This window comes from Larus michahellis, chromosome Z, assembly GCF_964199755.1.
Source record: "Larus michahellis chromosome Z, bLarMic1.1, whole genome shotgun sequence".
NCBI lineage: Eukaryota > Metazoa > Chordata > Aves > Charadriiformes > Laridae > Larus > Larus michahellis.
Window position 1 is genome coordinate 76590301 of NC_133930.1, and position 121896 is coordinate 76712196.

Genomic DNA, 121896 nt, shown 5'->3' on the forward strand with positions numbered 1-121896 from the left:
CAGCTGCTTTGCCTTCTCACTGTGATTTTACAGTTTACAACAACTCCACGGAATTGTTGGCATGAGACCAGCAGTAAAGACGTGCTGACTCCCGTTCTCTATCACAAAATACAAGCTGGAAAAAAAACAAATTAACTGCTTCTGAAGAAAACTTGTTTGCTTGCAGAAAATTGTGGAAGAGGTCTGTAAGGACCCTGTATGAATCATCTGAGGAGAAGGGAAATGCAGGGTTATAAAAAGAAAGGAGCCAAATTATTTGCTTTCTTTAACAATTTTTAGCATCTCTGGCTGGGTGGAGAGAAGGGAATTTTGCTGCTTAGAAGAAAGGAATTCAGCTTCCAGTGAGCTGGAAGGAAGGATACTGCACTAAAACTAAGTTGGGGATTATTCTAATGGTTTTGGCTTTTCTTCTTGAAGTGAAAGTAATGATGTGTCTAGAAACACTAAGCAAACTGACCATTGGCTTGTTTGCCTGTGTGGGCCTGAGGTGTTCTGAAGGGTTTAGGTATGAACCCGAAGGCTTCAGTTTTCTGTTATTCTTGGAAACAGCTTATTTCCATCAGAAATTGGAACTAAAGCAGCTTGGACAGAGCCAAACTCAGTGGACAGCTGAACTACAGAATCCAAATCTCAAGAAAAGATTTTGTAAAAAATTTTTTAGCCCAGGGAGGATGTACAGAAACCTGAAGTGCAGGGCAGCCAAGGGATCAGGGCCACCCAGCAAGGGTTTAGGAAAGGGAGGTCCTGCTTAACCAACCTGATCTCTTTCTATGACCATGCGACCCGCCTTCTGGACATGGGGAAGGCTGCGGACGTTGTCTATCTGGATTTCGGTAAAGCCTTTGACACCGTCCCCCACAACATTCTCCTGGAGAAACTGGTGAATCATGGCATAGGCAAGTGTACTCTTCGCTGGGTGAAAAACTGGCTGGATGGATGTGCCCATAGAGTTGTGATTAATGGGGTGAAATCCTCTTGGTGGCCGGTCACCAGGGGTGTCCCTCAGGGCTCAGTTTTGGGGCCAGTTTTGTTTAATATCTTTACCAATGATCTGGATGAGGGGGTTGAGTGCACCCTCAGTGAGTTTGCAGATGACACCAAACTAGGTGGGAATGTTGATCTGCTTGAGGTAGGAAGGTAGGAAGGCTCTACAGAGGAACCTGGACAGGTTGAATTGGCCAAGGCCAATTGTATGAGGTTTAATAAGGCCAAGTGCTGGGTCCTGCATTTCGGTCACAACAACCCCAAACAACGCTACAGGCTTGGGGAAGAGTGGCTGGAAAGCTGCCCAGCAGAAAAGGACCTGGGGGTGCTGGTGGACGGCCAGCTTCACATGAACCAGCAGTGTGCCCAGGTGGCCCAGAAGGCCAACAGCATTCTGGCTTGTATCAGGAACAGCGTGGCCAGCAGGAGCAGGGAAGTGATGGTGCCTCTGTACTCGGCACTGGTGAGGCCTCACCTCGAGTGCTGTGTTCAGTTCTGGGCCCCTCTGTACAAGAGGGACATTGAAGTGCTGGAGTGTGTCCAGGGGAGAGCTACCAGGCTGGTGAGGGGTCTGGAGACCAGGTCATAGACCTCAGGAGAGGCTGAGGGAGCTGGGCATGTTTAGCTTGGAGAAGAGGAGGCTGAGGGGAGACCTCATTGCCCTCTACAGCTACCTGAAAGGAGGGTGGAGAGAGGTGGGTGTTGGCCTCTTCTCCCAGGAGAACAATGACAGGACCAGAGGAAATGGTCTGAAGTTGCGGCAGGGGAGGTTTAGATTAGATATTAGGAGGAATTACTTTACTGAAAGAGTGGTCAGGCACTGGAACAGCCTGCCCAGGGAGGTGGTTGAGTCACCATCCCTAGAGGTGTTTAAGAAACATCTAGATGTGGCACTTCAGGGCATGCTCTAGTGGCAGAGATTGTAGGGGTTTGGAGATTTTTTTGTGTGTGTACGGTTGGACTCGATGATCTCAAAGGTCCTTTCCAACCATGAAGATTCTATGATTCTATGAAGTCCAGAGGCCCCACAGTAGATCCTGGAAGGTGAAAATGCTGAGTTCAGGACTGTACTACCTTAACAGCAAAGTGGTGAATGGTTAACTGAGGGTGCTGCCAGGCCTATCACAGGCCGTACTTGTCAAGTCCCAGCTCACAGCTAGATCCCTGTGGGCAGACCTTTGTGCCTGCACAGTGTCTGATTGAAATCATTGCATAGCCTGAGGCAGCTTTTTGTTATAGTGGTAGCCACTGGAGCCAGTGGATACAGGCTCCCTTTGGCTTCCTAAGGAGTAATATTTTATAATCCTGTAGTGTCAGCTAGGTAACAAAAAAAACTCTTTTACCAGCTTCTCCTGGATTTGGGGGTTTGTTGGATTTTTTTCCCTTGTTTTGGATTACTTTTAACACCTATTTTATTACCCTGTTTGCAGACTGATTTTTTTTTTCAACCCAAGCATGTGCAGAAATCCCATGATAGTACTTCAAAGCATCAGTTTTATAACATCCTTGTGTATAAGGTTTTGTTTTTATTTTAATGAGAGTAATTATAATAATTGTGTGAAGTTGTCCTGCTCAGTTCTGATCCTGTGCATCTGACAATACTTGTCTTTTAAATTTGTTTCTCCTGCTCCAAAAAATATTATCCCTAAAGAATATTCATAGAATTAAGCCATTGCTCGAAGCATTAGCATCACAGCTTTCTTTTGCTGTGTTTCATTGTGACTTATTATTAATGGACTTCCATTTCCAAAAATAAATTATTTTGGTTTATATTTGACATAGGCCTGCTGGTACTTGATGTTATTTCCTTGTGCTAGGGCTGCCCTTATATTTATTCTAACAAACAAGGTTTCTTACTTTCCCTTGAATTTCTCTTCTCCTGAATTTCCAATTAGATCTTCTTTCAACTTGCTTGGCTTATACTTTTGTTTTGGAAAGCTTTTTTTTTGTTGTTTTTTTTGTTTGTTTTGTTTTTAAATAATGTTCAGATAACCATTGCACTCAGCTTAGGACCTATTCTCACATTTTTCCTTGACCTGTTTATTAGAATACCACATAACTCAGAAGGCAGTCGTTCTGATTGCTGGCACATTTCCCTTCTTTTCCCTTTGATCTGTAAAATAACTGCTCTGTAAGCTGACCATTCAGGCAATTCCTTGTAAATAAAATGTGCCTTTCCCCAGAGAGGCTCCTGCATGGATCAGAAGGCTGAAGCTGTTGGCCTTGCCTAGTGGAAGTGTTCCCAGCCTCAGTTTTCGCTGGAACTGTGATTGGAAGAGGCGACAGCTATGTAGATGTGCAGCAGCAGGAAACATTTGGCAGATCAAGCAGTGTTTTGCCTATCACTTTGGAGAAGTTCGTCTACTATTAACAAGATCCGTCTCTTAGTTTGGAAACCCCTACTTCTGGTGAGCAGTTGTTCAGCTTCTGCAGGAGTGCTGCATGGTACTTTAATGGCTGTGGACACTTTGCACACAGCTTTGGGTCTCTGTGTGTGTGGAGGGTTTTTTTTCCTTTGCAGTTGCTTGTTCTCACTCTCTTCTAGGAAAAAATGGAACTGGTACAGCCACTGTCTCCACTTCTCTGCCAGATGCTTCACCATGCTAAGAAAATTAGCTTTATTTGCTTAGCATTGCATGCTCAGAATGAAATTAGGCAAGTTATTTTGGTGACAAATGTCAGGATAAATCCTATACTGACCTGTACTTTGTTGAATACATTTACTAATGCAGTCATCGGTTGATTTACACAACAATAGGACTACTTAGGATGCCTTGTCAGCCTGGAGTGTTGCCCCAAATTTTTAGAGTGAGTAGGAAGAAAACATTTATTAATGCATCAAAATAAGAAAGATCTGATATTCAGAATCTGCAGGAGTGCTACAAAGGAGTTCTACCATTTGGAAAAAAAAAAAAAAGAGAGAATTATGTTAAAAATTGAATAGTTTACTGATCTGTCAGCCTTTACTTGTGCCTTTATTTTTATTCTTCTCATGATTTGGAAGGTAAAGATTAACACATGTACATATATATACATACACACATATATATACATATATACACACATAAATGTATATATATATATACACCATGCACAGCATCAAGCCAAAGTTTACTTTTTCCCTCACTGAGTTTGATGTGTTGTTGAAGTTTGTGGTGGACTTCCTTCTGCAGAATCCTGAGTGTCACTTTCAATGAGGGATTCTCAACGGCTTCCAGGACTGGATCTGAACTGGGCTGAATGGTTTCATAGCTAGCACAGATGAGCTTTCCTTTTGCAATGTTGCATTAGAAGCAGTGTAAGCAACACTGAAACTCCATTAATGTAATGGTTAACTGATCCCTGCTGTTGTATGCTGGAGTGATAAGGCTTTGAAAAATATATCAGCTGAACCAGGACATGCAGAATGAAAGCCTTTGCAACAGCATCCAGAGGGAAATGGAAGAACAAACCTGCATTTTGCTATTTGTACAATTTGTACAGTGAGTCTGGTATTATGAGTGTTAGTCTGCAGAAGTACACGGAGACATGAGAAAGGTCAAAACGATAGACTGGGTTACTGTAGAAGCTAAACCCCTAGCAACAAGTGTTCTCATTCATGGACAACTGACTTAGGGTTGCTCTGAGTTACTATGAACATTTGTGTTTAGAGAGTGACTCAGTATCTAGTGGTAAATTGTAAAGGATTGGTCTTCCTCTGCTGCTCAAGGATTTAAGAGCTACATGAGAAACTTCCAGCCCACTTGATGCCTGTGGCTACTTGTTCAGTCACAGACTGAAGCATAATCCTACATGTCTGTTTTCACTGGGTAGCAATTCAAGTGCCTGTCACACAGACAGAGACAGGCAGGAGCAGCCAGATCGTGAACCTGCTGAACGGTGCTGTGTTTATCTCTGTGTATTGCTTCAATATATGGGACCATATTTCACGGTTCACAGAGATGCCCTGCACTGAAATGATTCGTGTATGGTATTTTCCCAGTTAACTGTAGAGGCAGTTTTTTAAGGGCTATGTCTGTCATTTAGGAAACTGGGAAAAAGTAAATGATAGAGCACTTCAGCCTGCAGGTCGCCTGCCTGAACAAAATATTCACTATGACTTTAATATACATTCACAGCATTGGCCCAGTAAGGGCCAAACGATCCAGTGACATTCAGGAAGTGAAATGGAACATGAGCTGTGGGCAGTTCCCAGATAAGAGAGCTGTGGTTCAGCTGGAACATTGTGTGCAGTCATTTGCATCCGTGTTGGAAGGAAGTCGTGTCAGGTAATGTGCAGTGCGGAGCCCAGCATATTGAAGGTACCCTGGCTGGGTTCAGCAGCTGCTATGCAAGCAGCAAAAGTCCCTGACCCCTTTGCAGAAAGGGTGAGGCAGGTAACTTGGAGTGGGAACTCTCTCAAGCATCCAGGCTTAGGAAGCAGAATTTACAGGTTGTTAGCAAGTACTTGAATGCATTTGAAAGTTGAGATCATTTAAGTTGTTTCCTGTCAGAGAGAAGTGATCGCAAGGAAGATTTTTTTAATAAATCACCAGTGTTCGGATGCAGGTAACTGAGCACAGCTCTTGAAAGCGTCCTCCTTGAGATGACAGCTGCCTTTATCCCCAGCAGGATGTGTGTAGTTTTTCTTTCATATAAAGTCTCATGGCCTTTTTTGTTATTTCATTGGGAACAACCCCTTTGTACACCTCTGGTAGTAATGCCTGTTCTTTGCTCTCTCTTGCCCTGTAAGGCAGTTCATTGCCTTTCTTGCTTGCTCAGTTAGGGTGCTCGTGGCCGAGATTCTAGACTCTGCTGCCCCCTGATCACGTGGAGATGCCCATGTCTCCAGCCACACACTCAAGCCGATGTGGCAACAAAGGGAGAGGGTTCTTCCTACACCAAGAGCGAGGTTGATGGGAGGGCGCCTGTCTGAGTTGGGGAGGCCCGTGGTTTCAAATCAGATGAAATGGACTGATTATGAGAGGCCCTTCAACCCCATTGTTGTCTTCTGTGAACACCTGCAGTAACAAATCTGCTACAGAGGAGACACCCAGTCAGTCATGGATGGTGACCCCCACGGCAGGCATACTTGGAGAGACTGGTAAAGCAGCTCTCCTGCCCAGAGGCCTCTTAAAGGGCCTCTTTAGGGGCTCCCTTCTTTTCTGAAATACAGCAGTGAGATTATCTGTGCTTTCTAAAAAAAGTGTGACAGAGTAATGCTTTGATTCAATGCATGGTCTGTGTGGCAATAAATCTCTCCTAGTGCTATCAATATTTTTTCCCCAGAAGGGCAGACAACGGCATGGCACCTTTTCCTGTTTGTTAGTTGCTTCTCTTTAAAAAAATCTTTCCTTTGGCTTTTAGGAACATACTTCATGGTAGCCATTGCCAAAAGAATAGCAGCCTGCAAAGTGTCTGCTGCACTATCTCTCGAAGGCTCTCCCTCACGCAAACCACTCAGCATTTATTAACCCTTTCCTGCACTGAAAACCCATTAATATCTGAATGACCTTTTCTCACCCTCAGCCTTTAGCCAAGTGCGAATAGACTAACTCATACACACGTTTCCATTACCATGCTTATCAAGGTTGAATAAACCTTATAGAATTAGAAATCAAAAATTAAGAAGGAATGGTGCATTCTGTCATAGATGGCAAAGATACTACATTTTCGTCTTCTCCGTTGGGACCAAAGATGTCTGCTGACAGAAGGGCTGGCTGGGGCTGAGCTACAAGTTTCTGTGCCATAGCTCAGCTCTTAGCTGAAGCTTTAGCTTAATTTCTGACTCTTCACATAACGTCACCTGTAGTTTCATTTTAGGACTATGGTGAGCGAAACCAGAATGTAATTCTCAGTCAACTTTCAAAGACAGTGTAACATACGGTATTGGTGAGACAAATACTGAATACAGTCTGAAAATGCCATATATAATAGCATTATTGAAAGTTAGATAGTTTTAAAAGCATTTGGTAAATCCAGCAGTATTTCTTGTACGTGACATTTTACAGATTATTTGCATTGCTCCTTCTTTTCTAGCCCATGACTAGAAATGTCTGCTAACTGTAAAATCTGAATTAGTACTCTTAAGGAGATGAGCTAAAGCTTTAAGGCAGCAATTAGGTAGGTATCTCTGGTTTTGATGCTGGAAATCATGTTTAGGCAGGATTTTGCTTTCAGAATCCTTGCTTAATAGCTTGTAACTTGCCACAGCATCACTGCAGAAATAAACCACCTGCTCACAGAAGAAACAGTGGGTAACATGTAAAGTTTTGCTTCCATTCTATCTTTTAACTTGACTTTGTCTTATTTTAAGAAATGAATCATAATATGTTCCTTTTGAAACCTTTGTGCTTCATAATACATGTTCTAATTGTGGTTCTTACCCATACTTTGGCTATATTAGCTCCATGCTAATTAGTTCTGTACTCTGATACCCATCTTCTCTACTGGTTCTATGCTGTCGATTTTTTTTGTTGTTGTTGTCAATTCCTAAGAAATGAGAAACTTTGATTTTGGAGTTATCAAAGAGAAAACCACACACAGAACCTTCAATGAACCAAATACTTATTTGCTGCCTCTGATTAGGACACATACTAAGCGTCCGTTTTAACTTGCCTCTCTAAATTTTCACACAGAGGTCAGATAGTCTTAATCCTTTTGCCAAGGAATGGAGGAGGAAAGCATTGTACCCTCCTCCCTGCATACCTGCCTGAAGGCCAAGGACGCAGCGACCTTGATAGCATTACACTGACTGTTCATTCTAAGATGTCAGCAAAGAAGTTTTTTTAAAATGGCCTCTTAATTTAAAAACGTTAGTGGAATATTTTGAAGAGAGAAAGTAGCCTTCCCTCACCCTGTCGCTCCCTCATTTGGATTTTCTCTCTGACTTAGCTGACAGCTATGCTTTTCTATGAAATCCATGGAGCAGATGAGGTACAGTAGGAAACTGTAACTCTGTGTCCAAGTACCAGAGCAATTTGCTGCAGCACTACACTTGTAAGATTCACCTTTTTGTAACAAGTATGAATGACAGAAATGATCTGCAGCATGAACCTGAGAGGAGGCTGTATATTCTGTACCTGTACCAGAGGCTCCTGGGGACATCAGTGGGACAAGTTGTACTCTGCCTATTTTCATGAGTAAATGGCCTTGCAGGTGATACGGGTGGCAGCAACCAGAAAAAAGTCAGTTGTGGCCAAGTGCCAGCTTTGTTAATGCGGTTCTTATTTCACAGAAATTTCTTGCTATACATTTAAATCAAAACCGTTCTGATATGCAGCACATTTTTACAATCCGTTTGCCTGATGGAACTGTTATGAAATAGCCTGATGGAGTTGCATGGGAAATGGCAACTGTTAATGCTTTTTCAAAATGTAACTGAATAATATCATACATAAGAATTCATAAATCCTATAGGAGATACAGTTGTTAAGTTTCTAAGTTTTAAGTCTGATGGTGGTTTATCCCAGTACAATTCCTAAGAACCAAACAGTTTTGTTATATAAGTTAAGTGTTTCTTTACTCATATTATTCAAAAGCCAAATGCTTAACTTCATGAATGCCTCCAGTGTCTGTGAGATGTTTGAAAACATTGGAAGCAGAGAGATACTTAACTGCTTGCAGGATTAGACACTATGGATGTAGTCTTCAGCAATTTGTACAACTTGGGCGTTCCTTATTTACTCTGTCAAAAGAGAAAATACTCATTTAAATCTTTTAATCTGAAATAGTCTTGTATGATTCTTTCCCTAGAGGTTTCATGGTTTTAGTCTATTACAACAAGAGGCAAAACCAAAACACTTATCAGTTTGTCTTACTTAAAACTTTCTCTTGGCTTCAAACCAATCTCTAATACATGCTGAATGAATATAACAAGTTTTAACCAAAAAGAATACACATCTTACATATTCACCACTGCTTCAGTATCAAAGTCATATGCTGTAGCTCGTGAATGTAATACTTATCTCCTGGCTTCAAGTTAATAATAATTAACTCTCCCACTAATTTTGAAATAATGGAAGGCTTTCCTTTATCTACTGTTTAGTAAGAAACAAGGAAGAGACTTTGATGTTCTCCCCTTGGAATTGTTGTAATATTTTAGTTTAAGCCACCTGACCTGATTTGTAAGGGTTCAAATCAAGAAGGATTAAAATTTTCTCATAACTGAAAAACAGTCCTCTACTGCTAGCTTGTTCTGAGATTCTTCTCTTATCTCCAAGGTCAGGTAAAAACATCAAGGGATTAGAAATACGCTCTGTCTGTGAGATAGCTTAAGACGACCTTGTAATGTTCTCCCACGTAAAGTAGTTCGTTTATTTCTTCTTATTTTAAGCAATGTGCCCAGGCTCAGAAGAAAACAGCACAAACAAGCTCAAGCAGCTTTAAAACTGATAGACCTTACCTAATTTTCAAGCTGTTTCAAACATCTTTCATTTCTTTCTTTGCTGAGTTTTAACAACTAATGTTTTTGCAGGATGCTATTGCTCCAGAGTGGCTTTCTCTGCCTGTCACAGATTTTTTAGGTTTTCATGCCTAGGGAGCTATTTGCAAGATCCGCTTTCTGTTTTTCTTAAGAAATCAAGGAGGAGAATATGTTCTGCAGATTAATTCTCTGCCACTGCGTTGTTCTTACTATAGTAGCTGTTAAGGGAACAGTTCCTTTTTTCAGCAGTATACATGTGAAAGTAAGGTTTTTGGGGTATCTTTCTGTGTATCATGGACTGGCATCCCTAAGCTAGCTCGTAAGGAAATCAGGCTGTACACTCTGTTCCTTTTGTGCTGTCCTCTTTTTTTTTTTTTTTAATTATTTTTATTATTTCATCCAAGTGATCTTGCATCTTCCTGTCATAGGTAAAAATCCTTTTAGTCTTAAGTCACAAGTGACTACTTTTTAAGCATAAAATTATTATGTCCATGCTGTTTAGAATACATGGAGAGAAATACAATATGGTGTTTATTTCCACCGAATGTTAGGTGAAGTCAGTGTAAAAACCTGCACAGGTACAGTGGGGTTTATCTGCCAGTGTCTTGCTCCCCGAAATCCTTCGGCGACCGCCTCATCCTTATTACTCACACGCACCCCCCTGTGGGCAAATTCCCTGTCGTTCCCTCTTCATGGTTTTCCAGAGCAAATCACCGAGAATCCTGCTGTCCCATCGTGGCATCCTCTAAAACATGGCGAGGATCTTTGACGAAGGAAAAAAATATTAGTGTGAATCTCTCGGTACACCTGCTTCATTTTTCCAGGCTGGTGCTGAGATGCAAAGGATTTATAAATCCATGTAACTGTCTTGACTTGGCACTGCATGACAAAACTAGATAGAGGAATATGAGAAAAAGGCTCTTGCCTGTTAACACTGCAGTCATGCTTTAAACAGGAAAATCTGAGCAGTAGGCCTTAAAGAGACACTGATTTCAAAATTCCCTGGTGAAGACAGAAAATTCTTTGCAAAGTTGTATTACTGACATACAGTCTCATTTGGTGAGGGAAACTATTTCATGTCAGGTCAGGCTTGTGCGTTTTACTTGCAAGCGTGATGGTCTTTACGTACCGTACCATACCATACCATACCATACCATACCATACCATACCATACCATACCATACCATACCATACCATACCATACCATACCTTCTTTGTTCACGCCTTTAAGGAGAAAACCCCTGGAATGATAGCAAAAGCTGCAGTTCCCCCTTTACAGCTTTTCAGTCTTCTGTCGGTTTTTGAAGCTTTCATGCATTGCTATGAAGCTTCGTTTCTCTCCATCATCAGTTTTTTTTGACAGACTCAGCCTCTGGAGTATGGAGTGTGTAGAAAGGTGTTTCCATTGCAATAAAATGATTGCAGTCGTTTTTTAAGGATTTAAAAATTGTTTATAACTGGGAGTGAAGTATCTTGCAGCGGAAAATGTGGTGTCTAAGTAGATAATGAATTCTGACAGAATTCTCTATTTCAGCTGTACTTATCCAAATAACATACATATTTGCTATTCCATGTTATTGTTTGCACAGTAATAATCAGAGGACACCTGCAATTTAGCCAACTGCTTCTGTGGAAAAAATAACTGACCTTGATACTAATCACCCGAGTGTAACAGAATATCTGAATTGGCTGCATAGTTAAGCGAGGCATCATGGGCAGTGCTGTAGGTTAGAGGTCTCCAGGACAAACATACTCAGCTGAACTATGAGTCAGGGGGAGACACTCAACAGCAGTAGGTGGTAAGAATGTTCTTCCAGAAGGACACAGCAGATCCTACAGAGTGAAATGTTTTACCCAAATAGTTTCATTTGTCCATTGGAGTCAAACTTTATATGACTCGGAAGGAGTAAGGACTTCTTTGATGACTTCAGATAAATCAGAACCACAAATGGAAGGAATAACTTAAAATAATGTTGCAGTGTTCGTGTTAAAAGGGTGTGAATTTTCAGTACAGTTTCTGTTCTGCTCAAGGATCCCTGTATGACCAGCTTTACATATCCATCTTCCACTGTTTATTTCCTACTGTTATGGAAAAAAAAATTAACTGTTTCTCTACAGCTTTGGGGTTTGTTTTGTGCGGTTTTTTTACTGTGAGCAAAGTTGAAGAATTCATGTGGCTTAACTTTGAAGACAAAGGAGATTATTTCACTGGTTGATTTCCCATTTTGGTTCACAGCAGCGCCACACAGTTTTATACCAGCAGAGCTGAGCCAGGGGCACCCTGCAGGACAGAGAAGAAAATTGTGGGAGGGGGCTTGAACTGCTTCAACTGGCAATGGAGGTTTTTTCTCTGTTTGTAATTTGCCTGTTCACCTTAAATATGGTGGAGGGGGGAGCTTAGCTAGCAAACTCACAGATTGCAGCCCCAGCACATGAGAACATTGACCCTATCTCCAAGTGCCCCAGTCTCTTGTTTCCTTTGCTCTGTGTAGATGAGAGCACCCAGACTGTGTTCTCCTGGAGGATCTTCAGAACTCCCCAGGTCTCTCTGAGCCCATAAACACACTTTCCATGATGGAAGGGCCCTCATAATGCCCTGAGTAACATCAGAAGAGGACCCAACAGTGGTGCTTTGTGCTTTCTTCTCTAAGCCTCTTTACGCTTTTCCCTCTACCCAACATGATGCACCACTAAGGGCTGCCAAAGGATGTGTATGCCTGTGTGTAAAGTAGGTTACTCCCCTTTGTGAGAGCATTAAACCTTTGTCTTCTGGGTGTGCTCACAGAGCAATGGTCGTCACAGATGGTGAGGAGTAGCTGATAATGACATCAAATGCAACTAGTTTGGCTATGCTTAGACATGCTTAACCAGACCAGGAAGAGCTCCATCACTCCCTTTCCCCTATTAAACACTGGAGAGAAAGAAACACTGGAGGGGAAGGAGGCTGAAGGTGATGCCGAGGGGCCTCTCCTGCAGAGGCTTCTGTGCATGGCTGAAACCAGCAGCTCTACACAGGCACAGCGGCTCGCTCACACGGAGCGCATGGCAGGCAGCAGGCTTACGAGCCCGGCATGGAGCTGTCACAGTTGGGCCCTGCGTTCCTCCTGACTTGGGCTGTGTGGGTGGAGAGAGGCTGAAGGAGAGTCGTGCCTGAACAAGATCTTCTCAGCACAGTGGTTTTCATCCACCTCTGCTGGGTGCCAACCTTGGGAAAGCCAGTGGCATGAAGGCATGCCAGTTGGGAAGTGACAGCCCTTGGCCCCTTCGGCTCGGTCCCGCGTCGTCCCTACAGGACTCTGCAGCTCTGTGACAACGGGAACTGCAGGGACAGTGAAACAACAACTGCTGTTAAGTCAGCGCACAAGGACCGGTGCATCTGCTGATGCCTAAATCTGATTTCTGTCTCAGTCAGTAAAACTGTCCGTCTCAGTTCTTATGGTGGGTTCAGGCCCACCAGGTGTTTTCCCCTTCTGGCATCAGCTCCCTGCGAAACCCAAATCCCATTCAGGATGCTCTGCAGTATCTCAGCGTCAAATCTGAAGGGGGAAAGAAAAGCCAAAGCTGGAAGCTGGTGGAAGATCTGCCAACCGCAGCAAGAGGCAGGCAGCACGGCAAGGGCAGGAGGTCAGCGGCTCCGTCAGGCAGCAGAGGGAGGAGGAGGTGGTGCGGGAAGAGTTATGCGCGGATGTGGTTATGCGCGGATGTGGCGGAGCAGGATTTGGAGGCGAGGGCCGACCTCGCGGTCCCTGTGAAATACGAGAGGGACAAGAGGAGGAGGTGCAGGGGGGGACAGGTACGGTTGGGCGAGCAGAAGGCAGAAGATACTGCCGCAGGCATTTTGATGGACTGGGGAGGCAGAAGATGAGATGGAGGCAAAGCTCCAGCGATTTGAGCGGGACCAGGAACAGAGTTCAGTTTGCAGTGACATTCTGCACATCCAGCAGAGAACAGAAGGATGTTGGCAACCACTCGTCTCCACAGAAGATGACAAGTGGGCGGCTAGGCACATTCCCGGACAACAGGATTGAGCCGCAGCATGGAAAATAAAACCCCGTACTGGGTTGCAGGCAAGTGTCGGTCCTGAACTTTAGTACCCACTTTTTCAAGATAAGGCGGCTTCACATTTAGGAAAAAGGTGTAGTCCAACACCTCAATGCCCCTGAGAGATCTCCAAGGGGAGACACTCGGATTCAATCCTGTCGTTTCCCTGGTGTGCAGTTCGGAGAAAGGCCGCCAGCCATCACTGAGGAAGGCTGGCGGCAAAATCCTCTTTTCATGTCCTGTAGACCCCTACCTAATCTCAGGTTGGCCTGCGTCCCCTCACCCCGCCACCCCCGCGCTCCTCACAGCTGGGGCGGCCTCCTCCCCCGCCGTGCCGCCGGTACGCGGGACTGCCTCCGCCTGCTCTCCACGCTCTGGGAGAGCAGCAGCGCCTGCGCCCGCCCGTAGGTGGTGATGGGAAACACCTTCCCCATGTTCCTCGCTGTGGGATCTGGTACCACCGGCCCCTCACATCGCACAGCAAAGCTTCCCAAAGGTTCTCTCTCTAGCATTCTCCATTCTGTAGAGTCTACCTCAAAGTCAGGTCAGAACAAGCCACAGCTGCCATGTGCCATGTGCTTGTGTGCTTTCTCTAGCTCTAATACCCAAAGCAGTCCCAAGACATTATTTCCTTCTTTTTTTTTTTTTTTTAATTTCTTCTGTAGGGGTTTCTGCTTCATAGAAGCATACACACTTCTTACCGTATTGCATGTAGTATGCCTGCATTATTGCACCATCAGTTCAGACGTTTGGTCTCGTCCGGAGGACTCTGGTTTCCAGTGCTGGATCTTCTTTCCCTCCTATTCCACCTGCAGCCTTTGCTTCCGTGTCCCTGTGCATGCCAGTGCTCCTGCTCTCCTTCAGGTAGCAGGACAGTGCGGACTGAGGCTGCTCTGGAAGCAGCAGGTCGGGGACAGAGGACACCATGATGGGGGTGGGAAGCAGACACTGCCTGGTAGAGACTGAAACCCTTGAGCAGCACCCCTGGCAGCAGGGGCAGGCAGTCAGGACCGCACAGCGGGCACACAGACAGACATCGCGGGGAGCCACAGCAGCTGTGCTGGTACCACGCTTGGTGGAGCACAGCTTGCTCGCCAGCACAGCTTAGTGGAGGTGCCGGACTGGGAACTGTCACAGCGCAGCAGTGCTCCCCCCCGGCTGGGGCAGCCCTTGCCTGCGCTGCCCAATGTGGGGTACGCCACCCTCTCCCTCCCTCTGCACCCCCAGCCCCTCGTGCCTGGTGAGAAGGGAACCTATCTTCCTTTTTTTCCAAGATCCCGTAAACTCCAGGGCACAGAGGTGAATTTGATATTTTCTGTCTCATTACCTGAATTCAACTGCGATGGAAGCAATAAAGATGCAACCTTGACAATACAAGTCATAAGAGTTTTAGACAAGCACATGCTTGTCTAAACTTGTAAACTATTGGGCTGAGTGAATTAAGAAATAAATCCAAAGTCTTGCAAGCTTCTCAGCTTGCTCAGGAGAGTAAAATGCTCGAAATTCTGGGCAGTTCTTTTGGGGACACCGTATGAACATTTTAAGAGGTTGGTGCATCTGGTGTTGTGGATGCTGTCACACCAACTTGCAGACCACATGTCACTTGTCCACTTACGGAGTGGGGGCATGTGTGCTTTCACTAGCGAGGTTCAATCTTTACCAGCCAAAGGCAAGGAAGGGGAAGCGGCTGGCTGCACTGATGAAGGTTAATCCTCTCAATGCTACATGAAGGGACTGTGGAAGGCAGCACCTTGTCTGTGTGCATGTGCTATTTCTGGGTGCGTGCATGTGTGTACCTTCACACAAAAACTTGCACATCACTCAGTATGTCTGTGCAGCCTAAGTCAGTGCAATATAGAGGGATGAGAACTAGTGTAGGTAATAAACTCAGGAAATCAAAAATAAAAATTAATGAGATGTTAGTTTACCAGTGGTAATTAGGACCCTGCTAAACTGTATCGTTTTCACTTCTAAGCCAGCTCAGGAATCTCTATATGGCACTTCTACCACAGAAACAGATCTGCAGGGTGACATTTGCTCCCCCTGCCTTTTTTATGGTACATGTGTGTGAGCAGCTACGTGGGAAAACACTCACTTCAGGTGTCCTGCATTGATCCAGAGGAGGAGAAGAAAACACCCACGATCTAATACGCATATTCTTGAGAAGGAATTAGTTTAATCACAAACAAACACCTTCTTGTCTAAAGCTGATGGAGTTATTTCTTCTCTAAAAATCTCACATTTTATCCATACTTATTATATTGCATCAGAAAAAAATGAGGATTGCCACTTTAAAACAGCATTGCAGTTATGTTTGAAAGGCCACTGTTCTGCTAGTTAGGGTTTCCCCTCACAGTTTAGAGTTAAGCTGTGTCAGCATCTTCTCGAGCTTTATTGCTAGTGTCATGTTACCTTTAATCCTTAATTTTCCTGACATGAAGGCCAGGGTTGGCTTTAGTTTACCTAAAAAGAAGAAACAGAACCATTAGAAAATGAACTGGAACCAGCCTGTGCACAGGAAAACATAATGCCACTACAGCAAGACCTAGCAGCTACATTGCTACCAAGTTCTGCTGTAAAAGCAGTGCACATTGAGGAAAGACCGATTAGAGATGTGCAGAACAGAAGTCCAACAGATTGACTGGATTCTTTCTGAAGCTAAGCTCACTGCTAAAAGTTCAATACCCAGTTAATAAAAGCAGCGTAAGCTTTTGTGCTCTTCCTGTTCGCAGAACAGAACAGGTCGCAGAAATCCCAGCAGTTCTGTCCTACCAAAAAGGAGCCACAGAAAGTCAAAAGCTCCCCCAGCCCAGGATCACCAAGCGAGGAGGCTCTATTTGCCTGGCAGCAGGTGGTTTTCTGGGCACCAGCACTGGCGTCCGCCCTGGCACACGCCTTTGTCACTCACCTGTGAACATTTTCACAAAGTCGGCACTCGACATGCTCATAACCACGTCAGCCGTCACAGGAGGCTTTCCGAAACCGGCACTCCCACCCTTGGTTTTCAGGTCAATATACCAAGTGCCTCCTTCCTCACCTGCACGGACAGTGACAAGAGGTGACAAGGCAGCAAAGAGCGCTGGGCCCTCCCTATCCCTCCCCGTCACGCGGACGCTGCCGTGTCCATTTGGAGCACTTACACCACGCTACACACGCTGGCGGTGCTCGGACACAGGTTACCCCGTGCCCCACGTTCTGCGTGCAGGCAAAGGCCACCTCCGGCAGACGCCCCGCAGCACCACGTACCGGGGACGCGGGCAGAAGGGCCCAAAGGCAGCCCTTTGCCGGCGGCAGCCCGCGCTTTTCGCCTGGCCCTGTCTCTGGCCACGCTGAGCTGTGCCGTCGGGCCAGCGCTGTGACAAAGCCTGCCCGCACACGGCACCAGTGGCAGCGGCTTCCTGAGAAGGAGCATCCCACAGAACGGAACAAAAGGCGGTCTCTCTCGGGACCAGCTCGAAAAGGCCAGCCTTTCTGTTTGAAAACACCGGGTACACGGGCAGGTTGCACAAGTGATGATCTTACCAGATAACTCAAACTGAAAGACACCCTGGGTAGTTCTCACGTACTCTTCACTCATCGCCCCCTGAATGACTCTGAATGTTTCTGCAACAGGACTCAGCGGCTTGGCTGAAGCAGATTCTGTGCTCGCCTTAGCTCCATCTGCTCCTTCATGCTGGGATAATTTCTTCTCCTCTTTGAATGCCTGGGAAGCACCTACATGAAAGATATTATCTTTTTCTTTCACCTGCAAAACACTTTAAAACTGCATGTAGAAACATGTGTAGAGAACTCCTTTTGAAAAGATTTAAGCTTCAAGGTAGGGAAAATGAGTATTTTCCCATTTCAGTATTAATCTTGATAAAGCATGGGTTTTGCCCGTGGAGTTCTGAACAGGCGTAGAGCACTAATGGTAATTCTGCAATGTATTTCATTTCCTAATATGTCAAAAGAAAAGTGAAAATAAAACCACAGCAAAATTCTGACGGTTCACAGTTCATTACAAAGGCTTACACAGCACATTGTTTTCCAATGCAATCCATACACTCCTGGCAAATAGCTTGACCTGAGTCCAAGCTCTCCGGAGAAAAGAAGAAAAGAAAAAACAACTTGAAATAGAGAGGGCATTCATTACTGTCAGAAATGATTGGCTTTTATACACAGTGCTTTCCTTACCATATCTTTCTTGTTCCATGGCTGTCGTATCAGCTTCAACATCCAAGAAGAAGTCAGGCATCAGGGGGTGACCTAAAAAGGAGGAAAAATGTAACAGTAAGTCCAAGTAAAGTTGGACAGCACACACAGAGATCCATTTCATATGAAACTACAGCCAAGTTTGTAAATAAATAAACTACAATTTGAAGGAAAGACATAGCATGAAATAACATGTTCAGAGTTTGGTTCATTTAAAATCTGATCTAGAGTCCTCTCAAAGTTGCAACGAAAAACACTTGAAAAAAAAAAATCTACCTCACTAGCTACTAAACAGTAATGTATGCATCTACAGTGCAGGTACATTTTCTTTTTTTTTTTTCTTTTTTTTTTTTTTAATTTAATAGGCACTTGATGCCTACAGTCTCAGTGGACTTGTCGTATGTGCCTTCCAGGAAGGCATATTCTGAAAGCTAAGGCAAAGCAACTTTTTACAGGATAATTAAAGAGCCCCTAGAAACAGAACTATATTAATGTTCTCCATAAGGCCTTTCCTCCTTCCTGAAATCACTCCTCATCTTAAAGATCTGTTTTACCTGGTGCAATTGCGTAGACATCAAAATCCTTAACTCCTTCTTCTCTCAGCAGAACTTCATCAATAATGAAATTTCCAGTGAAACTTTTTGGCTTTGTTAAAATGCAATATGCAGCATCTGCAAGAATGTCCGTTTTCCTGCACTGTTTTTCTATTCCAGATCCTCCCAGCATATCCATAGCAGCTGTATGTATGGCTAGAAAGTTTGGAGGGTAAGAAAACAAAGCTTTAAGACTGACAACAAGAAATTCCAATTTCTCTGTCAAGAACACAAACTTTGCTTTCCTTTCACACAAAAGGAAACTGCAGGAAGACCAAGCTATGAAATACTATCAACCAACATATAATTCTCTACCACTAAAGCACCAGTAAAAACCAGAAAACTATTAAAGGACCCAAAAAGTGGAATAATGGCTCTTTATATCCCTCTATCCCTCTATTAGTGCCCCACCCCATGGATTTCCTCTCAAAATAAATGTATGATATATCAGTCATTAAGAGGTATTTCCTTTGGCGATTATCACACTGAAAGTCTTGATGCTTAATTTTAGCCCTGTAATAACTCCCATGAGACACCAAAGTGTCTCATAAGACAAACCAAATAGCAAAAACTCAAAAACCATGTTAAATATTTCACTGAAAGGCTGTGTTACACCCAATAAAATCCAGATCTCCTGAGCTTCTGTTTTGTTTTTTTTTTAATTAACCAATTCTACTAACTTCTGCACCACTCCATTAGTCATCTTTATGCTTCCACCAAGATTGCTACTAACACTGTGGCATGTTCCAGTCTAATTTGCTCTTCCAGGCTGATGTATCCATTACGGTTTCTTTCATCCTGTTCCACAGAGAGGCTGTTTGGTTGTAGCTTTTGGCATTTGCCACGTTACTGTTTTCCCCTCATACAGTTCTGCTTCATGACATTTTCCCATCTGCTATTTAAGACTCAATACTCTGCCCCTAAGTTTTGGGACAGGTTTGCAAATCCTCTCCTACACCTGGCACTGGCAGATCCTGGAAGTGGAAGGATAAACATGATTTTAAATCACTTTTGTCCTCCTTTCAGTGTTTCCATTCCACACAAAGCAAAAGCAGCTTTGGTACAGAAATGATCCCAACATCCCTTAAAAACCAAAGAACAGGCACTGTGCAGGACACTCTTATCCGAGCTGCATCATTCACCTTCCAAAACAGTAACTGGGAAACAGGACAGCAGTCTTCACTGCTGGCCAGGGAGTTCCTCTCAAAGTGTTTTCTAGGAAACTGCAAGAGTGGGTATATGTCCTTGTTGACTCCTTTATTTTACTATTCTGCAGTGAAGATTAGCCCCTAGCTTTCATTTACCTTTGGCCAACCTCAGCTCCTTTTTTTCAAATCAACTGAACTGCTATAAACACACACCTAAATAAAAAGTGGTGAACAGATATACTGTACATACACGTAGGTCTCCCTAGGTCTTTTTCTTATTTTCAAGGATAGGAGATATATATATATTTCTAGCATATTTTCACATGTTTGAAGGGTTGGATTAATCAACTGATATTGGCATCCATACTAGCACTGAGGCTAATCACATTTGTATGAGATTACAGTGGATTTTCTAATTAAGACCTTTGCAACTGTATTTTAGATACGGTGGAAGTCTGTAACTCTATGTCTCTGGTGACCACATTAAAGTAGTTAACTTTCTCAGTTTTGGAAGATAAACCTCTCAAAAGAACTTCTTTTGTACTGAAGAATTTTTTTTATTATTTCTGCATTTACAGAGGTATATATCTTGTCAGTTCCATCTACACTCTGACAATTTTACTACCAAGGAATTCTAAATCGTACAACCTATACAGACCTTTAACACCTACTACTGAAAGCATGCTAACACTTTTGTGATTCTGTCCAAACCAAAACTCAGGGTGCATGAGAAAGAGCACAGACAACCCAAACACTACACAACTGCTTCAGCCAACTGAAAGGGCTGAATGGGTTTCAGTCTAGCTGAAGATGAATTTGGATCCAAGTGACAATGTTCTAGTTAGAACTAGGAATGAAAACCAGCACCCATGCAGGATGAACAAAGAATATGCAAAGAACTGCTCAGTCTCCTGAATCAATTCCAGAAGTCTGATGTATATTCACAGTAAAATAAAACAAGCTGTAGAAGACAAAATACGGCAAGTCATTCATTTAGTACCATTTAAAATAAATAAATAAATAATCACCTGTTTTAGGCCATAAAGCGTTGACAGCAACTTCTCCCCTAAATTCTTCTGCCATTCCCAAGACACACATGGACATCCCATATTTAGAAATAGTATAAGCTAAGACAAGAAGTATAAAAAAAACCCCTGTTTTTAGTAAGATAAAAATTTACACTCTATCAACAGAACTTTAATTATGAAGGTAAGAAAAACCAAATGATTTTTCATAAGGAAAATTAAGCTTTTGGGGACAAACTAGTATCTCCCTAGAGTCTAGAGCTTTCCCTTCTCCCCACCACCCCCAGCAGATACAAACTGTAGTTTGCCATCTTTTCACCACAAATAAAATGAGAGCTACGCATGCTTTGACAAAAACAATGACTGAAGACTACCTGTATGGTGGGTTTTGTTACGCTTTTTATACACAGCACACTGACAAGAGTATTTTTATTTTTTTTAAGAGGCCTAAGCATACTAGCTGCTAATGACCAAACTAGTATTCTATAGAAAACAAAAAGGGGGAAAAAATAAACAAAATTTAAAAAAAAAAAATTCTAAATCCTGGAATCCTTGTAATCTGCTTTGAGAGGCAAACTTTTTTGGGGAAAGAACTGGGGCTTGCTGGAGGACTTTAACATGACAAGTGTCCAATATCGGAAGTTTGGCGGTTTTTTAGAGTTTTAAAATGAGCAACATTAACCTCAAGACAAAATGGGGTGGCTTTCCCACTTCAAAATTAATTTTAATTTTAAAAGACAACATCGAGCTTTATCTCTATTAAATCAAATGTGAATGTGGACTGGTAAGAAAATAGATTTGGGGTTTCAAAATCTATTTGGAACAGATAATATTTTGTAGTCTTAAGAATTCCCATGAAAAAGCACAGACCCTTACCTTGAACACATTCTTGAAAACATAAGGGAAGTATCAGGCCATGAAACCTGCACTATACTTTCCCACAAAACAATTTTGTTTAGGTGAGGTACGAAACACTCTGGGGAACCATTAATGCCACTCTGTACATAGTACTAAAGACAAAAGATCTGGCATTCTGGGCTGGCACTCCTACACATTTTGCCAGGTATTTACGTGGTTCTCAAAAAATGACAACAAAGGCACTGAATGCTACTCACCACAATGATTTTTGAACCACATAGGATTCATATTCATAGGTGGGCTGAGGTTCAGGATATGGGGGTTCCTGCTTTTCCTCAAGTGGGGAAGGCATGTTTTAGACCTGAAAGACAGATTCAGACAAATCAGTTACCTCTTATTTCACGTTACACCTGTAAATTACAGTAAAAACCATAGTAGCAGACCAGTATTTTCATCTTCATGAAAGTTCAACACTCAGCTGAGACCCTGCCCTTGTATCAATTATTTAACTGAAATAAAGAACAAGCTCACTTATCTCAGGCCTAGTATTCATTCCTGTTAACTGGACCACATCCTCCAAACAGTGCAGCAGCATCTACTAAAGCTGATTTTCCAGATGCTCAGAAGCCATAATCTCCTTCTAATAGTTCTGGTAAGGGCAACAAAACACTACATAATAGAGCATAATAGGGCAGAGCATAATTTAGTCACATTCTCTTCTGATCCCATGCCTATTTCCTCTTTAAAAACACGTTACAGAAATAATACTATATAGTGAAAGGCTATTACAGATATTCCAAGCAAAACTGAAAACGTTACTATTTCATTCAACTTAGAATTTACACATATCTGTAAATCATAACTTTTACTTTACAGAAACTGTCATTCGACTTCAGTTCTAGCACTTGGGTGCATGTTTGCATTCTGCTGGAGAATTTTAAATCAAGCTTCACAGGGAGAACAGCACCAAAGTGAACTACACTACTGACCTACAGTTCACACATTTCAATAGCACCTACCGATACTGTCAGTCACAGAAAGGACACCTTCAACGGCAAAATCATTAAAGTAATAAAGTAAATGATTTACCACTTGCTTACATGTCCTGGGGTCTCAACTCTCTTCAGCGGCAGCATGCAAGGTTCACTAACGGATGTCTCTACTTCTTAATGCACAGGAACCAAGAATATGTCAACAGGTATACTCCATAAGATGCGATATCCTCCCTACCTCCTCCACACTGATGAAAAATCCATATCTTTTTCTTTTTTAGGTATTATAACTTTCTTAACATTAAATTGAAAACAGATCTCTACAAATTACAACAGCAGCCACGTAGAAAGCAAGGGGAAGAAAAGGCTGAAATGCTTGTCTAGGTCTTCCCAACTTACAGCTTTAAAAGCAACAACTAAGATCACCTGTAACCTCCATTGAGAGGCATTAATCTTTCATATACTCTTAATTCGCAGCAACACAGAATTTGCTTTTTCATCTTTTTAAGGCAGAGTAGCACCAAAAGGAAAGATTCTCCATCAATTTGGAATACCTAGAAGTATCATCAAGGAAGTGATCGCTGGTGTTAGGTGGTGAGGGGGAAACCAATCTTGACACTGGCAATACAGTGGAACCCACTCAGAGATTTAGCAATAGACATCCACAGAGCGTTTTGTGGAATGCCAAACCCTAAAACCAATTTTCCTTTCTGAGGGTAGAACCACTGACACTTAGAGCCTTTCAAAAGCAGACACTGCAGGGTAGAAGCACAGAAATCCCACTCTGCAAGCGAAGTCTTTCTTTCTTCCACCCTCCTTCTCTCTCCATGCTATCTACATGCTGTGCACGTGTCTCTCTAATTCAGAAAGCTGCTATTCATGTGTGTTTTTACACTATTCTAATGGCAAATCCCTTCACTGATTCTTAGCAAAAAAATATTAAGGAATATAATCATAATATCTGATAATCAGATTCATCTGCACAAAGGAGAATGACAGACACTATTCTAGATAAAACTCTGATACAAAAGCTGCTGATCACATCAAGCAACAACTGAATTTAGAGAATCTGCATCAACCTAAGGGTTTTTTCAGTTTTTCTAAACACAATCCCATCAAAAAATCAAAGTTTCCATTTTAATGCAGGGCAACTTTAAATGACATCCTGTAAATCTAAAGATGATCCCACCTACTGAATTCGTTTCCAAAAAGTGAGCAAAATAAGGATCACAGGAATCGTGAAATCAAATCTTGGTATGGTAATTTATATAAATGATAGAATTGCTAAGCTGAAAACAGGTGAATAACGCTTGTTGTTACATTGTATCTTTAACATTTCTTTTTTAACTATGGTAAGTTATATGTCTCTAAAGATGAGGAAGAGGCTTATGAGAAGGAAGCTGGCAAACAAGATGTTGCACTTGGTGTATGCAAAGAGTTAGTCATTTTGCTTGAATGAAAGAGCAAACAACATTTAGCAAAGCCAAGAGAGAGCTCCATTAGAAATAAACTAGCTTCTGCTTCCTACTTGCATGGAGGGGCTTGTGAACACTTAATGACTACATAATAAGGTTCCTGTTTACTCCAATTTGCAATTAATTCTTGCAAATATTAATTTCGTATCAGTTGGCCAATAACCACGCAATTTCCTGTGAGCACACATAGAATACTTGCACTCCAACTTGAGGGCAGCAAGACAGCTACACAATTTCTCAGAAAAACTAAGATAACATCATATATTTTGTTACAACTACTTAGCTTCCCTTTCTCAGCACTTACGTAAGGTAGGTTCCTCGTACATTGACATCCATCATAAGATTGACTTTCTTCGTTTCCGTTTCCAAAGTGCCGGTCAAAGAGATGGCGCTTGCATTGTTCACCAAAATATCAATCCCTGGTTTTAAAATAAGCCATTTCACATTAGCATTTAACGACAAATGGCACGAGTAGGGCAGGCTGTTCTTTTCTTTTTTTTCTGAACAATCTGCCTGTTAACATCTCTCCCACACCTTAGCATACCTCCAAAAGTCTTCACAGCTTTCTCCACAGCATTAATAATTTGCTGTTCTTCCCTCACATTAACGATGCATGGCAAAGCCTTTCCTCCAGCCGCTTCAACTGTACAATTAAAAAATTAAACACTTGAAAACTTGCTCGCAGATGGAACAAGTAGCATGAACGTACTGAGAATCTCTCACTCAATGACGTGCTTCAAGGCGGTATTGAAAAATCACACTCTCAAATTGCGACCTTTTTACATGTTGCATAAGAACAGAGAAGCCAAAACCAATCTTAACACTAAGAATGTGGTGGTACACACATACACCTCAATTAACACAGCATTTTCACATCTGTCACATACATCTTCGTTACAGCAATATTTTGATACCTCCCAGCATTCCTGGGAGGCAAGAGAAGCCCTAAGCTTATTTTATGAAAGGTAAATTGGAGCTAAGAGAGTCTATGTGGTTTTCCACTTGGTTATGACAATTAAGCCAGGGCATACACCTAGCCCAGCACCCGAAGCCCACCCTCATTTATTACAACTTACTCTCTGCTGCAGCAGTGTAGATAGTCCCTGGGAGAGTAGGATGGGGCTCAGCTGTCTTGGCAGCTATCACAATGTTTGCACCATCCTTGGCAGCTTTCAAAGCAATGGCTTTGCCAATGCCCCGGCTTGCGCCCGTGATGAAGAGAGTGCATCCTGCTAGTTTCCTAAAGGTGAAAGGGGAAGCACAGGGTAAAGAAGAGGGAGAACAAAGCAAAATCTGTAAATCATTGACTTTAACACTCTGTAAGGGCAAAAGTAACTAGCACAGGCTTCCAGCCAGACAAATGCTTTTGTCATTTTACTAAGAAAGCAGCTCCTAAATACAAAAGAAATGGCTACAGCTACAGCAAAGTGCAGTACCACTGAAGCTAAGACGCTCTCCAAGTCTGCAAGCGCTATAAACCAAGGTTACACAGGTCACCCTGTTTGTAAAATGATCCAACACACTGTTTATGACAGAGCTGCTATGTTCTCCAACAATGGAAGAGTTATTAAAATTAATGCCAGTGTCTAATGAGACAACACACCTACGCAGCTCTCTGTAATTTACTAGTCAGAGCCCTCTAAACACAAAAAACTGCTGTGTCAACTTGATATAAAGTTCAAGTCCAGAACCACAATGCTAATGCAGGGTGCCACATGCAAAAAATTGATTTTCAGAAATGGCAATTATTCCTCTTAAAGGTTTTACACTAAACACCACAGTTTCCCAGTAACTACATTTAATCCAATGGGTCCCCCCCAAAAATGGGTCTAATCAAAACTTGCTCTGCAGAAACTAACAAGTTTTAGAGTCAGAAAGATTTCTGGCTTACATAAACAATGTCACTGAATTTCTGAAATGCAAAAGATCAATTAAAGTTTAAAGCATATTCAACAATAAAGCCTCTTAGACCACAGGTTTTCATATGGAGGAAGGTGCATTTCAGTGTTCTGCATAAAGCTTGTGTTGCTTTCTGTCACTCAGTGGAAAAAACCAAGAGGTCCAAGTTTCCAACCCCAGCTACAGAATGCATATAAATTATGTGCTACAGCCACTGAACTTTTCACTCCTATCACAAATGTTACACACACCAGTCTCCAAGCTTGCTTTAGTTTTCCTTTCACTCTGGGCCAGGCTTGACTTGCTACTGTTTCTCCAGGTCTGTTTTTTCCCTCCAATCTGAGAGCGTCCCTCTTGAAAACACCCTCTAGGAGAGTAAGCGTTTGCCTTCAGAAGGCAGAAAGCTGGGATGGGGCAGGGAGGGGGGGGATCTTCCCCTGCAGTGGCACAGTTAGGCATCTCCGGGGTGCCAAAAAGTTGATGAAGCCCTGCAGGTGCCACTTCAAACAGATTTCCTCTGCAAAATTGGAGCCTACAGACACACAGGAAGAAAAATCTCAGAACAGCACAGCAAAAAGCAAAACACAAAAAACGGCCGCTCTGAATCAAGTCACATGCACAGTGAGGAAAGTTCACCTCTGCAATGCACAGTCAGACCATAAAACTTAGTCAAATAAGGCCAGAATCTGGTGTTTACCTTCAGCCAATTGATAGAAGGTCAGCAGACTCCACCTTAGTCAGGGAAGAGGCAAATGGGGTCCAGCAAGAGGGAGAAGCTGAGGAATGCTGGCAGGGCTTTAAGCCACTCCAGGAGCAAGAGCGGTCCACCCAGGAAGGCAAGTAGATGTACCATCGGATCAGCATGGTTACACAGGGACCTCATGACTCAGCTCCCATGTACAAAGGTGTCACACAGGGAGTGGGAGCACAGACAGGCCACAAAGGAGGAACCAGAAGTATCACCCAGGCGCGTTGCGATGGTGTCAGGAAAACCAAAGGTCACCTGCAGCTGAAGCTTGTGAAGGACGTCAAGGGCAGAGGGGCTTCTGCTGCTGTACTGGTAGTAAAGGCAGGCCCTTTGCACACTGGGGTGGGTGAAAGCAAGGCTTTCAACGCCATCTCTCACAATATTTTTGCAGGCAATTTGAGGTATTATGGTCTGGATGGGTACACAACGTGACGGGTAAAAAACTAGTTGGTTGGTCAGGCTCAGAGGGTGGTGGTTAATAAGTCATACTCTGCCCAGAAACGGGTAACAAGTGGGGTCCAGACTCTACTCCTGGACCAGTCCTGTTTAACATCTTTATCAATGACCTGAAGGAGGTGAGAAAATGCCCAGGGTGTGGACAACAACCACTTCACAAGCTTGAGGACGAAGCTGCTACCCAGAGGGTCCCCGCAGACTAGATGAAGAGGAGCCACATGAAATTCAACAAGGACGGATGCATAGTCCTGCATCTGGGAAGAAAGAGTTCCTGCAGTGACAGGAATGGGGACAGAATGGCCAGGGAGTGGTCTCCTGAAAAGGCCTTGGGGGACTTGGCAGAGAAGCAAGCTGAGCATGAGCCAGTGGCATGCCCGGCAATAGAGGTCAGCAGCATCCTGGGCTGCAAGAGCACCACAACCAGAAGATTGAGGAAAGGGATTACGCCCCTCTACTTGGCACTTGTAAAACCGCACTTACATCCTGTGACTAGTTTTGTGTCCCTCAACACAAGGTATGTATTGACAAATGGAAGCAAGTTCCGCGACAGGAGACAGAGATGGCTGGAGGCTCAGCACTTGTGTCCAGTTAAGCCAGGAAAACAGCTTTGCGGGGACCTAGCAGCAGCCCCCCCCAATACCTACGTAGTGATTGATGAGATGGAGCCAAGTGGTGCTTGGGCAGGAGGATGAGACACAACAGGCCCTTTCAAACTGAAAGAAGAGAGTTCAAACTAGAGAGGTTCAGAATGTTCCCCCCATGATGACAGAGCAGGGGACGGAGCTGCTTCCAGTCTTGGAGGTTTTCAAGACCCAAACGGACAAAGGCCTGGGCAACACTGTCTGATCTCCCAACTGACCTGGCTTTCAGCAAAAGGCTGGACTGGAGACCTCTCAAGGTCCCTTCCAACCTGAATTATCTGATGATCCAACTGGAAGAGTCCAGGTGCAGATTCAATTCCTTCGCTCAAAGTATTATGCTATTCAAAATGTCAGGTAAAATATTCTATTCATTCTAGTTACATTCTCTCTACCTCCAACCTTTTCTACACTGGTCACCACCCCCAAGTCTTCTTTCTTCTCAGCACAACTGCATCTCCAGCCTATGTAAACCTCTTTTTATTCCCAGGCTTAAAATCACCACTGACTACGCGCACTCTCTGGAGCTCCCTTCCTTCACAATCCCCAATTCTGTCCCTACAGAAATAGCGTTCACCAAAATAAGCCCTATTAACAGGAAAAATTCATTTTCATCACCTCTGAAACACTGATCTGACTTGATACTATCTCTCTACACTCCTTTCTTTTTTTTAAAAAAAAAACATGCTTGCTTCTTCCCTAATTTTACTTCTGATCACATCTCACTCAAGAAGTTTGATTTATCCTCGGCAAGTTGGCATCACAGCATCCACAACGCCAGATGCACCAACCTCTTACAATGTTCATACAGTGTCCCCAAAAGAACTGCCCAGAATTTAGAGCATTCTACTCTCCTGAGCAAGCTGAGAAGCTTGCAAGACTTTGGATTTATTACTTTGGATTTATTACTTTGGATTTATTTCTTAATTCACTCAGCAGTTCAACAGTTCACATGTTTTTAAAGCATGTGCTTGTCTAAAACTGCTTAGGACCTGTATTGTGAAGGTTGTGTCTTTATTGCTTCCATCGCAGTTGAATTCAGGTAATATGACAGAAAACGAAAAAAATGATGACAGGTTCCCTTCCCACCAGGCATGACTGCTAACACAGAAACCCGCAGGCCACATCAGGGCCACTTTTTACAGCTTGCTTACACATATGTTAGGAATTTAATGAATAATCTTGTTTATAACACAGAGGAACAATTAATACCAACTTATCTTCCCGGTTTTTAGCAGTATTGGCTCTGAAGAAAGGCAGAAAATACCTCTGAATTAAGATCCTATACTGGAAGAAAATCTGATCACCAGGTAAGAAGGTACTGGCTTAGAATAGGAGAGAAAAATAATTGAATATATATAAAATTACAGACACACTACCCAACTGAGTTGAAAGCTCTCCAATAACTATTTCTGTTGCAAAACGCTGGGCTCAAGGACATGGACAAACGATCTTCAGGAAGGTTTCCAGGACCTCTGCCAGCCCTCACCTGCCCCCTTATCTCCCGGACTCGCCTGCAGCCCCCGGGCCGGGGAGCAACCCCCCGGCCCGGCCCCCCGATATCACCCCACGCTGCTCGAGCACCGGCAGCGACCCCGGGGCGGGGGAGCCGAGCCGAGACCCCCTCACCACCCCGCCGGGGACGGCTGAGTACCCCGCGAATCACCCCTCCCGGCCTCACGACGGCCCTCGGCCCAAGCCCACCTCGCCCCCTGCCCCGAGAGGCCTGCGCTGGCTGAGAGGCCGCGGATTTTACCTCGGCCTCGCCCCGCTACCCCGGCGCGCCGCGGCTCTGCCCGCCGCCGCCTGAGGAGCGAGGAGCGGCGGCCCGGGCCGAGGGGAGCGGGACGGGAGGGCTGGGGCGGCTTACCCCGTGTTAGGCAGCATGGCGGCGCGGCGGCTGCAGGCCGGCCCGGGGCGGGGAGCGGGCCCAGCGGCGGCCAACCTGCTTCGCGCAACCTCCGCGGCGGCGAGGGGCGGAGCGGGCGAGCGGGCGAAGGTGAAGGGCAGCGGCGGGGCCAGGCGCGCTGCCCGGCCCGGCCGTGGGCGAGTAGGGAGCGAGGACGGGCGGGGCTGAGGCGCGGACGCGGGCGTGTGAGGCGGGAGGGCCGGGAGGAGCGGGAGCAAGAGGAGCAGGAGCAAGAGGAGCGGGAGGCCGCCGCCGGCTGCCTTGGGTGTTAGAGCTGGAGAAAGCACACGGCAGCTGTGGTGCGTTTCAGCCTGGGTTTGAGGTAGGCTCTGCTGAAGGGAGAGTCCTAGAGACGGAACCTTTGGGAAGCTTTGCTGTGCGATGTGAGGGGCCGGTGGTACCAGATCCCACAGCGAGGAACATGGGGAAGGTGTTTCCCATCACCACCTACGGGCGGGCGCAGGCGCTGCTGCTCTCCCAGAGCGTGGAGAGCAGGCGGAGGCAGTCCCGCGTACCGGCGGCACGGCGGGGGAGGAGGCCGCCCCAGCTGTGAGGAGCGCGGGGGTGGCGGGGTGAGGGGACGCAGGCCAACCTGAGATTAGGTAGGGGTCTACAGGACATGAAAAGAGGATTTTGCCGCCAGCCTTCCTCAGTGATGGCTGGCGGCCTTTCTCCGAACTGCACACCAGGGAAACGACAGGATTGAATCCGAGTGTCTCCCCTTGGAGATCTCCCACGGGCATTGAGGTGTTGGACTACACCTTTTTCCTAAATGTGAAGCCGCCTTATCTTGAAAAAGTGGGTACTAAAGTTCAGGACCGACACTTGCCTGCAACCCAGTACGGGGTTTTATTTTCCATGCTGCGGCTCAATCCTGTTGTCCGGGAATGTGCCTAGCCGCCCACTTGTCATCTTCTGTGGAGACGAGTGGTTGCCAACATCCTTCTGTTCTCTGCTGGATGTGCAGAATGTCACTGCAAACTGAACTCTGTTCCTGGTCCCGCTCAAATCGCTGGAGCTTTGCCTCCATCTCATCTTCTGCCTCCCCAGTCCATCAAAATGCCTGCGGCAGTATCTTCTGCCTTCTGCTCGCCCAACCGTACCTGTCCCCCCCTGCACCTCCTCCTCTTGTCCCTCTCGTATTTCACAGGGACCGCGAGGTCGGCCCTCGCCTCCAAATCCTGCTCCGCCACATCCGCGCATAACCACATCCGCGCATAACTCTTCCCGCACCACCTCCTCCTCCCTCTGCTGCCTGACGGAGCCGCTGACCTCCTGCCCTTGCCGTGCTGCCTGCCTCTTGCTGCGGTTGGCAGATCTTCCACCAGCTTCCAGCTTTGGCTTTTCTTTTCCCCTTCAGATTTGACGCTGAGATACTGCAGAGCATCCTGAATGGGATTTGGGTTTCGCAGGGAGCCGATGCCAGAAGGGGAAATCACCTGGTGGGCCTGAACCCACCATAAGAACTGAGACGGATGGTTTTACTGACTGAGACAGAAATCAGATTTAGGCATCAGCAGATGCACCGGTCCTTGTGCGCTGACTTAACAGCAGTTGTTGTTTCACTGTCCCTGCAGTTCCCGTTGTCACAGAGCTGCAGAGTCCTGTAGGGACGACGCGGGACCGAGCCGAAGGGGCCAAGGGCTGTCACTTCCCAACTGGCATGCCTTCATGCCGCTGGCTTTCCCAAGGTTGGCACCCAGCAGAGGTGGACGAAAACCGCTGTGCTGAGAAGATCTTGTTCAGGCACGACTCTCCTTCAGCCTCTCTCCACCCACACAGCCCAAGTCAGGAGGAACGCAGGGCCCAACTGTGACAGCTCCATGCCGGGCTCGTAAGCCTGCTGCCTGCCATGCGCTCCGTGTGAGCGAGCCGCTGTGCCTGTGTAGAGCTGCTGGTTTCAGCCATGCACAGAAGCCTCTGCAGGAGAGGCCCCTCGGCATCACCTTCAGCCTCCTTCCCCTCCAGTGTTTCTTTCTCTCCAGTGTTTAATAGGGGAAAGGGAGTGATGGGGCTTTTTTATACACCAGGAGGCTCAATTTACCTCCCTGGAGGTTGTTTAGCATGAGGAGCAGAGAGCATTTGACAAGGTGCTACAGAAGCTGGAAGGCTCGCGCATGGGCTTTCTGCAGTTCTGCTGGTGCCTGCGCAGTAGTCCCACTGCTCACCCCCCTCGCTACAGGTGACAAGCAGTGGGGAAGCACAGGTTCACTATGGGCTGAGCACCCTTGTGTCTGTTCCCGTGGTCCTGCGGTGGGGGAGGCACCCCTCAAACTGCCCTTCCCTCCCATGGTGCAGCATCCAGCTTGGACCAGGGATAGCCCCTGGCCCCCACGGCTACTCACAGGAGAAGGTGGTACGCCCTTCTCTTCTGAAAACTACTGCTTTAACTTTGTAGGGTCAGGTAGCTTGCCCATCAGCCTTTTCATTTATGCAATCACTGCCTTGGCGTTGCACCAACACCTCCCTAGCTGCCGCTGCTCCCCTGCCACTGTAAACTGCTGTCTCTGCTAGTGCGCTGTTCTGCCAACTGTTTTATCACCACCAGCCTTCACCTGTGTCTGAGCTGGGTTCGATTGAGGAAGGTGATGAGGAAAAAGCAGTTGGTAGCAAGAAAAGAAGGAGGTAGCAAGAATGGTTCTAGTGAGTGATGTCAGCTGGGCCCCGAGCATCCTCAAGGCAGTGGGATCTTTCAGGCCAGCTACTGGCTCTGAAACACCATGCCTCTTCCAGCTGACAGTCCCAACAAACTTGTTTCTGCGCTTCCAGCCTCCTGTATATTTGAGCGGCATTTGGCATTTTACCATCGATCGAGTCTTAAGCCTGTTTTTAATGAATATGTCTCAAAATGAATATAGAAATATGTGGAAACATCCAATTTTTCAGGTGGAAAGTGAGGCAAGCAGAGAACCACTTATCCAAGATTACCCAGCATGCAAGGGTCATAGATCACTGGTATTCCTGTCCCATGGCTTGGTATAATTTCCATAATATACCATGGTATGGTATAATTTTCTCCATCTGTTCATTATTAACAAAGGTGCACCCTAATGAACAGTGCTGTTATTTCAACATATTAAGAAGAGAAATTTTTGCAGAAGAATAATTATATTTAAAATTACCACCTTAAACACACTACTACTTGATCAGAATATTAAATAACATTTGGATACCTAACAACAAAGGCTAAGAACATTTGTGGGTACACTGCTACTAGAAGTGATTCCCAAATTGGGCTCAAACTTTAAGAATTTGTTAGAAATAAACAAGGAGGTTGGAGGAGAGGCGTGCAGAGGGGATCTTAGGTGGGGTTTGCTAAGTGTTTTTTTGTTTTTATTTCTTAATAACAGAATAATTACATATTTATATTAATTGCTAATAACTTAAACTGATTGAAATTCCCCAACTCAAATGTGGTTTTTTTTCAGTTGCCCAGAACAACATGTATATTACTACTTACCAACTAATGACATGGATTTTTGTCTTAAATTGTTTTTCATTGCAACTTTAAAAGGTTTCTCGTTTTGATGGTAGCAGTGAAGACAGAAAGATGTGGTAGGAAAGCACTGTGTGTACAAATCAATTGTTTCTAGTAATAATGAATGCCCTCTGGATTTCAAGTTGGTTGGGTTTTTTTCTCTCCCAAGAACTTGGACTCCACTCAAGCTATTTGGCAAAACCCCTTTTCTCATTTGGAGGGTATTATGAAGTGGCTGTGGGGCTTCTGTACTAAAAGCTGGAGAAAGAATGTTACCTTCTGCAGGACTTCAAAACTTTCATGGTTTATAATCAGTGCCTTGTTTTGAAGAATCCTTTTTCATACTGAAGGCCACAGGTAAATGTGGCTGGAAAAAGAAATTAAATGGCAAACAGTACATTTTACAGGAGTGCCTGTGATCTGTCTTGATAAATTTATATAAAAAACAGTCTGTTGCTGCCTAGATGAAACTTGCATGATTTATAATCTCTACAATCTCTTAGATGAAATGCAGAAACCTCTTTTCAGAAGCATGGGTTTTGCTTTTTCAGAACTGTAATGTGTCAAGTAGGAGAGCAACTAAGAATGCTGAACAGGTTTCATAGGAGCGACAAAATAGGGAAAAGAGAGAGGCAGAGGAGTCCAAGTTTGAACAGAGTCCCCTTCCCTTGTACATATTATTTGAGCAATCTCAGGAGGACTGTTCTGCCAGGGATGGATGGTGTTAGTTCCCTGGGACTGACAACGCCCAGGGACTCACATTTAGTCGGGACTCAGAAAATAGCCATGGCTTTCTAGTGACCTAAGAGACTTTTGACAACACTTTCAGAGGCTGTTCAACTTGAACTGTCCTTTAAATGTACACGTTCACTGCAGTATAGTAAAACGCCAAATAAAGCAGTGAATTGATTTACAGCTTAGAAGCCTTCATGGAAGAATTAATTTCTTGTAGGTGCTTCCCAGGCATTCAAAGAGGAGAAGAAATTATCCCAGCATGAAGGAGCAGATGGAGCTAAGGCGAGCACAGAATCTGCTTCAGCCAAGCCGCTGAGTCCTGTTGCAGAAACATTCAGAGTCATTCAGGGGGCGATGAGTGAAGAGTACGTGAGAACTACCCAGGGTGTCTTTCAGTTTGAGTTATCTGGTAAGATCATCACTTGTGCAACCTGCCCGTGTACCCGGTGTTTTCAAACAGAAAGGCTGGCCTTTTCGAGCTGGTCCCGAGAGAGACCGCCTTTTGTTCCGTTCTGTGGGATGCTCCTTCTCAGGAAGCCGCTGCCACTGGTGCCGTGTGCGGGCAGGCTTTGTCACAGCGCTGGCCCGACGGCACAGCTCAGCGTGGCCAGAGACAGGGCCAGGCGAAAAGCGCGGGCTGCCGCCGGCAAAGGGCTGCCTTTGGGCCCTTCTGCCCGCGTCCCCGGTACGTGGTGCTGCGGGGCGTCTGCCGGAGGTGGCCTTTGCCTGCACGCAGAACGTGGGGCACGGGGTAACCTGTGTCCGAGCACCGCCAGCGTGTGTAGCGTGGTGTAAGTGCTCCAAATGGACACGGCAGCGTCCGTGTGACGGGGAGGGATAGGGAGGGCCCAGCGCTCTTTGCTGCCTTGTCACCTCTTGTCACTGTCCGTGCAGGTGAGGAAGGAGGCACTTGGTATATTGACCTGAAAACCAAGGGTGGGAGTGCCGGTTTCGGAAAGCCTCCTGTGACGGCTGACGTGGTTATGAGCATGTCGAGTGCCGACTTTGTGAAAATGTTCACAGGTGAGTGACAAAGGCGTGTGCCAGGGCGGACGCCAGTGCTGGTGCCCAGAAAACCACCTGCTGCCAGGCAAATAGAGCCTCCTCGCTTGGTGATCCTGGGCTGGGGGAGCTTTTGACTTTCTGTGGCTCCTTTTTGGTAGGACAGAACTGCTGGGATTTCTGCGACCTGTTCTGTTCTGCGAACAGGAAGAGCACAAAAGCTTACGCTGCTTTTATTAACTGGGTATTGAACTTTTAGCAGTGAGCTTAGCTTCAGAAAGAATCCAGTCAATCTGTTGGACTTCTGTTCTGCACATCTCTAATCGGTCTTTCCTCAATGTGCACTGCTTTTACGACACAATATGGTAGGAAAGTAACCTGGTTTTTTTCCTTCTTCACTGAGAGTCCTGAGTTATATGGTCTTGTCTTAGTTAAAATCAGTCATAATCTAGTAATTTCATTAAGTAACAGCATATAACATCTGATGCAATTTGGCCCTCTTACTGAGTTTTTTCTGGCTCCGGAAAAGATTTTTTGTGGCGAAGTATTTGTTGGACAAGATGCAATGTCACAACTATCATCATGTTAAATTGCTGCACTGCTTTGTAAGTCTGATTTCTGCATTTGTCACTATTCAAAACAGTTCTGAATCTTCTTTAGCAAAGCTTCAACATGGAGCCACAAAAGAATAGGTTAATCATGAAAGAAGAAGTTATCCATTAACTAGGTTAATCATTATAATCAAGTCCTCAAAAAATACTTTTAAAATGGACTAGAAAAGCAAATTCTATTTCCATCAATCAACCTCCTCCTTTTCAGCAAAGTGCTTCAATATTGTGATATATGGAGGGATATATAGATACAGATATATGGAAATACTTTGTTAGACTGAGATTTTTGAAGAGCATGAGATTTAATCACAGAGTCTGATTTAGCATTTTTATCACATGGATAAAAATATGAGATATATACCAAAGAGGAATTTTTAAAGAACTCGAAGATCTTAGTGTAGCAATATTACCGTTTCCTATGCATAGCCTGTATCCAGTTCCTTTTCATTTTTCTGGTGATTGTTTCTTCTTTTTAGATAAGCTAAAGACAATCATGGCTTTCATATCAGGAACATAAGGGTTAAAGGTGAGAGGGTGCTAGCAATGTGTCTGGAGAAGATGCTGCCACAGTTCATTATTTAACACTAGCGTAACACTGGCTTTTCATAGACCAGTTTTTAAATACCAGTCCTCATTTTTCTTTGATGCAGTATAGGTATCAATAAAATTTGTAATTGTTAGAGAAGACACAACTCAGTCTGATTGTAATGCCCAACAATGAACAGTTTTTTCTTAGTAACTTAGTATAATAATTAAAAGAAAAATGATGTCTCAAAATTCTGGTGTTTCAAGGATATTTTTTTTCATTTTCCCTTTTTCCTCTGATTGCAAACTGTCCTCTGTTAGTGTGAGATGTGGACCTGATAGAACTTAATTTCTAATAAGGTTATCTTGTCTTTGAATTACCTGATGTCTAATGAGGTGTGAGTTCTGATCCCAGGATTAGGGGATGCACAGCATGTTCCCAGTGTACTGTAAGAGTTGAACTCAGCACTAACTTTTCCTCTGACTGGGGCACAAACAGCATTTTTCTCACCTGTATGGGTTTCACAAAGCTTATAGGAGCTGACCATCCCGATCAGATGTTATTAAAAGAGGCTGATGATGATCTCAAGCTATTGGAATGTAGGTGCTTGTGTGCAAAATATGGTCACATAAATTTGGTTTCTTCACCACCTTCATGAGCCACCTTAAACTATGAAACGTCTTTGGAAACGTACAGATACTAGAAAACGTTTTTCAAGTGAACATACGTCTTCAAAGTACGTTTCCAAACGCTGACCTGTAAGACTACAAGAACTAAAGTAGATCAAAGAACTTGGGTATCGGGAGCAAGGGTGTTTAATTTCATACCTATTTCATCATCAGCCCCATGCCTTTGCAGTTCTCCCTTCTGTGCAACATTTCTGCCAAAGTGTTTTGTTTTTCAGGATCGCAGGGGTGGAGGGGAAAGGTCTGCAGCTTCTAATTCAATATTAACTGTGGCCTGGCACCTGAAGGCAGAATGTGCTTACTTGCTTCCCTGCCTGTATCTATAGTTAATGGTGTCGTTTCTTGTGTAGTCAGTAATACTGCTCTTGTGCAAAATGGTTGGTAGTTGTGCCATTTGGTGATGGACTGTGATGCCTGTGTAATCCTAGAGAGAGGTGTCATCTTTAGAAGAAAAGTGATTTAGTTGGAGATGGATCCAGAGCAGCACAACCTGTCTCCAACTGGCCACTCTTATTTCTTCTCTCTCTAGTGCGTCAGTAGTGTTGCTTGCATGATGGAAGAGTGGGAGGTCACCATGCTGCTCTGGGGGATACTGACTGCTTCTGGCACCTTGATCGGTGTGAGCGGTTATGGATTCACGCCTGACAGGACAAGCAATTCATTAGCAAGAAAACTTGGACCTCTGTTTTTCAGTTAAATGTATTTACACTACTTGAATCAGGATGAGTGTGTCCCACAGGCAGCGTCAGAATGTGGGTATGTATCCCACTATCTTCCCTCAAAGTCCGTAGGGTAAGTGGGGTGGTGGCAGTGACACAGGATGGGTACCGTGGGACCTGCTGATGCTGAGTGTTAGGGATGTTTGATCCTTGCATTATGAACATTCATATTATGCCATTCCTGGAGTTTCCCCTGTAAACAGACGTGGCTGAAAAACATGCCAGTCTGCTGCGCGCTGTTAGGACGAGACCTACAACGGGTGCTTGAATGGAGGGATTACTGCAGGTATTTGCATTCTTCAGAGGATTTTTACATGAGGGCAGAAACCTGTTGCTCAGTTCGCAGATTTTGAGGCCCATAAAAATGAAGTGATTAGTCAAACTGTGACTGTTTTGTTACTGCAAATAATGGGAGAAAAAGCTACAGGTTTCTCTGGGTGACAGCTCCAGTTAGTAAATGAAGAAAACAGCTCTAAGACCCGTGCAAAGCACAGGCACTATCTGCACGCTGCTGACGGCCATGAAGAGGACCGATGGCTCATCCTGCTGCCAAGGAAACGTAAGCCCGTGCCTCCTGTGCCCAAGGGCTCTGTGCCGATGTTCCCTCTCCCCCCTCTTCAGTACAGTTTCAGCTCCTCGTCTGGGTGTTTTTCCCCGTTTTGAGGCGACCCGGGAGCGCTCCGGCTGCCGGCAGAGGGAGCAGTCCGCACACGGGAGGGTCCGGCCGTGCCCCTGCGGCGACAGACCCGGGGACACTGTCACCCCCAGGACCCCGGGCACCGCAAAAGGCGCTTGTGCTGCCAGGCTTGCAGCAGGCTCGCTAAAGGACTTGGTAACATGCATCAATACCATTTTCTACTCCTAGTAGTGTTCAAAAGTGGGATAGGATGGGGTAAGCAAGTTTGTGGTGACAGCAAAATCTCTATCTGTGCCTTGCAGTCTCACACCTCCCTTGCCTCGCCTCTGGTACAAGTCCCCGCTACAGAGCAGGAGTGAGGGTGTACTTCTTGGTGACAGAGCACCAGGACTCATCATACTTACTTCTCCCAGCAAAATAATCTGTGAGAGAGTAATGCTTTGTTGACAGGGAGAGAGTTGGTTTGGAAGAACATTAGCCAGAATGCTTAAAATTTTGACAAAATTAAAACCTTGTATTGGAGTGTTGCTTAATCTTAGTTCTGCGCAGCATTCTATCCTAGAATAAGACATTGCTTTATATAGTGAAGTTAAGCAATAACTAACTAAATATAACGAACTCAAGCAGTAATACATAGAATCAGTATTTTTCACTGATCCTCTGTAGCTCTGCTTCTCACCATTCCCACCAGTGGCTGACGCTGAAGGAAGGGGAGGGGACCTTGCCAACTGTATGGGGACAGTATCATTGCACCTTTTGAGACAGGTTTACCTGCACAGAGTTTTATCAGCAGGATACACATGTCAACTTGAAATTACCACAGGGGAAAAATAACAGAAAGAGAAGGAAGGGGGAATCTGCCCAATTGCCAGCCAAGAAGTGAAGCAATGGGGCCCCCAGAAGAGCGTCTTTTCCAGTGTCAGCAAGCATTGAGGTTGAGGAAGATGACTATAACTATTCTTGTCAGGCTTTTTCCTCTGTCAGCCCAGTGCTTGGCAATAGGACCCAGCCAGGCTCCCTCTTGGTTGTTCCTGTGTATGGTGCTGCCATTGCTGACAGGATCACATTTAATCAGTCACAGGTGATGCATGCTGGTCACTCGGTGCATCTTCATGGCTGGCAATGCTTATGGGATATTTACGTGACTATTACGTACTTTTCTATTCGCTAACTCTCGTTTTTCCCCTAATGTAAACTAAACTTACAAAACAGGTAGGAAGCGCAAGAAGAAGAAAGGGGGGATTCTCAGACTGTTAGCAATTGCTTCCATGAGAACCTACTATAATACTGAGATTTGCGGGTAGAGGGCCATGAGAATAACAGTACAAACACAACAGCCTAGGAAGGAGAAGGGAAAAGACGTGCTCTTGTATGTGCTGCAGTTAGCGTGTCTGGCATTTGCTGTTCAGTGCTAAAAGTTGTGAAAATTAAGTAAAATTAAGTTGTGATCGTAAGTTTGGACTCGGAGGTCCGTACATTAGAACTTCAAAACCAAGGAGGCAGGAAAGTGCACGCACTGTTTCTGCACAGCACAGTTAAGCTCAAGCTCTGTGGTTAAGATCAGTCCCTATGCAACAAAGAAAAAGTGGCTTCTGTTAAATTTCTTAAATGTGAACTGTAATTTTAATCTTCTTTCCCTGTTTTTACTTTCTCCCATTTATAGGAACCACATGGAACGGCCATCAACTCTCGGAACATACCTTTTCATCAATGGTTAAAGTTTTAGCAGGTTGAGGGATAACTACCACATCATTATCTTCAGTTGTAATCTTTGCCCTAATGGTGTATGTGTGAGATACAGTATGGGGAGAATAAATAGCATAAAGCCCGTGTGCAGTGTTCTGGATTTCTTCCTAGACATATAATTCATACTCCCTAAAAATATTTTGTCCAGAAGCATGTTGTCAGCTACTTCTTTATAAGCTAAAAGCTTACAATTTCTGCTAAACAATTAAATGTGATACAGGGGAATTTTGTGATCCAGAGTTTACTGTAAGAGCAGAGTGCCTGAGGTCACATGTATTCACTGAAACTCAGATCTCTCAAACTTTTAAGTTTAACAGGCCAAAAATGGAGGGAATAATTTACCTTACCCAACGCTGGGAGGAAACAAGCCCAGCTGGCTCACTTCGTTATTTTCTTTGCCAGAGGAATAAATGCTCCTGTGATGGTGACAGTTGAATATATCCTAAATAAATAATGTCCTGTCTTCATGTTTACCACCTTGGCTGCTGTCATTCTCTTTTCGTTGAAGAAAAGGAGACTCCCCAAAGACATGAGATAGGAGACACTGTTACAGATGGGCAACTGCACCAAAGGCTGTAAATGACCCCAGGATTTCTGCGGCGGAACCGAAAATCAGCCCCCGCACCAGCCCAGCTCTGTTGTTCCAAAGCTCTTCCCCACCCTCCACCTCTTTCACGGTTGCACTGTGAGCTCTGTAAAGCATCCTGTAAAGAAGCAGGCTTGCCCGCACAGACTGGCATCAAGAAGGGAACAGAAATGGACGCACTATGGGTCTGCTACAGCCTTCCTGTGTCTCTGGTGGAAAGCTATCCTTTTTCTGAACCCAAGATCTCACAGGTAGCAACGCAAGGGGGTGAAGAACAAGGCCCAGTTATGTTCTAAAGCCACTCCCTGTGCTGTAAAGCACATTAGGGAATAACTTGAGGCCACAGGCTGGAGAACGAGTGTCATGGTTTCTTAGACATAGAAAACATCCCATTGTCCTTATCCTATATACAGAAACTACACACTGTACATTCTTACTAATGTCAGCCAAATCTACATCCTATAATTAGCACATACTTACACTGACAAGTCCCCTGCTTTCTTTCAAGTAGGTTTCTTGTTGAGCTGTTATTATGCATTTTTACTGTGCTCATTATTCAGGCTTTTGTTTAAATAGCTCTGCTTTACCTGTGTATTTCTCTCATGCAGCAGCTGGCACTTGGCTGCTGCTGCCACAGACAGGTCCTGTTCCATCCAAATCCCACATGTCTCTACTATGATTATGGGTCTTCCCAAAACAAACAGGGAGCTGTTGTCAAGTTAAAGAGGAACTGGAGAACTCCATTCCCATCCTTTTCTGTCTCAACTTTTCCTTGCAGACAGCTGCTCTAGGGAAGCTGTACAGTATTCCTTGCATGCAGTTCATCAAGGCTTTCTCTGACTCCGCTTTTTATTTTCCAGGTTAGTGGGGTTTTTTTGCCTGTAAGACATTTTTGTTATTCACCTAAAGCAGAAGTAATTCTCAATAGTGAAAGAAGCTCATTCTTTACATTTTTAAAACATTTTTGTAAGAGCTCTGTCTTCCAAGCAAACACTGAAGAAATCAGAAGGTTCTCTGTATTGCAGCAGTTCACATTCTGTCTGATTTACACAGGGAGCACTGTCAACCTCATTTGTCCTTCCACGAGAAAAAGCGACTGAAAGTGCTTCTTTTGTGTAGTAAAAGTGTAATGAGAGCTGAAAACAAAGCTTCTTGAACTCTCTGAAGCCATATCAGGCAAGAGGAGCCTGGAAAGTAAACTAAATTGAAATCCACAGGAATTCCATCCAAAGCAGGGTCATGTGGCGACAACTCTGAAAACGCAGAGACTGGATTCTCAAGGGTGTTTCAGGCCTCTGGTGAAGTAGCACGGGATTCAAAAGCACCTTGGGGTCTGATCATCATATGGCTCTTTCTGTGTTTCTACTAATTGCTGGTTGCAGTCTAGTAACAAACCTAACAAAGGACGAGCAGGAAGTTAGTTCTGCACCGATCTGATGGGGTGTGAATTCGGAGCGGCCTTGCGACGCCCACGGTGGCAGGATTTGTCTGCAGTGTTTCCTACAGCATCATACACATGCGAAGGGAAGGTGGCTGCTGAGCACAGCAGTCTGTCTCCGCAAGGAGAAAACTAACAGGTACCTCTGTCAGGATTTTAGCTGCCCCCAATGGGGCAAGAAGAGCTGACCCAAAGGCCAGGTGTTTTTCCTGGACACTACCATCTCTCTGTAGGCTTTTGTAAGCCACTACCTGTTTTGTATTTCGTCAATACACGCTCTTACTCACTTTGATCTTAACTCTGACTTGAAGCTAGGCATTTTCCTTTTTTTTTTTTTTAACTAACCGCAACGCAAACGGATCCAGTCATTTTGAGTCAAGAGTCAAGTGGTCTTTAGTGCTGGTACTTATTCCCCCATGTTCCTTCAGGATGTCCAAAGAAAAATGCGAGTGCCCACATGTGTGCCATAGGATGAGCTGTGAATCTCCCAGTGGAGTCTGGGAAGGGCAGGAGTCTTCTGTTAATCAGTGATTACTGGAAAAAGACAAAACCTTTGCAGTGCATTGTGATGGCTGAATCCTTGCTCCTCAGATTGTCCCATGCTGCCCCTTCTACTTAGGAAACAACCTTAGGACACTCCTTGCCTGATCACCGCTTCTAATTCAGGCTGGTGTTTCCTATAGGACCAGAAAGACGTCTGCTTGCGCGCTTGCATAAGCCGCCCTGCCCCAGCCAGGCAGAGCAGTGTTTGCAACACCCCACCATAGCCATCTACTGCAGGCGGCTGGAGCAGAAGACCACTCCCCTCAAGTTTCCCTGTTCGAATCAGGCTCCTTGTGGGCTTGTGTCCCCTGTTATTCACCCAGAAGGGAGCACGCCTTCCTCTCTTGTGGATCCCTTCAGCTCCCTGTGCCCCTGTGGAGCAGGGGTGTGGGGTCAGTGTTAAAAGCAGCATTACAAGCGCTGAAGTCCTGTCGAGCAGGGTGCAACCAGGTGCTGTGGGGAAGGAGTGGCAGAGCAGAAGCACCATAGCCTACCAAAGGTGAACTTGGTCTGGAATCATCCCGAGAAATGACAGAAATCTTACGGCAACGTGCAGTGTCCCCACAAAGTCACTTTTGGACTGGCAGGTAAGTGAAGGGTAAATTAACTGTCAGCGCTTTGCTTTGAAATATTGTGTGTATTTAATTACAGATGTTGCAGGAATACGGATATGATGCTTCGCAGGCTCTGCTTTGTAGGACCTTCCTTACATAAAGAGAAGGTGAGGCAGTGTGAGGGAGAAATTGCCTGATTTCTCTTCCTCTTTAAGGATCGCTCTTAAGGAAACGGATCATGTTGTGATACAGCTTTGCTGTGCCTTGGTAAACAAATTGACCTTTCAAACATTACATTTCCAACGTTTTCTATAGGAAACCTAAAAATACAGACAAACATCTTATTCACTGTTATATTCTATTCTCTTTATTAGCAATTTTCCAAGGAACTTTCCAATAGCAGCATCCCTGTCCTGTCCTATGCTTTACTGCCTGACAGTGCCAGAGAGCTGGTGTCCACAGAGGTGCTCTCAGCCTGCATGAAGGTTTTTATTCTGGTCCTGCCTACGCCAGTGTAGCTCTGCTTCACTATTACAGAAAATGCTGGGATACAAAGCCCTCTGCACAGGCCATGAGGGAAGGACTCTGCCTCCTTATTCACTAACCCCTGGCATTGCTGGAGAATGTTGTAACACCCCAGCTCCACTCGTCACACCAGTTGTCTGCAAGTCAGACCACTTGTCTTCCTGCGGTTAGAGAGGAAATTGCCACCCACCTCGCTGTCCTTGACTTCCAGTCCTTGTGGCTGGGTGTCTGGAAGCTGTACCTGCCCACAGACCCACCTCTTGCTCTGCCCTTCCAGAGCATTGATGTCCCACCAGGGAACCCACCCCTTCTCCAACCATTAATACTGATTCACAGGTGCCTGTCTCTCACCCAAGCCCCTTCATCCAGAGAAGCATGTGAGCAAAGGCTGAGTGGGTCTACCTGCTGTTTAGTCCTCTGAGAGGGGACTGCAAGAGTGCTCCAGACTGACACACAGAGGTTTTGGGGTGGGGGGCTAGCTCCCTGGAATTTCTCTGCTTGTATCTTTGACTCAGCTAGATGTGGTCTCAGTGGAGAACCAGCTGTCTGCCTGCATGCTGGAAAGGCTCCCCTCACAGAGTACGGAGGAGGCAGGGTAGGACACCACAAGGTTCTGCCGGGCACTGCAGCTCTTCTGGGACTTTCTGGAACCTCCCTGATATTACTCTCTCCATGCTACAGCTGACTGATGGGGTCAAATCTTGCTTGGGTCACAGCAAATGAAGTCTAAAAAGGAAAAAGTTTCTTTTAACTCACACTGCTGTCTCAAGGGGCTGCCTTTTCCAGCAAGCTCCTGGCTGTGTGAGGAATTTTTCCTGACTCAAAAATGGCTGTAGCTTAACTTCTTGCACTGCAGGAGCTAGTTTGGTTGGGCACACATTCCTCTGAGGAACATACCTTTGAAAAACACAGCAGAGTATTCCAACTGCGATGAGACACTGGTTCATGATCTGCATTTGACTGGTGCCAGCCGTGATCAGCAGGTGTTGGAGGAGACGTGCTGATGGGAACTTATGGTGAAGTGATGCAAAAGCCTGGTGAGGCAGTGGCCTGGTCCTGCTCCTCTTCCTGTGATGCAGACAGTCCTGATTAAAACCTACGTGTGGCCAAAAGCTGCATTCTTTGCCTTTCTCATCCCACCTGCTCTTGTGGTATGTCTTTAGCGTATGGCCAACCTTCTGCTACAAACAGAATTATTTTCTGATTGTCCCAGCCTGTCCAGCACCTCTCAGAGCAGCTTCCCTCCTGCTGGAACAGGGGTGCTGTTTTGCCTTTGTGTTTCAGCTGGCAAAACTTCTGGCAGAGGGTCAGGCTCCCAACGGCTGGTGGGGGCTGATGGAGAGCATATCACAGAACGGTAGGGTTGGAAGGGACCTCTGGAGATCACCTAGTCCAGCCCCCTGCCACAGCAGGGTCACCCAGAGAGGTTGCACAGGAACGCGTCCAGGTGGGTTTGGAATGTCTCCAGAGTTGGAGACTCCACCACCTCTCTGGGCAGCCTGTGCCAGGGCTCTGCCACCCTCAACGGAAAGAAGTTCCTCCTCATGTTGAGATGGAACTTCCTATGTTCAAGTTTGTGACCATGTCCTCTTGTCCTGACTCTTGTATGTGCATGCTGGCCCACCCTGCTCAGTTGGGCAGGAGCCAGCCAGCACGGCCGGGGCAGAAACTGCAGGGACGTGACTCATTCATTGCTTCCTTGATGCCTGGGTCAAATGCAGGGCAGCAGGAACAAGCCCCTCGGCATGAATCCCAGCACACCTGCCATCCCCACACAAACGGGAAACAGGCCCTTGCCCGTGCAACTGACATGAATTGGTGACCATCTCTTCTCACAGGGGAGGTCCCTGGGAAAAGCCAAGCTCCGCGCTGCTACTGCTGGAATGGCACGGTGCTGGAGGGATGCTGGGGAAGCTGAGTGGCTTCACAATGAAGCCCTGCTGTCACTGGGCATCCGCCTGTTTTCTGTGAGGTGGTGGCACCTGTGCTCCGGTGTAGCTGTAACTCACCGTGACCATCAGACCTCTCTTCAAGCAGACACAAGGAGTTTCCAATTCTGTGATTCTGTGATTCCAAACAGGAGGGCAGCGATTCCTTTCTCTCCTGTTTGGCATCTTGCATGTCCCATTTCACAGCCTACTGGTCCGGCCGGTCTTTCCCTGTGGAAGACTCAGTTCTTGTGGGATCTGCGATGCTTTTGCCTTTGATCACTGATTTTGGCCTACTGGTGGCATTGGTGTTAGTGGGATGACAGGTAATCCATCAGGCTGCCCAGGGTTGAGAAGGGGAGAGCATGAGGTTCCCCTGAGCACCACCAGCTGTAGTTTTCCTGGCACTGGGTCCTGGAGTGCGCAAATTCCTCCTCGTCACGTGGCCTGAGAGGGCTGATAAATGGTCACAGCACAGATGGGTAAACAGAGGTTATGAGTTGCCCAAGGTCACAGAAGAAAGTCTGTGTTAGGTCTGGGATGAGGATGTGATACACCTTTCTTCCTCAGCCCACTGCATTAGTGACACGACCCTGCTGTCTCATCTGAGCATGCTGACCATCTATGAGGAGACGCTTAGACCCTCCGGCAGGCATCCATGCCAACAGCCAGAGCTCTGCCTCCCTGTGTTTTCTGCCAGGTGAGGAACAGGAGGAGGAATGAGGAGCGGTGACACCACCTCACCACGGCAAAGTAGAGGCAGGGCAGCCCGCCCGCCCTGCAGCGGCCAGCACAGTCCTGTCGAGTCAACACCAGCAGCTCTCCTTCCCGGAGAAAACCTGGATTTCGCCGGGACATCAGCATGCACTGCTCGCTGCCCTTCCAGCGCAGTTACTAATACTGGGATTGAGCGAAAATAAGTTAATCTAAAACTGCAATTCCATGCTGAAGTGCTGGTGACATTGCTAGGCTAGCCGAGCTCTTCGGCAGCGTGTATGATACCAACCAGAAACCTCTGATGCAATTACAACCCTGTGCACAACGCTGCGGGGATAATAGGGTACAACAGCCAAGAACCACGTCAGAGGTTTGAGAAGCATTTTCAAACCCTCTATTTAATTAACGAGCGCAGACACAGCATTGAGCTGGGGCTGCTCCTAACAATGAGGAAGTGAAGGAGTAGAAAGAGGTGGGGGGAGAAGGTGGGAGGAGGGCAGATTTTGAGGCTACTTTGTCCTGTTGCCACAGAAAAGCATGAGAGAAAAAAGAGAAAACCTAAGAAAAAAATGCAAAGGAGTTGGGAGAAAGGAAGGAAGGATCAGAAATTAGAATGAAGAAGGCGTATAAGTAAGACAGGTAATGGCTTTCAAACTGTGGCTTGCGGACTGCTTCCAAGTCAACTGCAAAGTCGACTGCAAAAAGCACGTTTGTGTGCAATTCAGCAATCTATGGCGAAGGTTTGGCCAGCGGAGTCAGCTCCTCTGCTGCAGAGAGGAGGGGAACTACAGGACTGAAGTCCAGGAGCAAGCCCCTTCTGCTGCCTGACTGCACGTGATGTGCCTGGTTTTAAGGCCCCCAGGGACGCAGAGTGTTTGTTTAGAAGGCAGTTCTCTTCTTCAGGGATTCCTTATTGACATCATTTGTGAGAATGTAACTATTTGGTCTTGAAAAGAGGGCTCAGCAGCCCCACCTCGCAGGCAAACTGAGCACTGGTTTGAACCCTATGGACCTGTGCAGCCTCTGCCCAGAGGTGCGTTTGGTGGCAGAGGGGTACGGTGGGGGCATGTCCCTGAAGAGCAGACCACCCCAGCCCCTGGAGGAGCCTGTGGACACAGCAGAGTTCAGGAAGGTGGTGGTCTTGTCCTTGATGTTGCCAGTGTTTTGACTCCAGGTCCTTGCTCTAAAAGCGAGATGTGGGAGCAGGGTGTCATGTGTTTGGTCATTATGGATGGGGGCAGACCCATCCACTCCTTTACTCCCTGGAGTAATTACTTCTTCCATGTAGGGTTCTCCATCCTTAGGAGCCTAACACTGAACCTTAATTTTGGAGTATTAAAGACCTCCGCTGAGTTGCAGCGAGATGACAATGACATCCTACTGAAAACGACAGGAGCAGAAGGGATGCCAATCTTCCCCAGGCGAGGTTAACGCTGCTACCAGATTCCCCCGCCGCATCGCAGGCAGACCCGGAAAGAGCACTATTTTTGGCACGAATACACTTCCAGATTGCCTCCATTATACTCTTGCGTAAGCATTGTTGCCATCGTAGCTCATAGCATGTGTTAGCCTGTTCAAGTTTTGCAAATGTTGGCATAAGGAACATGAGGAAAGGAAACCTCTGGGGCATGGAGCAGGCGGCTTGGACGGCTGATCTCCTCCCAGCAGCATCCAGGCCCCATCTCCTTCTGGAGTGATGCAACAAGGCAGGGAAAAAAAGCCCAAGCGAGGAGATGCACAGAGTTTGCTTTGGCACATGCCTTGCTTATTGTGGGAGAACCAGCACCCAGAGAAAACACTGCAAGCACATGGTGAGCCCTCCTGTGGTTAACTGCAAAAAAGTCCTCCTGTGAGTAATGTTGCTGCTGAGATCTGTGGTTGCAGGCAAACGAAGAAAGTTGCAGTTTTTACAACAGATAACTTGCAATTTTTATTGCCCTATATACAGACATAGGAGGGGTGCACGTGTGTGTGTGTGTATACCCCACATAAAATTAAAAAGCACGTGGTGCTGTACCTATGATCTCATGCAAAAAAGTGAAATAACTACTAGTGTGTCTCTGTGTCCGTAGAGAATAATTGAACGTCAGTCATAGAACCATAGAACCATAGAATGGTTTGGGTTGGAAGGGACCTTAAAGACCAACTAGTCCCAACCCCTGCCATAGGCAGGGACACCTCCCACTAGACCAGGCTGCTCAAAGCCCCATCCAGCCTGGCCTTGAACCCCTCCAGGGATGGGGCATCCACAGCTTCTCTGGGCAGCCTGTTCCAGTGCCTCACCACCCTCACAGTGAAAAATTTCTTCCTAATATCTTATCTAAATCTCCCCCCTTTCAGTTTAAAACTGTTACCCCTCGTCCTATCACTACACTCCCTGATAAAGATCCCATCTCTCCTGTAGGCCCCCTTTAGGTACTGGAAGGCTGCTAGAAGGTCTCCCCAGAGCCTTCTCTTTTCTGGTCATTTGGAGACAGCTACTTTGAGAAACTCGGCTGCTGTAAGTCATCAGATCTTCATCGGAAAAATCAGATTACACTATTTTATGTCAGCTGAGAACGTTTTCCTTGGTGTTAGTGAGACCCTCCCGTTTTTGCGTGCCCACGTTTCTCCCCTTGTAGTTGGGGGTGAAGGCTCCCACCCGTGGCAGTGCAGATGAAGTGGCTCTTTGCCGGCTCCCACTCAGGGGTGGCTGGTGGCCACCACCACCGAAGGTTTGCTGCCTTGTGCCACACTGGGAGGATGCAGTGTCTCCTCCCTCCAGCGACACCCCACAGTCTGTGGTGGTGGGGGGTGTGCGGGGGTGTGTGAGGAGTGCAGGGGGTGTGGGGGGTGTGTGCGGGTGTTTGGGGGCTGTGCAGGATGTGTGCGTGGAGGCTGTGGGGTGTGTGCGCAGTGTGTGCAGGGGGTGTGGAGTGCCAGGGGATGTGTGTGGAGGGTGCGTGGGGTTGCAGGGGGTGTGCGGGGTGGGTGCGTGGGTGTGTGGAGTGTGCAGTGGGGGGGTGTGCGGAGGGTGTGTGCAGGGGGTGTGTGGGGTTGCAAAGGGTGTGCCGGGGGTACGCGTGTGTGCCGGCTGTGTGTGGGGTGTGCGGGTGACGTGCGTGTGTTCCGGGTGTGTGTGGGGTGTCCCGGGGGTGTGCGGGGTGTGAGGGGGGGGTGTGCGGAGTCTGTGTGCCGGATTGCAGGAGGTGTGCGGGGGGGTGCGCGGGGTGTGCAGGAGGATGCGCAGGGGCTGTGCGGTGTGCAGGGTGGGTGTGCGGAGTCCGTATGCAGAATTGCGGGGGCCGTGCGGAGGATGCGGGTGGTGCGCAGGGGGATGCGCGGGGGGTGCGCGGCGTGCGGGGCGAGTGCGCGGAGTCCCTGTGCGGGATCGCGGGGGTTGCGCGGGGCTGCGCGGGGGGTGCCATTGCACACTTCCTGCGGTGTGTGCGACCGGCGCCGGTTTCCGGTGGCTGACAGGAGCCGGAGCCCGCCGCTGCCTCCTCCGGCGCGGAGTACCACCGCGCAGGGCCGCGCACACACACGCACGGCGGGGCGGGGGAGGAGGAGGAGGAGGAGGAAGAGGGCGGAGGGAGCAGAGCAGCCCTCCCCCCGCCCCCCCCAGCCCCCCCCGCCCCCAGCCCCCGAGCACTACCTCGGTAGTGCCCCCCATGCGATACAGGCGACATCGCGCAGCCTCCCCGCCCCGCACCTGCAGGTACGTGACCCGCCCAGCTGCACTCTCTGTGTGCTGGGGTGGGGGGTGGGGGTGCGGGGGTGTGTGTGTGTGTATTTTTGCGTGGGGTGTGGGTGTGTGTGTGTGCGCGCATCCAGCGCTGCCCGCCGCGGGGGGGGGGGGCGGGCGATATTCCCCCCCTCTCTCTTTGTGCGCAGCGGAGGGCTCGCCGGGAGCCTTCCCCGGGCAGATACAGCCCCCTCCCCCGGCCCCCCGTCCGGCCTTTCCGTGGGGCAGGGGTAAGTGTCCCCCCCCCGCCCCCGCTGTTGCACGGGAGGTGCCGGTGCGGGGGGAGGCGGGGGGGGTCGAGGTTTGGCACACCATAGGGAGCGGGGTGTCCCCCCCACCCCCCGTTGCATCCTCTTGCAAAAAGAAAAGCGACCCTTCCTGCCCCCCCCCCCTCCCCCGCAGGCTCAAATAGAGATGGAAAGGGGGTAGCCGGGGGTGGGGGGGGTAAGGCTTGGGGACCCTGCGCGGGGGGGCAGAGGGGCAGTGTCTGGTTGGTGTGGTCTGGGTCCCCCCCCCCCGCCCCGGGGGGTTCAGCCCCACGGGAGAGCAGGGGAGCGGCGCGGGGGTCCCCCCTCGTCCCCCACCCGAGCAGGCAGTGGGGTGCGGGCTGGGAAAGGCAGCCAGCCCCTCGCAAACTTGGCTTGTCACCGAGATGAGGCAGGAGCGATAAAGGGAAGCCAGAAAACTGTGAAACAAGCTTGGAAAAGATGGTTAAAGGCGAAGGGAAAAGAGTGGAAACGATGCAGAGATCTATTGAGCCTTCCACGATTTAATTCCGGCTGTCAGAAACAGAGACACTTTCCAGCCAAAGGAATAACTGTGACACATACGTTAAAACTCACCTTCCATCTACAGTGTTAATGGTTATAAATATCCCCTGAACGCAGCTGGTTATTCAGTAGTACTAGATGTAGAGTAAGGCTGTTTCCATTCGAGTGAATGAAGATCTGTCATAGAAACAAAACAATACGCCGGGTAAAAATGAAGTCCTCGCATACGCCTGGCTTTTGACATCTGAATTGTTAATCCGTGAAGTTTGCTTTTGCCTGCCTTCCCCGCCATTCCCCCACTATCCTTCCCAGAAATACAACCTCTGCTAGTGGTGCTGCAATGCTAAAACTGCGATAGATGCTAAAGCTTGACGAGGAACTGCTAGGGACAGCAATGGCTTTCCTTTTTTCTGTTGATTTGAAGAGAAATGGGACCAAGCCCTGCGTGTGCTTGTTAGCAGCAGTGAGAATTTGCATAAATCAAATGGTTATATCCCTAGATGTAATCCATTCTGGATGACGGCTTTTCAGGTCAGGGACTTTCCTTCTTTAAACAGTAACCCCAAAAAGGTCTTCTCAGGTCAGGAGTGACCAGTTCCTGTTCCACACACACCCCCCCGCCCCGGCTGCTACGGTTCCCCTCCGTATAATTCAGAGCTCGGACCGACAGGGCTGCACTCATGTGGTACTGCAATTAACCTAATAACCCCTGCCAGCGCCACGCTGGGGCTGCACACCTGCCCCACCGCACAACGTGCATCGGCTCAGGGTGCTCCCAACCCATCGGCATCGCCAGGAGCCCGGTCAAATCGCCTTGGGGCCTTGGATCTGCCACTTGTCTCCGCCTGATTTTTTTCAAACGTCATTTCAGGCTTGGCTAAAACCTATCCCTGCCCACCCCTAAAGCCACGCAAAAGGCAAATTCGGCTCATGCCTTCTCCTGCTGTCCTGTGCCGAGCCACCTGGCGAAGTGACGCCCACGGCCCCTCTGTCCGCTCTGCCTTTCAGCAGAAAGCTGCTTTAAAGCCTCCTGCTCAAGTTTATCAGCTCTTTGCAAGCCCTCACAGGTCAACTAACAAACCAACCTGACAGCTTAAAAACCTTGCGCCCAAATGAGTAATAATGAGATAAGAATGGTCAAAAAGATGCAGTGTGAACTAAGTATTAACGGAAAGTGTTCAGAGGATAACAGATGGTCTTACATGCAGTGTAAAAGCTTGTCGTGAGGGAGATCAGCATGGAATTACTCTTTCTGGTGTTGCCTGTAGCTCATCTGAAGAGTGTAGCACAGGTCTTGCATATTCCACTAAAGTACCTGGGTTTCCAGGAGGTAACTTAACACTTGTGGAGAAACTCTAACAACTCAAGTACTTTTTAGCAAGCTGGTGTTTTGTTTTGCTGTGTTTTTTAAGCAAGTTTACATTGATGTTGCTGCTGTACTGGTGCATCGGTGCACTAGTAGTCTCTTTGCTATGCCAGAAAGTTTCCTGTGACTGAATTTAATGAAAGTTTCAAAAGCATGGTGTAATTCTCTTCCGTTCACGCGATGATAATGGATTTATAGTCACCGAGTTCCCAAAGTGGTAGTAGTTTGCTTTGTTAGCAGCTCACATCTGGCAGTCACCAGGTGGACCTTCAGTGGCCACCGAACCTCGCCTTGGTGCCAGTTTGACCGGGCTGTCGCGTGTCCACGCGCTACGGCTCATCGGAGACTATCGGAGTTTCTGCAATGCCATCTTTCAGTATTTTCCGTCTCCTGACTTTTTGTGCCTTTCTGTCAGCTACGAGATGCAGGCAGGAGAGGTCTGAAGGTGATCCCAGGCGCTTGTCTCCATGGTGCCGCTGTTTGTCCACACCGGCAGACTGGGAGCGATAACCCATCCCCGCGCAGCGCAGGGGGGTGGTGTGAAAATTAACGACTGTTTGTAAGGCACTTCACGGGAACTTGTACATGGCAATTAGTCCTCTGGAGGATTGTTATGCACCTGGTAATTCAAGTGTAACTAGCTGAATGTAAGGGTCTGCTGTCAGAGGTTATTGCTGCACACCTTTCTGCAAAGTAAAACGGGGTGAGGTGAAGGTTGGTGACTTAAAGTACTGCAAATTTTTACCAGGTTTTCTGTTTCCTTTTCTGTGAAAAATATTCAAAAAGGTGTGTTAGTTTGAGTCAAATATTTCCGTGGTGGATCTGCATAAAAGCTCAAAGGAACTCGAAAGACTTACACCTTAGTGCTGTTAATAATGAAGAAGACCTGGGGGAGCACGACCGCTCTATCTTCAGTTACTTGACCTTGGCTCTGATTTCTTGATTTATGAACTTTATTTACTGGCAGGGCTGGTGAATTCTCTTGCAAGACAGAAATTACAGTGTGCCAGCCCTCCCTCGTTTCCATGGTAACGAGTACACCGCACAGATTCCCTAATGAGACCCTTGGCTGGCCACTGATTGTCTGTGTTTTTCTGGTTTGGTAGTTCTGGGCCTTGAAGTAAATAGAAGGTCTTGGGCATATGACCGTCAGAACTCAAGCAGTCAAAATGGAAACAGAAATGAAAGAATAGATGGCACGGTGAGAAGGTATTGTAACTTAGCCTCAGTCACAGGCACATGGATGGGATACAAGCAGATAGCTTTCAGTATTGTGTTTTCTTCTGAGAAGGGTATGGTGAGAAGGACCCATCCCAGAGTTTAGTTTGAGCTCTGTGTACCTCTTCTGTGGCCAGCTGAACAGGCAAAGAAGCAAGTTATTTTGCATCATCTGGGGGCTGTTCTCAACTACAGGTGTTTTCCACATTTCCTAGTCTGATGTTCGTAGTTTCCGAGTTCCTTTGTAGTGCTCCATGCCCTTTTCTTATTTATTGTCTAGCAAGAGGCAGGATCTGCAAACTTCTGTTCACTTTACTGCTGTTAGCTCAGAGACATCACATGAGTCCTGTTGGACCCAGGCATCTTGGGGTTTCAGTCCTGTGAAAAGTTACAGGAACAAAAGTTTTCCTGTGAGTGCGAAATCACAGGATTAGATTTGTGGTATTCACGGAGTGATCACAATGGGCTTCTGCAAGTTTTTATTTCCACTGCAAGAGTTCAAGTAATTGTTTTCCAAAAACAGCTAGTGTACCTAAAATATTTTATGTAACGTGGTTTATAAATCTGTGTAAGATAACTGGAAGAGATAAGGGGAGGGAAGAGGTGCCTCTGCCCTTTTCTCTCCAGCTTTGCTTATTTCATTAATTTTCTCACTCTTTTTTTGGTATGGTCTGCCCTATTATTTTCTTCTGTGATTGTCAGTGAGTGAGTGTCTTTGGTCAGTGTGGACAATCGGGGAAAAAAAACCAAAACCAAACTGTTTTTTAAAAGCAGGAACATAAACATATAGCAGTGGGCAAACATCCAAACACGCATGTCACTTAGCTTTGGCAACTGGACTAGATGAGAAGTTTTCTTTTCTTGAATCATTGATGCTGTAGCTTGAACGCCATATTGTTTAGGCCCTTCACCTATGAACAGCTGCATCTTAATGAAAGAAATAGACAGGAAAGGTGCCTGTGACATAATTATCTTCTACGGCGGTTTTATTCAAAAGAGGTGTTAAGCTGGAAGCAACTGAATTTAGTAATTCTGAATTTCAGTGGCTATCCTGTCATGGGTTATGGCTGGAGAAAAGAAAACCCGCTGGTGGTCTAGGAGTTTGCACCGAAATTCTTTCTTTGCCCTGCCAGAAGCAGCCTCTAAATGACCTGTAGTGCTTGGCTGCGTATTAACCCACCCGGCCTTAAAGATTGCTGCTGGCTGTGGCAAACGGAATAAAACTCACTGGAACAAGTGGCGGGTTAGAAATCCGTCTAAAAGGGAAGGCTCCAGTGGGGAGCCGTGAAGTGGCCGAGAGCCAGACAGCAGGCTGTATTGAGGCTCCTGGTTGCCGATCGTCGTCTTTAGTTTCAGAGGCAGCAGCATTTAAAAGCAGTGTTTTCCCCTGCGCGGAGGAGAGCTGGCCTGCCAACAAGGCAGCTGCCTTTCTTAAAACCTGTTCTTGGGTTCTGCTGTTTTGGCGGCCGGTGTCAAATGCCATCCCCGGCACATGCACACACACCTCCCCAAAAAAAGCAGAGTTTCTAGTATGTCTCTGCTGAACCCAACCGTTATTTTGTGGGTGTGAATTTCCACATGGCCAAGGCCTGTGGTTTACAAGCTGTTTTGGGAAATCACTTAACCGTTTGCCCAGTAGTGACCCAAAATAACAGCTGTCGTATTTTATACGTATGTAAAGATGTATCATACGTAAATATGAACAATGCACAAATATAAAATTATGCATATTTACAAAAATACATATAATAAATACATAAATAATATTTGTACTACATATATCATTTATTTTGATATTGTGTTATTATGTATTACATACAATTTAATATATTATAATCTCTTATATTAACATGGTATGCATGTTGTTTATTGTTTTTATTATTGTTATTGTTATTATTGTTGTTGTTAATTATATTACATTATGATTGTTGTTGTTATTATTATTACTATTGTTATTCCACATATTCTATTTTGTAGTCAGATGAGAGAGAAAAGATAGGTCTGGCAGAGAAGGTGTCTGACTTACGGGGTGAAGGATCTGTCCTGCTCCCAAGTCCTATCCAGTGTTTTCCCGAATGATGCAGCGGAAGGAATAACACGCCTCCCTCCGTGCTGCACCTGCGCACAGCAGGAGGCTGGAAGGACCCGCAAAGACCTGGGAGCAGAGAATCGGGTTTCAAAATCATTTCAACAGGTTGGAGATGTGGGCTGGAGAGGACAGGGTGTGAGCTGTAAAATGCAGGGTTCTGCTCTGTGGCCAGGTTAGGGAAATGCTGAAATTACAAGCCAAATTTTTTGGCCAACAATATTTTTTTTTTTAGCCAAAAAAGAAAAAAAATTGTTCTGCAAAGGGGAAGGGAGTAGCTTTGCTCCATGGGCAAGGTGGATGGGACACAAAACAGGTATTTTCAGTAGGAGGGAAGGTCATCAAAACGCGCTCCCTTAAGGAAAAGGCTCGTGAAGCTCTGGGATAACTTGCGAGGATGTGGCCATGGGAGGTCCACACAGCGAGGTTACCTGAGCATCTGCCAGCAGGGAGGGAGGAACTGTGTCTGCTTAGGAGGACCCCTGATTTTACTGATTTTTCTTTCATGATTAAACCCCTAGTCTGCAGGAAGTTTTTCTCTAGAACAGGAGCATAATGGAGGTTTCCCAATGGGGCTGAAGGAAGACAACCAGAAACTTCTTTTTTTTTTTTTTTTTTTTTTTTTTTAATAGGAAGTAGAATTGGGGGAGGAGAAGGGTGTCTGTCTGAAGTTGTAGGTGACTGCAAAGCCCAACCCCGTCAGGTGGAGCAGTGCGACCCACTGTGATGGTGTGAAGGGGTGCGGGGAGGGATGTCGATGGCATGAGGAGGAAAACGCTGTGGCAAAATGAAAATGCTTTTCAACTGGCATATCTTCATCTCGGTCCTTGTCACAGTACCGATATCTCCCTAGAAGCAGTCCTGGTGCCGGAAAGTGCTTGAACAGTTAGAAACCTCCTCCCTTTTTTTGAACAGCACGCTAGTACGGTATTTACACCTTAGCTGGGAGGCAGTCAGGAGTTTCCAGAATGACAGCCGAAATTAGGGAAAAATGAGCTTTTGGCACACGCTTGGTGTTGCAGTGTTTTCTTAACTTTTCTGTTTGTTTCCTCTCCTTAAACCTGAAGCTGCAGCCTGTAATTTCTGTATTTCTGATGTCTCTCCAGCCTAAGTACAGCGGGGAGAGGGTGTATTTACGTTCTCTGCTAAGTGTTCTCCTGAAGCTGTAGAGAAGACCCTCGTCGCCCTGTGATAGTTTGCAAAATCTGCTGCAGCACACCATAAGGAGCCAGCATATTTTAGCTGGTAACACTCCAAATGTCATCGCTTAGAATTTGCAAAATATTGCAGGATGGGAAAAAAATTTAACTACTCTCAAAATGTAGAAGCTGACAATTTTTTTTTTTAATCTGTGGGATTTTAATCCTTGCTGTTGAGCCAGTTTTGCACAGAAGATGCCGATGTACTCATTCAGTGGAATTTTCTATTCTCCGTTATATGGATTATCCCCTTGCAGTAGTCCTTAGTCACGCCAGGTCATGCCACTCTAAGCTGTGAGGTTAAATATCTACTCCAGTTTTATTGTAGCTGAAAGCTTTTTATAGAGTCTTTTTTGTGTGTGTGTGTGTGTGTGTGTATGTGTGTCTTTAACTAGGAAAGTGAGTATTTCCTGTCTGAAATTTAGATTTCATACTGTCTTTTTTTAGCATTATTAGGGGGAAAAATAATGTCTGGCTTCTTTCTTTTTTTTTTCCCCCTTCTTTTTTAGTTAAAGCATATTTTAACCTTCTCATCTATAACTATAAAATGAAGGGTGCATTTTTAGAAACTGAGCTCTTACTCACAGACTCAACGCTGAATTTTTTAGACCCAAGAGGCAAACATTTATTGTGCAACCAGTAAACTGCAATTGAAACTGTTCTGTAAAGTGCTTGACATAGTCTGTGCCAGATGTGTGAATCCTAGCAATTTCAGCAGACTTGATAAGTGTTGATGACTTAATTTTAAACCATTCAGGTTTTAACATTTCCCTCTCCGATTTCCAAAAATACAGTTAACTGTTGTGGAACTAACCCAGTTAAAAAGAAGTGCTGTCTTTTATACCAAATAAATGAACATTAAATATCCAACAGCAGGTTGATAATTTCCAAATCTTCTGGATTTCAAGTTACGTGTCAATGTAGCTTCTCCTTACAAATTTAAAACTTGTGCTCCTAAGGCAAGACATGCAAAAAACACCCCTCATGCAAATAACTGTTGTCCAAAACCTCTTTCAGTTAAATCCTGTTTTCTGCACACAGCTTCACTTCATAGCAGGATATAGCTAAGAACCCCATAAATGGCATATTTTCGCTGAACTGAATATTACGAATTAAACAAGCAAGTGAGGTCTCCACCCACTTTATCTGAGCCAGTGCCTGGCATCAGCCTAAAAACCAGGCAGGGCGGGGGGCGTTTGCTGAACGGGCAGCGTGATCCGATTGAAATGCTAGTGACTGGTTAAGATGTTTTGTCTGGGGACAGCTGGGTCAGGTATTTTTCATTTTAGAAATCTGTCTTGATTTGAGGGAGAGAAGGTATTTAGGTGGCGGGGAGGAGTGAAGAATGCCAGAAAATTACATACGCAATATGTATAAATCCATAGTATGTAGATTTTTTTTGCCCTTTGTCTTGCCATAAATAGTCTCAGGGGTCAGCCCTATAACATATTAGACGTTGTAGTGTAATCCAGCAAAACACAGGTGAATAATTCTCCCATAAACAGAAGCACTGGTCAATTAATGCGTGCAAATTTTAGTAGGTAATTAAGTTGCGTGCATTTTTTTCCCCGTATTTTTTTTGCCAAATTGTCTGTGAATAAGTTTCCCCTTCAGCTAGTTTTTTTGTCTTGTTAGATAATCTGTTCCGAAATAATGAGACTGATTTTTCAGTATGGAAATGTACAGCAGCCCTTCTTAGCAATGTATTCACATGTATGGAAAAAAAAAAAGGCTGTCTGGCAGAGAAAAAAAATTAAAAATTTGTAAACTTGGATTTACAATTTCTTTTGGACTGCGAGAGAATACATTATACTGAGCATCACAAATAAGTCATGTTTTGGAAGAACTCCACAAGATAGTGAAGCATTACTGGAATATAGCATCAGGCAATTTATACGGAGGGTGGTTATCCACCCGGCCCTTTATTTGCAAGAAGCATTCGACACTTTAATTGAGCTCTCTTCAATATGCTGCATCTGCTTTAATGCTCTGTGTTTGCTGTATGCATTTCAACAGCCTCATAAAGATGGTCAAAATTTGTTTTGGTCTAGCCAAGGAGTCAAGGAGAAATAGCAGCTCAGAGCCATGTTCTAGAGATATGCACTATTAACCATTGCAATTTAATTTTGTGTGTGTGTGTGTGTGTTAACATTCGATACTTTACTGTTGGATAGTTAACTCTGTAAAGCTAAGTGACCTCTTTCCAGTGAGGCATCTCTAAAACTGTCTTCACCTCTGCCGACCTCGTGGATACTGATTAAACTGTTTGGCTGTGTTTGATTAGCTTAGTTTACAGACCATTTAACTGGTGCAGAAGTATTTACATGGGATAATACTGTGGCGATTAAGACGAGGGAAGTAGAAACCTGGAACCACTTCAGCAGGCTTTATGAAACAAAGAGATGTGAATCCAGCATGTCTGTGTGTGGATTTGCCCTTTGGGCTCAGGGATTTATTTTTCTTCTGGAGGAGAAGTCGCTCTTGCTCCTTCAGTGGAAGGCGGTGATTTCCCCCCGTGCAGCGGTTCCCCTTGTGGCCGTACCCTGGTGTCAATGTCCTGACGGTGGCTGCGAGATTCACACTTGGCATGAGCAATAGGTTTTTTAACAAGACACAAGCAGAGCAAATTGCTCCGTGTTTTACTTCATCGACACACTACCGCTGTCCTAGCACAATTAAAAAGTGGAAAGTCTGAGTGAACGCATCTAGACATCAGCTGTTCAGTGTCTTTCTTTGGTTGCCTCCACCTGTGAATTTCACTACTTGGAAGACAGGTTTTCTTGTTCCCACCGGCATAGCTGGGGTAAATTTGTAATATTACATTATATCCATCCCTTTCATCAAATGCCCTTTTTTTCCACTACTAATGGCCACTGGGCAGTTATCTTCATTGACATGTTCCAAGGGAGTTGCTAGTCTTTTCTTTTTTCCTCTCTTCTTTTTTTTGTCAGACTATAGTTCTTTGGAAGAAATTGGCGTGAGCAGTGCACATTCCCTTTTTTCCTACTCAGGTCATTCATCAGGAGGGACTTCATTGTGCCTCTCAATGAGGAGATGGAGGACCATCTGCCTGTGGCTCTTGAGGCTCCTGTGTGGAGGAGGCAGCTGGAGCCTTTGCTCAAATGCAGTTTTGCCCTGGCCCACACAGATGTTGTTGTCGGGGTTGGGTTGGGAAAGTCAGTAGGAAGGCTTGAAGGACACACCTCGTGGCCTCAACGGCACTGCACAGATCTTCCTGTAAAATTAAGGCACCCTTTGGTAGCCTTGGAGAGGGCAACAGGTGGGGACATCCTGGCTATACAGAGGGACCAGAACTTTTGCGTGGGTGAACCTGCCATTCCTCTGGGGCTTATGTGGGTTGTCCATCTGGAACAGTTTGGAGGTGCACTGAATTTCCTGCAGTCTTGCATGAGCTTTTCGTCCAGGGCTGATGTCCCAAGAAATGTGCTTCTGGGGCCAGGTTAAGCAGAGGTTTGCAGTGCTGTCTGGTGTAAAAGTCTCCTCCCAGCCAACCGGCGACTGGGGGAGTTGGACCCAGGCCCCCATGACTAAGGCCAGAGCCCTCCGTCAGCGAGGTCCTTCGCACATGGTGGGAAGGTTTGCTGTTCCCATTGCATACTGCTTTTACGTGGATTAATAGGGGCTCTTAAGGCATGAGGTATCTTGTTGAAGCTTTATTGAAGGTCGAGTAAATTAAGTCGTACAGGTCATTTTCCTCTGCTTGATTCCCCTTTCCTCTCTATTTAATGACTACTTTGAACACTCTCACAGCCATCAGGGGTCTAGCAGTTTTCCCTCATGACTGTTGCACAAGTGGGATCCTATCTGGTTGCATTTGTTTTAAGTGCTGCACTACTTTTAATTATGCTCTGCCTGTGCAAGGTACTTTCTCAAAAATAATAGAAGCATATCACTTTTGCTGTATTTATAATTATACTACAAGGAATTCAGAAGGATGTCAAACTAAAATTTGTGCTGATATGACATGCTGTTTGAGAAACAACGTCTTGTTTTTGTTGTCTGTGGGGCTTTTTGCTGGTTGCAGGGGACTGACAAAACGGCATTACCATTTTTCACATGGTTTGACCCATTAGATTGTTTGGTGGAAAGTATTTGAGTAGGCGGCAAATTGAATTGCTTTTACATTTTCAAGACACTTAAGATAGAAAATAGAAAAGACAGCACTAGATAAACATGCTGCATGTATAATAATATTACTGCCAAGGAAATTTAATTCAGTCTTCAGTGATGGGTTTGGGCAGATGTGTTGCATTCAGCTAGAGATAAGGTAATGCATGCAGCGCGGTCTCAAGTAAGTAGGAACAGAATGAAACTGATATTTTGCATTAGTTGTGTATTATTTATTGTATTTGATATAAGTGTACAGCAGACACCTGATACTACCACCATCTGCCTGGTATCAGATACTGTGTCTGCATGTGGAAAGGGTAGGGTGGTCCTGTTTGGACTTTCCATACAAGAGCTGCCTCAGAAAAGCTTTTATTTTGTAAACAACTACTTTGCTAGTGCTTTTCTGGGTAATTTGCTTTCCTTGCTAAGGCCGTAGTTCTGTCATTAAAAATTAAAATTTGCATTAGTAGAATCATAGAATGGTTAGAGTTGGAAGGGACCTTGAAGATCCTCTAGTTCCAACCCCCTGCCATAGGCAGAGACACCTCCCACTAGACCAGGTTGCTCAAAGCCCCATCCAGCCTGGCCTTGAACCCCTCCAGGGATGGGGCATCCACAACTTCTCTGGGCAACCTGTTCCAGTGCCTCACCACCCTCACAGTCAAGAATTTCTTCCTAATATCTAATCTAAGTCTCCCCTCTTTCCATTTAAAACCATTACCCTGTGTCCTGTCACTGCACTCCCTCATAAAGAGTCTCTCCCCATCTTTCCTGTAGGTCCCCGTTAGGTACTGGAAGGCTGCTAGAAGGTCTCCCCGGAGCCTTCACTTGTCCAGGCTGAACAACCCCAACTGTCTCAGCCTGTCCTTATAGTAGAGGTGCTCCAGCCCTCGGATCATCTTCATGGCCCTCCACTGGACCCACTCCAACAGGTCCATGTCCTTCTTATGTTGGGGGCTCCAGAGCTGGATGCAGTACTCCAGGTGGGGTCTCACCAGAGCAGAGTAGAGAGGCAGAATCACCTCCCTCAACCTGTTGGCCACGCTTCTTTTGATGCAGCCCAGGATGTGGTTGGCTTTCTGGACTGCAAGCGCACACTGCCAGCTCGTCTTGAGCTTCTCGTCAATCAACACCCCAGGTCCTTCTCCTCAGGGTTGCTCTCAATCCATTCTCCATCCAGCCTGTATTTGTGTTTGGGGCTGCCCTGACCCAGATGCAGGAGCTTGCACTTGGCCTTGTTGAACTTCATGAGGTTGGCATGGGCCCACCTCTCAAGCCTGTCCAGGTCGCTCTGGATGGCATCCCTTCCCTCCGGTGTGTTGGTGGCACCACACAGCTTGATGTCATCAGCAAACTTGCTGAGAGTGCACTCAATCCCACTGTCCATGTCGCTGACAAAGGTGTTAAACAGTGCCAGTTCTAGTACTGACCCCTGAGAAACACCACTTGTTCCTGGTTTCCACTTGGACATTGAGCCATTGACTGCAACCCTTTGAGTTCGACCATCCAGCCAATTCCTCATCCACCAAATGGTCCCTCCATCTAATCCATGTCTCTCCAATTTAGAGACAAGGATGTCCTGCAGGACACAGTCAAATGCTTTGCACAAGTCCATGTATTAGTTGGCCACTAGCATGCAATGGTCCCAGTATTTTATCTCAAGACAGTGAAAAGCAGCAGTTGTGATCAACTGTTGTAAGAAACCAACATTTCTGTGCTCTGAGGGTAGGAGACTGCAGGAAGACAGTTTTGGGATAGTTCAGTGTGAGAATATACTGTGAAGGGGAAGAAAGTGTCAAGTTTTGAAAAAGTGGTTTGCCTGACTGCTCTGAAGAGGTAGATGTCAGTAATATGCTTAGATGGAGAATGAGAGAAGGAAGAAAACAACACAAAAAATGCAGAGAAGTTTCCCACCATTCAAGCAGGAAATAAAGTGATGCAAGAAACTATCTGGTACATCAGATAGTCTGGTGGCTACACAGCTCGTTGCTGTTCAGGTGGGAGATGAGGTGGGACTCTCAAACTTGAGTTTGCCTCAAAAGCCACGTAACTCAGAACTGGTGCTTCCAGAAAAAGCTTACTGTATTTTGGTATAAATCTCTCAAGGGAAAACCAAGTTCTGAATCAGGTTCTCTAGGCAGGAGACTACAGTTCCCTCTGAAATGGTCAGCAATGGTCTGCCTTGGTCCTGTCTGCTCTCCATCCAGCAGCCCCTGAAGACCCCAAGGAGGTCCACGTGGGCTGTCCATGGTGCACTAGCCTTTGCACTATAGAAACATGGCTCACATTTTGTAGAAGGAGAAACTGAGCCAGAGAGATGTGTGATGAAGGGGTTTTTTGTTGATAAAGGCCATTATGTGCAGTCAGAGACCACTGAGTTCCTGACTACACCCCATGTTGACAATCACCTCTGGGGTGATGAGCTGGGGTTGCCTTGCTGTGCCCAAGAGTGCTGACTGCTACAGGGATTTTCCTCCCTGCCTGCAAAGGGGTGAACTCCGGAGGATAAAAGAAGGGTGTCACAGCATTGGGCTTGAGCTGTGCAGTTGCTGCTGCAAGTGTCTGCCCCAGAGTTTGGAAAGTTTTGTGTTTGGACAGACCACCATCCCCAAGGCTGGAGATACAAGGACAAGAGCTCTGTTTGTTAGGCTTTTTTTCTGAATCATATGGCTGGATTTTCAGCTAGCCCATTAGTGTCAGGTTTCTAATTAAAGGAAAACAGCCTGTTTGCCACTGCCACCCCATCACTCCAAAAGCAGAGTTGTTTCCAGAGCGCAAAACCAGTGATGCAGTCCCTGAGGAAGGGGACTGCAGGTCTGGTGGTCTAACAGGTCAGAGGGGCACAAAATGGGGAGAGTAACCTCTGCCCTCCCACCTGCACCACTGAAAGCAGCTAGGTCCTTCTCCAAAGTCATGTGAAAATGACTTATTTTGAGGGGGAAGCGTGTGCAGGAGGCTCGCTCAGCTACAGAGGTGGGCAAAAATAATGAGCGGTGCATTTTGGTTGATGCATGACTCCGCTGAGGGGTGTTGTGCTGCAGCCCTGAGGAAATCCGCACTTCTCCAGGTGGAGGGGAAAAGCTCTCAAGAAAGAAGGTGCAGGAATGCTTTGGGATCTCAATGCACGCCTGAGCCACTGAGGTTGGCTTCCAGGCGACGCCCAGGGTCAGGAGCAGGCTGAGCCCCGCTGGGTTCATGCTCTTGCCCTGCGTCGTGGAGGACACACATGTATAATAGCAAGGATAAAGGAGGGGGAACATGAATGAACAGTCACAGACCATCCTGCACAGGCACAGCACCACGAGCTGTCCTGGCCGTTTAACAGTAACCTGCTCCTGTTGCTTTCTTGGGTCCCGCGTCAGCCAGGGCTGGGGATGTGGTAGAAGTGAGACACAAAATACCCTTCCCCACAGGCAGGGTCAAAGCAATAGGTTTTTCTGGTAAGAGGAGGGAACAACATTCAGCATTGTCTTTTGGGGGATGATACCTTAGCCAGTGATACCTTGAGGGGAAAGGGACTACAGCTAGGCAGCAAAAAGACAAAAACTGGGCAATGAAGGAGGTATCTGGTGCTGCCTGGTGCTCATCAGGAGATGCGCTTACTGTGTGTGGTTCATGTGGACCTCGTGCTCCACTGCACCTGCAGCATGCAAGCCAGCAGGCTTGCCTCTGCAAAGCAACATACCCCTGTTTTGCTGAGAGAAACGGAAAGTTTTTTTGCTCTTCCTTATGGGATGTGTGTGCTTGTTATGCTCGGGGAGCACAGACTAACCTGGGCAGGCAGGCAGACAGAAAGACCATGCATACCCTGGGGCAAGGCAGAGTGTTTGTTCTGACAAAATCCTATTTTATTCTGGGTTTTTTTTGTGTTTGTAAAGGCCTCTGCAGTGCACGTTGTGTGGACTGAGTGGGCTGGGAGTGTGAAGTTGCAGACTGCTGGGGAGAGCAGTTTTTCAGGAACTTTTGCCGCTGTAAATGAAACCTGTGGCCTGTCTAGTTGCCAGCTTCTTCTTCGCAGTTAACAGAGAAGGTTGTCTAGAAACTGCCATAAAGGGCAATCCTCGGTTTTCTGTGGTAGGGGTGGTTTGAGAAGATTTACAAGCATTGTGAATTTGATTTTACAGGCGTTTGTGCATGCAGTGCTCACCAAGAGTGCTCCCAACTGCCCCCTCCGTGCTGCGTGGTACGGGGAGTGCACACTGCTCCAGCTCCTGCACCCTGACCAAAATCCTCCCCCTTTCAAGACTGTGCAGACTGTCACACTAGTGAGATACATCTTGCTTATGGCCAGCAGGTCAAGGGAAGTGATTCTGCCCCTCTACACTGCTCTCGTGAGACCACACCTGGAGTACTGCATCCAGCTCTGGAGCCCCCAACATAAGAAGGACATGGACCTGTTGGAGTGGGTCCAGTGGAGGGCCGTGAAGATGATCCAAGGGCTGGAACACCTCTACTATAAGGACAGGCTGAGAGAGTTGGGGTTGTTTAGCCTGGACAAGAAAAGGCTCCGGGGAGACCTTCTAGCAGCCTTCCAGTACCTAAAGGGGGCCTACAGGAAAGATGGGGAGGGACTCTTGTTCAGGGAGTGGAGCGATAGGATGAGGGGTAATGGTTTTAAACTGAAAGAGGGGAGATTTAGATTAGATATTAGGAAGAAATTCTTGACTGTGAGGGTGGTGAGGCACTGGAACAGGTTGCCCAGAGAAGTTGTGGATGCCCCATCCCTGGAGGGGTTCAAGGCCAGGCTGGATGGGGCTTTGAGCAGCCTGGTCTAGTGGGAGGTGTCCCTGCCCAGGGCAGGGGGTTGGAACTAGGTGATCTTTAAGGTCCCTTCCAACCTGAACCATTCTATGACAAAGGAGTTCAGTGTGGTGTGAATGGGGAAGTGTGAGGAGAATCAGGTGAGTGCCCTCCTTGTGCATGCCTCAGGATGTGGCATATGACTGCCAACTGGGAATCCCACGTGGCTGGGACGTGCCTGGCAGCAGCACGTGCCATGAAGGTACAGGGACTGGCTGGAGCCGATGAAGTTGAGCCAGGCACAAAACCTTGCCTTGCACCAGTCCCTCTGGATGGGCCTAAGTGTCGCACATGTTTCTCCATGCCTTTATGCCTAATAGTAGAACTACTAGCATTGCTGGGGCAGTGAAATGCTCTGAGAAAGCATTAAGAAGGTTACAAGCATACGTGAGTGTTGCTGAAAGTGGCGGTGAGTATTTGGGTGAGACAGTTGGGTAAAGAGTGAATAATAGTAATTATTAAAGTTGGCCTGTAACTTTCGGTGGAAGTACCTGTTAAAGCACAGGCACGTGACAGCATTGTTGTGTTTCACTGAACAGTTTGGTCCAGTGGTAACATTAGGACTTGTGTTCTTCATGGACATTTTTTAAAATATATTGGTGTTTTGTTTTCTGATGGCTTGTTGCTGATATTCATTTCTTTAGACGGTCTTTTCCTAACGTTAACTGCTGGTATCACAGACATCATACATTATTGGCATCAAAAATATTCCATATTTTTGTATGGTAGTAGCAGAAGTGAGCTGGTTGTTTTTAAGGTGTGAAACTAATAAATACAGAATGACACCAAAGCAGGGAGCCCCGAACGATACCGCTCTAGCCGAGCCCAACATTGGATGTTGCACGGCTCTGCCTGTGGTTCAAATCTGCACCGTGTTCCAGTGATGAACACCCCATGTTTGCAGCCCCGCCAGGTGAGCACGTCCGTCTCACCGAGCGCCGCCTGCCTGGCGCCGAGGGAGCCAGGAGCCGTCTCCCTCTCTCACCCTTCCCGCTGGCCGGAGCGGCCTCCGGGGGTTGGATTGGAGGGCAGTGGGGGAGAGGGTTGCTTCTGCACGCCTTGTATCTTCACAGGGTTGCCTCAAGTATCACTTCTAGTTGCTGGCACAGGACCAATGCTGACTGACAAATGATGTATTTGTCCCAGATACTGCTTCCCCCCCTTGCCCCTTCTTGCTCTATCCGTTGGATTGGACACCAAATGTGAACAACCAGAAGCTTTACCTTTAAATAACTTTTTTTTAATGGCTAGTTACCAAACACAGTGCTCTTAGCTATGAAATGTTTAACTTGCACAGCTGTGCTGCAGAGAGAGAAATCTTTCGACTGCCCTTTCCCTATCTATCATCTTTCAAAAGTGTACAGCCAAGAGATTTTAATTTCTTGTCTTTTTGTCTTGGCAGATTTATTCTCATACTGCACAGCTATTCTAAACACAAGACTTTTAAAATGGTCTGCGAGGCTTTATTTTTGTTCGTATCTGTTTTAGAAGTATTCCTGGGTCTGTTTGTTCCAATCTGGCAGGCAGTAAGTAGGTTAAATTTCCCCTGACATCCTCGAGTGTTTTGCTCGCTTTAGCGACTGTAGGGTTAGACTCCACTGTAGTGCAATGTGGCCGCAGCTTGAAATGAAACCTGATTTTAACAAAGGTGGCTGCACCTCTGAGGGCCAAACTGAAGACCGTACTTTATGTTTTTAGCTGATTTAAGAGCAGTGACATAGGAGATGTTTAAAGCGGGAAAGTTTTATCTCCTGCTGGGCTTTATGAAGATGGTAATGTGGAGCTTGCCCTTTGCAAGTATAATTTGGGATGCCTGAACTTCTCAGATGTCCCCTGTGTTTTGTAAAGCCTTTGAGTGCTTTGTTTCAGTTGTTTTCTGGACAACTGGACATTGGCTGTTGTAATTTGGTCACAAACGGGCATGGGTACAGAAGTGCTAGCATTCGTGCCCCATCAGAAGCAACATCTCAGCACTTGCGTTCCCCACTCAAGTGGTTAAATTTGAAAAGGTGATTGCAGACAGATCAGCTTGTCAATACTGTGGATGGTATAAGGAAAAACTTGTATCTGTCCTGTAAGACTGTGTTCTTTTGCTGGGGGTGGCAGCACTTTTTCTATCACTACAGGAACGTGTGGGTCAGAAATTGCTTCCACCCTTTTGTCGAGCCAGGACAGGGGCACGTTGTGCCCCCGCAGCACAGTCAGTGAAATGTGCCCTTCCATTTGGCACGCTAGCAATGTCCCCACGTAGAGGGCTGCTTTGCTAAGGCCTGGTTTGTGTCGTTGTTGTTGGCTTTGTACATGTAATGGGACTCTGGCCGGAGGTGCCAGCTCACTCTGACCCTTCAGTGTAGTCTCAGTAGACAAATGCTATTGAAACCTTAGACTGAACTGTCAGCCTCAGTAGGGTTGGGAAGCTGAACAAAGCAGGGATGCTGGCACTTTTTCAGTGATTCCAGGGATAATACTCAATCTGCACTCCCATCCTTCTCGTTGGTGACAGCATGCAGCTTTTACTTGCAGTTGGGCAGGTGGAAGTGGAGTGGGACAGGGACTGTCCTTCAAATCTGGTGGATCTTGTTTTCTCCTGCCTTAGACGTGGCACAGTGTCTGTTGACATGGATGCTGGTAAAGGTGAAATGCTGTCAGTGCCACGCAGGGGTGAAAATGAGCTCAAGATCTGGCATAAGCAGGGGGTAATTGTCCCTCAGGCTTATTTCTCAATAACGCTCTCAGTGCTCCAGCATTGAGCATGAACACTGCAATTTGCAGCGGCGTGGAAGGACATCCTGTCTTGGCAAAATCAGAGTAAGTGCTATCCAAAGAGAGGTACCAACATCACTCCTGAGTTTGGTGGTAGTCATTTTCACTGCTCCCACCACCAACTCTCTCTCACTGTTAATGGTTTGCAATTGGAAGAAGCCAGCTATGTTTGCAGACACATAAAGAATGGTGCAAGGCATTAATATAAGAATACACAATACAGGGTTTTTTTGTTGTTTTGGACTCACCATAATAGTAAATAATCAGTAGCTCTGACTGGAGCAGCTCTTTCTGAAAGAATCATAGAATCATAGAATTGTTGAGGTTGGCAGGGACCTTTAAGATCATCGAGTCCAACCTTTAGCCTACCCTGACAAGAGCCACTTCTAAACCATGTCCCTAAGTGCCCCATAAGAAGAGGGGATGAAGCTGTCCAAGCTCATTGCCAAAGAAGTCCTTTTGGAAAAACGTGAGCAGAAATTCAAGAAAGCTGGTCAGGGCAGTTCAATACACTTAGCCCCTATATATAATGTCAGCCTGTTCTTTTTCACTCTTTCTCCTTTTTGCTCGGTTTGTAATTTCTAAATAAAAGCCTGTGCCATTCCTCAGCGCAATTCCAACAGAGCCCCTTCTAGATTCTGCTTTATTCCTTCAAACAAGACACGTCCTGTCAAACAGGACCCTGCTGGATCTTCATGAACAGTTCTAAGAGACCTGACTGGCTTCAAACGCAAATACACTCCACAACACAGTTGAATGACTGGGTATCTAATGTGTGCATGTCCTTGCTGAAAATGTCTACAAAAATTAGATTAGTAATTACATATGTTGGAAAGCTCTGTGTTACCTAGATTGTGATCTTCAGTTATTCTGGGCATGCTTTCCAGTGTTTGTAATAAATTGCTAATAGGTTATTCATGTCTGGAGAGAGTTAAAATAAATTTGATATTGATATCAATGTCCCTGGAATGACTATAGGGGATGACACTTGAGCTCATATTTATGGGATAAAGATTTCTTTTTTCTTTTTTTCTTTTTTTTTTTTTGAATGAGCAATGGCTATATGTTTTCTACTAACTCTATTCAAAGGCTGGAATAAATGCAACCACAAGAAAGAATTAGTTGGAAATGCTGTCAAGTTGATACAGTAAAATATCTTCTAGTATCTTTGAAACCTACTGTGTTTTAAGAAATATTTTGGTTTATTGACTGTCTTTTAATTGAGAAGAGAAAGTCTGGAGTACCACAGATGGAAAGATGTATATTTTAAAAGGTTTTTTTCTGTCATCTTTGGAGAGACTAAGAAGTTTATCTGGATGCATTTCTTGAAGGAGGGTAGTGGTGTGCTTTTGAGGTGTGTACCTTAAAATAAATTACTATCTTGCTTGTAATTACTTTTATTCAGCTGTTTTTACTAGCACGCATTTTGTCTAGGGCCATTTCTCACTCTAATCTTGAAATAAACCAGTGATAGCAGATACGGGTAATTCCGGAAGGAATTCCCTCATCTATTTGGTGCAGTAGATCCAGTGCTAATGAAGCATAGCAATAACAGACTTTAATGAAGACATGCGATGCAACTGTGTAACAATATATGCAACAATATATTCATGGTTTTTCTTATACGCTCCCTTCATTTTTACTTACTTACACAAGATAGATATTATTTTTATTTGCTTTGCCAAACATTCAGCAGTGTGAGTAGCACATTGTTGTGAACTCCAGTTGTCCATAGGCTACATTTCTGTTTTTGAATCTCCACGAAGAAATAAGTGAGGGCTCTTGAGACTCTTGAGTCCTCCGTGATTGACAGAGTTCTTCTTCCAAAGTCTTCGTGTGTCAGCCGCCAGTAAAACATGAATATTCTGGACTTTCTCTCTGTTTCTTAATCATGCACAATCCCTAAATCTCTGTGTTGTACATGCCGAATCTTGCACTGATGTTAATAAGAACTGTGCTTGCTTGAGAAAGCAAATTTAGCTCTTTGGCCAAAGCTTTGGAACTTGCCTGTTTAAAGCTTTGACAGGTTTTTGGACACTCGGGGTCAGATCTTATATATGTTCACATGCTTGTGGAGACCTCTGAAAATCCCATGCAGGGTCTGTCCTTTTGATGACATAAATGCCTCTAGGAATGGGGGCCTGGGTTGACTGAGTCAGCCAACATCAAAAGGACCTTTTTCCATGTGGCTGTGTTTAAGCCTCTGTAGCTCCAGTCCCACTGAACTCAGACATGCAGGCTTTTGAGATGCCGTGCAGAACAGCCTAGGTAGGCTCTGTCCCTGAGATGTCTGTGTCACACTGTGGACCCTTCCCTGCTTTCTCCATCAAGAGCGGCAGCAGGTCAGGTTGCTCACCCTGCGGGGTTGCCACCAACTCCTCACCTGTATGAAGGTACAGCATCATGAGGCTTCCATCTCTTTGGGCACTGTCAGGGAACCCATCTCGGTAATCTTAAAATGTAATCTGTTTTAAACTTTGGTTTAAATTTCAGGATAACCTGAATTGATTGATTATATTATGTTAGAGGCACACAGCTAGAAATGTTTCCAGGGATAATAGAAAAATTGGTGCATAGTTGGGTGGAGCATTTCTAATTTTTTTATCCGCTGGCTGTTGACTACAGGATGTTAGCCAGTATTTCTGACTGGCTTACATTTGAATGCAAATCTTTGCTTTTACTGGCTCATCTCTAGGGCAGCTTGCATGTTACTGTTTTTTCTACCTCACATCAAAGTCTTGTCTAGGAACTTCATTAGGGACTCAGCTACATGTGATCTGTTACGCACAGTTGGACACAAGCCTGTTCATGGAATAATCTATTGTCTTTATGTTTCTTGTAATTTTTTCAAGTCTGTTCTTTCTTGCAACTCTTTTCTCCAAGTTGGTGGTGGTTTGGTTTTTTTGAAGATCTTAAAAAGCAAATGAGGGGCATGACCTCAGTCTGATACCAATAGTTTAATGATAAGGATAATTGTTGATACTTCAAAAAGCACACTGTAAGGACAGTTTCATAATGTTTTTCGTGCTGAGAATTAAGTCCCTGGAAAATCATTTAACATCCAAAATCATCTCTGAGTTTAAAAAAACCCTAAACTAAAACAACAAGGGAAAACCTAAACCATTACATTCTAGTATAGAAATGGAATTTCATCCTCACACATAAATGCTGAGTTGCTGTGATTGTTCTAGTTTTCTGTAGAAAACACCCCCTCTGTTTTGCGTAGTAGTTAGCAGTGTGGTTTCACTGGCACTAGTTAGCCAAATAATGCATATTTCAATATTGCCTTAGTTGCACTATTCAAATTTCCCTTAGCTTAGAAAAGCCCTGAAGTGAGAGAAATCCTACAAATAAGAACTACAAACTGAGCCTGGCACAGTGAAGCCTTTCATCAACAGAAGCTGCTTGCATTTGCTTGTGAGGAATAACATGGTATAGTTAAGTTGTCTGGGCTGGAACTGAAGGCCAGTTTTCCGCCAAGAAGATGGGAGAGTTTGGGCTTCATAATTTGTGTGCAAGTCAACATTAATATTCCTGTTTTCTTTTTAGTAAATACACGCAGACTTTCTCTTAACACAATTTCTAGGAAAATGAAAGACCAGGGAAAACATCCTGCCTTCAGGCTGTGTGTGCTTCATTCTTCTCATTGTAATTCTAAAATTAGAGAGGGTACACACACTTCATTGTAAACTTAGGAAATTACATGTTTTAAAGATTTTCCAAACATGTAGTGTGATTTCTCCATTAAAGAATGAATTGCCAGCTGAGGCAAATGCTAGAGTCTTTGATATAGTGCGGTTCTATATTCAGATTATCCTGAGAAATGGTGAAAGAAGAAAGATGCAATTTTGGAACAAATTTTAATAAATAACACAAAATAACCACGCCATGATACGTAAGCTCCCTGGTAGCTAAGTAAAAGCTAGGCCTTTTTTCGAACACTCAGTGCTTTAAAATCTTATTGTTGATATACTTTTCAGAAATGATTTACCAGAAAATGCGTTCTTTCTTTAAAAATGTCTTTTGCTGAATGTGGAGCTAGTAAAATAGGAGAGGTAGCCAAGACTGACTTGAGGCTACAGTAAAACTCCCTGCCACTTTTTATTAATTCTAATGCACAGGCATCTTCTCTGTCCCGTTGGTTGCATGGTGTACATTGGTGTCACCATGATATTTATGCTGATGTTGGTGTCTACACTCATATTTGACAAGGCTCATGGAGGTGCTGTGAATACCGGGTCTTTACCCCAGCGCTGTTTCAGCAGCGTTGATGAACTCTCAAGGTGCTGTTTGGATGCAGAATTCCCTCTCGCTGTCACTGCTGCCTCCTGCCCACAGCAGCTTTTATCCCAGGGGCTCCACGTCGAGTACTAGAGGTACTTGAGAGTCCCTGCTTGGTTATTGCAGGACCCAGTTCTGGCAAAAGCAAACCAGGGGCACCCTGTGTTTGCTCTGGAAAGCCGCGTTGCTGTTGTCACCCAACAGCTCCCCCCACCCCCCCCCGCCCCCAGCTTGCTGAGTGAGGATGCCAGCTCCTGTCTGAAGCATAGCTGTCAGTCATTAGAAGTGGAGGTAGGAGTTTCCAGCACTTACAACAGATGATGGATTGAGAGAAACGGAGCAAGAGGTCGTATTCTTGTTTTCTGGAGGATTAACATCCTTACTACGCTTCAGCCCCTCTCTGAGTGCTACAGAGGTGGCTTTGGGCTCTCATGAATAGTTGGAAATTCCTGGGTAAAATCTAAGCCTGGACCAGAAACCAAACAGCTCCAAAAAGGCTGTTTTCCAGAGCTGTAACACACCTGTGTTTGAGCACAGCTTGTATATTTACACATGACTTGCAAAGCTGTGGAAAGAGCTTTAGAGAAAAACTCATGAGCAGGCACTGCTGCGTGTGGGGTTACCCACTTGTGCTGAATTCCTCAGCAAATGTTGTTGGAGCCAGAGCATGGTAAATCTCTTGTCCTGCTGTTTTTTTTTTTTTTGGTTTTCATTTGTCAGCCTGAAGAAACAGAGCTTTCAAGCTCTGGCACGGAGTTCATCTCGTCTCTCAGGTCTTTGCTGCAGACCACAGTGAGAAGTATCTGCATTAACAAAATGAATTATGTTTCATTGAGCCTTTGAGAGGAAGTTTCAGGGGTGCACTTGGTAAATACTGAATTGAACAAGCAGGATTTTTCTGCCTTCTATGTTTACACTATTCAAGCACTATAACAATGTTTACACTATTCAGTGCTTTCAAAATCCTAAAATCTTTTCTAGGTTCAGCTATACGCTGCTCAGCTGTAAGCAGTGTGGAGGGTTAATATTTTACAGGATTACCTTAGTGCCACAGAGCTTCTAGGAGGAGCAAGGCAGAACACGTACTTTATGGGGTACACAAGGAAGAAGCAAGGTAAAAAAAATGAAGCATGGCACTGCCAAGTACTTTGACTTCTCTGGAGCTGGAGGTGCTCAGCAACTTTGTCGATACATTCATGAACTGTAGAAAGCTCACTTTCCTTTCTGACATGTTCCTTGGAAGGAAGATCCTTCCTCAGTAAGAAGAAGCAGTCCCATGCATTTCTGTACTGTTCTCTGATTATCCTACGTGCTGCAAATGAGGACAACCAAATCAGACATACATTCCTGAGTGAAACTGGACTGGGAAGCACAAGCACAGGGGGTGGCTTGGTAGCGGATTCATGATAAGGAATTAACGTGTCTGAGCAGTCGTCAAGACAGTCACAGTGAGCTGGGGTAAATGGAGTGAGGAACGGGTCAGTCTGAGGGGGCTTAAATTGAGACATCGGCATCTGGATGAGAAGAAAGGTTCTTAGGTGATGAGGTCCTGTTTGGGACGCTCAGATTTGCTGCACCATCTGTTCTGCTCCCTTTTCACCTGCTTCTCCTCTTGGTGCTGTTTTGGTCCCTCTATGACCCTTCAGCCATGCTGTGCAAGAGCAAGACTTGTGTAGCTCCTATTTAGCGGGCAGTGAGGAAAGAATACAAAAATAGAAGCAGTAGTGCTTGTAGCCTTACATTTGGATTAAGGACTGAGCCCCCACACTGTTCCTCAGTCCGATCATTTCATTTTGTGAATGAGGCAGGCTCTTGGGAGACTCATAATCTCTGTGGTAGTCTTCCATATGAAAAGACAAGGAAACCCCCAAATGCTGTCCCAGCCAAATCCTTTTCTTCCTCAGCCTGCTGAAGGAGTTTAACCAGCAAACAGGTTTTGCCGCTTTCCTTGGGCTTGCTGTGATGACAGCTGCAGTTGAAGGCATGCCACACTTGGCAAGGAGAGCGTCTTCCCTGAGGACTAACCATCAGCTGAGGAGGAGCTGTGGTCTCGTGGAGCGAGTGTGAGAGACAGCCATGAGTTTTTTCTGAATGGAGAACAGCACTGCTTGCCCAGAAAGATGTGTGATTTTTTTAATCTTAAGATGCGGAAGTTTTGTCTTCTATTTCCCCCATCACCCCCATCTCAGGAAAGTGTTCTTGGTGCTGCTTATTGGTCATAGGAATGATAGTTGTGGTTCATTGTGGGTGAAACCCTGACATGCTTATTCAATAGCAGAGCTCATACTGGCTTCATAAAGACCAAGATGTGAGCACAGAAGCTCACACAAAAGCTCACAAAAAAGACACTTTTTTTTGAGAGACACCCTCCCACAAAAGGGAGGGCACTTGCTACACATAAATGGTTGAATCAATATAAAATTTGAGATGAGCCTAGAATTGTGGAGGTGGAAAACTAGCATGAAGGTTTGATTTTGTTCCTACTGTACATCCCTGTTTATTTCTAAATCATTTTTTAAGGACCTAAAAACATAAACAAATAGTATAAGTTCACATTTGGAAATAGTGATTTTTGTTGAGTTTGTTTTTCCCTTGCAGACACCAGCTGGAGACTGTACAAAAGTGATAAGGAAACAGTGACAAATGAGGAGAGCTGGAGGAATTACTCTCTAGTTTAAGGATAAATGACATTGCCAAACTATCTCGCAGGCTTGCAGAACTTGCCAGAATTTGTGAGCTTTTCCTCTGTAATTTATACCCTTTTGTTTCCTGGAGAGACATTCAGTTAAAAACACGTGTTCCTAACTAAAGGGAACCATTGCACGTTGTGTCAGAGATGGAGATCTGTCCCTTTCCCCCCGTAGTAAAGTGGAACACCTAGTTAATTCATACCTTGCCTGTAAGATGTCATCATTTTACACATACTTATTTCTCTCCCTCTCTGCTTATTCTTCATAATCTTTCAAGGAGAAAGTAAATTTAGTAATATTTTAGTTGACATAGAAGTTTTGTACTCCGGAAGTCTAAAATTAGCGTAAATCACTGACCTATTCCCAGCCCTTGCAGTTTGCTGGCCTGGTTTGAATGAGTGGTTGTCCATGGCGGTCCTTTGACAAGTTGATGACATCCTTAGCATTATCAGTGAAGAAATCAGAATACTGGGCCAAAGAGGCAGAGCTTTAACTCCACTGTTAGTAGCAGTCCCCTTGTAGGAGATAGCAGGGAAGGTAATTAGCAGTGGCGTGGTTGGGTGTCCTTTTGCATGGCTGGGGCCTCTGGCATTTGGAGAGTGATATCTGGAGGAGGCAGCAGCTCCTGCTGAGCCTGCGTCAGCCTCTTACTTCGGGAAGGAGAAATACTGTTCTCACTGTGATCCTGGATTGACAGCTAGTGGGGTTTATGGGTCTGCAGCAGGACCTTGCGGGGGACCTCAGTACTGCTCTGCCTTCTCTGACCAATGGATACTTTGACTTATGCTGTTGTTGACTTCAGTCCTTTAGCAACATTAAGCATTCAGCTTAAGAAATCCTAATAATAGAAGAAGCCCTAATACTGTCCATTGGCTAAAATCTTGAATGAGACAGATACTTGCACCATGGTGACCAGACCTTTAATTCACAGCACTCTCAATCTATTAGGTAGCAATTGTGTTTCCTTACTTGTAAGTATGAAAGCAAAGATCTTTAAAAATGAAGTAGTGTTTCCACCTCAGACGGTGACTAAGTAAATCTGGCCAGGGCAGAGAGCCTGAAAACAAAGGATTGAAAACATTCTGAGCTGCTTTTGCTAGTATGAGAAAGGAGAGCCCCACACAGAAGGGTTTGGGACCTCTAAATGCAGAAGCTGATAAAAGATTGCTTCTCCATAAAAACACTTAAAAGTTAGGTTTCAGCGCTGTGAGATTAGTTTAAAATCCATGCTACATAAAATGAATAAATGCAGGGGTTTTTACACCTTTTAATGTTTTAGGAGTCAGGTTTTAGAGTTTTTATAGAGCCATGGGCTTAGAAAGACCACATTTATTATTAACAAAAGTAATTTTTGCATCATAGTCTTACTTGAGAATCTTGGGTTTTTAGAAGCCCAGTAGTATCAACCTTGGGATCACGCCTCAAGAGCTGGTTAATGTACCCATGGCTGTACTGTTTGCTTGAACAAAAATCAGCACGGAAGTTCCTGAAATGCTAATAATCAGTAGCGGTAATAGAATTTCAAACATACATTTATGTAGTGCAAGCTAGTCTGTGTCAACTTCTCTAACATTACCCTGGGAAGGAAATCCATTGCTAACTGCCTGGGAGTCTGTGAGAAGACAGGATCCCAATGAGGCTTCTTGCCTTCTTTACAACAGAATGCACACATCACCCTCCCTGGGCTGTAGGTCCACCAAATGCAGACACTGCTGCAGGAGGACACCTGCTTCCCACTGCACACCTCTGCTTCATGCCATTTTTTTTGCATTCAGCTCCTTCACTGCATCCTCACGTCTACTGCCTCCTTTCTGGGGGAGCCGCATCACAGATTTCTCCATTTGTCCTGAAAAACCTCTCATGAGGTCCCAACCAAAACTCCACTTCAACACCCTCATCCACGAGAACGGAAAGGAGGAGGAGTCGTTGAGATAGCCAAGTCTTTGCTCCCCACCAGTGTTCATTCATTCTCTGTGTGGGATAAAGGAAATTGTTCATGGTGGCCACAGCTACCAACTGCTGTTGCGCCTGGGACTTGCCTGGCATCAGTGCGTCTTCTCTGGGCCACAACAATGGGCCCGTTCCTACTGCTGTGTGTAAAATCAGGAAGAATTTTGTCTCCATGAAACTAGCTAAGTCAAGTCCCATCCTAGAACATGGAAATGGGGTGCTCTTTAGAGCTATTTTTCATTACCCTTTGGTCACCAAGTAGACCTCATATGGCAAAACCCTGGTTCTGAATACAGAAAATATTCCCTTTCCCAAATCAAATGATGTTGCAGTTAATGCATTAACAGATCTCAAGGAATGGTTTTGGAACAGTAACGCTTTCTGGCATAACACGTATTCTGTACACATTAATCACTACAGCGACATACTGTAAATGAGGTCCTAAAAGCCAAACAAGCCATAAAATAGGATTCTTAATTTAGGGTCCAGATAGCATTTCCAGCACCTAGACATGCTTCACTCTGAATTAGATATTGCTAGGCTCTGAACGGCAGAAAAGTGCTGTGGAAGGTTAAGGCTTTGCCATCTGTAGTGCAGTTGAAATACCAGTGTTATTCACACTGAAGCTATGGTGTGTTTTTGCCAGCTACTGCATGATTTCAGAGTATACATGTTAGCAGGTTATTAAGCATGAGTCATCTTATCTAATCTTGCCAGTCTGAATGAATGACTTATATAATCTTTAAAATGTGATTTAGCGAACAAGAGCAGACTGTCAGCCAGCAGCATGCTGTCTGACTGAGCAGACAAGGTCCCTTTTCAGGATACTGGGCAGATAATGATGGATTTGCTGTGCTTTTCACAGGGCGAGTCCCTCCCTGCCAAAGTGCCATTGTCAACTTCTGCTTGCAGTTGGCAAACCCAAGACACATTGCTTCTAATAACTGATGTCCTTGGATTTTCAGCCCTGCACAAACAATCTAGATTGTAGCAGTTGACCTGATCTCCCTCCCTGTGCAGAAAATGGTTCTTCATCCAAACTGGGATTTCTGTCTTCCCAAGATAATGTTCCTGGTCGTGCAGCAACTGAGCAGCTCTGTGCTTTCCCGTGGGTTTACACAGATGCAGCTTCTGACTGTAGCCCTGACTATAGCTCTCCCTCCTTTCCTCTCGTCTCTTTCCAGATGGTCCTCTTTGCCTTCTGTGAGTATGGTGTTACTCCTCCCGTCCTTTGGTGTTTCTTCTGGGGTAGGATGTCTGCATCTTTGAATATACCAGTAAGCAGAAATATGGAAGCACCGGAGGTTTTGACCCCTGTCAAGATTGACAGCGTATCTTTAAAAGGCTTAAAACAAACAAACGAATATAACAAACAACTTTTAGATGTTTAAAAGCTGTGTGTTTGAAAAGGGCAGCCTTCTCCAGTGCCTGAAAGGCTTGCAAGGTGAGAACCTACTGCATTTATTATACTGCACAGAGGCACTGGTCATGCAAGGAGCTTTGTGTTGCAGGTCATGCTGTGAGATCTGTCCCCTTGCTGGGGTTTTATGTGGGCAAAAACAGAAGGTGGATTTTGAGTTATTGTAGCAGTTGTTCTCTGTTCACACACCCTGGCTTGAGCTACTGCAAAAACAAGCTTGAATCTTACACCACTTTCGCTCTGTTTCCTAACTGTGTTTTTCTTCCTGTTCATCCATTATCCAGGGCTTCCCTCTGTGTCATGCTTAATTTCAAATATGTTGGAAAAATACCTAGAAGTTTGCAATATATCTAGAAATTCCTATGCTGGCTCCATTCTTGACCCCACCAGTGAGGCACAGTGTCTGGGTGGGGAGGAAAGACCCATGGTGAGCCTTATGGAGGGAATCGTAGGCAGTACTTGTCCAGTCTGTTCCCATTTTTGTTTGCACAGGCCACCCTTTGCCTGGTGAATGCGACTGGGTGAACAGGGATATGCAGGCTGCAGAACTGTTGAAACACAGCCTCCTCGCCTCTGTCGGCAAAGAGCAAACACAGTTATCTGCAGCTAGCTGGCAAGCGACTTTGAAGAGCAAGTGAGTAGGCAGGTAGTAATTTGTGTTGATTTTAGGGAAAGCATTCTCCAGGGGCGGTTAGCCACTGTGTAGCTGTCTTCTTGTGCCATGATGCAGTTCACTTTGCATCTAAGAACGCTGATGTAGAAGAGGACAGGGAACAAAATGAGGTGTAAGATTGGCATGAATGTTGGGAAAAATGTAAAGGGCTTTTCTGCCTACGTGAAAATATGAGCTGAGAACAATGGGGGCTCCAAGTCTTGCAGGTCATGTTCACAAAGCACAGGAGGGAGAAGGTTAGGGAGAACATCCAAACAGGCCTGCAGAAATGAGCAGAAGTTGACAGTTACTTTTAGCTGTCTGAGAAAGTCACTGGAGGTGAATGCTCTGTCATCAGGTGTACACAAAGAGAGACACTCAGACTTAGCTATCATCTGACAGTGCTGCAGTTTCGTTGGTATCCCTTGATTACTTTAATGAAAAAAGTTCCACTTCGGTGATTAATAATTTAAAATTTATATTTACTGAATCGAAGTTGTATTGAGATATGATCCCTTGTTTGAAAAAGTGACCTCTAGCAGGTAACAGCTGGTGAGATAGGAAACATAGATATCATTACAGGAATATACACATACCTTTAATCTCTATTAATTTAGCTGAGCAGTAACCTCAAAACATGCCCAGCCTGTGCCCAGCAACCATGAAATTTCAAGTTGTTTGAGCTCTTTTATTACTGACTTCTCCAGCAACTCAAATAACCTTAGTTTTTAAAAGTAAGACAATAGTCTAAAGAAAGAGACTGTCCAGTTCTGTATTAATAATAGCGAGGACCCTGGGTGAGGGTTATGTTTTGGGGTCCATCTGTGAAGTGCTGACTTTCTTACAGACCTCTGGGGTCTGAGTTACCTGGACCTGCTGAAGTCAGCTACAGCTTCACAGTTTACTTTGATCTATTTCAGCCATTGTCCTTGATGATCTTTATAGTAGGGGTAATAATTTCCCACCTCAGAAATGGACTACTGGGAGGTCCAGTATCCTAGTAGTGGGATCTGTGTGAAAACTGGTTTGTGCCATCTTTCTCAATGTGATCATTGCTGTAGGATTTTACAGGCATTTGACAAACTGGATCTTATTTCGTTGTGGTACAAAAAAAAAAAAATACTGTTATTGCAGTAGTTAAGTATTAAAATGCCTGGATAACAGGAAAACAGGCATTGACTGCAGCTTAAATCTGGAAGTGTGTGGAATACAGAGCATAACAAGCAAAATAAAAGTTAAAAAATAATTATTAACAGCAAATGTTCCTATGAACAACCTCCTCCAGCTGATGACTTAAGCAGATGATTTAGACCAGGTACTAGAGGCCAACAGACACATACAAACTGAGCATTCCCACTGCAACCTTAATTTTTTGTCAGGGACCTGAGGGCACCCATGGGCCTTAACAGCTCTGTCCAGCCTGCCCTGGGACCCCCAGCCCACCCCCTGCCCACCGCCCAGGAGCCCCATTTCAGCTCAGCCTGGGTCTGTCAGTCCAGTGCCCGATGCCTGGGGCTGGGGCTGTCCCAGCTGCCTGGCCCCCAGCCCCAGCTGTGCCCTGATGTTCATCAAGCAGTGACGAAGCCCCGCTTGGTCAACAATTCAACTCCGATTGTTGAATTTTGATAGCAGATACCTTGGTAAACCTCTTGGGGAAAAGAAAGCTACAGTTCAAGAAGTTACCTGGAAACAATTTCAGTATTTTTAGCTGAGTTATGTTACAATTCCTTGCTCTTCTTTGTTTATTGAAAGAATGGGCAATCTTTAAATTTATTTTTCCCGTCTTTTCTATTCATTTAAGCAAATTAAGCATCTCCTGCATCATGTTTCATTGTCTTTTGCATGGTGTTAAAAGAAAGGCAGATCAGAGAAACAGCTGCAGGGTCTCCTAGAAAGTCCTACTGCTGAAGTCCTGAGAAGTTGAGGGCTTGCAGTCTTCTGTGGGACGACCTTGCCTGTAAAGTATCTATACCATACGGGCAGGAAGCAGTTTCTGGCAGGAAAAGATGAACATGCAACAGGTTTTGTATTTTTATGTTTGACCTGAAATACTGTAGGATTCATGGCCTTGGCCCCAGAGATCCATGCCTTGTGCTGCAGATTTCTAAAGAGTTCTGGTGAAAATGGCAGGTGTCTGTCTTGAACAGAATCATCATTAAGATCTGGGAAAATAGACAATATGGTAAAAAAAGCAAAAGGTTAACTCTCAGATCTTAAGAAAGGTTACGAATTAAATCTTGCAAGTCCCTGAAGCTTCTCCTAAGCCTTTGGACAACTGATGACTGTCAGTATAGCACAGCGAAGGGTGAACTTGGTTGTTTTTTCCTTATATTGAAAACTAAAGTTTCTGGCCTTGATGACTCTAAAATTCAGTTGAAAAGGAGATAGTTGAGATATTGAGAGATGTACGTAAATGATGTAAAATGTCATAAATTGTCATCAGGTGCAGAGGGAGTGTCTGAGTTGGTTCTTGATTGCTGCCTTGATGTTCAAGATTAATTTTATGTTTTAAGATTTTATTCAATTTTCATTTCCTAAGTATGAGGACATCTTTTTGGCTGCATTTGGGTTTTCTCAGAGATTTAGGCTTCAAATCATATTGCTACTGATACTGAACTGGCTTGTTTGAAAAGCTGTTTTAGCTTATTTTAGTTATGTATTGCAGGGATATTCCTTCCCTTGGGTTTAAAGGCAGATTTTTTGCAGGCAGAATAAGGAATGAGGCTGCTTAAAAGCAGGCGCTGTTTTGAGAAATGTGCTTTGGAGCGCACGCGATGAGAGTGAAATGGGTTTAGCTGAGCTTAGGAATGTTTCACTTGCCCATGCAAACGTGGTCTTGCTTTGGGAGTGCTGAAGAGCCGGGTTTTGCTCTCTGTTTGCAGGCGAGCAGCAAGCATGAGCTTGGCAAGACGCGACCATGAGTGCCAGGACCCTGTGATCTGAACCGTGTCTCCAGCTGACTTCACCGCAGCGAGGCCCCGTTGATCCTGTACCATGGAGGACTGCCTTCACACCTCCTCTGAAAACCTCTCCAAGCTGGTGAGCTGGGCCCACAGCCACGGGACCATCTGCAGCCTCATCCCCAACCTCAAGCACTTGCTTTCCGAGGGGGCCCACGGCAACCTGACGGCCATGTGGGGTTGTAGCGCTGGCCATGCTTACCACTGGCCCCTGGCTGCCACTTGCCGGGCTGGCTCCCAGGAGCGTGTCTGCTTCCAGGACAGCCGCAGCTTCAACTCAGACAGCCCCAGCATGCTGGGGGTGCCCTCGGAGGCACAGGCCAGCCCCCTGGAGCGCTACCCGGGCCGGCCGGGGAAGGCCAAGCTGGATTGCACCCGCACCCGCGACTCCTGCGACTTCTCCTACTGCAGCGAGCCGTCGGAGCTGGGCGAGCCCGTGGAGGAGTATGAGGACGAGGCCACCCTCTTCGACATGGTCTGCGAGTCCTCTGTCACCGACGAGGACAGCGACTTCGAACCGCACCCCCACCGGGCCCCCACCGGCCCCCGCAAGCGGCCGGCTGCCGGCCTGCCCACCACTGCCCAGGCCCAGCCCGCCGACGAGGGTGGCGGCGAGGTGCTCCTCAAGAAGATCAAGCAGGAGCTCCCCGAGGACTACTACATCGTGGCCAATGCTGAGCTGACGGCCGGTGCCGACGGGCCGGCCCTGGCCCTGACGCAGATGTCCAAGCCCAAGCCGCAGCCCCAGGCCGGGCCCTCCTGCATGGGCCCCGCCAGGGCCCTGCCCCAGCTGGTGGCCGGCCCTGACCCCGACCCCCAGCGCCTCTCCGCCTCCCCCCCTGGCCCGCCCCGGCTGGCCACGCAGAGGCCACCCCGCGGACCCCTGGCCTCCCCGGCACGAGGGGCAGGCAGTGGCCCCGTGGTTGCCCTCCAAGTGCCAGCCACCAGCTCCAATGCCACCGCCACTGCTGGGAAACCCATAAGCATCCCCCTGTCAGCCCTGCAGCTGCCCGGTCAGGAGGAGCCACCAGCAGCTGAGGAGAACCTCCCGCCCGCCCCTCCGCTGGTCCCGGGTGGCGAGGTGGCTGGCTCGCCCTCAGTGAGTGCCGAGCCCGAGGTCAGCTCCAGCCAGCAGCAGCCCCACGCCGTCCCCACCGCCACCCCTGAGGCGGTGGCGCAGTCGATGCCAGGTAGGATGCTGGTGGGGGATCGAGGGGTGGTAATGTTTTGGGGGTGGCTCCCCAGCGACAGGGCAGTGAGGGGGCAGCCAGGGAGGAGGTGCTGCATTGTGCGGGGGTGCCCTGGTCCCGCCAGCTCCTAATTCAGTAGATAGAGAAACCCTCTTCCTGCTTGGAAGAAGATTTGGAATACCTCAGCTGAGCGAAAGCCAGGAGCACCCTCCATGAGAAAGTGTACCACTGCCATAGGGAAAGGGCTCTTCCAGGATAGGTTTATAGGTCCGTTTTAGGTGCAATTGTGTCATGGGAGAGGGCATGCAGCCGCCTCATTGTGTGCATGGGGTGGGGAGGACATGAAGCCCAGCCGTGCACTCTTTCAATGAACCAGAAAGAAGTGGTCTCAGACAGTGAAGCCTAGAGTTGGGGGTCGGGTGTTGCCTTCACCCTGTCAGAAGGCTGATGTTTATCATGGAGAGGCAAAGGAGGGCACAATCAGAGCAGCCTGCAGAGGCAAGAAGGACAACCCCAACCTTAACCATGAAATTTACAATACTTAAAACTTTAATCCAAGAGTAAAAAAAGATTTTTTCCCTTGCCTTGGTGGAAGTTCTCTTATCCCGTGTCCTTCATTTTGTTCATCCCCCACTGCTGCCAAAGCATTGAGAATTGGCACAGACAGATCAACGTTATCAGATAAAGAGCATGTTAAAACAGCGTAGTTCTGCTGAATGATTATCCCACATGCAGAATAACTCAGTGTTGGACGTACATCTTCTGGAGGGGCAGGAAGGCTATTTCTTGAGCAGCCAGCTCCTTCAGGACCTGAGTGCAAGCAGTGCTGGCTTTGCTCTTTGAGGTGATGCGTGGTGCCATCCTGGGAGGAGGTGAGGGCAGGAGCAAGTTCTCTCTCTGCTCCCTTGCCGGTTCAGCCTTGGAAGGTCTGGCCAGACAGAGCAGAGCAGAACAGTCGAGGGGGAAAAAATTGCCTATATGCAGTCCCTGTAACAGCTACTGTAAGCACTAGAAGCACTTTACAGCCTGGATGACACTTCAACCTGGACAGCCTGAAATCTCATTTAGCGCTAGTGAATCTATTAATGGGCAAGATCCTGCAGATCTTGTTGCCAGATAAAACCATGGGCAAAGTTAATACCCAGTTTTTCTAAGTAAAACCCAACTAAGCATTAGAAATTACAAAGGATGATAATTGTCCTAGTTGCACCAAAGGACATTATTCTTTGGGACCCATTTTTGCGTGACTGCATCTTTGAGATGCTACTTTGCAGTAGTACTGTCATGTAACATCCATTGTGGAAATCCCCTACAAAACTCTGTCTGGTTTAAAACTGACTCTGCTCACCTGACTATGAGAGATATGGGATGCCTGATGTCAATCTGAATTGCATGGTAAACCTACTTATTCTGCATTCCTTAGTTTATAGTGTATCACTGCTGTATAGAGATGGTTTCTACCAGCCTGCCCCTGCAACTTGCGCAGTCTCAAACTTGGAAGCTAAGACAGTGGAATACAAACCTAGGCAGAATTTGTCCATGTAGGTGTGTGTTATCTGTGAGAATGATTTACGGAATCTTCAGAGGTGGAAGGGACCTCTAGAGATCATCTAGTCCAACTCCCCTGCTAGAGCAGGATTGCCTAAAGCACATCCCTCAGGGCTGCATCCAGGCAGGTCTTGAAAATCTCCAGAGAAGGGGACTCCACAACCTCCCTGGGCAGCCTGTTCCAGTGCTGTGTCACCCTCACTGTAAAGAAGTTTTTCCGTGTATTTGAACGGAACTTCCTTTTACTTTTGACAGATTCACTAAAAAAACCAAACCCTTTCAAACTACTTTTGCCAGGTCCTCAGAAGCCAAACAAGGTCAGCAGTTGTTAACTGCTTAGGGTTAAACCTTATAAGAAGGATGCAGCAACATATTTCCACATTTATACGGTTTCCAGAGCAGGGTTATTTCAGGTCTAGTGTCTCACTAGGAGGACAAAGTTGGGGTTGCATCTGGATTTACACACACTGTGTAAATCAGCCCTCAGAACCTCCTAGTACTTCTTGCATAGACAGCAATGTTATCTCCATGTGCTCTCCATATTCCAGTTCAGTCAGTTACATTTTCAATACTTACATTTCTTGTGTTCTTCTCAAAAAGTGTTATGCTATTCCTCTCCTCAGCCTGGTATAGTGTTGTTGTAATAGCTGTTACTGTACTCAGAGGTAGCTATACTTTAACTAGGGTAAAATGATTGATGTACAACTAAAACTTGATACTCATGTCAGCAAAGTCTCCGATTTCCATAGAGCCTGCTCCTTTGGGAAAGAAGTGCTGGCGTTAATAAATCTTCAATTTGCAGAAAAGTGGGCAATGTTGGCAAGTGAATTTATTACAGATGAGTAGTTCTGCACAGCAGATCCTTGCAGATAAAATGTGGAGGTCTGATAAAAGACTACAGTAGGGTGATTGCTCATGTACAGTGATTTCATTAGGTTGTCTCTTAACGAAGAGCGATGTACTAGAAGTGGTGCATGATGTATAAAATTTGAGCAATATTGAACTATGAGAGGATATTTATCTATCCTGTGTAAAAATTCTTCTGTCACAAATAGACAGAAACAAGGATGACTATAATTCTTACGTAAAAAAAAAAAAAAAAAAAAAAGGGGCAGAAGATAAGTATACCAAAGATCCTAGAGCTTTTGTTAGTTTATAGACTCAGTGGATGCTTGACAAACAAACAAAGGTATGGCTGAAAGTGAGCCGGGAATTTAAATTCTGCTTTGTCCCCTTGTTGCTTAATTTTAAAATAATATGTGAAGCCTTGCTCCTTGTCTCATTAGAACTGGTCATATGTTTATGAGGTCTTTGCAGGACTAAGGCCTTAAATGATAATTTATTAATAAAGAGTGTGATCCAACCAGCAAGAAGAATTACTTTCAGTTTTAGTTTGTCACATATCTTCGCATTTATATCAGACACAGCTGATAGTTTCCATGCATGTTAATCTCGCAGGTCATGAAAGTTTGAGTGATATTCTCCATGAAATCAAAAATATTGATAATATATGTTAGTTTAGGCCAGTTTAAGGCACATTATACTTTTGGATTAGTTTCTCTTTCAAACATTTTTTTTTCACTTTTACCCTGTTTAATTAAACCATGGCAACTGAATGTGTAAGCAGGGACTTTACAAAGGTATTTTTGTGTCTTGAAAGTGAAGCGGCATCCCAGTGAAGATTCAGTGAGGTTAGACACAGATTTCTGTTGAATTCAGGTCTCCATCTAAGCATTGTGGAATATACTGAATTATTTTTGTTAAACTTCAGCCTTAATAAGTCGACATTCATCTGTCAATTTTCAGATTGTTCTTTACTACTTCGTTAGCAAAGCCTTCCAGAATGTACGTAGGTATTATTTAGTCTTTTTTTTCTTGTGGAAAAAATAAGAGGACCTACATCTGATAGGAGAGAGATTTTTGCAATGGTGGAGAGCAGGGAATTTCTGCAATTTCTGCTTCCGAAACAGCCTCTTTTGTCTTTTCCTTTTTCTAATAAAGGGTCTGGTTTTTATGTCCAAGAACCTGCAAGGGCAAGGTAGGTCACTTCAGTGAAGATGGAAGGCAAGTGAAAAATAAGATGCTTTAGGTTGCAGTACATGCAGCCTAGAGAAATTAGTGACACTTGGATGTCTGAAACAATGAATGGAAAAGATTTGGTGTTACTGCAGAAGGATATGGAGGAAGCCTATGGCTCAGAGGAGAATAGAGCTTATTGTGTAGAAAGGCAAATTTTGATCCTCAGAGAGGTAGGACTTACTTCGTAAGCAGAATTGCTGAAGTATTTATGAAGAATACTCACTTTCCACCTGGAGGCTGAGGGTGAAGATGTGCTTTGGATTAAGAAGACAGTGCAGCAAGACAACTCTGGTCCAACATTACAAATACAGGAGCAAAGTGTTCCATAAGGATATACTAAAAAGATGTCAAATCCACATGTACAAAATGTGCAGAACACAAAGAATAGTGAGTAGAGATGCAAAATAAAAAATCCTGTAAATGAAGTGGCTAGGGTTGTTGCTTCTCTCAGAGATGTGGCAAATCATATTCTGTGGGTACCATCACAATGCCATCATGCATACCCATTGCTGAACTTGCTGGGCTGCTGGGTGATGTTGTACACGTACAGGTTTTTGCAGAGTTTGGAAGGGAAACAGGTTGTCCACAAGCACCATTGCTTTCTTAGTCAGCATGCCTCACATGGTCCCTCTGCAGTGGTTATCGAACGGTATCAGCGGTTGGATGCGTGGCGTGATGGATGGTGACCTGGTCTGTGCTGAGGGCAGTACTTAGCCTTGCTGACTCTCATGTCTCCCCTCTGGGCTTCTCCCAGTTCTTTTCTTTTCTGTAGCTGGTATGTCAGGATCCCAGATCAGTGCCAGGTGATCAGCTTAAACTGGTGACTTGGGCAAAGATCTAGTTCTGGTCCTGTGCTCTCATCATGGGAAGGTACGAGCAGGGATTGCAGCCTTTCATGATTGGCATCTAATGTGGGTTGACTGTCACTGTGCTGCCAGTGTGGACATCCCTGTCTGTTGCAGGTGTTTGTACAATGTCTCTATCTGAACACGACCATTAAAAAATGCAGTGCATATGGGGGTTGTGTGATATTGATGTAGAGCTTTTAGGTGGAATATTTTTAAGTATTTTTCTGCAATCAAAAGAACCGGGACCTCTCCTTTTCCTCCTGTCTCTCTGTGCAATTGTGTGGGTTTAAATTAAGTGGGGGCTGACATCCTAGTGTGAGTTGTGAAGATTTATGGATTAGGAGCTGTTAGATGAGCATCAAAATGTTACAAGACTTAGAGGAGAAAGAAGTCCCCCACACCTCATGGATTGACAGCTTTGAAGAGGTTTAGCTTTAGCTCCTAAATCACTGTTTACACTGCAAGGAAAAAAAATGTGTCAGCTAGCGCATTCCAAAGTGCAAACAAGAAAAAATAATGCCTTTTTTCAGAGGTATATAAAGCATCAGCCATACATACAGAAAGGCCAAATTAATCCCTGCTGTAATTCTTCCAAGTCCAGTAACTGTGCCAAGAATGAATGTAACACAAGGCAAATAATCATGTCAACAGAAAGTTACAGAACTTTATTTAAGCTCTTCCAAGAACACTCAAAGAATTGCTGATCGGTCTCTGTATTTGTAATTTACATACGAAGATTGATGACTTTTGGCTAAAGTGACTGCTGAAGCCTGCCTCCAGGGACATTTGCTGCTGAATGTGGTCAAGCGGACAATTAAACATATGCAGGGGTGAGACAGTCTCTTCCTCTTTGTGTTGGACTAAAGAGTTCAGAGTCCACCGATGACTCTTTAGGTCCCATAATTGATATCTATTCTTGCTCCAGTAGCTGAACTAAAAATAGTAAGTACTGAAATACATAATTACAAAAAGCATAGTGCTTTTTTTTTTTTAAGTTGCAAGAGCATGGCTTATTTAGAAGAATAAAATTAGATCATCATAGTTTTAATCATCAGAAAAAGGAAGCCTCCTGCACTACCACTGCCTGCTGATCTTGCAGTATGGATTTGCCAGCACACTCCCACCCTTAATTATCTGTGTCCAAACACTGCTAAATTATAAACTGCTGTTTTGGGGGCTTTATTCTAAAATTTCTGCTAATGAGGCTGATATTACTGATCTTTACAATATTGTAAGGGAGTTCTGTTTAAAAGCAGGACAGTAACATAAAAAGGACAAATTCAGCCTTGGCAAAGTAGTCATCTAGTTCCTTTTATCATCTGGGTACACAGCATGACAATCAAATGAAAAAAAAAAAGAAACCATAGTACTAAAAATTCTACTGAAAGAGTATGTTTTGTGAAGCTGTTCCTACAAGAAGCATTTATCAAGTTATTAATTCTTGCAGGAGAACGCTGAAATGAAAACTCATCAAGTATTACAACCTCTTCAGATTTTCACTGTAGTTAAGAAATTTCTCTAGTGGAAATTCCTTCCAGACACAGAAGGCTCATGCCAGCCTCTTTCAACCCTGACGACCAGCAGTGGACTTGTCATGTAGAGGGTGATCTTCTTCCTATCTTGAATATCAAGTATTTATCAAAGCAGCTATGCATACAAGAGATGACGCTGCAGCTTTTCTTGATTTCAGGACTTGTTTCCCCTGTTCACAATGGAACTCCTCCGAGTGGAACCACCTGCATCACACAGAGCCATCATCTGGTAGCAGCGTTGCTGGAGATATAGATAGATAGATAGATAGATAGATAGATAGATAGATAGATAGATAGATAGATAGATACACACACATTTTGGAGGAAATTGTTCATGGGTATTCATCCTGAAAGTAGGTTGGTGTGGAAGGTATTTGGGCATGGGCTTTGAGTTGTATTCCTGCAATAAAAGCTGCACAGGCCTATTGATCCTCTGTAACTGGTGAGAAATGGTAGCTTCCATGCAGTCTGTGGAAGTTGCTTGCCTGTAGCTAGGAGGGTGTTGAATCTGTACCCTCAGAAAGATCTGTTGCAGCCAGGCCACAGCAGTTTTTAAGGAGTAAGTCCGTACAGCATGCCAAGTTCAGCTGCCAAACAGTCAGGAATATTCTCTGGGGTTCTGGCTAGGGAAATTGCATTACTAAGAATTATTGACACTTCATTTAAATATTTATTTTTATTTCAAAGTACTATAGCGCAAATGGTAGTAGGTAAGATGGTGTGTTGTATCAGAAGAGAAACTGCCCACTTCAATGAATGGTTGTGTTCTGGAGCATCACTGCTTATTTCAGACATAGAAATGTACCCTCTCCCCCATTACCCCAACGTGAAAGGCAAAAAAGCAAAAAAACAAAGCACAAGTGAGAAGTAGAAAACAGTAATTTCTGTAACATGAGCTAGGTGCTAGCTCTCCCTTTCACTAAAGGTGTCTTAAACAGACTACTGTTCCGTGCAAAGTGCTGTGTTTTGTGGTATTGCAATATAACAGAAGAAAAGAAGAGCTCTACTGGTTCCAGCTGTCCTAAAAATATATGGAAACAAAAAAGGAAACTGGCCAAGTTTGTACTGCACATCACTTTATTTTCAGAAAATAGAAAACTATTTAACATCGTGGTTTTGATCAGAGATCTGTTTTCTTAGTGTGGTCTTTGCAATTACTCTGTTTAATTTTGGAGCTATTTTCATCTTCTGATTTGTGAGTCTCTAAGTAAGAAAAGTGAGGCAAGGCAGAATCAGATTGGGATCTGCAGAGGAGATGCAGCAGAGCAGCCAAGAGAGACACTGACCCTGGAGAGGCCTCAGACATGCGCTTTGGATGGAGTGCTGGAATGGAAAGGGAGTACAAGTCTTGGTGGTTTAGGTCAGGATACTTTCGAAGAGTGTTTTTCCACTTCTGATGAGGCTGGTACTTCAGTAAATATATATACGGAAGAACCATTTCACATATGTATTCAAGGTCTAAGCTGTTAATAGCAGCAGTAAGCCTTGCGAAGAACTGTTTTCACCTGTCTCCATGATGGGAGCATGCCATTTTTGCATAAGCTGTTCTGTGAAGTCAGCACACAGTGAGTTCTCATCTCTTCCATTTTCCTAATACCTAAATTATTTCCCTCTTAATGAGTTTTCTTCTGTCATGTCTCATCTTCTTTTTCTGCCTGCAGTGAACCTAGAACCTGCTTGAGCATGAAACAGATCAGTAAAAATTTCTGAGTGCATTTTCTGTCTATCTAAACAAGATAAGAATTTTGAATGCAGAAGTTCCGGTTCAAGTGTTTCCAGAAAAGAAAACAGAAGCATGACAGTAGATTTTTTTATCATGGCTAGCAGAGCACAGAGCAGTGCTTGCTAAAACATCCATATCCTGGAAGCACTGGAACATGCTGAAATCCATCTTTCTTTCATAAAGTATGCTTAAATGAAGCATATGACCACGCTACTTGCAGGAAGTGTTGAACCAGGCTACTAAATCAGAGCCTCAAGAGAGAGAAACTGATACGCCTGCTTTCCCTGATGAATCTTTCTTGCTGGGGCACTCCACGAACTGGTCACACAAAAACTGCTTTTGACACTGGTTGTTCTGAACAGTTTGAATGTGGCTAGTGGCCTCTGTGGGACTGGTGGGCAGAGATGTATTTTCGTTTCCCAAATGAGTCCGCATTTGTTTGGAGCCAAGCAATGCTGCTCTGCAAAAATGGCAGGGTGCTGCTGGTCACACGAATGTTGTGTTGGAGGCAGCAGTTCCCAGATCCTGGCTACCACTGAATCCTGCCCCTGGTGGGAGCCAGGAACTGAGCTTCCCGCATGCATGTCGTGTAAAAAGTGGTGCTGAGGACCTTACTGAGCCTGATGCTTTATGTTTTATGTTTTGTGCTTACGTGCTTAATTATACATTGACCATTAAGTACATTGGCTGCATCTTACTTCTAACTTACACTTGTCACTCCCATTAACTTTAATTAAACAGTAAGTGCACACACAGAGAGAGAAATACTGTGTGTGTTCCTGTTGGTTAAATTTGGGATATCTTTAGACTGGCAGTAACACTGTGGTCTGTTGTTGCTTTTCATTAATTGGATCTTCGTGATGAAAACATCACTTGAAACCATACAACTATAGATTAATAATAATTAATCGCTTGCTGATTTGTCCTTGGGGAAAAAAGAAAGAAAAAAAGGAAAGAAAAAGCTGGCCTTCTGTTTTGTTCAGAGAAAGAAAAAAATGATTCTGAGCTATTCTGGCCCAGATCACATCACCCCAGTGCCAAAGCTGAATGTGCTGTATTACTGAATTATTTCAAGCAGGACATACCTGTACCCAAAGATCAAGCCTGTGAAAGATAAGGGCATTAATCTCTGATCTTTGAATAGCTTGCTTCGATTTTCTGTTTACACTCTCCTTTCTCTTACCGGGGTATCTGCCTAATCTCTGCTTTACTACTGTGGCTGGTCAAGGATAGTGTGAATGAGCCACAGAAGCACAGATGTTTTTGTATGGGAATAATTTAATTCTGTCCACAACTTGAAGTGCTCTTCTGATTGTGGGGAGCTCTGTCCTTCAGTCATGTGGATGTGCCAGGTTATGGGGATTTTTTTCTGTCATTGGCTCCTGGGAAGTGGAGTGCTGCCAGTTGTTTGGGACTTGCTCTCTTTTACTGACAATACAACCAAGAAAACAAATTAAGACAGGAAAACAGGCATCACAGCACAGTGTTCATGCCTGTATGCTCATATATGCTTTGCTTTTTGCTCACAGATTTACATTTCTTTTTCTCTCTGTATAAAGAAGTGTCTTTTTGCTTCTGTTTCCTCTCACCTGATGTCAGATAGCCCTCAGAAAACTTACAGTTTGACAAATAACTTGTCCCATTTACCATTCACTTTTTCAGTTATTACATACATCAGACTGTTTATTGTGCTGGTGCATAATAAAATAGCCATATATATATATGTATAAAATACATCCGTAATTATATCCATGAAACTATACCCCATGTCATCTCTTATGTGAATTTCTTGGTGTCAGTTTTGGTATGAACTCATTCAGTAGCAGGGGAACTGATTGTTCCTATCTTATGTAGAAGAACAAATTATTTTTATGGAAATAATACTACAATCCTGACAGGAAAATTTTGACAACGTAATTACAGAAGAGAAATAATAACAATATTCTGAGCTGCAAAGAGGTGTGTATGTGTGTGTATGCTCTCTGCATGTGTACAGAGCTAGAAAAAATTTGAAACTCCTACATTTATTTGAAGAGACTTTACTCACGTACAGCTGCAAAATGTGATTAAGTATCTATTCAGTTAAACTATGATAAAGTTTAAACATGTATCCAAGGAAGAAATAAATGAGTTGTGCCTGGTTCCTGCTGAATGCGCGTTCCTTATCTCTTCATCTCCTCTCTGTGCAGAATTTCCAGCTGCTCCTGTGCCTCTTGGGACTCCTTGTCCTGGCAAATGCCTGGACATGCCATGGCTGGTCTGGAGCAAAGTGTGTGCACTGTGGTCAGTCAGGGTGTGTGAGCAGCTGCCTAGGAGGGTATCTATCACCTGAGGTCTGGCCTTTCCCCAAGTTGGGATGGATGTATTCATGTCTCTGCCCTCTGCCCAGCTGTTGAATCTCCCCCAACTTTGTGGGACCTTTACATCTTTGAACCCCTTCCTAATATGGTAAGAGTTGTATTTGCAAAGGTTAAAATGAAGTTCAAAGTCGTCTTTTTTTCTGGAGTGCGAGGAGGAGAGGACTCTTAGCAGAGCCTCAAAACAGAAAAGCAGGCTAAAAAAATCCACCTTGGAGCTGTTTCACTTTAAGTGCTGTACTTCATCCTCTCTAGAGAACTGTGTAAAGAGCTGGTCCGTAAATTCTGCTCTCTGACCCAGTGAAGGCAATGGAAATATGCGCGTTAAAAGTGTGCATTGAAACTAGTTAGGCAAGGTTGTAAATGGTGAGCTCTTCGTAGAGTTTATGCCCTTCATAGCTTGCTTCACTCATACTGGAGGACACAGTGCGGAAAGGTAAAAGCAAATTGGTCTGGGTGGGCAAAATCACCAACAAAGAATTTCAGAAATAAAACTGCAAGCTCAGTAACAAGGCAGTTCAAGTACTTTGCTAAATTAAAGATGAGGGTGGGAGAAAAGGTACTGAAATGCAGTTCCTCGGGATGCACATGCTGTGATCTGTGTTATCAGAAGTCAATGGCACAAGCTCCCAACACATGTTTCCTATTACACCTGCAGTAGATAGTTCAGCCAGAACAGAAAAGGATACCTTTTGATTCACTACCAACGGCGCTTTAAGAAAACAGAGGGAGAAATGTCTGCAGTCTCTAATAAGCAATATATCAACTAAGCTCTGTCAGCCTGTGTAGAGAGCTCCACAGCATGATTTATTATGTTAATTACAGTCATGTGGGCCTCATGCTCTTAAGTCTGAAACAGCTCAGATTCTCAGCTTGATTTAAGAATATGCTTTGGCCAAGACTTAAAGTGCAGCTTATTATGATTAATGTAATAAAATATTTATTACATACTCCTTTCTTTGTTTCACTGCTTGTTGACCCAGTTAGACTGCCTCATTCTGAAACAGTTATATAAATTAGATTTCAGATGATGAGGATACTCATCTGTTTTTAATTTCTCTCTTCAGTGTTCTTTTTTTCACATCTCTTTGTTCTAATTCTCCCTTCTCTCCTCTTCGTCTTTATTTCCCTCCCATATTTCCCAACTCTAATTCTCAGCTGCTGACTGGAGTGAATCAAAAGCAGGCAAACTTCATAGCCCTGGCTCATCCCTTCAAGACCTCTTGTATTGCTTTCTCAACTATACTTATTAAAGCTAGCTCTTAAATGCAATGGCATTAAAACTGGTGGTAGGCTGTAGCTGAGAACACGTTAAGCCTCTGGTCATAAGGGGTGGCATGTACAGAGAAGACTAAACAGTAAGGGAATACATGTTTTTGTCCCATTTCTCATTCTTCTTCCATAGAGCTTGCAACTGCAGAGAGGCACAAAATTCCATGGCACCAAATTTTCCAAAATGCCATGTAAATTTGTACATGTGATTTTATGCAAACCAGCCCACTAGTTAAATTGCTGGCTGAGCAATCGGTGCTTACAAGATCATAGAATCATAGAATGGTTTAGGTTGGAGGGGACCTTAAAGACCATCTAGTTCCACCCCCCTGCCATGGGCAGGGACACCTCCCACTAGACCAGGCTGCTCAAAGCCCCGTCCAGCCTGGCCTGGAACACCTCCAGGGATGGGGCCTCCACAACTCCCTGGGCAGCCTGTTCCAGTGTCTCACCAGCCTCATAGTGAAAAATTTCCTCCTGATATCTAATCTAAACCTGCCCTCTTCCAGCTTGAAGTCGTTACCCCTCGTCCTATTACTACATACCCTTGTAAAAGGTCCCTCTCCAGCTTTCTTCTTGATCTGTTTATACATGTAAATCTGGCTTTCTCTGTATGAGCACATAAAGGTGGAAACCTATTTTTATAAAAGAACTGTGGTTTTGCCATGAGAATTTGTATTTTTTCCCCTAATGCTTCATTAGTTTTTAAATGATAAGCTTAATTGAACAAAGGACCTGTTTCTCTGATCTTTACAGTTTCTTTTCTCCTCATTTTGTTTTTTTCTACTTGTTTTTTCTCTTAGCAACTTTTGAATTGAGTCATCGTATACATGTATTATTCAGTTGTGCCCGTCTTCCACCTTCTAAACATTATTTCCACATAAGCATATACTTAAATACAGGGACCTCAATCCAGAATGCACTTAAAATATGCTTTGCTGAACTGGAAACTTATTTGGGAGACAAACAGATATTGTGCTGAGGACGTGTGTGCAACACATTCTGGACTGCTGCCAAGCCAGCCAACTCCTCTTGGAAAATGAATGCATCACTTCTGCTGTGCATCATCCAGCTTCCAGTTCTCAGGGTAGGTTAGGCTGCTGTACTCCTTTCCTTTAATTCCTTCTGCCACAGATCATGAAGTAAATAACATGCTTTGAAAAGGCAACATTTTACTGTGTTGCTAAAACACCCTGGGTAAAAAATAATTTTGTTTTCTAGAGTTAAATATTTAACCTGAAGAACTAATTGACAAAAAGTGTGTCTTGTCTTTAGCCTTAAACTGCAATGAGTACTTTGAGTTTTCTAAGTGGAGTTAGCCATAAATTGGTTGGAAATTACTAGAAAATACGTCTAGGAAATTACTAGGAAAAATTACTAGGAAAATACATCTGAATACAAAAATGCATGCTCAACATAAAGCTGACATTTGTTTTACATTCTGGGTAGTGTTTTGCTACTTATCAACTCCAGCAGCACTCCAATTTCACCAGTCTACCTGACGTTTTTAACCTGAGCTCTGAAAGAGGAGCAATTATGTGTTAGAAGTGAACACAGTTGAAGCAAGTTTAGACAGTTATTTTGAAAGGAAAGGTCTTTCACATTTCTTCAAACATTTTATAATGTTTTTAGGTTTGCAGTATAAAACACTACAAACATGGCTTTTATATCCTCTACCCGTGTGAAAAGTTAGGTCCCTGAACTTTGGTCATTTATATAAGGGTCCAAAGAATTTGTTTTTATAAACCTCCTGTAAAGGTTTATGGAAATAAGAGGGATGAGGCAGGGCAGGTAGACCTGGAGCTGGTTCCGGGCTTAGTTTATAATCCAGGTGACTGATTTAGAACAGGGCAGCTAAAATGGCAGACTCCAGTCCAGCCGTGGGCTGAGTACTTTTTGCCTGGACATCACCTAAGTATCAGATATATGGGTTTTTCCAGTGCTCTTGCAAAATATCTTCTACTGGTCTCTGTGCTGTGCCCCAGGGAGCAGCTGCAGTGTCCCGCTGTGGAGTGCTGCGGTGTTGGGCATTCCTGGGAGAGATGGAGTTGGTATATTTGCTCCTGCCACATGGAGGTGGGATCTGGGTAAACGTGAAACGAATAGCCCCACTGTCAGGGTACGGAGGAGGTGCATCCCATTTTGCGTTGCAGCAATTCACACCAGTGCATCACAGAACAACTTCAAAAGGAGACAGGAAGCTATACAGTCTCATACTCCAGAAATACCACTGTAAGTGTTCAGTGGAAGAAGTGAAAGGTGAGGTAAAACTAGCAACACTTCTCTTTTCCACTAGCCCTGACAAAACCAAAACCAGACAACTAGATGAAATGGAAGTCATACTTTGAGCAAATTAAAACATTTTTGATTTAGAAAATGCATTTTTAGAACCTTTGTGTTGAAATAGCTCAGATGCCACGTACAGTCAGGTGGAGAAGGAAAGGAGCCTTGTACAAATTGAAGTCCCTACAGCACTGCCGTTTTGCACTGTTCACTAGCAATTGCTAGTATCCACTGTGAAAATGTTGATCCAGTCAGTCATAGGAGAACAGAAATTCTTAATCTTTTGTCATAGATAGAAATTTTCTATCATCTGAGGATCATGCAGTGGTCCCATTAATATTTATGTGAATTTTATTGTTGACTTTGCCAGCAGCCAAACTGCACCTCGTATCTTTTCAGGTGGTTGTGGTGAGAAAGTAGTGAAAGTGAATGCAAACTGAAAACCAGCAGTAGCATCTGAGCGAGCATCCATTTATCAGACCATTCTGTACCTTGCAAAAAAATGTACAGCTGACTAAAGTTTATTTTTGTGACTCTTACTTCATGGAGATGCTAATGTATAAATATTCCCATGCTCATTTGCTTGGAATCGCTGTCCTTTTCCCTTTGACGGAATATAAAGCTTTTTAATTTTAGAATCATAAAATATTTCACTGATAATTTTGTTGGAGGAGGTTAACTGAATAGAGGCATAATTTGTTTTGGCCAGAAAACATAATATCTTTCATAAATGGATTTTAATTAATAATTTTCTATCGTAATACAGATTTTACATGCTAATGAAAGCCTTTTCTGAAAATGTTAGACTACATAGAGTTTGAATTAATGTGGTGGAAGTAGGGAACTTGTAATTGTTAAGCAGAATTTAGTAGCAACATCAGACAGGTAGGGCAGAAATTCAAGAAAAAGTGCAGGAGCACTTTGTTCTAGTTCAGTAATCTGCAGCTAACAAGTTAATCATTTGATCCTGCAGAGCTCCTAAGCTGTTAGATGTCAAAACCTGATGAAAGTCTCCAGGCGGTCCTAGGGTTTTCCCTTCTCTTTTCACTCTGAGTCACAAACCTAAGCTTAAATATGTATGATTATTATGGCACAGGAAACGCATTTTATTTGGCCTTAGGACTTCCTAAAGAAATTATTATTGTTGAATATGAAATAATTACATTAGAACATCTATATTTTTGACTTAAGCCTTTGACTACTGCGTGTGTGTAGGAGTTGCCTCAAGGAAGCTAGTCTGTACCAGACAGTAAAAGTGCCAAAAATATCATTCTCCAAGTGTTTAGCACTCCCTGTCTTTTAATTTCAGGGTGTTTCTGCAAATGCTCAGAGGCACTTCTGATGGGGAGACCTCCTGCTTTTACCTTCACCCTTGCCCTTCAGCAGTGAGATGGAAGAATGGCTTTCACTTGGTTATTGCTCTGATAGGGTGAAAACCAGTTGTCAGCTTTTTGAGTTTTGGATGCAGAAACGGAGGGTCCCCCAACCTTGCCCCACCATGACTTGACCATACCACCCTTGCAACCTCTGCCCACCACAGTTGTTGACTTGTGAATGTCATTTGCCTGCAGATACCTTCTTGAAACAGGAGAGGACAGGAGAAAAGAAAGGTAGGAGCAAGCTGTGGTTTACGTTAACTGTTTTAGTGGGCTATGTATGGCCATGGCCCATGGGTTGGATATTGCTGCTTTTCAATGATTGCAGAGCTGCGGCAAGAGCCAACGTGCAAAGTGCTGAGAAGCAGAGAGAGAGCACTTAGCTCCAGTGTGGAGCCTTGTGTGCAGTTAACTAGGCCTTTTCACCTGAATGAAGGCATGTTGGTGGAAGCAGGTCTGCTGCAGAAGCATTTTCCTAGTCAGAACACAACTTGGGCAGAGAATATTTTGGCTGGTGGTGTGATAACCACCAAAAAACCCCACCTTACTTTTAATGTACTTCTGAGATCTCACTGCCTGCCCTAAGCAGAGTTTAAGACTGTTTGCAATAATAGCTTAGGTTCATGACTCCCACTAATGTTACAGAACCCCTCTGAACATTAACAATCTGCGTCTTCTGTCATGAAAGTAAGTGTCTTTCCCCCTGCCATACGTAATTACAGAGGTTATGTCCTTTTCAGGGAGTCTGAGTGTGTGTGTGTGCGAGCTAAAATGAAAACAACCCTGAGTTTGATAACTCCGTTGATAACATTAAGTCTTGGCTGCGTTAAGATCAGATTATTAAAAGATCAAAAGACAGCTGTTGCTCTGTGGGAGGGATCATCTCATGGTTGTGGGCTAGCCTGAGACACTCGTCTCCCACTAGGTTGTCTGTTTAATCTCTGCCAGGTCACTTTATCTCTTTGGCTACATTTAAACTGGGACATCTAAACTACTAGGCACTTTTTCAAACTCTTACTTGGGAGTTTACCCTGGATCCCACAGTTTTACTGGCTTTTTCTGTGACATTCTGATTTTCTTGAAAATTAAATTCCAGTATGGGATCAGATAGGAAACATGAGAGCTCCAGCCACGTCGTTTGTGCAGGGGTACAGCTGAGGGGGCAGGACATCAGGAAATGCATCTTCAAGTCAATTTATTTTTGTCTTTCTGCTCCTAGTATGTAAAACAGGGATAACAGCATTACCAACTCCAAAGGTTGTGTTAGGAGAAGGAAAAGGCATTAAGGATAGCTTGGCTTGGTAGATCAATGATGACAATAATTTTTGGTTGGCTGGTTCAGACCATTTTACTGAGACAAATTAGACCATAAGATGAGAGTATCTGTCTTCCTAGAGCTTAACAACAGACACCTACAGAAGACTGTAAGAAAGGTGCAAGCATAGATGACACCTCCCCACTCTCCCTATCCTCCAGCAATTTGAGGTAAGGGCCTTCCTGATAGAGAGGTGTTCTCTCATATTGAGGAGCGCTTTGTGATTTTTTTTCTGTGCTTTTACCCAATTTTGGAACCCATGCACACTGAAGGGTTGATGATACTGTGAGCAGTGGAAGCCCAAGAACAAACAGGTTTATGGTTGCAGTGGTCAAGGAACTAATGTAGATCCCCACCTGGGTTTTCAGTAGTTTTCAGCAGGACCACAGAAAATGAAAAAAAAAAAAAAATAAAAACTAAGTCCTGGCCAAAAGAGCTTCTGGTCTCTACTCAGCAAGATGCAGCAAAGTGAGACCAAGCAAACATCTAGGAACTGTTACATGGGAAACACTCCTGTCTCAGGACAAGAACATTTACATTCAATACTCAGACACAGAGATGAAGTCTTGTACCTCATCAGTTCTCCCAGCTTGTCAGATTCTTACCATAACATACACATTTTCAAAAATTCACTGTGATGGCACTTAGGATGCCTTTTGATCTTGAGTTCTGTTGAGGTTTTATCCAAATTGGCCAGTGGCTGGCGGCAGATTCTCCCCGCCCCAACCTCTCATACACGGAGAGGAAGAGGAGAGATAAAGAGATTTACGAGTTTAGAAAAAACTAAACTACTTTAATGAAATATTAATAATAAAATATAAAGGAAGTAATTAAATAGATACAGTATATACAAAACCGTATTAAGCTCACAGGATGACATCACCAGCAGGCACTGGGGAAGTCTCAGACTGGACTCAGCGACGAGTGGGAACTGGATTCCACAGATGGAGTCAGGAACACACAGATTGGGATCAAAAGCAGGTGAACGGGCAGAGTCCTCCTTGGATGTCAGCCATTGAAGAAAGAGAGTTGACCCTTTCATCCCTCAGCTTTTATACTGAGCACGGGGCAGATGGGATGGAATACCCCTGTTGGAAAATTTTGGGTTACCTGTCCTGTCCACTCCTTCCAGCGAGTGGGACCCCTCTACGCTTTTCTGGTTCCAACGTTCCGAAACGCAAATAACGAAATTAGCTGACCTTGGTTGTTGTAGCAATAAATATAAGCAAGAGCCTCTCTGCATACCCTTCCTTGGCACAAACTGTAAACATTGGTGTTACCACTCTGAAAACGAACCATTTTCGACACAACATGCTGTTAATTTCAGAGAGTTAGAAGAGGCCTAGCTAAGAAGTAAAATCACTGAACAGAAAGTTGGTTCTGTTTTACCTCAAACCAGGACAGTTCTTAATGATTTAATTACTTTTATGTAGCATTTCTTTATTTGTCAGTCTGGGTGGATTTGTAAGGAACAAAATGACGTTACACCATCTGACAAGGTCGCAAGGCCCAGTGGCTAGAGCAGAAGCAATCAATACCAACCATGCAGACTGTGGTAAAGTCTTTGATTCTGTTTCTGCTTATTTCCTATAGGCAAAGTAGAGATGTATAGAGTAGATGGGTTTGTTGTAAGTATTTTACAAGGGTCATTTGCAGACTGCACCTGGAGAGTAAGTTTTGTGGTCTTCTTGTCCTGTCAAAGGTTGTATGGAGAGGATGCAAGGTGTGCCCAGTCTTGGGCAGTGTTTCATTAGTGATACATCTTAGGGATGATTAGGGATGCCATCCAGAGGGACCTGGACAGGCTTGAGAGGTGGGCCCATGCCAACCTCATGAAGTTCAACAAGGCCAAGTGCAAGGTCCTGCATCTGGGTCAGGGCAATCCCAAGCACAAATACAGGCTGGATGGAGAATGGACTGAGAGCAGCCCTGAGGAGAAGGACCTGGGGTGTTGGTTGATGAGACGCTCAACATGAGCCGGCAATGTGCGCTTGCAGTCCAGAAAGCCAACCACATCCTGGGCTGCATTAAAAGAATCGTGGCCAGCAGGTCGATGGAGGTGATTCTGCCCCTCTACTCTGCTCTCCTGAGACCCCACCTGTACTGTATTCAGCTCTGGAGTCCCCAACATAAGAAGGACATGGACCTGTTGGAGCAAGTCCAGAGGAGGGCCACAAAGATGATCCGAGGGATGGAGCACCTCTACTATAAGGACAGGCTGAGGGAGTTGGGGTTGTTCAGCCTGGAGAAGAGAAGGCTCCAGGGAGACTTTATAGCAGCCTTCCAGTACCTCCAGGAAAGGGGGCCTACAGGAAAGATGGGGAGGGACTCTTTATGAGGGAGTGTAGTGATAGGACATGGGGTAATGGTTTTAATCAGAAAGAGGGGAGGTGTAGATTAGATATTCTTTCCAGTGAGGGTGGTGAGGCTCTGGAACAGGTTGCCCAGAGAAGTTGTGGATGCCCCATCCCTGGAGGTGTTCAGGGACAGGCTGGATGGGGCTTTGAGCAACCTGGTCTAGTGGGAGGTGTCCCTGCCCATGGCAGGGGGGTTGGAACTAGGTGATCTCTGAGGTCCCTACCAACCCAAACCTTTCTATGATTCTGTGATCCCAATGGCATAATTATACTGGGTCTGGCTGGGATGGAGTTAGCTTTCTTCACAGCCACCCATAACCTGATGTGTTTCAGATTTGTGACTAAAACAGTGTTAATGACACACCAGTGTTGTGGCTGTTGATGAGCCAGACTTCCGCAGTGTCAAGGCTTTCTGGTTTTCCCATGCTGTTCCCCCAGGAGCTCGGTCTAAAGTAGGCAAGGGGCTGGGAGGGGACACAACAGGAACAGCCTACCCAGACTAAACTAAAGGGAGGGGGTTTTCCGGGGCAGGGGGGTGTGTGGGGGTGGCGTTGCTCAGAGACTGTCTGGGCATTGGTCTGCTTGTGGGAGGTGGTGAGTGATTGCCTTTGTATCACTTGTTGGTTGGGTTTCTTTTTCCTCGTTCCTTCAGTTATTAAACTGCCTTTGTCTTCACTCACAGGTTTTCTCGCTTTTGCTCGTTCCATGTCCCTCTAGGGTGGGGAGTGAGCAAGTGGCTGTGAGGTGCTTAGGTGCTGACCAAGGTCACCACCTCAATAATAGAGAATAAGATTATGAAATTAGCAGAAAAAACAATGTTTGGTGATACTAAAAGCATGCCTGGATACAATTTATGTCTCCATGGTAGCTGGAGATGAATTATATGTTTTCTTTCATCACTATGAAATCTCCTTGGTTAAATGAAGAAGTAAGACTTTAATGACATGAAGAATTATGTCTCCTTAGCTATCCTTGGCTATAAAGAGCTGTCTTAGTTAAGTTAGGCTCAGCTACATCATCTGCTTTTGCTGTGGATGAAGAGCATATGCAGATGATGACAGTGGCTCAGCTGACATCAGATGATTTTGGCTATATCTCAGACTGTCTGTTGGGTCTCACTGCCTCCCTGCATTTGTACCATGCTATGAGATATCCCTGACATGTGAGCGGTCTCATAGGAAATGAATAATCAACCACCACTGCAGGCTGGATTCACAGTCAAAACTGACAGAGCTCTCCTGATGTGGCTGGACGAGAAGCTGATCCATTATCTTTAACATTTCCGCCCTGCCACGTGGAGTAACACACCACAGCACTGCAGGAATGCAGTGTTTCTCGAGTACCGTTTCACTCATGCAACTTCAGGGGATCTTTAATTCAGCATGGGTTTTATAACAGTTAGCTGCAGATACAGCAATTTCCTTTGCAGATTAATGAAAGATGCCATAACATAAATGACTGACTGGGTGTCACTGCTGTGTTGTGACAGGCTGTCCTGTAAGAAGTAGTGATTGATGACATGTATAAAACTGAGCTGTTATATGTGCTGTTTATATTGAAACAGTACTTAAAATGTGGGCTGTCAGTCAAAGCACTGATTACTTACATAGTGCTATAATAAGTGGCGGTGGGTACAGCGAACAAGGTACCAGAGTAGATGTTTGTTTCAGAGCTTCAAGCAGAGTTGTCTCTTTATTTCCAGCTTGCATCTAGCCATAATAAAAGGATCTGTCCTATACATTGCCTAAAGCATGAGACTTCACTGCAGGCTGCTAGGAGCTCTTTGATACTGACATCAATATTAAAACCAGTTTCTGAAACAGGCTGGTGACCTTTTCTTTTTCGCTCTCAGCACAGTTTGAGCGAATCTCAGTGCTCTGTGGCAGCATATTTCATGGCTGGAGAATCCTCCAAAGGCCTCAGCTGCAGACCCCTGCTTCTCTGTGCTTTGCAGAGGGTTTGAGAACCTTTCTCAGCAGGTTTCACCAAGTGCTGTGGATGCAGAGGATGCCTCACAGTGAAGACACAGGACCTGGTCCTGGGGGATATAATAAACTCAGTCCTGTTTCTGGCCTGCCGGCAAGTACTGGGGCAAGTCACTCCCCATGCCTCTGTCTGCAGCTGTGGTAGGGAGGTGATGGGATGAGTTCTCTTCAGAGTCACTCTATAGATGGGTGGAAGGAGAGGCTGCCCAGCTGTGTACTGACATTTCTGCACCATATGAAACATTGCAGGTGGGCTAGGGAAGGAGAAAGGGCCACCTTCCTGATGCTTACCCTGTTAACAGACTTGCAGGGCAGAGTAGGCGCAAGGAGCAAGTGTCTGAGTGCTGCTGCAACGCATGAGTGTACTACATGACCTGACAGGAGCTTGGCTGGAATGACAGAGAGGCAGTGGGAACTTAACCTGGTCTCATACCACTTTGTGGTGTGTATGTTGGGTGGGAAACACCTGGCAAGTGCAACTATGGCACTGCTGAAAGGACACCGATTGTATGGGTTTTGCAGTGAGATAGAAGAAAAAAGAACTTGGCTTTTTTCCCCTCTTCTGCTTATTAAGTGTAAGAGAGAAAAAATAATGTTCCATTCACAATTACAGAGAATAGTAAAATCATTGAATTTTTCCTTCTTTGCATTTGCTGTTCATTTTCTAAAACCATTAAGGTTTGTCATATTCCTAAGGACAGTTCCACCTATGTACTAGTGAGCTGCATCCTTGTACAGATGGACAGTTTGCAGTCCTTAAGAAAAACCGTCCTTAAGTACACACATCACTTACATGTAGAAGGATTTTCCATCTTATGCTTACCTTATGATCAGCCTGAAAATTAGGTGTCAGTAACAACCGTTGTAGCGGTAGCATCTGACTGTTGTGGTTTGGTATGTCACTGATTGTAAGGACATTTGAGTATAGCCTTATAGATCAATATATAGTTGTTTCCAGAATTTGATTTTCTGCAAAATTAAAAGAAATGGTCACAATTGTACTTCCAGTGTCAATATATTGCTTGATTGCGTAGAAAGACTGTATAATCATGTTTTTCTTCCATATCTTCCAATGTGAACATATTAACTTTTTTTTTTATTCTTGTACATTTGTAAATTACAAATTGCTCTGTAGTAGTTTTACCTGCCAACTCCTTTGTTAGGATGTGCTGCATTGTTTTGTACTGTACATTTCTATCTATATTTATTTAGCTTTTCAAAAATGGTTCTGATTAAAGATAATTTTTACTGCCATAAATGTGATGCTTTAGTTATTTTTTGTAGAAAATAATTGGAACCAGTACAACCTCTGGTTTCACAAATGAAGCAATTCAGAATGGGCTTATTACTCGGATCGGGCCCTGCACACAGCATTGGGATCCACAGAAAAACCTTCTACCTTCCATTTGTTCTAAAAAGCAGATTGCCTCTAATCCCACTGTTTTCCACAAATCTCCGTGTACAAAACTGTGCCCCAGTGTCATGAGGAGCTCACTTTGGTTTTGTGCCATACTCTAGTACATCATTTGTGAAACTGAAGTTGGCTTTTCAGTCATGTGACAGGTATGTAATGATGTTTTCCGGTGCTCTATGTGAAATTGATTTTAATTTTTTGCCTTTTTTTTTCTTTTTCAAGGAAATTTGTTTTGGGGAAAAGTGTATCACACAAACTCACTGCTTCTGCTTTCTTTTGTCTTTCCCCTTCTCCCTCTTCCAGACCAGGATGAGAGAGCGGCAGAGCTCAGCAGGGAGCAGAATGAGAAGACCATTCGCAGCACACAGACAGCTCTCCGCAATTTCCGAGAGTTCCTGATCTCCAAGTACCCTTCTGAGACTCGGGAGATCTACGTCATCCCCTGCAAAGAGCTGGATGCCTACCTTGCTTCCTTCTTTGTGGATGCCAGACAAAAGGATGGGTCTGAATACGAGCCAAACAGTCTGGCCAACTATCAGTGTGGGCTGGAGAGGTATCTTAAAGAGCACAGGTATGGATACAGTATTACAAGGGATAAGGAGTTCAAGAGGTCCCAGGAAGCTCTAAAGCAAAAGCAGATAGAGCTGAGGTGTAAAGGAAAAGGAAACAAGCCACACAAATCCATGAAGCTCACCTTTGCTGATGAGCTTATCCTGCGCAAAAGAGGCTTGTTGAGCCGGTACAATCCTGAAGGGCTGTTGAACCTTGTCTGGCTAAACAACACTAAGGCGTTTGGACACTGCACGGGTTTCCATGGGTCCACCCTCAAGTGGGGAGACATCCGGCTGCGGGTGACAGAGACCGGGTTGGAGTACCTGGAGTGGATGGGGCCAGACAATGGAGATGTCAATGCCAAAAGCAAGAGAGGCGGGACGGACTCCCGGGTGTATGCCACCCAGCACTCCCCACAGACCTGCCCCGTGCAAGACTACAAGGAGTACGCCCAGAGGCGGCCTCCAGCCATGCGCTACGAGGACGCGCCTTTTTACCTATCCATCAAACCTGTTGTCAACTTGGCCGCGCTTCACTGGTACAATTGCCAAGCCCTGGGGAAAAACAAGCTTGCCAAGATGGTAAAGACAATGTGCGAGAAAGGCAACATCCCCGGTCGGAAGACCAACTTCAGCGTCTACCAGAGCTGTAGCACCCTCTCAGAAGCGCAGAGCAACCAGCTGGTGCTGATCTGCAATAACTTGAGCCAGCAGGCTGCCCAGTCCATGGCCAGCCACTCCAATACTGGCAACTTCATAGTGTCAGCATCCTATGACTCTTCCTCTGACACAGCTTGAAAGAGGGATATCACATGAACACTTTTTTCTTCTCCTTTTTGTTTCAAGCGTTGAATTTGTGCCCAATAATACACGTCAACTGTGATTGTACACTATTCCCCCATAGCCCTCTCTCCAGTGTTAATTCACTTTATAAAAATATATAAATATATAATATATTTTTCTTTTTACAAATAAGTCAATAGAAATAGTTTAGTATTACTAACATAGTATTTATAGTGTTGATACAAAAATGAAAGGTACTAATGGGTTATAATATAAATGCAGATTTTAAATGGACAAAAATGGTTCTCAGGCAACACCAGATAGACTGGAAATACCATTTTTAACATGCACACATCAGTGAGTGTAAATCCCCAGGGAGGCTTACGTAGCAATTCTATTTTGAAGCATTTTTTCAACTTCTTATTTTAACATGACCTCCCAGAGTGGAGGAGACAAACTTATCACTGGCTGCTGCTTCTTACCTGCTGGCTTATTCTTGATCAGCAAGACCAAGAAATAAGAGATACGTCAATGTAAGTTCGTGAAATCATTTACAAAAATTTTTGTCTGTTTTTTATTTTGTTTCCTGAGGCTCATTTATGCCAGATGGGAAAAAAAAATCCCGAAGTCAGCTAAAGGCTATTTTTAGCTTTTGTTTTTGTTGATGATTTTCTGTGATCAAAATGTTGCTGGTCTTTAGACTAAAAAGTATTGTTTTCAACAATATGCAAGAGTATAATGGCAAAACCACTGTCACACACATAATTTTAACTGTTAAGCACGGGTTGTTAGTATTTTGTCACTGTGTATACTAAATGTAAACTCTACTGACTTAGAGCCACTCTTTCAGTATTCTGGGGAATGCAACAGTGCAGAAAAATCCACAGTTTTATCCCAAACTATACAGAAAAAAATAGATCAAAGATGTCTTAAGCCATCATTTAAAATCCACAAAAAAAGTATAGAGAGTGTAACGATAATTTCCTATTTATTACAGAAAATGAAGAAGCTGGGTAGTTTTAAGTGCTGGAAAACAAATTTAAGTCAACTACATATAATCTGTTTCCATTGTAGACAATGGAAAATGTGCACATGAATCTGAAGGCAGAATTTGGTCCTTAAAGCCTTGAAATAATGAATGCTACTGTTCCAATGTTTGACTTTGCAACTTAATTGCTCTTTAAGTACAGGGAAAACACTAACAAATCCAGTATTTCAGTGAATTATTATAATTCTTGACCTTTAAAATGATGTACAGTACTTCTCAAATAATTTGGCCGAGTGTATGTTCCACTAGGATATCCTAGGGCCACGATGAGGCTTTAGACAAGTCTGCTGGGGTGATCTAAGGGCCACTGAAGTCAGAGTCAACCTCAGCTGACTTCCCATGGGTGTTGGATCAAACTGTTACTGAGGGGCTTTTTTGTTTTGGGTTCTTTTGTTGTTGTTGTTGTTGTGTTTCTTTATGGTTGATTGTCTTTATTCCTTCACATTCCTGCATATCCTTCATATTCTTTAGATCTGCAACTGTGCAGTGACTTTAATCATCACTAATTCCAAAGAAAGGGTGAAACAAAGGTAGTAGACAGAAGTAGAAGTGACCTACCTAGCACCATTAAAACCCATTTTCTGTGTTGCTGAGATAAAATGTTCCTATGTGCAAGGGAGGTGGCAGAATGCCTGCACCTCACGTAAGCTTTATTGAAGGTCTGCTTTGGGGATGGGGTAGGTAGCAGGCATGCCACTGGAAGGTCTCAGAGCAGAGATTTCAACTATGATAAACATCTGTCCTCCCACAAAGCTTCCTGCAGGTGACACAGCCTGTCCTAGGGTCTTGGATGCCATGGCAATGTAACCACAAAATCTGCAGCCTCTGAGTCACTGGCCACTGTCTCTCAGGGCTGTAGGGTAGGCAGTGGATTGGTGGGCACAGGTGGTCATTCATACTGCTTTTGTGACTTGGTATTGGGGGTTGAGGCCAAATCATGACACTACTGAACTGAGTGCAAGCTGTCTCCATGACTTTCAGTGCCATGGCAAATCTGACTTGTCGTGAAGGAGAGGGAAGCACAAAAAGACTTGCGGTGCAGCCAGCAAGGCAGATGCCCAGCTTCTAGATGAGGCCAGCCATCTGATTGCTGTTAGCATAGCCTTGCCTTTTCATGGCAGTGCTTTTAATGTGATAAAGTTAAAATAGTTTTGCAAGGCTGGTGCTGCTCTCTGGGGGATTTTTTTGCTGTTTCCCACTGAGGACTCACGCAGCTGCTCTTAGTATGTGCTGGAGAGTGGGAGGGTCCCATGCCAAGGAGCTCCCTAGGGGTGCCAGGTGAGAGCTCAGCATGGAGCCAACCTCTAGAAAAGTCTTTGATCTCTGTTTCTCCCCTGTTGGCACACATCTCAGTGCTTCCCAGTGGCAGCTATTGCGGGATCTGACCTACTTCTCCACTTTGCCTTTCCTGTGCTGCAACAAAAGGCTGGGTATCAGCTGGCCTTTGTGGGGCAGCAGATCTCTGCTTCCCACTTCTCCTCCACTGCCTAGCTGCCCCTCCTTGCAGGGAAGAGCTGCCTTGAGCTAGTAGGGGAAAGAAGCCACCCCAAGGTGTGACTGTCTCATGTCTCTCCTCAAGCCCCACAAGGCAGGTAACTAGACCTTATAACCAAATTGCTTTTCATACTATTATCAGTCTCAAAGTTTGGCAATGGTTCACATCTTCCATGGGTGTGCCTTAGGCGTGTTTCTTCAGAGTGGGCTATTTTGTGCGCTAATTCCACAATTCTTGTCTCCAAGGAGGCGGATCACTGGTTGTGGATGTGCCATGCTGCAAGAAGGTCTTTGAAGTGGTGCTTCACATCAGTGCTGTAATTCAGCCCTAACACTGACCTTTGGCTCTGTTGGCAGGAGCCAGAAATGCTCAGAGTGACCCAGAAGAGAGAATACAGGCACTCTTGGGTTTTGAGCTGGGAGGTCATAAAAAGCATTTCCCATGACTTCTTGACTCCACATACTTTGAGTTGTTGTTTACCACGGTATTAGGATGGTTTGTGCTGGGTGAGGCAACGCCTCTGATACCTTTGGCTTAGCAAGGCACATCAGCAACTTTTGCTTGTCTGGTTGTGGGAAAAGCTGTGGGGTATGTGTGCTTATTGTGTTAGCCTCAATATTATAGGGGTGGCTTTGTTCTGCTTTGCAGCGCCTCTAGTAATTCCAGCTTCCAGTTGGTGCTGATGGCAGATTGCCTGGCAAATTCTGACAGGGCAGCCCCAAATAGACTACTTGTTGAAGCGGTTAAACACATATGGCCAGAATATGATACCCAAGTAGTATCATACTCCAAAAATAAATTTATTAGCATTGAAGGGAATTTAGCATAACAGATTACCCAGTCTTCATTTGTGGACAGTTGCAAGGAACTGAGTGACCACAGCTTAATGAATTACCATTTATATTAAGGCCCTGGGAGGTTTGTTAACTCACTGGGAGGGACACTTCTAATTTAAACCACTCTCATGTGTTTTTCTCATGCTGGCAGGAGAGTAGATGTCCCAGTTGCTGTGGCTCAGCTGACAGGTGACAGCTCAGTTGCTTGCAATTGTGTCCCAGTACTCCAACTGAGGGCGTCAAACCTGCTCCACCACCACCAAGTTGCAAACTCACGGTGGTGGTGCGCAACTTCCCTGGTGCCAAGACACGGCAGTGTGGCCAGGGGCTGGTGCTGCCAACTCTTACTAGCCTTCCTCTCTGCCTAAGCAAAAGACTGGGGGCTCCTACCATGACTCTTGGTGCTGAGTACCTCTTACCATGAAATCAAAAGGGCAGCTGGCAAAACACCGTACTGGTCCTGTCCACCACAGCTGGTAGTTGTGTGGGGTGGCTAATGGTGAGGCACTGCAGCATCTGGCTGTGCTCCGACTACATTGTGCTCTGATGTACACAGTGCAGGCTGTAATTTCCATAAGATGGGGGTAGCTGGCTCCAAAATGGGGCTCACTTTTCTCCTTCCTTTTTCCTTTTCTCACCTTTCTTCTATCTGGTGTTAGACCTTTCCAGTGAGTTCTTTCAACTCACTAGCCCTGCAGAAAATGCAGCAGAAAAAGGGAAAGTCAGATAATTTTCTGCCAGATCACCAAGTTTAATCTGGTCACAAATTGAGGTGCAGAGCCAGTGAGGAAGACAGAGGAAAGTGTTTCTCTGCTAGTATCACAGAGTCATTAGCCTGGCTCAGCTACTGTAGCCTTGGAAGACCATCAAAAGGGTAATGCAGACTGAGACCCTTCTGAATCATTTGCAGATGTATTGGTTGCCTTCAGAACCATCTACCAGCTTTTGGGAGATGTGCTCAGTGCTACCAAGAGCAAAATTTGGCCTTGAACTTAAGAGGCAGAGTGCCAAAGCACAGGCCTGCACACAGTGCAAAGGAGTCTGCACCAACGTTAGCGCAGGCTTTCCCACGTGGCCTTCTCATGACACCAAACCAAGAGTCCGACATGGGGATTATACATGGTTGTCACTGGACCGATCTGGATGCAGCTGTGCACAATACATGCACTTGGATCTGTTCACGTGATTGCACATTTAGCTAGGCAGAGCTGTGGGCTCTTGGACAGCTTAAGCTCTGTTTTATTAGTCATTCATGCATGTATTTATGATATTATGGGTTTGCACAATGTACATGTATTCATGCAGGTAGTTGAGACTGAAGTCATTGATATCTGGGTGTTGCAAACTGCCTGTTTGATTTTCAAATATGTATTTATGCAACAAAATGTATTTTTAAGTGCAGGAGAATGAAATACTGTTGTGGACTACATTGTAGACTAAATTACAAGGGATATCTAAAATAACAGCACATGCCTTGTTCATTTGCATAGTGCAATAATTCTATGATAGCAGCATCCAGCTATTGACATACAGGACAATCTAACAATGGAATCAGTGTCCCTGTTGCACATTCTCCTTCGTGAAGAGTATCAACGCTTTTGAGCTGTTTTGTGTTTCTGTTTTTAGAAGCTGCTGTGCACTCGTGTACAGTCTACAGCGTAATTGTCCTCTTAGAAAGCTGTGTAGAGAATGAGATGCAAGCAACATGTTGTACTGCTGTGTGTGCTTGTCTCAGATGTTTGTGACCGGATCTTGTTCTGCTGTTTGCGCAGGTGATGTGGGGTGGGAAGATGGGGATCAGGAAGAGCAGGTGTTTTGTCACTCCAGAGCCTGGGCTGCCCTAAGGACTGAAAAACAGCCTTCAAGGAAACTGAGATTCCTGTTGCACTAGGTTTCCTCCCTGTCCAGCTCATATTTACCCTTTCTTGTCACCATGTCTGAGTACATCCCATAAGTGCATTGACTGACCTGACTAGCACATGTGGTGCATGGGCTCATCGTTCCTCCTGACAATAAGCTGCAAGTGACTGTGACTGACTGACTGGTCTTCCCCATCCCCAGCATCCCTGCTCCTCTCACTGTCCCTGATCCTCTACTGTTCCCCTCTCCCGGCATCTGCACTGTGGGGCAAGGGGACCGCGTTGTGCAGGGCGACTCTTGGCTGAGAGCTCCCTCCCTGCCTATCAAGTGACCTTGTGCTTTGGGGATAACGCGCTCAGGGCGGACCTCCTCGCGTCAGGTACGCGGGGTTTGTGGGATACGGGATGCGAGCACTCTGGAGGCTCGCATTTCTTGTTCTGGAAGCACTCTCCCTCTCTCATCTCCTCTGCTTTTTGTGAGAGAGCTTTCAAATAAGGAAATGAGTTGAAATTCACTCCTGTGTAGAGGACCAGGCCCACATCTGTGTGCTGTTTGACCTTCCATTGACATCCTTAAAACAGGACTGAGATGAGTGGTCCTCCACCATAGGTAACTCTTGGGCTCGCTCCATCATGGAAATCAGTTCATCTCACGCATTGCAGGCAACGGGGCATTGGGACCCCTCCTGACTCCCTGAACTCCCAGAGGCATTGAGAATGTGTGGGAAGGAGGAGAGCTTACGGGACACACAAATGTGATTTGATGTGCCTGAAATGAGCCAGTTCATGCCTCTGGGTTAGGGTAGAGAAGGACTCAGCTCTTCATTGTGAAATGTGGTGGGAAGTGGGTTGGCACTTCTTAATGAGGGTTCTTTGCTAAATGTCAGTGTGAAGAGATGGATGCTTTGCCTAAGGTGAATTACTGTCCTTGTTCTTAAGAGAGAGGATGTATTTTATTTTCTTTCTGTGCTTTCATGTGTGTGCTGAATCTGCACCCTCAGTGCTGAGAAGTGTGGAGAGAGGCAGTCCAGCATAAAGTATGGCTACATTCCTAGCCGAAAAACTTGAACTATACTTTCTGGTGATAGTCCCCACGTGCTGAGCATGCCTTGATGGTTGGGGACAGTACCGCATCAGCTGGTGTCTCCCGGCACATCTGTTGGCTCTGTGCAGAGCCAGCATGGGTGTCGCTGCACCTCTCTCCAGAAATGGAGAGCCTGGGGATAGCTTGTCAAGGACACCCCTATCAGACAGGTGTCTGCAAGCCAAGAAGGGGGAAGGCCCTAAGCACAATTAAATGATGGTGCTTTCCCCATGAACAGCGTATGACGGACGTGTGAGGCTGTGCCATATCTCCTCAAGGGTTTTGGAAAGCTAAGGGCCACCAGGGACATCTCTGCTGCACCTCATTCACAGCAATGTAACTTCAGCCGGCGTTGGAGTTGCCCTTCTGATGACAAATTGGGTTTCTCTGAGCCCCCAACGAGTTGTGTGGTTGCACTGCTACCAGCTCCACTCGTGCAAACCAGGTGCCAGCCCGTTCTTCCCCACTGCACTGTCTCTGGCTGAAGCCTTGTGAAGTTCTGATGAAGTTGTCCTCCAGCACCTCGACCTTTCCTGAGAGCAGCAGAGAGGCATTTACAGCGGTGAAATGCTGGAAAGCTAAAAAGCCCCACAGCTTAGAGACACCTGAGAGCTTGTTGAAAAGTTTGACACTAGCCATTCACTGGAGCACGTTCAAAGTAGTGGTGATGTCTAAAGCTTTAATTCCTAATCTGATGGGGGAGAAAATTGGTTTGGCATACCATTTGCTTATTACATGAACTGATGGGTTTTAACATAGCCTCTAGAGTCTCTGTCTCAAGTGAGGAGTTTATTTCCTCTGTTTTCTGACTGAATTGGTTAACCTTTTCAGATTTCATCTTTTGTAATTAATAGAAGATTGGTTCACAGTGTTTAAGAGACTGGTGAGGTTGGTGCTATCATTGAAATTCAGTGCGATAGACTTTCCATGGGAATGAGAAGAGGTGTTTAGCCCTTTCACAATGCTTCAGGAATCCGCCTTTGTGGTTTTTGGTTACTATTGTTTTATACAGTCTGTAAGTGTCAAGAAAATAATGAAACAGCCAAGTGAGTGGAAATGAATCAAGAAAATGCAAAATGTTTTGAACAAAAATATTGTATTATTCTTACACTAGAAAACTAAACTCTTAAAATTAATTTTACAGATATTATCTTTGCCCCTTCAGCTGTTATTTTTGTGAAAAGAGACAACTCTCTAACATTCCTCATGACTAGAATTTGATCTGCTTTCTGGAGGCTGTAACCTTACTGAGTCTGCCCTCTGTACCAGCTGGGCTAACTCACATGTAGCCTTAAGTAGTCCCTGGTCTGCCCCACATTGCTCCTTCCCTTCTACTATCACACATTTAATACAGTTACTGTATATCAAATTTCCAGCCTGAAAACAAGCCAATGGAGGAGACACACTTCAGCCTCTGTATCTTCAGCAGTGGATGCAAACTATTGATCCAGAAGGCGAGGCAATAGTAATTGGCTTTCAACTGATTTTGGTAACTTTTGTGTAGGAAGACAAATCTTCTCGTAGTGACTCTGAGGCTGAAGGTGCACTGAGCGATGACTGCAGTGTGAATTGCTTTGTGGAGGCCTTTATTTTCTGGCATGGTGCTTATGGTTCAGATCTGGCAAGCTTTGCCCTCTGTGGGAGCTTTCTCTGTGAGCGGCTTGCAAGGCTGGGCTCGCCTGCACAAGGCTGGGTGGTGGATGTGAAACGCAGGTGTAGAAACATCCAGAGCGTTCAGGGACATGCAGACAAAACATGACTCAAAACATCTTAATGGAGTCTGAAAGGTATCAGGAGAAGAAATTATGAGAATGTGATTTTGCTCCCATTTATAGCAGTGCCTGCAAGCCAGGTGATGCTGCTGCCAGAGGGGATTTGGTGCCAGTTCTGCAAAAAAATGGAAAGAAATGCCCACCTGTGCCACCTGCTTCCACCCAGCTCGGGCCGTAAGCTGCACTCAGCTGTAAGCGCATGAGTAGCCCCACTGGAGCAAGTGGGTCTGAAGCATGCAGGAAAGGACATCGCTTGGCCACAGTTGCATTGTCAGTGCTTGTTTTTGTCCACATGACCCATCTGTCTCAGGGTCATCTTGAGAACTGTGAAGGTAGACCAAATTATTCAAGATTGGAAGAAAAAGCAATGGCAGAATATCTATGCGTGATGAAGACAGTGGAAAGGCAGTGGGAAAGCCTGGCAAACACAGTGGAAGTTATTGTCTTTTTTTCTAAAGAAGGCAAGCATAATCCTTAGCCTTTAATATCCTACTTTGTTTTACACTGGAATTATAAAATCTTTTCCATTTGTTTTAATTATCTGCTGGCTTTAACTCTGCCTTTGAAAAGCATTTTTGCTATGACAACCCTTGGTCTCATGGTGAGCAGTGCTAGGAAGAAACAACTAAAGTAAGGCTTTTATCTTTCCCTGCATGCAGTGTTTAATCTTTCTAATCTTTTAATGTCAACGTGTTTTCTCCCATTTTGTAAATTGACGAGATTAGCACTGTTTCTCCCAAAACAGCATTTGAAAAACATATTTTGCTTAAACGTAACCAAATTTCCACCTAACAATGTGAATTATTCTAAATGACCAGTTCATTCTCAGAGTTAAACCTCTCTCTAAGGCTAACGTAGAGACTTTAATGGCAACTCAACTTTTTAAAGAACAGTTTGTAAAAGGAGTAGATTTTGTTAATTTTTTTGTTTTGTTTTATAAGGAAAAGAGTCACTGTCTTGCCAAATAATAATAATAATAATAATTAATAATATTTCTATGCATTGTGTGATTCAGTGATGTTGCTGTTGAAAATGTGCATGTTTTCTAGATGTTCTGACATTTGTATGTTTATGTGGTACTTGTAAAAACGATAACTATTGCTGCTATAATCACCACTGTTGTAGGTAACTGAAAACTGTACTAAGAAGCTGTGCCAGTTAGCAGGTTTTTTTGTGTGTCATGGTAAAACTCTGCATTCTGCTGTTCATTTCCTGTTTTAAGCCAGTATTTAGTGCCTTCTGTAGAAGGAATCAATATGTTGTGGTAGACAGGAGGTGCCAAACTTCTAATATCTTGTTCTGCACAGATGATCACTTACCAGCTTGAAGCTTAAAAAAAAAAAGTAAAAAGGAAAAAAAAATATATCTTGAACTCTCCATCTTTCTTTAAAGTGTCTTCTGATTAATTTTCATTTGGAAAAAAACCAACCTTTAATAGAGCTGAAAAGAAGCCGTCTTCGCCAGCTACACCTACTGCAGCAGCAGTCTGCCAACTGTGAACGTGAGGGGTACGAGGGAATGCGTAGGACCCAAATGTTCCTGTTGGTAATGGATCCAGTGATTAGCTGAGGCCGTTCAAGTCATTGTGGAGCATGCTAAAATGCAGTTTAATGAAAGCAATCCTCTGATTACCATAAGAAACTGTTAGCTCTCATAACAGTTGTGAGCCTGCTCTTGTAAACAAGTGTCAGCCTGGTCAAGTGCTGGATTCCAGTCCCAGTTCCGCCTCCGCTGAAGCCACACATTGCTGCCAAATGAGACTTGGATGAAATTCAACCCCAAGATTTTTGGTCTCATTCTTTCCAACTGCTTTCATGGCAGACAAGCCCTGTTTATCAAAATTCTGACATTGCATTTTCAGTTCCTTTTGCACCCTCTGCTTAGAATCTGGCAGGATAGCAAGTACCCACACACATACCCATTCATTGTGCTTTTGATAAGATTTTGACAGACTGAAATCATACCATGCTGTAGTCATACAACAGAAACGGGCAGGAGGGAAATGCGAGATGTTCATCTGTCTCGTGCATTTCCCAGCCACCAGCCATGGTCAACTGTACCTAGGCTGGTCTTTAAAATAGTATTTTGTATGGAAAAAAATAAAGACTAACTATCAGTTTTCTGTCTCTACTGAGAGATGAAAAGCCTGTAACACATCTTGAAAAGACTTTTCAAATCAGAATACCAAGTTGCTAGAAAAAATGTGGAAAATAAGAAGGCATTGAATTCATCCTTACAGGTACTGGTCTAAAGCCATCTCAGTTTCCCAGCAAGACAATTTACAGCCCTTGAGATGTAAAATAACTTCCAAAAAAGAAGTTAATGCCAAAATTTTCAATGTAGCTGCTCTTTTTTGTGCATGTTTGCAAAAAGAAGTATTAGCAGCAGCAGCCCAGAACACCGAGAATTGTCCCAAGTAGTAGGTTGCAAGCCAGTCCCCCACAAACCGATGAATTTGAAAACCCCAGCTGAAGAGCTAAACCTTCCACAAGTGATTATGATGCTTAGAAGCCTTTTGCAGCACCTCAGGTCCCATGTTTTGGACGGAATAGGGCCCTCTTCAGAAATGTTTGGCCCTTTTAATGTCCTTTAAAAATTGGTAGCTTCTTCAGGCTCCTTCTGCCAGATCAGAAAACAGCTGAGACGAGTTAAAATGTTTCGCTTGTCTAGTAGCCATTTACACATGAATGCATGCTGCCACTAGTATGAGTGAAGAGTTATGGCTCCGCAGAACTCCTGCCTGTGTGGCCCGAATATTAAATATGCAAGACAGTGATACATAGTCTTATTTCCTGCATTTCTTCTAATTATAGCTAATTCTGAGTCTCCATGGTCCCGCCAATTGCACTAATTGTCTTACCAATTATCTTGGCTTAACTTGCCAAAAAAAATGTGTCCTGCAGCACAGCAGCTGTTTGTTGCCCATCTTTTTCTCTTCCATTGTGAAGCTAGATATATCTGCATTATCTTCAGCTTAGATTTGAATCAGGAAAGCGATCAATATCTTCTGTTTAGCGCTTTGCATGCTGGAAATGCAGTTATGGTTCTACAGGTGCAGACCTGGCATTAGGATTTATCCCGCTGCCTGTGGCATATCAGAGATTCTGGTTGCATTTGTTTGCTTTTCACTACGGTTCACTGGTTTCAAGGCACAAACTGGCTGATACTAATGGTGTGCTGGTTTAGATACCACCTTCCCATCACTGTGACTCCTGTGTACACGTTGTCCGTCCTGTAATTGCTCTTGTAATTGCATTTTGTCTGAAGTGCATTACATTGCAGGACAAGCTTTCATTTTTCTTTTTTCTTTTTTTTTTTTTTTTTTGTTTTTAGAACAAAAATGTAGCTTAGGCTGTGCTGCTGAAAGGAGCCAGGAGAGAATTATTCAACCAAACCCCACTGGAATTTGGGGACTTAGCTTTATTTAGACCCCCTTCCAAGCCCCAGCTGTAATCTGCTATTTAAGGCAGAGATCTTAACATGAGCAGTGCTGCATACCTTCCACTCAAAATGCAGTTTTCTGTACATGGGGCACCTTCTTACATAGGTCTTTTGCCCCTGCATTTGGGAGATTATAAACACAACAGTTTATTAGAGAGAAGAAATATTTTGATGCATTTTATTGCATTGAACTCTGCAAATCTAGAATGTCTGAGGAGAACGGAGAGATTACTGGATCGTTTTCTGAAAACCCGAGCAAAATTGTCAACTGCAGTCCATTTTCAGAGCTACCAGTTCAACCCCAGTGTCCTCAAATTACCTTCTTTCTGGAATTGCACAGCAACCTGAGGAAAACGAGCAAAAAGGCTTCACTGCTATAATCGAGAAGGATTTCATAACCTACTTTGAGTCCCAGATCCCCAACCGAGTTTCCAGGGCTTGTAAGCTTTTTACTCATGAGCTGGGTAAGTTTTGACCCCTGTGGATGCCATATTGCTATTTCTGCATTGTATTCTTAAGAAGCAAACGTCATACAGGGTAAGGTCCTTCACAGGTGAAGACCAATATGGTCAACAAAGTAGTCTGTCACTTGTTCCAGTTGCGAACTGTTTTTCTGTTGTGGTTTTCTTTTTTTTTCCCTGCTGCAAGACCCTCCACTCTCCTTGGGATGCAGTAAACAAACGTATGTTGTACTGCTGTCTGCCACACTTCAGTCAGACACCTCCTTCAAAAATGCTCTTTTAGTGTTTGAGTAAAAAAGTGCCCTCAATAAGAAGAAAGTAAAACCAAGACGTCTTTTTTTTTTTTTTAATGGTGTCCTGAGTTTCATCCCTTGCTCAGTTGTCAGATAGTTAGGCTTTTGAAAAGAATGGATTCAGTTGTGTTCTGATTGGAGTATAACATTCACTTCTACTGAGCTGCAAATTCCAGAGATATTTTGATCTTTTTTGCATTTCAGCTCCATTTTATTCCCTTATGATAATCCTTAAGAGGTCTGGTTCTGCTGCATTAGAGATTGATTACACTGTCCGTACAATATTAGCTACTATTGTAGTGTGACTTTTTATTTTTGTTTTTTTTTAAATTTGTATTGGTACAGCCTTAAAGTTGCAGAATTAAAGACCATTTAAAAAATAATCAAGATATTCATTGATGTCTGTGATAACTGCATGCTTTATTCACAGTGTTTCGTCTGTAATTAGGTGTAGCAACCAAGTGTCCTGTATTTAATAAACTGTTTTCTGCAAAGTTGGCTACTTTCTTTAATCGAGTGAAAATAATCTACTTGGCATTTTGAAGCATGTTGTATCAAAAAAGGAAAATGCTCTCTCATGCATTTCAAGTGTGGCCCTGCTCATTACAGGGGGTTTGGACTAGATGACCTTTAAAGATCCCTCCCAACCCAACACATTCTACGATTCTATGAAGTACGAGTATCAGCATCGCTGGGAACTTCCCATGGACCTGTGATGCATTTCAATTAGCAGAGTGCAGATAGGCTCAACAAGAGATAGTTGCTGTCATACCCTCTTTAACTTCTGGAAAACTTTCCTGAAAACATTTAAACAATTGCTTAAGTCCTTTGCTGCCCAGGAATGTACTTAGAAGCAAGCTTGACTTGAACCATGTGCTCATTCAATCTCACTTCAGTAGGACTGAAAGCCTACATCCTGAGAGCCTTTTTCGATTAAAGACGTTTTCCTGAACGTGATCTGGTTACATCAATTGCAAGGCACAGTTTGGCTTGAAATTATTTATTTTGCACCTAGAATTTCAGCAGTAAGGTTCTGCTCTGCACATAGTTTTAATGTTCATCTAGAATACAATTAAATGTGCCTCCAAGGATATGCATCTTTTAAGACAGTTCCTTGTCAGGTCTGGATTTTGTCGGTTCAAGAATTTTTAAAATTAAAAGACCCGAAAATTAAAGCTAATCTAGCCCTTATATTGTGAATGAGAAAACTTCCAAGTGGAAAAAACCCTTGAGAGCTCTAACGAAATTCCACTGAGCTGCTGTTCATGGGATGACAATTGTGTTGGAGAAAGAGTGTCTCAGGGTCTATCAAAGGAACATAAGAAAAAGGAAAAAGACAAATCCCTCAGGGAACTGCCGTCTAGAGCAATGTGTTTTTGTGGGTGTTAGGACACCTTGCTGCTTGGTGCTAGTGGTGGCACTGTGTGGTGTTGCTCAGCACAGCAGCACTGTGTTGAAGGTCCTGCTGTGATCCCAGTGACGAGTGGAAAGAAAAAACAGAGGCTTCAGATAAAGAGACACAGAGATGAGGTATGGACAGGTGATGGCCATGGGCTACCAGGTCCTTTCGCTGTCTGTTGCAAATGTACAGTGAACCTGTTGGATTAAACTGTATAGCTTGAATTAATCTGCCTTCATGGAGGTTGATGTTAATGTGCTCTCCTTTGGTCTAAAAGTGAGTATACTGGTGGTGGCTAATGGTTAACGGGGTTAATGCAGGCTCAGTTAAGCAAATTGGTAAAGTTCTGATAACTCAGCTGCTTTCACTTTTCCTTTTGTACACTGATTTCTCCCACATTGCCACTATAAGAACTTCCATGCTTCCACAGCCCGTGGGATGGCTCCGTGTCCTCTCCTCCTCCTCTCGTACCCAAGGATAACCAGCAGCAGCGTGCACACCTTGTGTGCAGTCTTGCAGGGTTCCGGCCTTCTGGGTAGCTAGGCAAACAGCGCTGAGGAACTTGGCGTGGGCAATCTGGAGTGCTTCCCCAGGATCTCACAAACCTGATGAAGTCTCCTGGTTGCAGCTGAAAATATCTGACCATTGTGCCCGAGACATTGCTTAAGAATATTCTGACTGCAACTGACACAGAAGTTGCTCGGGGACATTACGGCACGTGGCTGCTTCAGATGGGCTTTGGAGATGGCAAAGTGGGGTCTGTAACTCACCAGTGGTTTACTTTTTAATATATGCCAAAGACAAATAGAAATTGGCAGCTATCCCTGGAAAGATCCACAAGATTTCTTTTTAGAGTAGCCTGATGGCTTGCTGTGTTACAACCTTCACTATTGATAGCATTGATTAGCTCTCAAAGAGAATAATGAGAAAGAAAGAAAAAAAAAGATGGCTATGTGTAAGAAGATATGGCTATTTATATATGGACACTTTGTTCTAAGGGCCAAATTTGTACAGGTACCCAAAAGAGAATGCATACGCAAGACTGGCAGCACATGAGATATGCTTATTGCTTCTCCTTTGAAAGCTGTAAGGAGGCAATACCTGGAAGACCTTGAAGGCAAAATTGTGTGTGTAACCGTGATTATTCACCTCAGAGCTCCTCGCGTACTTGCAAGCACGACATGTTTAGTTATTCTTGTCCCCATGCAACATGGGAAACAGAACAGATCTGGAGAAAAAGCTGCTTTGAATGTATACCCAGGGAAAATCAGGCAGAAAGAAGCACCGAGTGTTGAGGAGGCAGGATGCTGCCAGCCACGGAGCTGTTAACCCCATAAAACAAGATGACGCCATTCACCTACCTTTGGAAGGAGGCTTCTGTGTGTACGTGGACCTTGGTGAGGGACACTCAGAAATGTTCTTGGAGGCTCAGGGCAGCCAGATGTTCTCGTGTACAGAGGGTCGCCTGAGGAAACTGTTGAGCGGACGAGCACTGGCCATCCTACAAAACCAGACAGCTGAGCTGTGTCCTCTGCAATGCCATCTGCTATGGGGTCGCCTTTCCACGTCATCTGTGTCCTTCAGCCTCCTGGGGCTGGAGCCCCTTTTAGAAGAGGGACTGGTTACATGGTTGTAAAATGTGGTCATCAAAATGCTCATCAGACCAGACATCAGTCAGGCCATGTTGGTGCTCTATCAGATGAACAGTGCCTGCAAGCCAGCCAGGAGCACAGCAGCGTCTCCCTGCTCACCTTGTGAGAGCCGGGTGGCCTCTAAACAGCATCTAAAGTCCC

The 121896-nt window shown here is 44.9% G+C and overlaps 3 protein-coding genes across 3 annotated transcripts; 2 read left to right on the top strand and 1 right to left on the bottom strand.

Annotated features, from left to right (window-relative positions):
• Window positions 1–15585: 15585 nt before the first annotated feature.
• Window positions 15586–29812, bottom strand: HSDL2 (hydroxysteroid dehydrogenase like 2). Its single transcript, XM_074569397.1, has 11 exons — window positions 29323–29812; window positions 24788–24951; window positions 24256–24354; window positions 24016–24130; window positions 21502–21605; window positions 20390–20488; window positions 18175–18369; window positions 17603–17674; window positions 16952–17143; window positions 16338–16466; window positions 15586–15892 (listed from the first exon to the last, which is right to left on the bottom strand). Exons 1-11 carry the CDS (start codon window positions 29337–29339, stop codon window positions 15780–15782), a joined length of 1299 nt encoding a protein of 432 aa, XP_074425498.1. The 5' UTR covers window positions 29340–29812; the 3' UTR covers window positions 15586–15779.
• Window positions 29432–39977, top strand: LOC141735919 (hydroxysteroid dehydrogenase-like protein 2). Its single transcript, XM_074569398.1, has 5 exons — window positions 29432–29451; window positions 30939–31052; window positions 33792–33983; window positions 34469–34597; window positions 39419–39977. Exons 2-5 carry the CDS (start codon window positions 31025–31027, stop codon window positions 39487–39489), a joined length of 420 nt encoding a protein of 139 aa, XP_074425499.1. The 5' UTR covers window positions 29432–29451; window positions 30939–31024; the 3' UTR covers window positions 39490–39977.
• Window positions 39978–49299: 9322 nt separating this feature from the next.
• On the top strand, window positions 49300–115886 carry KIAA1958 (KIAA1958 ortholog). The gene is made up of 3 exons (XM_074570114.1): window positions 49300–49489; window positions 81725–82992; window positions 105385–115886. Exons 2-3 carry the CDS (start codon window positions 81837–81839, stop codon window positions 106428–106430), a joined length of 2202 nt encoding a protein of 733 aa, XP_074426215.1. The 5' UTR covers window positions 49300–49489; window positions 81725–81836; the 3' UTR covers window positions 106431–115886.
• The last annotated feature ends 6010 nt before the right edge of the window (window positions 115887–121896 follow it).

Coding starts and splice junctions, on each gene's coding strand:
- HSDL2 (XM_074569397.1), bottom strand. Junction 16,467..16,951: donor CTTTCAGTTTGAGTTATCTG/GTAAGATCATCA, acceptor CTGTCCGTGCAG/GTGAGGAAGGAGGCACTTGG. Junction 15,893..16,337: donor CTTTGTGAAAATGTTCACAG/GTGAGTGACAAA, acceptor TCTTCTTTTTAG/GTAAACTAAAGCCAACCCTG.
- LOC141735919 (XM_074569398.1), top strand. CDS start 31,025: ATGCCTTCATGCCGCTGGCTTTCCCAAG. Junction 31,053..33,791: donor ATGCCGCTGGCTTTCCCAAG/GTTGGCACCCAG, acceptor AATTTCTTGTAG/GTGCTTCCCAGGCATTCAAA. Junction 34,598..39,418: donor CTTTGTGAAAATGTTCACAG/GTGAGTGACAAA, acceptor TCCCATTTATAG/GAACCACATGGAACGGCCAT.
- KIAA1958 (XM_074570114.1), top strand. CDS start 81,837: ATGGAGGACTGCCTTCACACCTCCTCTGAAAACCTCTCCAAGCTGGTG. Junction 82,993..105,384: donor GGTGGCGCAGTCGATGCCAG/GTAGGATGCTGG, acceptor TCCCTCTTCCAG/ACCAGGATGAGAGAGCGGCA.